General features: G+C 41.7%; 3 protein-coding genes and 1 pseudogene across 4 annotated transcripts; 1 reads left to right on the top strand and 3 right to left on the bottom strand.

Moving 5' to 3' along the window:
* Positions 1 to 41,140: 41,140 nt before the first annotated feature.
* On the bottom strand, positions 41,141 to 62,234 carry LOC126176898 (cuticle protein 4.9-like). 2 transcript variants are annotated; one of them, XM_049924100.1, is made up of 2 exons: positions 62,100 to 62,234; positions 41,141 to 41,357 (listed from the first exon to the last, which is right to left on the bottom strand). In XM_049924100.1, the coding sequence occupies exons 1-2, from the start codon at positions 62,109 to 62,111 to the stop codon at positions 41,142 to 41,144; spliced, it is 228 nt and encodes a 75-aa protein (XP_049780057.1). In that variant the 5' UTR covers positions 62,112 to 62,234; the 3' UTR covers position 41,141. The 2 variants fall into 2 exon arrangements, with proteins under 2 accessions (XP_049780057.1, XP_049780056.1); XM_049924099.1 differs by lacking the exon at positions 62,100 to 62,234 and adding an exon at positions 46,698 to 46,848.
* Positions 56,514 to 116,315, bottom strand: LOC126176899 (cuticle protein 4.9-like). Its single transcript, XM_049924102.1, has 3 exons — positions 116,209 to 116,315; positions 95,190 to 95,406; positions 56,514 to 56,625 (listed from the first exon to the last, which is right to left on the bottom strand). Exons 1-2 carry the CDS (start codon positions 116,218 to 116,220, stop codon positions 95,191 to 95,193), a joined length of 228 nt encoding a protein of 75 aa, XP_049780059.1. The 5' UTR covers positions 116,221 to 116,315; the 3' UTR covers positions 56,514 to 56,625; position 95,190.
* LOC126177773 (5S ribosomal RNA) lies at positions 71,104 to 71,221 on the top strand (annotated as a pseudogene).
* Positions 78,695 to 93,859, bottom strand: LOC126176072 (uncharacterized). Its single transcript, XM_049923207.1, has 3 exons — positions 93,800 to 93,859; positions 84,235 to 84,417; positions 78,695 to 79,024 (listed from the first exon to the last, which is right to left on the bottom strand). Exons 1-3 carry the CDS (start codon positions 93,857 to 93,859, stop codon positions 78,809 to 78,811), a joined length of 459 nt encoding a protein of 152 aa, XP_049779164.1. The 3' UTR covers positions 78,695 to 78,808.
* Positions 116,316 to 144,179: the final 27,864 nt, after the last annotated feature.

Below are 144,179 nucleotides of genomic sequence, written 5' to 3'. Positions count from 1 at the left end.
GAAAGAATACGTTGAAAGCCTCTATGAGGCTGAAGATTTGTCTGATGTGATAGAAGAAGAAACAGGAGTCGATTTAGAAGAGATAGGGATCCAGTATTAGAATCGGAATTTAAAAGAGCTTTGGAGGACTTACGGTCAAATAAGGCAGAAGGGATAGATAACATTCCATCAGAATTTCTAAAATCATTGGGGGAAGTGGCAACAAAACGACTATTCACGTTGGTGTGTAGAATATATGAGTCTGGCGATATACCATCTGACTTTCGGAAAAGCATCATCCACACAATTCCGAAGACGGCAAGAGCTGACAAGTGCGAGAATTATCGCACAATCAGCTTAACAGCTCATGCATCGAAGCTGCTTACAAGAATAATATACAGAAGAATGGAAAAGAAAATTGAGAATGCGCTAGGTGACGATCAGTTTGGCTTTAGGAAAAGTAAAGGGACGAGAGAGGCAATTCTGACGTTACGGCTAATAATGGAAGCCAGGCTAAGGAAAAATCAAGACACTTTCATAGGATTTGTCGACCTGGAAAAAGCGTTCGACAATATAAAATGGTGCAAGCTGTTCGAGATTCTGAAAAAAGTAGGTGTAAGCTATAGGGAGAGACGGGTACAACAACCAAGAGGCAATAATAAGAGTGGACGATCAAGAACGAAGTGCTCGTATTAAGAAGGGTGTAAGACAAGGCTGTAGCCTTTCGCCCCTACTCTTCAATCTGTACTTCGAGGAAGCAATGATGGAAATAAAAGAAAGGTTCAGGAGTGGAATTAAAATACAAGGTGAAAGGATATCAATGATATGATTCGCTGATGACATTGCTATCCTGAGTGAAAGTGAAGAAGAATTAAATGATCTGCTGAACGGAATGAACAGTCTAATGAGTACACAGTATGGTTTGAGAGTAAATCGGAGAAAGACGAAGGTAATGAGAAGTAGTAGAAATGAGAACAGCGAGAAACTTAGCATCAGGATTGATGGTCACGAAGTCAATGAAGTTAAGGAATTCTGCTACCTAGGCAGTAAAATAACCAATGACGGACGGAGCAAGGAGGACATCAAAAGCAGACTCGCTATGGCAAAAAAGGCATTTCTGGCCAAGAGAATTCTACTAATATCAAATACCGGCCTTAATTTGAGGAAGAAATTTCTGAGGATGTACGTCTGGAGTACAGCATTGTATGGTAGTGAAACATGGACTGTGGGAAAACCGGAACAGAAGAGAATCGAAGCATTTGAGACGTGGTGCTATAGACGAATGTTGAAAATTAGGTGGGCTGACAAGGTAAGGAATGAGGAGGTTCTACGCAGAATCGGAGAGGAAAGGAATATGTGGAAAACACTGATAAGGAGAAGGGACAGGATGATAGGACATCTGCTAAGACATGAGGGAATGACTTCCATGGTACTAGAGGGAGCTGTAGAGGGCAAAAACTGTAGAGGAAGACAGAGATTGGAATACGTCAAGCAAATAATTGAGGACGTAGGTTGCAAGTGCTACTCTGAGATGAAGAGGTTAGCACAGGAAAGGAATTCGTGGCGGGCCGCATCAAACCAGTCAGTAGACTGATGACCAAAGAAAAAAAACCTAAGGACATCACACACATACAGGCCCGAGGCAGGATTCAACCCTGCGACCGTAGCGGTCGCTCGGTTCCAGACTGTAGCGCCTGCTCTAGCTACACCTGGAGTTATTGTCTCAGGTGCAATTTCGCATGACGGCAGGAGTCGACTCGTTGTTATCCCACGTAACCTGATTCCAAATCAGTTGTTCGTTACTTTAGTGATTCGGCCTATTGTGCTGCCATTCATGAACCACAGGCTACCTCTCGCCCACATACTGCTATTGTAACCCAACACGCCCTGCAGAGTGTCGACACAGAGCGCTTGGCTGCTCCAATTGAGCTCATATTAGACACCGTCGGGCGACAATCCAGCGTCACCCACAAACAGCGTTAACTTTCCCTCTACTGACCGACCGAGTGCAACACGTACTGAACTCCATCCAAAAAACTGACATCCGACACATGTACGGCACAATGTACGCACGTTAGAATGCTTGCGTTCAACATTCTGGTGTCTACATCTGTTATTAATGCACCAGAACTTCACATTTGCGGTGACCTATCTCGCGCCTTCCATTTACCTGTGATCTTGCTATGTCAATCACATAAATATGCCAGCTAGACAAATGTATTCTCAAAACTTCATTATTTTAAACTAATTATTTTTTTGTGACGCGATTTCTTTTCCGTCAGTGTACCTTGTGAAGCTAGAAGAAACTTTTAAACTTTTAATTCACCCTGTTCATGTCGTTTATGATGATTACTATTATTATTCAATACAACGTTTTCATTATTTCTACTATTATTATAGCATATTTGCACTAATGTAATGCAATAACCTCATAGTGCCGATCCTGTGAGGAAGGCACTGTAGAATGATATCTTCCACAGATGTACCGTCCCATTTTTGGCCCAGTTTCTTTAATTTGTATCTCGTTACTCTTACACAACATCCCCTGAGGATGTCAAAAATGCACACACGTTTCAGGAACAGAAGACTATATAAACATAATACCATAAAATATGTACCAAGAAAAAAATGTGAGCGCCAACCTTCGATTTCTACAGTTATCACAGTACCACCAAATTACGCCCAATTGCTATCAAAGTTGATCGTGTAATAGCGTCTTCTCAAAAATTTTACAGATTAATCAATGTTTCGTTTATCAACACCTAGGCGAGTTTTGAGATCAATTAATCGACAACACTCAGGCGTGAAAATGTGCAGAATTAACGTTAAACCCGTACGGATATCGTAGTTCATGTACACTCCTGGAAATTGAAATAAGAACACCGTGAATTCATTGTCCCAGGAAGGGGAAACTTTATTGACACATTCCTGGGGTCAGATACATCACATGATCACACTAACAGAACCACAGGCACATAGACACAGGCAACAGAGCATGCACAATGTCGGCACTAGTACAGTGTATATCCACCTTTCGCAGCAATGCAGGCTGCTATTCTCCCATGGAGACGATCGTAGAGATGCTGGATGTAGTCCTGTGGAACGGCTTGCCATGCCATTTCCACCTGGCGCCTCAGTTGGACCAGCGTTCGTGCTGGACGTGCAGACCGCGTGAGACGACGCTTCATCCAGTCCCAAACATGCTCAATGGGGGACAGATCCGGAGATTTTGCTGGCCAGGGTAGTTGACTTACACCTTCTAGAGCACGTTGGGTGGCACGGGATACATGCGGACGTGCATTGTCCTGTTGGAACAGCAAGTTCCCTTGCCGGTCTAGGAATGGTAGAACGATGGGTTCGATGACGGTTTGGATGTACCGTGCACTATTCAGTGTCCCCTCGACGATCACCAGTGGTGTACGGCCAGTGTAGGAGATCGCTCCCCACACCATGATGCCGGGTGTTGGCCCTGTGTGCCTCGGTCGTATGCAGTCCTGATTGTGGCGCTCACCTGCACGGCGCCAAACACGCATACGACCATCATTGGCACCAAGGCAGAAGCGACTTTCATCGCTGAAGACGACAGGTCTCCATTCGTCCCTCCATTCACGTCTGTCGCGACACCACTGGAGGCGGGCTGCACGATGTTGGGGCGTGAGCGGAAGACGGCCTAAAGGTGTACGGGACCGTAGCCCAGCTTCATGGAGACGGTTGCGAATGGTCCTCGCCGATACCCCAGGAGCAACAGTGTCCCTAATTTGCTGGGAAGTGGCGGTGCGGTCCCCTACGGCACTGCGTAGGATCCTACGGTCTTGGCGTGCATCCGTGCGTCGCTGCGGTCCGGTCCCAGGTCGACGGGCACGTGCACCTTCCGCCGACCACTGGCGACAACATCGATGTACTGTGGAGACCTCACGCCCCACGTGTTGAGCAATGCGGCGGTACGTCCACCCGGCCTCCCGCATGCCCACTATACGCCCTCGCTCAAAGTCCGTCAACTGCACATACGGTTCACGTCCACGCTGTCACGGCATGCTACCAATGTTAAAGACTGCGATGGAGCTCCGTATGCCACGGCAAACTGGCTGACACTGACGGCGGCGGTGCACAAATGCTGCGCAGCTAGCGCCATTCGACGGTCAACACCGCGGTTCCTGGTGTGTCCGCTGTGCCGTGCGTGTGATCATTGCTTGTACAGCCCTCTCGCAGTGTCCGGAGCAAGTATGGTGGGTCTGACACACCGGTGTCAATGTGTTCTTTTTTCCATTTCCAGGAGTGTATTTAAGTGAAAAACCAGACCGTGTGCTGCGTATGTAGCAATGGAGGTACATTCAGTAATTCGTAATGTAGGAAAAGTAAAGTAAAATGCCGTCGTATAGCACATGAAGGTACTTGGAAGTTAGCAAAATTCAGAACACAGATATAACGATATGCATGAAAGCCGCATATCGTTTTCAGCTTGCTCTGAAGTGTACTGTGCAAGAGTTAATGAATGAATTGTTGGTGCAGTTAAATGGTGATTGAAAATATACTATCACTGTTGGGGGATGAAGTCATATTGACGTCAGACGCAATATCGACTACGAAAGGAATTGCTGTCGACTTTGGTTAGCGTTCGATGCGGGCCTCACTTTCACTGGTAACAGATCACAAGACTTCGTGCACATGTGACGTCATTTTTGACGACACATAGAGTATCAAATATTTATAAAAACACGTCGTTCTTGGTAAGACTTGTTATAATTCTTATTACAATTAAACGTCACATAATGACTTATCGGTGGTTAAAGCTATTATGAGACCCAAGTTACAGCACAGATTCTAAAATTTAGTTGTTGTTGTCAGTTTTTTACAAAATTAAGCATGAAACACATAAATGGGAGTAAATATTCAAAAAAAGTTAGTCATCGGGCAAAACAAATTATCAATCAGAATAAAAAGCATAGAAAAGACTGTCACATTTGTAAAAGAATTAAAAGGTAACTCAGTCTAAGCCATCTGTAAAATAAATACATCAAAAAAGGTTTTGCATCACCTCGGTTCCGAGAGTTCCGGATCCTTTACAGAAAATTGGAATAGAGATCAACATAAACATCATTTCCGCCCATTTTATTGCTCATGAAAACCACACATTGCATGTTGTACCAACATACAGCAAGGACTTCAGAGGTGGTGGTCCCGATTGCTGTACACGCCAGTACCTCTAATATCCAGTAGCACGTCCTCTTGCATTGATGCGTGCCTGTATTCGTCGTGGCATACTATGCACAAGTTCATCAAGGCATTGTTGGTCCAGATTGTCTCACTACCCAACCGCGATTCGGCGTAGATCCCTCAGAGTTGTTGGTGCGTCACGTCGTCCATAAACAGCCCTTTTCAATCCATCCCAGGCATGTGCGACAGGGTACACGTCTGGAGAACATGCTGGCCACTCTAGTCGATCGATGTCGTTATCCTGAAGGAAGTTAATCACAATATGTGTAGGATGGGGTCGCGAATTATCGTCCATGAAGACGAATGCCTCGCCAATATGCTGCCGATATGGTTGCACTATCGGCCGGAGGATGGCATTCACGTATCGTTCAGCCGTTACGGTGTCTTCCATGACCACCAGCGGCGTACGTCGGCCCAACATAATGCCACCCGAAAACAGCAGGGAACCTCCATCTTTCTGCACTCGCTGGACAGTGTGTCTAAGGCGTTCAGCCTGACCGGGTTGCCTCCAAACACGTCTCCGACGATCATCATTTCATCCTCATCACCGGCACGCAAGTCGCCCAGGTGGCGTCGACCGAAATAGGACTTGCCGTCGGCGACCGAACTTCCCCGGATAGGGCTTCTCGGCCAACAATGCCACCCGCTCATTTCATTTTTGTCTGGTTGAAGGCATAATGCGACACTCATTGGTGAAGAGAATGTGAAGCCAATCCTGAGTGATCCATTCTGCACGTTGTTGGACCCGTCTGTACCCTGCTACATGGTGTTGTTTTTGCGAAGATGGACCTCGCCATAGACGTTGGGAGTGAAGTTGCGCATCATGCAGCCTATTGGGCTCAGTTTGAGTCGTAACACGACGTCCGGTAGCTGCAAGAAAAGCATTATTCAACATGGTGGCGTTGCTGTCAGGGTTCCCCCGAACACACACACACACACACACACACACACACACACACACACACATCGTTTCATAGGTTGGCAACACTCACAACGTGAACGAAAACAAACCAATAGGCATAAACACTGTAGCAATGGTGAATGAAAAACAGTTAAGAAAGTAAGAAAGTCAATTATAAATAGTGCAGTTGAGGAAATAACGCAAAATGCCAAAAACTGCAGATGTGAAACGAAGCCTGTCGACATCAACCACTGCTAACAAGAGGGGATGGTTCAGACTGTGTAAAGAAACGCCGTAAGTACCTTACAGACCAACTCCATAAAGAAAACGCTGTTTTTAACCTAAAAGAATCAAAAAATAAATGTACAAACGTGTGTATCCAATTTACAGAATGCCACAGAAGATGCTTTGTAAATAAGAGAGAAATGCGTCTGGTGTAATTCTTTTTAATTACATTGCAGTCAGCTCAAGACAGATAACCTATAATAACAGATGATAACAGCTGTTGCTGAAGACGGCCACACAAACAAACGCATTTACAAATAGTTCTATACGTCAGCTGCGCAATATAAGGTCGAAAGCCCTTCCACTTCCATTTCAGAAATTTCCTCTTCAGTGTAGGGTTGTTTTCGGTCGCACATGGGTAGTACAGGCTGTTGATAGTGCATTGTTCTTCCCAGAAAATCCTACCATGGCCACTGAAAAAGATATTTGGCATGACCGTACAAGCCGATGATTGTGTTCGGAATTTCTTACGGACAAACAATTCAGGATGTTTCAATTGCATTCTTTCACCCAAGAGCTCAGACTCAAAATAACGTATCCAAGTTTCACCACATTTTGAAATCCTGTCCAAAAATGTATCACCTTCGGTACTGAAAGGATTTTTTGAACTCGACGGAAATGCGAAAACTCTTGTCTTTTATTATGAACGATAAGCTCTTTGGAAACCCGCCATGCACATGTCTTCGGGAAGTTCAGTTTGTTTTGAATGCTCGAACGACCTGTGTCAGAACCGATCCATCATATTTCAGCAATTTGTTCATCTGGTACTCGTCTTACTCCTTGGATAACTGAATCAATATGAGTTCGCAACGCCGAGGTCGATACGCTACCTGACACCAGCAGTGGTGCTCATCGATTAGTTTTTCGGCCTCTTTTACAGTTGACTACTCATATGCAGAAAATCGTTACTGCCAATTTTCTGTTCATCCGAGGAAAATTCCTGAAAGTTGTAGGCCTTCCGACAGTAATAATCGGACCTGAAAACGCCGGTTATCAAGAATACTTTCTTCGAGCGGACACGCCATCGGATGTAAGAGCTTAGACGCTATGTTAACGTAAATACTAATCGAACAAATGAAGATTGCTAACGAACACGAAAGTTTCAGTTCCCTGATTTATTTATTATCTTGGTTGATTAATGAATGACCCACGTTGGAGGAAACTGTACGCTTCTTGATGACTTTAAACGTGGGCTTCTGGAAGTTTTTAAAGCTCTCCACGATACGCAACGCTTTTGTTTTAATGCCTCACACTGCAGTCCGTTATGTATTTCTTGTAAGATCTCACGCTATACTTAACATATCGGCATTCATAGCACGGATCTCCTTCCAAACTTTCTATTTCTTCTTTTAATCCAACTTGGTAAAGATCTCTGACCATCGAAGAATACTCAAAAAGTGATCGAACGAGAGCTCTGAAAGATCTCCTTTGTGTACGAGTTGCATTCAGGATTATTGCAATAAATAGAAGTCAGGCATCCGTACTACACACGATACATTTTTGTGTATTTGGAGGTTCTGACAGTCTTAAGAATACCAATCTCGTATTCACACGCTATCGGATACTTCCGTCTATTTATGCTAAGGTCAGATGTGAGTATTGGCACTAGTTCCCAGCTATGTCAACTCTCTGTACAAAGACGCATCGTCTGTGGAGAGCCTAATAGGACTACATACATGCTACCCGGCCTTTATTTTCTGAAGGGCCTGGTGATGTGTCACCAGACTGACAGATTCCACACATCAAGGTGAATGGTCTTTTGGCTGCCATTGCCGCAAATGATTTTAGCAATTGCGATTGAGCGTGGTCTATCCCTTCTGCCTTATTTTGTCTCATGTCTTCCAACGCCCTTTTAAATTCTGTGTGGTTCAAATGGCTCTGAGCACTATGCGACTTAACTTCTGAGGTCATCAGTCGCCTAGAACTTAGAACTAATTAAACCTAACTAACCTATGGACATCACACACATCCATGTCCGAGGCAGGATTCGAACCTGCGACCGTAGCGGTCGCTCGGTTCCAGACTGTAGCGCCTAGAACCGCACTGCCACTCTGGCCGGCTTTTAAATTCTGACTCTTATGCAATATCCCCTATTTCCTCCATATCGACTCAAATTTTTTCCCCTATCACATGAGACAATTCCTCCTTCTCATATAGGTTTCAATGTATTCTTTACACCCATTCTCCCTCTTCTTTGCGTTTAACGGTGAAATTCTCGTTGCGTTCTTGATGTTGACGACCTTGCTTTTAATTTCAGCGAAATTTTCTCTCTTCTGTAGGCTGCGTGAGTCCTTCCTGCAGTCATCGCCTTCAATTACTTGCAAGTCCTAGTTATTTCACTGCTGAGTGGATTATATTGCTATTCTCCTGTCTATCACTGAACATTTTTATGCTTCCTTCTGTTGTAGATCAGCTGAAGTATTTCATATCCATCGAAAGTTTCTTCGCAGTTACGTTCCTGGTACCTGTGTTTGTCTTTTCAACGTATATGATTGCCGTTTTTAGAGATGTCGAGTTCTCTTCAATTGAAGTGCGTTGTGCAATAGTCGTTATCGCAGTATACATTTCGTTACCCAACTTCAAACGCGTCTCTTCATTCCTCAGTACTTTAGTATCTCTCCTCCTTCCACACAGATTCTTCCGTACGATTCTCTTAAATTTCATCCTATTTTCCCTTAACCGTTTCTTCTGTTCCTTCCGCCACAACTGCATTTCTATCACCCATGATTATTACATTTTTATCTCCATTTACATACCGAATTACACATTCAGTATCCTCATATACTTTGTCTACTTGTTCATCTTCCGCTTTCGAGGTAAGTGTATATGCCTGAATTATTGTTGTTGGCTTTTGATTGCAGTCGAATCTGATGAGAAAAACCCTGTCACTGAACTCTTCACAGTATGTCTCTCTCTGATTTACCTCCCCGTTCATAACGAATCTTACTTCACTCGTACCATTTTTGCTGCTGTTGATATTACCCTGTATTCGTCTGACCAGAAATCCTTACCTGCGTGCTGAGAGGAGGAACGACATACCAGCTCTAACCGCAAGGAAATATTCAGTCTTATCATATAATTGTTCAGATATTCCGAATACGTGCGATTTGAAGTGTATTACCCATGGGTATTTTTGCGTTGTCCGAAGTCGATCCAAATCGAACGACGCTGTATGAGTAATAATAGTTTGTACTAGATGTGGATGATCACTTCGTCACGAAAATTGTTTGGTACAACGAGGCCGTGTGTAAGTTTATAAAATAGTAAAATCAGCACAGTCATGCGTATTATATTGTAGATAATCTACACGTTTTGCAGAAATTGCATTCAATTACCAAAGAGTTAATTTGCCGCATAAATATTGCTGTACTCATTTAATTGGACTAATCTTGTAAAGAAGGCAGCCAAGTTCAAGCGGAACTGCTACGAAAATTCGTCTTACCAGCGATTCGCAAACTCAACGGCTTGACACAATAGACAGTACAACAAGCAGTGCATATCAGGAACATAAAACTTAGACTATGAGATCATGACCCAGAAATACTGAAGTAGGGATCTGTAGCCAACAGTCAAATAACTAATCAACAGATATTCTACGAAACACAACTTTGTTATTATGCCATACCATCAAATTTCAAACGTACCAGATTGTTTCGGTTATAAGAGTAACCCATCCAGCTAATCTGAATAATTTACAAGCTACGTCACAGGATAAGATAGTGGTTCGGCAGAATCCATGTTACACATATAGCCCGCAAAGCAATTGTCAGCAGGTGACGTCTGGTACAATTGACACATACGAATGAAAAATGTTTAGCCACACTGAGTTAATAACAACTTTCTTATTTTTTTTGGACAATACTGTTTTGTGAATACTTGATAAAGAACCTACTATTTGTCGAGGCTAAAAAAATACATTATAGAAATGTCACAAAATTCTAATTTGAATGTGGACGGCATCCGTATCCATGGCGCTGCCCTGGGCCAGTCATCGTCGCGACGTGCTGACCCTGTTGCGTTGATTTGTATGTCACATTTGTTGCGACATGTTGCATGGAGGTTAGCTTACTGTTGCTTGACAATAACTATAAAATCGAAATTGGCCAACAGCAAATAAACATTATGGGCAATGTTTTCTTTTAAAATTATGTCGTTGCTGTGGACCCATGTACAAACAAAGTTACCAAACAGTTCCTCCTCAGACTCCACAGGGAATTTAATCTTCGTGTGCTGAGAACTCCTTTTTTGTGCAAATCGTATGTTATGGAAGATATGTAGATGATTCGATTTTATTATACAAAGGAGACAAAATCGACATTGAAAACTCAATGTCCTTTTCGTTAACTTTGTATAATAACACCGAATCATCTACACATCTCCTGCAACATATGATTTTATCTTTAATCTCAGGAATTACGTTAAAGAATTTGTTTTCTAAATTATTTATAAAATGTTCGCCAAGATTCCAGCTAAATTGTGGCCCATTGCCAATCCATACCTCTGTCGATAAATTTTTGCATTAAATGTGGGGTAATTCATGGAAATAGTTCAGTCGTTTCCACTATTTCAGTCACTTCGCCTATTGCTATTTTGGTATGGGAGGAGATCATTTTTGATGATTTTTATAATTTCTCTCACTGCGCCGTTTGGATGTAAATTGATAATGACCAATGACGTTGGTGACGCATTCTCAGGTATACCCCGTAAGTCCATACCTTTTGAATTATGCTGGCTTCAGTTTATTTTTAAACTGCTTGTTTATTTTATAATTTGGAGTGTAGTTGTTATTCACAATTGGCTGTATAGATTTATTATTCTCTTTATGCTGCTTTATTTGCTAACGACGTTCGGGTATTCAAAGTTTAGTCACATCATACGTAAATTTTTTTCGTACTTGGCAAAATAAAGCACCTTCTCGATTTTCTCGATGTAGTCCCTCTCAAGCATGTGTCAAGACCACCGTGGCACGCCCATCTGCCTTAGATACAACAGTCTTCTGTGATTCTAGCTCCTTATTTAACCTTCTGTCGGGCGCGGTGTTTGTCGCAGCGAGATCGGGCGTGGTGTATCAAATTGATCACACCGTTTATTCACGTGATCATTTATTAAATTCTGTTCACAAAACATATTATAAGTGCCAAATATATTTAAAGAAAGACAAAGATGATATACGAGCACAACTGCTGTAGAAATATTCATCATTCAGATTTCTTATCGTCAATGTTGGGCTTTAGTAACAAATGATAAAAGCGCCACTTTTTCATTTGCTTCTTTATTATATTTCACTAATAAAACACATTGCAAATGACAATTATCTTTACAGAAAGGCTATTATGACACTGGAGCAGAACAACGATGATATTCCAACTCATTCATTTGTTTCGTCGTCACTTTTTGACTGTGGTAACAAATGCAGAATTTTTCCGCATTCAGAGCAAAAAGGTTCAATGTGTATCAAACAGATAGGCTTCTGACACATTTTGCAACAATAATTTGTCAGACTTTTTTTCTGTGTAGGTGTTACACGTTTTCCTCTTGATTCCAGTCCCTTGTTCTTCGTTTCTGCTTGTGTCTTCTGCTTCTTCTTCACACGTTGGCCTATACTGTTGTAGCCGCAGTTGAAGATCTCTGTGAATTCCTGAAGTCTCCAAGCTTCTACGAACCAAGTTAGGTAGAACTAGCGCATGTGAGAGCTGCTTCAGGAATGCTTTTCTTCGGATAAAATTCTCGTTGTTGCCATAGTAAATTACTTATGAATTGATTCCACTCATATTGATCATTGCAAAAAATATGACCATGGGCCAACGGCACACATTTCTTGCTACATTGTATGAAGCGGTCAACTTATCTGTAGTGTCGACTCCACCTTTGGTGCTATCGTAAAATGTTACAATGGATGGCTTCTGTTTATCTCCAGTGTCAACATCTACTGAATTATCTTCATGCAGACTTGATGCCAAGATAACAACACATTTCCCCTTTTTAGGAACGTAGGAAACTAGAGTACAGCCTTTCTTGAAGCCAAAAAGTGAACTATGGACAGCCCTGCCTTTACTGGTAGCAAACTCCAGCGGAATCTCACGCTTGTTTTTCTTCATCGTCCCAACAAAAGAAAGATTTTTTCTTCTAAGCTCTTCTATCAAACCAATTCTAGTAAACCAATTGTCTGCTGTCACATTCCGACCTGACTGATAAACTGGTTCACATAGTCGCAGAACAACATCTAAAGGTTTATTACTAACATGGTACAATCATTCTGGCTGCAGATCAGCGTATATTTCCAGATTATAGAGATAAAATACTTGGGAATCCACAAGAGCATACATCTTAATTCCATATTTGTTTGGTTTGCTAGGTATGTATTGGGGAAAACTGCACCTTCCACGGAATCCTTCAAGTTTCTCATCTGCTGTAACGTTTTCTCCGAGGGTGTAGGATTTCTGGCAATTTTGTACAAACAGAGAAAATATTTCCCGAATCGCTGTTATCTTGTCTAATTTTCTCCTTTCACCGCGACTCACACGATTGTCAAATCTAAGGCACCGCATGATGAATTTGAAATGTTTTATGTTCATAACGAGACGAAATTTTTCAATTCCATCCCCATCACTTCCCCACAGATCTTCTAAGCTTTGTCTGTTACTTTTGTTAACACCAGCCAAAAACAGAAGACCAATGAATGCTTTTAATTCAATAATATCTACAGGTTTTACGTCTCTCTCTCGCTGAAAAGAAGCTTTGATGCTGTCAGTATACTGATTGGTATATAGAACTATAATCGACAAAATGTCGTCATCTATGAGGCAATTCCAACATTCCAAAGGCATTCTCAATGCTTTCGTCGCACCTATAGGACCAGGTAACTTTCGAATAATATTGTGGGCCTTGAAACGTACTCTCTGCGATGGTGGAACTTTATTCCATTTTGTCTCTTTGTCCCTTCCAGTATAGTAATGCTGACTTTCTTCAAGTACTTCCTCGTCGTTTTCACTGTCGTTTTCCTCTGTTTCTGAATCTTCCTGCTGACCTTCAACTGTCTCATCACAATCTGTGTCTACTTCATCTTCAAAATCCTCTTGAACTTCATCATTATCCTCTTCGAACAACATTTTTTGTATTTCTGCAACATGATTTGGGTCAAGGAGGTTGTACGTCTTACTGTAGCCTGCCATGATCAAGTGTCTCACACCTAAAATGATAAAATTCCTATGAAATAACGCATTCAGGCACAGTGTATCAATTTGATACCTGATACTCAAACATTCTTAACTGACGATTAAACGGTCTAAAAAGAAAATAAGTGCATTACACATTGTATATTAACATTGTACAACTTACTAAGTTATGTTGATAACCAAAGAAATGAATTGTTGAAACGCAACACGAATGGGCGCAGTGTATCAAACTGATCAATCAGCACATATACCGACAACAGAGCAGTCGCATCGACACTGAAGCACACAACAATGACAAGCTAGCTACTAGCGAGTAGGCGTCAGTGATGCCACTCGCTGACAAATAATTTACAGTAAACTTAGAGGTGTATCAATTTGAACAGCCGCGCCCGACGGAACGTTAAACTCCTAAGCACCTGCAGTTACTTTCTGTACTTGTGAGCTGAGTGTAGTTTACTTGCGACTGACCTTCTTACTTTAACTGATGTGTTGGTTTGTTTACTCATTTTGGCGTTATCACACGCTAATTTCGTATCCACGAAGGTTTTTTTGATTGAATTTGAGTCAGTTAAGGGATTCAGATTATACTACAGCCCTTTTTTTAATATATCTTGCTCATACCTTTTCAGTTATATTTCAGTAAAATTTACAGTTACTTCCCTTTCAACATTAAAATTTATACCTAAGTTAAAAAGTTTCTTCTGAATTATATTTTAATTACTTCTTGCTATTTACGTCTTTTGTTTCCGATCTCTCTTCATACATGTGTAGACTTTAGTACCTATAGAAAGTTGCTTAAGACGACTTGAAGATTAAAAGCTTCCGTATTCAGCTTATCTTCCAGTTCGTACACTTCTCTGACTTGATGTTTAACCACCCAAAAACCACCAGAATGTTTGGAAATTGCGTGACCAGTGCGTAGATATGTAGTGTTAGACATCTGCGGAAACCAATAGAGGACTTTTAAAATCCATATCACGCAGGATCGCTGTTGTATTGCGTTACAAATGTAAATGGTTCGAATGGCTCAGAGCACTATGGGACTTAACATCTATGGTCATCAGTCCCCTAGAACTTAGAACTACTTAAACCTAACTAACCTAAGGACATCACACAACACCCAGTCATCACGAGGCAGAGAAAATCCCTGACCCCGCCGGGAATCGAACCCGGGAGCACTTGATGAGCGCTAGAAACTGAGGCATGTGGGTTATCCTCACTCCAGACATGCGAATTGTGCATGTTGAAGACTCCATCACACCCGAACGTTGCTTCATCGGTAAACAACACAGAGGATGGAAATGTAGGCTGCATTTCACACTGTTCCAGGTACCACTGCGGAAACTGTGCTCTGGGTGGATAATCAACTGGTTCCAGGTTGTGGACACTCTGTAAGTGAAATGGACGTAACAATTGCTCTCGAAGGACTTTACATTCGTCTGATTCGTCCCCATGTTACGTGCAATTGCACGAGTGCTGATTGAAGGATCCCGGTCCAGATGCTGCAAGACAGCTCACTCAAATTGCAGCGTTCTTACAGTGCGACGGCGTCCCTGTCCCTGTAAACTACTAAATGACCCGGTCTCACGCAGACGTTGGTACACAGCAGCAAAGGTCGTGTGATGCGGGATACGGCGATTAGGATATTGTTGTTGATAAACCCGCTGTGCAGCTCGTCCGTTGTGGTGTGCTACGTAGTACGCACCAACCATATCAGTGTACTCACTCCAGGCGTATCGCTCTATTAGTAAACAGAGACAATGCACTACTACACTGGTGGACAGCAGCTGCCTACAACTGAAGAGCGTAATACGCTCTCTAATAACTGAAGAGCGCAATACGGCCTCCACCGGTTTAAATAATCCTCATAGGAAAAAATTACATTAGGGAAAAATATTTGTTTTTATGTCCCCTACAACCTCCCAGAGTTTATCGGTTTAAATAATTTTCACCCTGTAATTATGTTGAGTATACATGACTACCTATTACTTCTGATAATTGCACTGTTAATTGAAATTTAGACCGACAGTAAAACAGACACAAGATATTATGACCGATGGTGACCTTCTTTCTGTCCTGGACTTTACTGTTTGGTTGAAATGCCACGTGGAACAAGAACCTCTTTAAAGAATTAAACGAAGAAAAGTAAAACATAAAGCAGTGTGGAAACTGGTAGCTGTGGTAATGACCGAATTTTGTTAGATTCGCCTGAGAGCTTAGGCCGCACGCATAAGCGGTACGTACACCAATTTGCCTGATCTCTCTTTATTTCTAACGAGTGAAGGTTTCGTGATGCTCCTACTTTGCTCAGTCGATTGTCCCTGTTCGCAGTACCATAAGGATTCTATTTTCTTCTTTCGCCACTAATTTAAAGCATTTCTGTACTGATACTCTTTTTCAATAGAAAATGCACCGCTTGTGCGGTTAATATTGCTCCAGAGAACACTTTTACGATGTTGATGGACTCTCGAGGTTGGGCTACAACACTACCGTAATGCCATATTGATTACTTTTATGACAGAGTCCGTAAATCATTCTGGTTAATGACTGACAGACACTTTCATTTCGACCCTCAATCATATCTCCTTGAACAAGTCTTCCGTCTGTGGCGATACTGATTGTTTATTTATTTATTTACACATGAAGTTCCGTAGCACCAAATTGGGGAGTAAATCTCCAATGTCATGGAACGTGTCACTACATGAATTTACAACATAAAAATAATAAAAGATAAAATTAAACGTTTATGAACCCGAAAAAATTAATCCATAAGTTTAATTAAACGCAATCAACAATACAACAAGAAACAGCTTAATTTTTCAAGTAACTCCAGACCCATAAGGAAACTCTTCGGTTTCGATATGAAAGCGCGTGGTTTACTGCTAAGATTTTTGAATTCTAGTGGTAGCCTATTGAAAATGAACGCAGCAGTATAGTGTACACTTCTCTGCACAAGAGTTAAGGAAGTCCGATTCAATTGCTGGTTTGATTTGTGCCGAGTGTTAACTGAGTCAAAGCTGCTTATTCTTGGGAATAAGCTAATACTGTTAACAAGAAATGACAGTAAGGAATATATATATTGAGAGGCCAATGTCAAAATACCCAGACTCATGAACAGGGGTCGACAAGAGGTTCGTGAACTTACACCACTTATTGCCCGAACCGCCCGTTTCTGAGCCAAAAATATCCATTTAGAATGGGAAGAGTTACCCCAAAATATAATACCACACGACATAATCGAATGAAAATAAGCAAACTAGACTAATTTTTGTGTGGAATGATCTCTTACTTCAGATATCGTTCGAATAGTAAAAATGGCAGCATTAAGTCTCTGAACAAGATCCTGAACGTGGGCTTTCCACAACAGTTTACTACACTACTGGCCATTAAAATTGCCACACCACGAAGATGACGTGCTACAGACGCGAAATTTAACCAACAGAAAGAAGATGCTGTGATATGCAAATAATTAGCTTTTCAGAGCATTCACACAAGGTTGGCGCCGGTGGCGACATCTACAAGGTGCTGACATGAGGAAAGTTTCCAACCGATTTGTCATACACAAACAGCAGTTGACCGGCTTTGGCTGGTGAAACGTTGTTGTGATGCCTCGTGTAAGGAGGAGAAATGCGTACCATCACACTTCCGACTTTGATAAAGGTTGGATTGTAGCCTATCGCGATTGCGGTTTATCGTATAGCGACATTGCTGCTCGCATTGGTCGAGATCCAAGGACTGTTAGCAAAAAATGGAATCGGTGGGTTCAGGAGGGTAATACGGAACGCCGTGCTGGATCCCAACGGCCTCGTATCACTAGCAGTCGAGATGACAGGCATCTTATCCGAATGGCTGTAAGGGATCGTGCAGCCACGTCTCGATCCCAGAGCCGACAGATGGGAGCGTTTGCAAGACAACAACCATCTGCACGACCAGTTCGACGACGTTTGCAGCAGCATGGACTATCAGATTAAAGACCATGGCTGTCGTTACCCTTGACGCTGCATCACAGACAGGAGCGCCTGCGATGATGTACTCAACGACGAACCTGGGTGCACGAATGGCAAAACGTCATTTTTTTTCGGATTAATCCAGGTTCTGTTTACAGCATCATGATGGTCCCATCCGTGTTTGGCGACACGGCGGTGAACGCACACTGGAAGCGTGTTTTGGCCATCGCCATACTGGCGTAACCCGGCGTGATGGTATGGGGTGCCATTGGTTACACGTCTCGGTCATCTCTTGTTCGCATTGACGGCACTTTGCACAGCGGACGTTACATTTCAGATGTATTACGACCCGTGGTTCTACTCTTCATTCGATCCCTGCAAAACCCTACATTTCAGCAGGATAATGCAAGACCGCATGTTGCAGGTCCTGTACTGGCCTTTCTGGATACAGAAAATGTTCGACTGCTTCCCTGGCCAGCACATTCTCCAGATCTCTCGGCAATTGAAAACGTCTGGTCAATGGTGGCCGAGCAACTGGCTCGTCACAATACTCCAGTCACTACTCTTGATGAACTGTGGTATCGTGTTGAAGCTGCATGGGCAGTCACTGTACACCCCATCCAAGCTCTATTTGACTCAATGCCCAGGCATATCAAGGTCGTTATTACGATCAGAGGTGGTTGTTCTGGGTACTGAGTCCTCAGGATATATGCACCCAAATTGCGTGAAAGTGTAATCACATGTCAGTTCTAGTATAATATATTTGTCCAATGAATACCATTTTCATTTCTTCTTGGTGTAGCAATTTTAATGGTTAGTAGTGTATCTATCTGAACACCTAGAAACCTGAACTGTTCAGTTTCAGTAATCATATGCCCATTCTGTGAAATTAAAATGTCAGGTCTTGTTGAATTGTGTGTTAGAAACTGTAAAAACTGAGTCTTACTGTTATTTAGCGTTAGTTTATTTTCTACAAGTCATGAACTTAGGTCATGAACTGCACTATTTGAAACCGGGCCAATATTGCACACAAAATCCTTTACTACCAAGCTAGCGTCATCAGCAAACAAATATTTTAGAGTTACCTGTAGTACTAGAGGGCATAGCAGTTACATAAATAAGGAACAGGAGTGACCCCCCTCCCCACCCCCTCGCCAGCACTGATCAATGGGGCACTCCCCCCCCCCCCCCCACACACACACACTTAGCCGACCTCTGCAGTTAAGTCAGACCCCATATCACAGCCATTCGCAACACTGTGAATAATGGCCTTTTGTTGTCTGTTGCTAAAGTAAGAGGTGTACCAATTGTGAGTTACTCCACGTATTCCGTAATGGTCCAGCTTCTGGACCAATATTTTGTGATCAACACAATCAAACGCCTTGGTTAAATAACAAAATATGCCTAGTGTTTGAAATCTTTTTTTAACCTCACAGAGAAAAGAGAATATAGCATTCTCAGTTGTTAAACGACTTCTAAAGACGAACTGTACCTTTGATAGCAAATTATGTGATATAAAATGATCAATTATCCTGACGTACACAGCCTTTTAAATAACTTTAGCAAACACTGATGGGATAGGAATAGGTCTAAAATTGTCTACATTATCTCTTACTTCCTCTTTATAAAGCGGCTTTACTACTGAGTACTTTAATCGTTCAGGAAATTGACGTTCCTAAAGGAAAAATTACAAATTTGGCTAAATACAGGGCTATCAAGTGCAGTACAGTACTTTAATATTCTGCTAGGCACTCCATCCTATCCATGAGAGTCCTTGGTCTTCAGTGATTTAATTATTGACTCAATCTCCCTCTTGTCTGTATCACAGAGGAGTATGGCTGGTTCAAATGGCTCTGAGCACTATGCGACTTAACTTCTGAGGTCATCAGTCACCTAGAACTTCGAACTAATTAAATCTAACTAACCTAAGGACATCACACACAGCAATGCCCGAGGCAGGATTCGAACCCGCGACTGTAGCGGTCTCTCGGCTCCATACTGTAGTGCCTAGAACCGCACGGCCACTCCGGCCGGCCAGAGCAGTATTTCAGACATCAATCTCCGAAGGGCTTGTCGACGGGACTTGAAAGTCTACTCTTCTTTTTCCACTGTTCTATACGTTTCTGTTAGTGAAGTATATAAGAATTATGTCTTTTACATCAAGAATTGTGTTGCAGGTAAAGGACTAACATAGAAAGATAATAATTGTTAAATTTATATGACAGTACTACGCGACATGTTCAGAAAGTATGTATGCTAGATTTATATATTTTTTAGAAAAAAGTTTTTGAAAAAAAAATTATAAGATATTATTTTTGCACTTGTTGACGATTCTTCCACATAATAGCCATCCCTTTCAGTACATGTAGTGAACCGCAACACAAGCTTCTTTATGGTCTCCCCCCAGCTTCTTCCCTCTCTTCAGAGCCAGTTCGTCGTTTGAAAATTTAATCCCGCTTATATGTACCTTCAGGGTGATGAGAAGATGTTAATCTCAAAGCGGCAAATCAGAGTAGTTCAGAACATCCCAACCGAACAAGCTCAAGAATGCGTTGGCGGGTAAGACTGTATGAGGTCGGGCGTTGTCGTGCAGCAAACACACTCCTCTCTCCAGCATTCCCATCCTTTTACTCTGAATTCTCCTTTTGAGTTTTTAAGGTCTCACATTATCTTTTTACGTTGATGGACTTCCCCTAAGGGAGAAATGCAACCAAAATTATGCCTTTTCGGTCCCAAAACAATGAGGCCATGAGTCTTTCCCAGAAATTGTGGTTTTTAATTTTCTGGCAGATGGGGAATTGATCTGACGCCGCCGCGACGACTTATTTTTGTCTCAGGGGCTTGATGAGCCACCCATGTTTCATCTCCTGTCAAAACAGGGCTCAGAAAATCTTCACATTCCAGTTCAGGTCGCTCGCGAAACTCGCGGGCGCTACTGACCACATTTTTCTTGTGCTGTTCTGTCAGCTGTTTTGGGACTAATCTTGCGCACAGTTTTCGGTATCCCTGTTTCTTATGAGTGTCTCGCACAAGAGAGTTTTGGAAACATCGCAGAAATTTCATCCACTGTCAATTTACGACCTTCACAAAAAGTTTCGTCGATTTTTTGCACCAACTCATCAATGAAAATGGAATATCTTCCTCTGCTTTGTTCCCCATGAACATTTGTTCTGCCTAAGCCTCTTAAAGACTCTCGAGCTGTTCGTAACACATTCGCCGTAAATAGCTTTCATTCACGAAAGTATTTCCGTAGACGTTATTCCTTCCACGAAAGTAAGAAGAGGGCCACAGGGCGTGGCTCGCACATGGTGGGATTTTTTACAGCTATCTTTCACGCAACTGCACACGACAACGTGAGTTTACGTACTACCAAGTTTCTGCGATGTTCACTATGGTCAGGGGATCCCCATCTACCACTCAGTGATGCCAATTCTATAAAAAAAAAATGCCTCCCTCTCTCTCTCTCTCTCACTCTCTCCCCCTGCATTTAGGGTGAATATGATTAACAGCGGAAATATGAAGTATACGATAACAGAGGCAAAAACGTTCCAATAGACATGGGTCTGGAAACGAATCGTTTCCGACATAGTTGCGAATGTGTAGTTGCTTTCCGCCAATGACTTGAGTATGAAATATTGTCCAGATTAGTACAGATTTGTTTGAAACATATAATTTTAGATTAATTCCTCATCTAGTTGGATTCAAATATCACTTGCGGTCTACCTTAACTAGAGGTAGAATAGCTCTTCAACATCCGACAATTTACTGTGTATTCGTACATGATAAAGGAGATTTTCTTCTCTTTTGGATACAATACTGCATCCCTCCCTGCAGTGCGCTAAGAATTTTTTTTAAATTCCAGGATCATCTCGTAAAACTTGAAAAGACTGAACAATACGCTGCGCAAGTTCCTTAACCACATCGATGGCTGTGTCGCACACTTCACATTAGAAATGACCGCAGATAGAAAAATCCATGGAGTTGAGGTCAGGTGACATTCTAAGCAGTTTTCGCTATTAATTATGAAACACCCTGTATACGGGTGTCTCCCCTAAATTTTTTATATAAGGAAGTTGTAACGGAACTGAAATGATGGTGGGCTGACAGTAATTTGGAGCCCGCGCGTCGGAAACGGGCGCGCTTGTGTGAGACTGCCAGGGAGTGCACCCTGATGCCATCTATTGGCGAAACTGGGAATTAGCGCTGTCAGACAATGCACTAAGCTCTCAGAGTCAAATGTATTCTTAGTAATTATAAGTTATTACTGTATAATTTAATGTTGTAAAGCGCTAGTAGTAAATTATTATGACTGGTATGAACTCCAGGGTAGTAAATATAAATATTCTTAAATACTAAATGATTTCGGTAAAAAGGTGGTAGGGGAACGCCCCCACTCTTGGTGATACGAGCGTAGCTAGGGGTAGCTGGAGACACAGGGACTGAACAAGAAAATGGCCTGGGGAGTGTTGACGTGATCGGACGTGCGTAACTGTGCTCACGCAAAAGTGATTGTGCAACAGCGAAGAGGCGAATATCGTCGCCGTTTGTGGAGTAGAACGCGACGAATGGTTGTCGAAGCCACCTCTATGCCACTGGGGCTGATTGTAAGAGTTCCTGCGCCCAGAATTTATGGCGGACGTGCAGTAGCTTATACGAGTGCTACAGCTCGTAGTTCCAGCCGCCATTAAGGGCATGAGGCGTGAAGAGCTGCGTTAGCCACGTGCATCTCACCACCAGCACCGACACGTCTACCCAAGGCAAGACTGCTTGCAATTGTTAACTCGAACTTTGTATACATGTAAAAGGAGAATACCAGTTTTCTTTTATGCAAGTGCAGAGGACAGAATATAGTAATGAGTAAAATTATGACGCATGTTGTTCATTGTAAAGTGTAGTAACCTCAAACATAGTATAGTGAAATCAGACTGAGGCCACCATCGCCTCTTTCATTTACAATTCTTTTGGTTGTAGAATACTTTAGCGTATAAGAATGTTGAAAAGAGCAATGGTCACACCAGAATGAGTCGCCTATTTACAGTTACTTAAATTTTTATGAGCAACCTTTCAAGTAAAGTCACTTAACTAATTCTGTATCAATGGTCCAAAGAGTAATATCCAAAATCATTAAATAAGTTGAAGGATAGAATTTTGTTAACCAAAGTTGCATAACCTGTCTTGGTAGTAATTACCAAGCCAACTCACAGAAATTGAGAGAGAGTATTTGCTTTGTAGAATCATCTAGAATGATCAGAAATAGTAATATTCAGAATTAAGTTTAAATTCAACTCAAGCCATTTCACTTTGAAACGAGCCCAAAAATTGATATATTCTTTTGATCCTTCAGAGCTGGCGACCGTAGTTATAAGTATTTTCAGGAGGATTCGACAGTAAGTCTGCTGCTCTCGTCGTGCTGATAGGATTATCCACTGCTGCTAGCAGTGGTGATTGGATACATAAGCTCACTACCAAGTTAAGTGGGTCAGGTAGGCAGTGTTACCGAGTGAACTGTAGGACACTGTAGGCCGTGGATCGAACCCGTTCAATCATCACAGCTCTTAGGGAAATAGTCTGGTTAGGAGTGTACTATTCATTAGGTAAATACTGGCGAGTAACGGTCAAAAATGTATACGCAAGTGAATTTAGCATGGTCCACGTAGCACCTAGTTAATGTGGTGCAATGGCGAGGGTAGGCGTGGAGTAAAAGTGAGCTGAGCTAGTGGCAGCTGTGCTGGATTCAAATATTAACTACGTGAATTCACTACTGCCTCTTACCATTGGGACTGAGCTATTTACAGTTAAAATACGTAGCAGTAAGCGCAAAGGCGTGACAGCTACAAGTCCGTATTGGTTTTATACATACGGAATTGGGAAGTGGGTCATTCCGTCAGTGGAGGGGGTTAAAACAACCGAGTCAGTGGAGAACATACCCCATTTACTGATGGAAAGATTCAGCGGTTCGGTCGCATGTGGCGACCGTGACAGGACTAACCAAGTTTGTAGAATAATGGCTGCAATAAAAGTGTTTTATATAAACTTGTAGTATCAAGAAAATTTTAAATTTAAAATTCTGTTGTAGACAAATATACCACAATTGGTAAGTTCAAGACGACAACCTGCAAAGCAGCAAAAGAAAAGTCCAATAGTAGGAGTTAAACAAGTAATACTTGGTTTAATAAACATTTCTATTAGGCACGAAATACAGCAGCATAAGATGGAGTCGAATAGTAACAAGCAAGACGAAAACATTACAAGGTCAGACCCAGAATTAGGGACCATAGATACCGTTGTAGGGTTGGAAAATCTTATAGATGAATCCACACCCATAAGACAGGAGGAACGGGAAGTGAAACCAAAGGTAGTGAAAAGTGAACCCAATGTATCTGTGGATGCAAGTCACAAGGGAGAAGATATGGAATTAACAAGTTTGTTAAATAGGATGATGGCGCAAATTCGAGAAGGGAATGCTAGTTTGAAAGCAGAAATGGCTAGTCATATATCCCAATTGGATGAAAACATATCTGATAAAATAAAAGCCAATTTAGATATTTTGAATACGCAAAGCCAACGTATCACAGAGGTAAACAAATCAGTAAATAGCATTAGGGCTGAAATAACAAATGTTCAGAGAAAAGTCACATAAATAGAGGACAGATTTGATACCGAAATTCAGAGAATAGAGAAATCAGTGGAACCTTTGGTTAGTGAAAAATTAGAACCGATAATTGAAAGTAAATTACAGGTGATAGTACCAGTTCTAAAGAAAGAGATTGTTAAAGAAACGGCAGCTGATATTGAAACACTGAGCAATACCATGTTGAGTTTTGATGCATGTGTGCAGGAGCAGGAAAATACACTGCGTAATGAGATAAAATTATTAAGTCAGCAAGTTCAGAATCAGACGTTTCTTAACTGTAATGGTATCCCATTGGTAATGCAAAAATCGGAAATACTGAGTAGGGAGGAAAAATACGATCCTCAAAAGAAACAAGGTGGATGGCATCCAATGGATTTTATAAAAAATTGTGAACGTGTCTTACCAACAGACATGTCGGATAAAGAAAAAATTAATTTAGTAATAGACGCTTTAGCAGGTCATGCTAAACGTTGGGGATTGAATTTGGATATTGACAATTTGAAGTTTACAGACTTCAAAGAAAAGTTCCTTGAGGAATTCTGGAGCACGCAACAGAGAGATAGGTTGTGGAGAGAATTCGTTATCGCCAGAATGCCAGAACATGGGCGTGGGCTCATGAAAGAATACTGTGAAGGATGGTTCAAGCGTTTGGAGTATCTTAAAGATCGTAGATCAGAATCGGAGATAGTGTGGGAGTTGTGGAAAAAGCTACCTGACGATTCAAAGCGTTATGTAGGAGGCACTCATCGAACATTCGATGAATTTTTAGAAAAAATCGAGAATGAAGATAGGTGGCGTGAAACTAGAGAGTTTCGAGGTTTCAGAAATCAGAATGGAATAGTAAAAGGTGGTAGGAATGAACCGCAAATTAACATGATGAGAGGAAGAGGTCAAGAAGGTAACTCTCAGCGAGGGAGAGGACACTATCAGGGAAACAGGATGCATTATCAAAATCAGGAAAACTAAATACCGCGAAGGTCAAGGGCCTAACGCGCGCGGAAAGAAAGAAATGGCCCAAATATAGGGAAGATCAGAGTAGGCAGTACTATAGTAGGATAGTGCGTCGTTCGCCTGAAGAGCAGTTACATAAACGAAACTTTGCGAAGTATAATGCAGGGATACAAACAGAGGAGAGAGAGCAGGGAGGAATTATTAAGGGAAATGAAGTAGGAAAAGAATATCGGTCGGATGTGAAGGCTCATGTGAATGAAAGAAGTACAATTCGCGGTCAGAGTGACGAATTGATGAAGGAAGAGTCAGAGAAGGCGTTGTTTGTCGGTAGGGATGGCAACTGTGCAGAGAGGCAGGGGCAAGGGAGGAGTGATGTGACTTATGGTAAAAGGTTCGTACGAATAGTCGACGAATCGCATCGAGAAGTAATTAAAGAGGAAAGGGTGGATAAGAAAAAGGGGCATAGTGCAGAGACGCATGCCGATTCAGAAATTACCTCGTATGCAGAATATATACATCAGCTCAAAAGCCAGCCAGCACAATTAGAAAGATCTTCCACTCAAGTGATTAATTTGGACCCGAATATGACAGTGTTAGAGAGCCATACCGATTATGATGTGTACCTAGTGACAGCAAGAGTACATGACTGTGATGAAGATTCTTTTAAAGAAATTAGAGAAAGTGTATCTAACCAAGAGAAAGAGTGTTGTGATCCCTGTAGTACTGAAGCAAATGAGTTGAGTGAGACTGGAATTCCATTAGTAGGGGAAAATAATGAAAGTAAGAGTGGCGAATGCACTATCCAACAAAGGGAAAGTAGAGAAATGGATTATAATTTGCGAGAATTATTTGAACCCGAAGAAGGTCATATTTCTAAGGAGGAGGAATTATCGTCAGAATCATCAGAAAGCATCCAGGGAGAAAAAGAAATAGAGGAAGTTTCCGATTCCGCAACCGAGAGTTCAGGCATGACAGATTCGAATGAGAACGCGATGGCATTAAAGAGCCTAGACGAAGGACTATTGGAAAAAGTGGTGAAAGAATTTAGGATGAAAAGGAGAAAGAAACCTCCGGATGGAATGGTCAGTATAAAAACCGGAAAAATAATATGGCAAGACTTGGCGGTGGAAAAGGATTTATTATGGGAAGATAAAGAAAGTATGAAAGAGGACAATAGGATGCAAACAATCCTACCTATTAATGTATGTGGGTACGATTTATATGTATTGTTGGATACAGGTGCTCAAATAAGTGCTATTTCGCACGCATTTTTTGAGATGATCAAAGAGCAACGAGGAGTAGTCATGATGCCAGTAACAGGTGTTAAAGTGATAGGGGCGACAGGGAAATGTAGTAAACCTGTTAAACATCAAGTGATTATGGAATTTAAGATAAAAAACAAGCTATTTTCTAATGCATTTTTAGTAGTTCCAGAGCTCAGTGCCGAGATCATTTTAAGCATTGACTGGTTAATAAAACAAAGAGTAATTATAGATTGTGACAAAGGGATAATAGTTTGTAAAGTTGATAGTGCGGTATTAGAAATACCATTTGAATCATCTAGAGTAATGGAAGAGAACCAGCTGATATGGGTAGAATTTAGAGATGATCATGATTCAGGAATAGGTCAAAAATTCGATTGGTTTCTGGTGAGGCAGATAGTTGAAGATGGAAATAAGGAGACACTCCTTCGAAATGTAGTGGATAAAACGGAAGGACTATCTGATGCCCAAAGGGAGGATCTATGGCAAATTCTGAAAGAAAATCAGGAGGTATTTTCGGACAAACCGGGACGAGTGATAAATTATGAGTACTGCATGGAGGTAGAGAAGCATGAACCTTTCTTTAAACCACCATATAATGTACCCTTGTCTAAGAAAGAAGCAGTTCAAAAAGAAATAGATAAAATGGTTTCATGTGGGGTCATTGAACGGAGTTCTAGCCCATATAATAACCCATTGGTGATAGTAGGTAAGAAGGATGGAAGTGTACGAATAGTGATAGATGCTCGTACTCTGAATAAAGTAGTGAAGAGGGAGTTGGATCGTCCAGAGAACATAGATAATTGATTGCAGAAGTTTAATGGTGTAAAGTACATGACTAGTATAGACCTAACGGCAGGATACTGGCAAATCCCATTAAGTGAGGAGTCTAGGAAGTACACGGCATTTTTATTCAATGGCAAATGCTACCATTACACAGTGGTACCATTTGGCCTAAATACTTCCGTTTCAGTGTTCATTCGGGCTTTAGACAAAATTTTAGGGAGTGAACTTAGTTCGCTAATCACGGTTTATGTAGATGATCTGTTAATTGCTACAAGGACATGGGAAGAGCATATGGAGTTATGCGACAGGGTGTTCAAAGCTTTAATTAAAGGAGGAATGACCCTGAACCTGAAAAAATGCGAGTTTGTGAAGAAAGAAATAAAGTTTTTAGGTCACATAGTAACACCAGAGGGAATTGAAAAGGATCCCAATAAAGTCAAAGCAATAAGAAATTGTCCGGCTCCCAGGAATAAAAAACAACTAAAGTCGTTTATAGGACTTTGTTCCTTTTATCGTAAGTATGTGGATGATCAGGTGTTCAATAGCCCACATCTGAACAACCTACTTAAGAAGAACAGTGTGTGTATATATGGCCTGAGGAATGTGAAACAGCATTCAACCTAGCCGGTTGGCTAAAAACATAAAGTTATGGCACCCTGACCTGTGTGAACCATTCCACATGGCAACAGATAGTTCAGATTATGGATTGGGAGTATCCATATTTCAGGAGGTAATGATAGATGGGGAAAAAACTCATAGACAAATAGCATTTGCGAGTAGAACCATGTCTAACTACGAAAGAAACTATACAGTTTCAGAGAAGGAGGCTTTAGCTATAGTATGGGGTTTTAGGAAATTTCAACTTTTCTTATGGGGACATAAGACTGTGGTCCATACAGACCACAAAGCTTTAATATTTTTGAAGGACTGCAGATTGTTACATAACAGGTTGACCAGATGGGCGCTGTTTTTACAACAATTTGATATAGAGATCAAGTATGTTAAAGGGAAAGAACATGCAGTACCGGATGCTTTGTCGAGATTACCGGAAGGAGGTGAGACACTAGAAAGTGTAAAGAATAGGGAAGATGTTTTTGAGGTGAATTACTTCAAAAAAGCGGAAGGAAGAGAAAAAATTAGGGAAATATGTCGGAATATGCGAAGATATCAAAGTGATGATGATGCACTCAAGTCGGTAAAGGTCAAGTTTGACAATCCGGACGCAACTAACATAAGGGCTTCATATAAAATACATAAAGGTGTACTGTATCTCCAAAGATTAAATAATCCAGGGAAGTGGAGAGTATGTTGGCCGGAACAACACACTGAAGTGCTGATAGATTATGCTCACTTGGCATATGGCCATTGTGGTGCACGGAAGTGTACCGATAAGTTAGATGAATGCATTACCTTTAACAACATGGCACGAAGGGTAGCACAGAGGATAAGATCTTGTGATCTATGCCAAAAGGCGAAAGTAACAAATGCAACTAATCAAGGGCCCATGCAATCAATAAAACCTGATGAAGTATTAGAAATAGTAGCAGTAGATATCTTTGGACCATTACCGAAAACCATGGGGGGTTTTGTGTACATATTTGTAGCAGTTGAACTTTTCTCAAAGTATATAAAGCTTTATCCCTTGAGAAAAGCTACTGCCAGAGCTGTGTATGATAAAATGGTGTGTGATTATTTTGTGAAAGTAGGGAAGCCAAAGAGAATACTATCAGATAATGGTGTTCAGTTTTGCTCAAAAATGTGGAAGGATGGGATAACTGAGAAACAGGTAGAAGTGGTACATATCTCAGCTTATCACCCATCAAGCAATCCAGCAGAAAGATATATGCGTGAGATAGGTCGGTTATTTAGGACGTACTGCCATAGTAACCACAAGAAGTGGGGCATGTATGTGAGTGAATTCGAAGAAATCATGAATTCATTAACAAACGAGAGCACTGGATTTACTCCAGAAGAAATCCTGAAAAAGACAAGAAGTAAAAGTCTAGTAGAAGACCTACTAGAATTTCCAAATAGAGTTGAATTAGATTATGATAGTAAAAAGAACTTAGTAAAAGACAAGATGAGAAAACAAGCAGATGCGAGAATTCGTCGTCACGACGAAAAAGTAAGGAATCCTAAATTCAAAATAGGTGATCTTGTTCTTGTAAAAACACATGAAAAGTCAAGTGAAACTAATAACGAGATCAGTAAATTTAAATATATATATAATGGACCATTTAAAATAGTGTCCATACCCAATGTGAATGCTTATTATTTAGAGTACCCATTAACAGGCAAACGCCTGGGAGTTAGAAACATAGTGGATCTCAAAAGGTATGAACCACGAATTCTACCAGATTGAAAATAAATATATAAATAAATATTAAAGTAAACCAATATGTAAATAGTTGTGTTTCTTTTGTTCTATGTGAAAGGTAAATGCTCACTAAAATATATTGCAGTATTCTAATGAAACTTCTAGTTTAAGTAGAGACTAAACAGACTGGAAAAGACTGAGCTTCTAAGAAAGCCTTAATAGATGTGTAAATATGTGTTGTGGAAGAGGTAGAAAAGTGAGGAGGTAAAGTGAAAAGGACGGGCTACAAAGTAATAGGCGCATAACGTGTGTTTTACTTGCCTGAAATAAAAGAAGTGTATTTAAAACTTTGTAAAAAAAAAGATGTTTAAAGTGTTCTGTGTTTAGAAGTAAGAAAATTGGAAAGAATATATGTAAATCATTTATGTAATGTTTAGCAGGAAAGAGAGAAAGAATTGGTGTTTCATTTTAAATATGTAATATAAGTATCGAGGTGTATCAGTAAGAAAGGGAAAACCCTTGGTAAAAAGCTTATCGAACATTTCAGATTCATTATAGGAGAGACTTCTTATTGAATTATCACTGTAAGATACTTCAATAAGAAGTGGGGCATGTGTAACGGAACTGAAATGATGGTGGGCTGACAGTAATTTGGAGCCCGCGCGTCGGAAACGGGCGCGCTTTTGTGAGACTGCCAGGGAGTGCACCCTGATGCCATCTATTGGCGAAACTGGGAATTAGCGCTGTCAGACAATGCACTAAGCTCTCAGAGTCAAATGTATTCTTTTTCTTAGTAATTATAAGTTATTACTGTATAATTTAATGTTGTAAAGCGCTAGTAGTAAATTATTATGACTGGTATGAACTCCAGGGTAGTAAATATAAATATTCTTAAATACTAAATGATTTCGGTAAAAAGGTGGTAGGGGAACGCCCCCACTCTTGGTGATACGAGCGTAGCTAGGGGTAGCTGGAGACACAGGGACTGAACAAGAAAATGGCCTGGGGAGTGTTGACGTGATCGGACGTGCGTAACTGTGCTCACGCAAAAGTGATTGTGCAACAGCGAAGAGGCGAATATCGTCGCCGTTTGTGGAGTAGAACGCGACGAATGGTTGTCGAAGCCGCCTCTATGCCACTGGGGCTGATTGTAAGAGTTCCTGCGCCCAGAATTTATGGTGGACGTGCAGTAGCTTATACGAGTGCTACAGCTCGTAGTTCCAGCCGCCATTAAGGGCATGAGGCGTGAAGAGCTGCGTTAGCCACGTGCATCTCACCACCAGCACCGACACGTCTACCCAAGGCAAGACTGCTTGCAATTGTTAACTCGAACTTTGTATACATGTAAAAGGAGAATACCAGTTTTCTTTTATGCAAGTGCAGAGGACAGAATATAGTAATGAGTAAAATTATGACGCATGTTGTTCATTGTAAAGTGTAGTAACCTCAAACATAGTATAGTGAAATCAGACTGAGGCCACCATCGCCTCTTTCATTTACAATTCTTTTGGTTGTAGAATACTTTAGCGTATAAGAATGTTGAAAAGAGCAATGGTCACACCAGAATGAGTCGCCTATTTACAGTTACTTAAATTTTATGAGCAACCTTTCAAGTAAAGTCACTTAACTAATTCTGTATCAATGGTCCAAAGAGTAATATCCAAAATCATTAAATAAGTTGAAGGATAGAATTTTGTTAACCGAAGTTGCATAACCTGTCTTGGTAGTAATTACCAAGCCAACTCACAGAAATTGAGAGAGTATTTGCTTTGTAGAATCATCTAGAATGATCAGAAATAGTAATATTCAGAATTAAGTTTAAATTCAACTCAAGCCATTTCACTTTGAAACGAGCCCAAAAATTGATTTATTCTTTTGCTCCTTCAGAGCTGGCGACTGTAGTTATAAGTATTTTCAGGAGGATTCGACGGTAAGTCTGCTGCTCTCGTCGTGCTGATAGGATTATCCACTGCTGCTAGCAGTGGTGATTGGATACATAAGCTCACTACCAAGTTAAGTGGGTCAGGTAGGCAGTGTTACCGAGTGAACTGTAGGGCACTGTAGGCCGTGGATCGAACCCGTTCAATCATCACAGCTCTTAGGGAAATAGTCTGGTTAGGAGTGTACTATTCATTAGGTAAATACTGGCGAGTAACGGTCAAAAATGTATACGCAAGTGAATTTAGCAAGGTCCACGTAGCACCTAGTTAATGTGGTGCAATGGCGAGGGTAGGCGTGGAGTAAAAGTGAGCTGAGCTAGTGGCAGCTGTGCTGGATTCAAATATTAACTACGTGAATTCACTACTGCCTCTTACCATTGGGACTGAGCTATTTACAGTTAAAATACGTAGCAGTAAGCGCAAAGGCGTGACAGCTACAAGTCCGTATTGGTTTTATACATACGGAATTGGGAAGTGGGTCATTCCGTCAGTGGAGGGGGTTAAAACAACCGAGTCAGTGGAGAACATACCCCATTTACTGATGGAAAGATTCAGCCGTTCGGTCGCAAAGTCACTGCCATTTCTTTCAAATTAAAATATTTATTCTTAAGCGTTACGCTTGTTGCTTCGCAGTAGTTTTTTGGATATTTTACTTTATACATTATTTCAACAAATAGTAAGTTGTAATGTCATTGTGTCTCTGTGATATAACTATTGTTCGTTGTTTAGATGCCAGGTAAATGAAGTTCGTAGTTGGGAACCCTCTATGGACTTGGTCCTTTCACTCCCCGCAGCCTTGTGAACTGCTAGCAACATAATTTGAAAACTCCTTATATTTTTGAAGTGGTTATTTCACACGGACATTCGATAGAAGGGTCCCGGATTTAATGTGTCATTCGTTTGAAGATACGAGCGAACAGTGATAACAAGTCACCAAGATTAATCAGTGCTCCAGCAGCCTCTGTATAGCGCCTCCGTCTGCCGCACGCACTGTCCCGTTTCTATGCTATCCCCATCCCTCTATGCACTTCTCAGTATGTGTGTAAAGTGCATAAAGTGCATAATAAGTGAAGTTTTGCTATGCGGCCGAGCGCGGCCAGAGTTGCTATAGAAATGACTGCTTTGTGTTAGCTGTGTACTCTCTGGAATGAGCGACGCTTACTCCGATGGGATGGTATTATGAACTTAAGAGACTTCCTTTGGTTAAAGGAAAAGTTGTAATTTATGATATTACTTCCGGCGGGGGATGAGAATGTACTCAGAGTGAACTGTGTAAATTCTGAAAATATATAATTATCTATATTAATCAAGGTACGTTCAGTGAATTCCTCGATATGGAGACTAGAAATCTACTCTGTGGGAATCAGCATGGGTTTCGAAAAAGACGGTCGTGTGAAACCCAGCTCGCGCTATTCGTCCACGAGACTCAGAGAGCCATAGGCACGGGTTCACAGGTAGATGCCAAGTTTCTTGACTTCCGCAAAGCGTTCGATACAGTTCCCCAAAGTCGTTTAATGAACAAAGTAAGAGCATATGGACTATCAGACCAAATGTGTGATTGGATTGAAGAGTTCCTAGATAACAGAACGCAGCATGTCATTCTCAATGGAGAGAAGTCTTCCGAAGTAAGAGTGATTTCAGGTGTGCCGCAGGGGAGTGTCGTAGGACCGTTACTATTCACAATATACATAAATGACCTTGTGAATGACATCGGAAATTCACTGATGCTTTTTGCAGATGATGCTGTGGTGTATCGAGAGGTTGTAACAATGGAAAATTGTACTGAAATGCAGGAGCATCTGCAGCGAATAGACGCATGGTGCAGGGAATGGCAATTGAATCTCAATGTAGACAAGTGTAATGTGCTGCGAATACACAGAAAGATAGATCGTTTATCATTTAGCTACAATATAGCAGGTCAGCAACTGGAAGCAGTTAATACCATACATTATCTGGGAGTACGCATTAGGAGTGATTTAAAATGGAATGATCATATAAAGTTGATCGTCGGTAAAGCAGATGCCAGACTGAGATTCATTGGAAGAATCCTAAGGAAATGCAATCCGAAAACAAAGGAGGTAGATTACAGTACGATTGTTCGCCCACTGCTTGAATACTGCTCAACAGTGTCGGATCCGTACCAGGTAGGATTGATAGAAGAGATAGAGAATATCCAACGGAGAGCAGCGCTCTTCGTTACAGGATCATTTAATGTGGCTACGAAGTCTTTCGCGACGTATTTCCTGAATAAAAACTTCTCGGTGTACATGCGGAGATTTATCCTGATTTGACGCGGCATGTACACCGAGAAGTTTTTATTCAGGATCATTTAATAATCGCGAAAGCGTTACGGAGATGATAGATAAACTCCAGTGGAAGACTCTGCAGGAGAGACGCTCAGTAGCTCGGTACGGGCTTTTGTTAAAGTTTCAAGAACATACCTTCACCGAAGAGTCAAGCAGTATATTGCTCTCTGCTACGTATATCTCGCGAAGAGACCATGAGGATAAAATCAGAGAGATTAGAGCTCACACAGAAGCATACCGACAATCCTTCTTTCCACGAACAATACGAGGTGGCTCTGAGCACTATGGGACTCAACATCTTAGGTCATAAGTCCCCTAGAACTTAGAACTACTTAAACCTAACTAACCTAAGGACATCACACACACCTATGCCCGAGGCAGGATTCGAACCTGCGACCGTAGCAGTCCCGCGATTCCGGACTGCAGCGCCAGAACCGCTAGACCACCGCGGCCGGCTACGAACAATACGAGACTGGAATAGAAGGGAGAACCGATAGAGCTACTCAGGGTACCCTCCGCCACACACCGTCAGGTGGCTTGCGGAGTATGGATGTAGTTGTAGATGTAGACTTATTTCACGTTCAGGAACCTTTTTGACGTAAAACACAGGAAAGCGTGAAGGCTGACGAGTTGATCGAATCCTGCAACGCGGTCATGGCGATTCACGAAAATTTTAGAAAAACAGAATTGTATGTTAATGTATAACATTGCCAGATGACCCGTTCATTCTACATGCTGAGCTTCGTCATAGCATATCAGAAGAATTCATTGCTTTTTGAATCAGTCGTATCTCATGACAGAGATAGTCGTTCACCTGTAAATACAAAGGGCGTTCAAAGAGCCTCTCTGCGGTGCCGTATGATTGTTAGCCGCGCGCGCCGTATGCCGCAACGAATATACCGAAATGAAACTCAGTGAAATACAAGTTATTAATTTATTGAATATTCATTTTTGCTTAAAATTTTCACATTAAATGTTGAAAGTGTCCCCCCTGTTGTTGAATACACAACTCAATTCGTCTAATAATGTTTCCAAACACAAACTGTAACATTTCTTCTGTAACAGAAGCGGTGAAAGTGGATATTGTAGTTTTCACTTCATCGATGGATTTTGGACGGTTTTTATAGACCATTGCTTTCGCTGCACCCCAGAAGAAAAAGCCAGGTGGTGTTAGGTCAACCATTCGTGGAGACCAAAGTCCCTGTGAAATTATGCGATCACTAAAAACATCGGCGAACAGTGACAATGAAACGCGAGCGGTATGTGGGGTTACACCATCTTGTTGAAAATAACCGTTTAGTATTTCACTTAACACAAGTTCTCCTATGAATGGGTACAGAATATAACTGCAGTATCGTTGTGCGTTTATTGTTTCGATGAAAAGTATGGGACCCACAATCCAACATCTAGAAACTGCAATCCAAACTCCTATTTTCACAGAAAGAAGTGATTCCTCATGAATACACATTAGATTCGCAGTACTCCACATACCAGAATTTTACGAGTTCATGCACCCGGATAAATGAAACCACACCTCATCAGTGAAAAACGTATAATTAAGAAAACTCTAAATGCTGAAGGATATGATAAAATGCTATAGCATTGTGTGCTGCGTACAGTAGAGAAAGAGTTCGTAGATTCTTTGTATCAGCTTGAAAGTGCACCTCGTCAAAAGCAGCAATTATGAGGTAACGGTTTGTAGGCAATAACGTTGCTGAAATGGACGGACCTGCGCGGAGTCCCGAGATAAACCAAATGGAACGTGTGTGAGATGAGTTAGAACTTCGACATCGCTCTAGACCCCAGCGTCCGACATCTTACTTACTCTGGTTTCTGCTCTTGAGGGAGAATTAGCTGCCATTCCTCCAGACATTCGCACACTCCAGTGGAGTCAACCCACCATAAAGGAGAAGGTGGACACACGTCATATTAATGTCCAACAATAGGTGTCCGTACAATTCTGATCAGATGGTGTACAACCTCCGTCTCAATATAATAGGTATATGAGTTTTTACCATTTAATACATGTGATTTGACCAGGTAATCTCGGCCGAAAGTGAAATACTGACTCTCTAAGCCGAGAGCTGTCACATGAGGAGTCTCACCCTTCCACTTTTGATCGTCATAACGAGGATGTTTTAAATCCAAAATGACAATAGTATTGTAGCAGTTGTAGATCTTTAAGAATATGTCTCCTTCTCTTCGGTGTGATATTTGTTCTGTACTGAAACTAAATCTGTGATAAACTGAACCTAGCCGGCCGCGGTGGCCATGCGGTTCTAGGCGCTGCAGTCCGGAACCGCGAGACTGCTACGGTCGCAGGTTCGAATCCTGCCTCGGGCATGGATGTGTGTGATGTCCTTAGGTTACTTAGGTTTAAGTAGTTCTAAGTTCTAGGGGACTGATGACCTAAGATGTTAAGTCCCACAGTGCTCAGAGCCATTTGAACCATTTTTAAACTGAACCTAAATATTACTCTAATTAATGACGTTCCAGTGATCGCTACATAAAACGCATACTCAGGAACTCAATGTAAAGGAGAAAGATCAGAAAAAGAGTCACTTGTTGCTTGTAATGTGTGTAGGGAGTATCGGAAATACATTTACAAATATTGGGGCCAGATTCTTTAGACCAATGCAAGAAAACTGTGTATGCGAGGTGTTCTTTAAGGATGTCGAGAAAAGAACGGAACAGTTGCAGTTAAGATATTCTTCAAGTACCAAGTACCATTTAGAATGGTTGCAGTGGACAAATTACACGACTATCCCATTTTATGTCAATTTTATCGGTTCCTCGATACTCATGCACATATCACATATCAAATCGCTGTCATCTGATCAGAGTCGCAATATGAAATGTAACTTAGCTAGTAGCCCAGCTGTTCCAATTCATAAACCAAACATTTCTCAAACTTCTTCTCCATCGTAATGACGGTATCTGGAAGATGGTCATTCTTCTCCAGGCACAGTTCAGTATCGTGTTATATGTAAGGTAAAAAAAAGTGCACTTTCTCTTATTACTTCGCAATTTTTCCGAAAAAAATTAACACAGACATTTAACACTGTCCGAAAAATGAAACATATCCACTGGCTGGCAAAAATTGCTGCATCCAGACATGATCAGACATTGTAACTACGTACACGTACGCACTATCGGTGAGTATGTAACTGACTAAAATTAAAATTCTCTGTGGTAAGTTGAAAGACCACCAAAGCGCGCTGATGTTGTTCGTTTTTAGTGTTGTTTATGTTTTGTTTTGTTACAAGGCCTGCTAGGGCATATAACAGGCGTGAATAACGTCAGCTATTGAGAGATCACTATGAAAAACGAAGAGATGCGTCGTACCCGTGCCAGATTGCGTTATCGGCACACGACAGAGTTTGAGTGAGTTCATTATGGGTTTCCATTTGGCTGGCTGCTCGAATCGTGCCATACCCAGATATTTGGAGCATTTGGATGTGATACTGACCCAGTTTTGTTCTGCGTGGGAAAGTGATGCTAGGCATAATCGTTGTGATGTATCTGATCGACTACATCTGACTTCCACAAGGCAGACCGCCGAATTGTGCACCAAGCATATCGCCGCCCCATGAAATACTCACCTGGCATCAAAGAACAAGTAACGGACTCCCTGAACATTCTGTGTAATCCCGCACAACTGGTCGGAGGTTAGCAGCAACTGGACTATGGAATTATAGACCCATGCATAGGCTGCTCTCAACACACAATGCAAACGGTTGCTGTGACCAGGAAGCGTGGGCTGCTGATCAATGTGATCACGTTTTCAGCAATGAACTACGATTCGACACCACCCTGGATGAGTACCATTGGACATTACGGTGACCAGGGGAGCGGCACAGTGGTGTTACAGGGGGCCTCATGGTGTGAGGAACCGCCTTTTTGACCTTAAATCACAGCTCTTAGTGACTGAGGAAACTCTGAGTCTTAATGTGTTATCTCTTGTGTGACAATATTGTGGTGCCAGTTTCCAACAGAACAATACTTGTCCATAACTCTATTGAGTTACTCATGTAAAGAATCCCTCCACAGTGGTACTTTTCCAGATAGACTTAAATATGCTATTATCAAACCATTGCATAAGAAAGGAGATAAATCATCAGTTGGAAAACTTGCATCCCATTTCATTATTGGCAATATTTTCAAAAGTGTTTCAAAGAGTTATGTGCAATAGACTTTATAAACAGTTAGTACAGAAAAATATTCTCATTCACAACCAGTTTGGATTTCAGAGAGGACTGTAAACTGATCAAACTATATTCACTTTTACAGATGATAAATCAAAAGTTATTAGCACTTGGAATGTTCTGTAATCTGGATAAAGCTTTCGACTGTGTTAAGCATGATATGCTCATACAAAAGTTAAAGTATTATGGGATAACAGGAGTAGCAGGCTCATGGTTCTCTGCCTATATCTTTAATAGAAAACAGTATGTGTCTGTATCAGGCTTACCACATAGCAATAGTTATACAAAATATGAAGCCATCAGACAAGGGGTGTCCCAGGGCTCTATTTTAGGTCCCTTGATGTTCCTATTATGTGTTAATGACCTTCCATACGCAGTGTCACAAAATGGAAATTTTGTCTTATTTGCAGATGATACAAGCATTGGTATAAAAAAGAGTACCTGTGATCTCACTGAGCAGTCAGCTAATGAAATATTTGTATCAATGGGTGGTTTACAGCAAATAGATTGTCACTGAATTTTGACAATACCCAGTACATACAGTTTAGTACCTCACAAAGAATACCTGACCCTATGAGTATAATGTATTCAAACATGAAATTAAAGCTGCGGACAGTGTCAAATTTTTAGGGCTACAAATTGACCGCAACCTAAATTGGAAAACTCACACTCTAGAACTTAATGAAACGCCTTAGTTCAGCTACAATTACAGTACGCATGGTAACAGAAATAGGTGATTTAAAAATGAATAAGTCAGTTTATTCGGCCTACTTCCATTCACTAATGCGTTATGGAATCACCTTTTGGGGAACCTCCTCTCAGAAAGAGAACATTTTCAAAATTCAGAAACGAGTCATTAGAGTTATATCTGGTGTCAGTCCTTGATCATCATGCAGAGACCTCTTTAAGAAACTTAGTATTCTAAATACTGCTTCTTAGTACACATACTCACTGATATCCTTTTGTCATTTCCAGCATGTGTCTTTTTACACAAAATAGTGCAAAACATGATTATAATACCAGAACCAATAACAATCTGTACAAGAACTATAAAACCTTAACATTAGTACAAAAAGGAGTCAAATACATGGGTACTCATATAGTCAATAACTACCAGAGTATATCAAAGGTCTTGTAAGTGATAAATATCGGTTTCAGAATGAATGAGAGAACTTCCTGCTGGCCAACTCCTTTTACTCTGTCGACGAATATCTTCACAATGATTATAGCTCATAACTCCGTCTGCACAAGAATTGTACAATATCCATGTACCTGAGAAAAAGAGAAAAAAACCTTTGACTCTTTCCACATCCCAGAGACTCCTCTCCAATGGATCTATGGAAAACGATGAATGTAGTGTAATGTATTGATGTCTGTGTGATGGTGAGGAACTCCTATTGCCGGTAGGATTCCCAGATCTGTTCCCAACAGAACATGTGTCGGTACATCTGGGATGTCAACTCTGTCATAGTGCCAGCGTCCAGGGTGACAGGATCAGGTACAAGAGTTGTAGACCAGTTTGATTCAGGGGAGGATCCAACAGCTTTATGACACCCTTCCCAACCGCTTCGGTGGATCAATCCAAGTTGGAGGGGGTGCAACGTCGTATGGAAAAGTCAAGCCAAGTTCTTTGTTAATTTGATTCGATTTGTCGATTTGTAATCACTGAAATATCATATACCTTCTCAACTTGTGAATTTTTATTACGTTTTGTCCTTCCCTTCAAAGTGCTTCGCTTTCTTTGTGAGCCAGTGTATTCACTTGTTTTCTCAGCTCCGCTTGTTTCTTTTAGTGTTTCTCAGTTAGTGATGTCCTTTTATCCTCCTCCCTTCATTACCCGTGTCCTGTCATGTTTCTCTTCTTCCTACTCCTCGCTCTTCTCTTCTTTCAGATCCATTACCGCTAATACATTGTTAATATTTGTAGCCGTTCTTCCTCAGTTGTTACTTCAGTGCTGTTTATGTTATGGATCAGAAAAAAACTATTATTCTTTTGTGAGACGAGTAATAATCGTATCTGCAGCTACTAATATCTCAGTTCACTTACTGTGCCAAATTACGCTAATAACTGTAGTGGTATGATACCTATCTTATCAAAGAGTTGCTAACTCTTATTTAATCGTTGATCAGGGTAGATTTAAGCGCGTCAGTGAAAGTTCTGCAGGCTATTTTGCATTCAGAGAACTCAGTGCGTAGTAAGTAACATGGAAAAATTGGCAACAAGTGATAGATGTGTCCAAATGAGAAGAGTGTGTTTAAAAGAACGTCAAAAGACGAAAGTATTAACAATTTGATATCATTTCCGCAGTTTGGCCTCTGGAGAGGGGCACAAATTGTTTGTGTGTGAGACATTTTTTGTACTGAGCGAATGTGAGAATATAAGACAACTTCCTTTATTTAATCAATTAATTTGACTGATTAGATACTAGCCAAAGTATGCATAATTTATAGCTTTGTGGAAGTAATGGACAAGCTCACCAATTGCTCTTTTCGCATTCAGCAAATGTGAAGTATAAGATTTGCATCCAGTGTATGTATCTGGTTTTAGAGCTGTATAACAGTGGGTGTCCCAGTTAAAGATGAAAACTCGGAGGTCCCTGGAGTAGTTAAGTGGCCTGGCATCTTGAAACTGGCGCAGGTCGTATATTAAAAGTTACACAAAATTCAATATACGTCTCGTCTAATGTACAGCTATTTCACGTCCATTCATGGAGTCACATGGCGAGAAAATGCTTTCATTCCCCGGGTACACTGATTCTTTATCTTCAGAGACGTTTTTACTTATTTCATATTCAGTATGGGAAGTATAATGTGGCAAGTGTGATGATTTTGATCTACTTTGGTTATAAGGTCAACTTCGTTACCAGTGAGATCTCGCATTTTCTTAATGTTGGCAAAAGAGACTTTTTGACTCAGTTGTGTTTGGAAAAATAATTTTTGGAGTGAATGTGACTTGTTCAAGAGATTTATACTCTCGTTTGCTTTGTATCTTTTAGTACCACTCAGACTTTCCAACATTTTTACATAGCTGAGGAACTGTCCATGAATGTCAAGATGCTGCTTTAGTTTGAGGAAGACTGTAAGGGAATCATGTGGAATAGATTATTGATGGGGAGAGAAATAATAAACGTACACACTGATATTGTTTTGTGAAACAGTTGTATTTTTAAAAAAGTGTGTTTGGGTGTGGCGTTGATCCGTCATGTGTTGAGTGGTCAGCTGCGGAGTCTCGCGGAGACCTCAGCGGTAGTAGTAGGGGTAGGCGGCGTAGGGGTAGCCGGAGTAGGCGCTGACGACGGGGGCGGCACGGTAGGCGGCGGCGGCGTAGGGGTAGCCGTAGTAGCCGTAGGTGGCCGCGTAGGGCGACGCCACGTACACTGCCTCGGAGCCCTTCAGGTCCTTCTCCTCAGCGGCGAAGGCCACGGCCACCAGCAGGGCCATCAGGACGGCGCACACCTGCAGGAAACACACCATGTCACGTCAACTCAGCAGAACAGCTTATCATGTCAACAAAGTAATGGCGTCCACACATTTGGATCTCATACATTTTCCTTAAACCAGTAGTAACTGCGTTCAGATGTAGCTATATCTGGGAGCTAGACTAGACTATGCTGTCCAAGATGACAAAGGTTTATCAGATATATGAATAACTTTGTATGTTCCTCAGGGGATTGTACTCAGTCCACAATTATTTAAATTTACTTAAGAAATAATTTCTAAATAGTATTTACACCTTACTGCTATATTAAGGACGCTTCTCTCCAGAAATTATATCTAGGGGAAATTGTTGCAATGTCTAGAATCACCGACAATGATAATGGTGGGTGATACAATAACTACAGGTGCTTCAAATACGTAATTTTATGGATGTGTGCATGTAGAAAGACCTAAATTGTTCAATTCAAGATTCATCAGGGTACCAGTTTTTCTAATACCTCAGACCAATCACAATCAGTAGAAAATGTGAGAATGTCATAGAAACAATGAGGGAGTTACTATATTACAAATTAAAACTGTGTTAGAGCAGTACTCAAGCCCTCGTATGTGCCCTTCAAGATTATTACCCTCTCTATCGTACAAGTGGAATATGTGACAGGAAAAGACTGAAAGCTGACTGCTCACCACATCTTCCACAGAAGATCTTGTACTGCACTGTGAGTGAACACGTTTAATGAAGAGTGACTTAGCCACAGGAGAGACTCAATTATTTTACTTTTGGCAGTCTGTACGCTACTTTGAGTGTATGTGATAAGTCAAAACATCCTGCGAATTACAAGTATCCTGATCTGAATCCTGGCTTTACCTTTTCAGGTGTAGTAAATAAATCCATGAAATTCCAAGAATTCAGTCAAAACAAAACTGACTATGTTTTGGTTGGCTGGATTCCCTCTATGTAATACGTAGTGAGAACATGAAGATTCACACAGTATACGCAATATAGTATTACTGCCAGAACTCTATACGGCTGTAGCCTGCCCGGGAGGGCAATTACTATATTTTCTTATTCTAGAGTGTTTTGTCGGCGTGCTTGTTCCATACTACGTTCTGCTAACAAAAGAAAGTACCACGAGGGTGAATAGAAGTGATGGATCCTTCTCCTCTTTACAGGAGAGCTTTTGGAGGTAGCTGATAAATGAATGACTAACGAAAGATGTTGTTCCATACATGAAAATAAGCATGTCTTATTATGTATTCACAAGGGCGTTCCACATTACCTACGTATATGTCACACATGGGACATAGGGTTGAATTTTGACAACTAGAGATAATCGGTGATGTATTTCCGCTCATAACTGAAAATATATAATGAGAAAAAGACGTTGCTGCGTGGCTGTGTTCGCGTTTACATCTCTGGCTTTCGCTTTTACACAGGAAACTGATCATGATTACGGCATAATCTTTTTACTCTTCGTAATTAGATTTGCCACCACATATTTCCAGTAACTTTAACTGGTACCCGTAAATCAGTAGAAGTTTAAAAAAAGGAAAACACGAATATCGATCTTCATACATCTAATGCATGAAAAGGAGTCATTTTAGATTTTTCAGAAAGATCACCCAAAGTAGACGAATGGTGAACTCTCACAGTCTCCCTTAACTTACTGGTACAAACTTCACACAACAGTTGCCTCAGGAAAGCCAAAATTCAGTTTGAGCGTATAAAACAGTTAAATAGACAAACTGCCTACATTTGAAAATAATATTAAAACGAACAATCACTGTCCCTGCGGAATTGCTATGGGTTCTGTGTTCTTTGTTCGAGTGATATGAAATTCGCACGAAAAAGCCATAAGCATTGCCTATACGAACTTGTGTACCAAGTAGAATTAAGGAATAATAGCACTAGTGAGATGACTGTGTTCTTACCTAAATAACTTACTGGCAGCTTGTGAACTTCAAGAAAAAGCTGGGACTCTTAGAGTCGGGCGTAGTGTCACTCATTCAACAACAGACTACATAAAAATTTCAAAAAGAAATTCTTTCCCTCGGCAACAGAGTTTACAAATGAAAACAATTGGCTGAAGTCCATATACCAGTGCGTCCTGACTATAATCTATGAGTTTCAAACTCATTACAGCTCCGTAGTTTTTTATTAAGAGGTAATTTCACGAATATATGACATAAATAGTCGACAAAATCAAATGCGAATTCTTCCATCTGAAATCGGGTTCCTAATAAAATACACTCTGTGATAGCTAATCAACATCTGGGAAAAGCATGGCAGAAGCAGAGTCTGTGTACTCACGTGCACCTGTATTCTAAGTCACAGAGGCGTCCTAGCATAGACGAGGAAGCCTCACTTTCACTAGTTTCATCGTGTCAGTTACGGTCCGGCGTCTTCCTCACGATACTAAAAATGCTGCTTTTTTATGTAACAGTTTTACTGGCACACCATGGATCTGACTGAAGTCTTCTCTTGACAGAATAATTTACCAGGAAACAGTATCCTGATTAAATAATGTACGTACCTCTTACTTCTTAAAATCCTTGCAAACGTTTAAATGATAAAGTCTAACAGATATCTAACAAACAGAAAATGTTTTACTACAAAAAAATGTTTAAAACCTGAAGATGGCAGCTAAGTCTGTTGGAACCGGTTGCCTTGAATAAAATATATTTTGTGCGGTATTGGTTTCGAATGATTTTGAACAAACAGAAAATCAGTTACAGAAGTTTAAAATATTTCAGAAAGTTAGTAAGCCTGAGAACGTTTTTGAATGTGGAACTATAATGTAAATCCTGAAAGTTATGATCGTTAACCGTACTATTCGATTCACTGCATTGTGATCACAGACAACTGCTAATTAAAACTCTTCTATTTATAGTTTTCGAACTGAAAAGGATTTACAGAATGAGATTTTCACTCTGTAGCGGAGTGTGCGCTGATATGAAACTTCCTGGCAGATTAAAACTGTGTGCCCGACCGAGAATCGAACTCGCGACCTTTGCCTTTCGCGGATTTCTTTTATCTAAAAAATTTTCATTTGATTTTGTACTTTCAGTGACATAATAAAAAAGAGAGAGAGTCCTCTTGTTTCTTGCACTGGCTCCGGATGAACGTAACAGAAGCGAAAAATTTGCGCAGACTAGAGCTGAGATTTATTGTAAAATGGAAATTTTAGTCTGGTAAAAGTTAGTCACCCAGTAATGAAATTTACTGTCGATGAAACTTCGCGTAAAAATGTGTTTTTAGAACAGTAAATCTAGTGTGATGTCAATAAGAGTAAGTCCGAAAAGTATCATAATTTTCCTTCAAAGCCCGTAATACGAGTATTAAAATGAACGTTATTTTCTGTTAGCCCTTGGACAAGTAATGTTTATGAACGGTGAGTTAACTAGGCAGTTTGTAAGAAGACAATAGTTTGAATTCTCTCAGGCCGTACTAACAGCCCAGTCTGCCTATGAGCGCTAAAAAAAAAAAAAAAAAAAAAAAAAAAAAAAAAGAAAGGGAGAGCCCTCCTTTGCAGCAACGTGCCTCTGGTACTGAAGTGGAACAAACCCTTACTTGCATATAGGAATGCCACTGACTGAGTTATGGGTAACTTGCGAAAAGCGTTCCACAAACAAGATATCCCTGAAATTATGTATTTTCCACCGTGACAAAGTCTCAAAGTACTCATGGCTCTCCACGAATTAAATACGTTATGATTTTCATCGCAGGTGCAAGCAATTAAGCTTGCCCGTCGTCCTCTGGAGTAGGATTGACGTAGGACATCGAAAAAGTTCAAAGTAGGGCAAACAACTTAGTATTATCACGAAAAGGGAAGAGTATGGCACCGAAGCTGGGATGGTGATAACTAAAACAAAGGCATTTCTCGTTGCGACAAGATCTTTTCGCTATACTTCAAGCACCAACTTTCTCCTCCAAAGGCGAAAATGTTTTGTTGACTCCCACAAACAAAGGAAGAAATAAGCAGCGTAATAAAATAAGAGAAATCAGAAGTCGCAGAGGAAATTTTAACTGTTCCTCTTCGAGGCTGTTCGAGACTGGAAGGCTAGAAACAGAATCTGACAGGGGTTTGATAGACGCTCTGCCGAAAGAATTAAGTGTGAACTGCAGAGCAGTCAGATCTAGATTACGAAGTGATCCTCTTCGTTAATAAGTGTAACATAACACGTGTAAATATACGAAGGGATACGGTATCGTCTGAGCACACAACCGCCAGTCAGACATTGAAATCAACTACTGCTTCATGCCCTAGAAGCGCTCTCGTGGCGCTCGATGTACCTGCATATGTCTGGAGGGTACATCATCTACAATTTCACACTGAACGAGTTGCGGAAAAGGAGAACTTACCACGAGTATTGGAGTGGAACAAACATTTAGTGGTTCAAAGGACCAGCGTTTCTATAGGGCAGAAATCAGCGACAGTCTATGGAATACTATAAACTTTAACAAAAATCTCCACATATTCATCTGTAATTCTAGGTGTGTTCCACAAAAATACCACAAATTACAATTAAGAACCCACTGTAACTCTCACAGATATGCCTTTCTGGCGTGTTGACAATGCAGCTAATGTCCTTACGACTAAAGGCCGGAAGATGAAGCTGTCAATTCGAAATGAACATTGGCAAAGTGGAAATTCTATTGAGAAGACTCAAGACTGATTCTATTATGGATTTCTACATTAATTACGCTGTCTCTGTTTTGCCAATAAATCTCCACTATGATTGGTATGATGTAATAAAGTGTTCTTGAGATTAAATGCGTTACCGTTCGATACGAAAAGAATTGGTCTACGCATTGATAGTTTCAACAGTCCGAAGAAAGTAGAGCTAGACCTAGGAGCACTAGACCAAACGTGATTGTGAATCTTATAGATAGGAGGGGTCTGGTGATAGAAAAATCATTAAATAAAGGTACAAGTTACGGTAACGTAGACTGACATCGACAGCTTGGGAAAAGATGTCACTTCATGCCCAAGATGCCCAATGTAGTTGGATTTACCGTGAGACTTGGTGAAGTAAAACTTCTCATGAACCAGGCACCTACTGCGGAAATGGAGAACATACCACGAGTACTAGAAAAGAGCAAACTTTTGGTGCTCTACAGGACTGGCAAGGACAATCAGACAAACGTAGAGCTGAAACGTACGATGGGAAGTCAAGAAATAAACAGTTCCCGCGTTACGGTAAGATACCGTCTCACACGAAAAAATCCCAAAGTAGTGCAGGGTCCGTGCAAGTTAAGAATATTACAGTTTTCAACGGTTCTAAGCAAGCAGCGGTAGGCCTAGATTATGCGGGTTACGGTTAGGAGCGGCCTGTGCCACTTGGACACGTGGTACTTACGAAAGCCTTCATGGTGTCGGCGGAGGTGGTTGGAGACGAGCTGCGGTCAGAGAGCAGAGGAACCTCGGAACTCGAGTGATGCCCCGGCAGTGTCCAGTGGTCCCTTATATACGGAGCGGTCGGCCCCCGTCCTTGGCGGCTTCTGCCCTGCGCTGCCCACGGGTTCGCCGACCGGCTCCGCTTTCTGCCGGCCTTTCGGCTGCCGTTGCTAAGCTTACACACTACTTAATCTAACTTAAACTAACTTACGCCAAGGACAACACACACACCCATGCCCGAGGGAGGACTCGAACCTCCGACGGAGGGAGCCGCGCGGACCGTAGCCACAGACCGCGCGGCTGTCCAGCGCGGAAAAAAGTCTCTTAATAGTGCTATTAAACTTTCCTCTACATATGCTCAGTATCTCAGTGCAGCGAGTAAATATTTTATTTAGTGTGACTTTAGCTATCAGAGTGAACTTACTGTTTCTCGAAAGTGAGGCTGTTAGGTTATGTAGAATTTCTATGTGTGTTGGTGAAAACTAGATATCAGTTTGAGATGGAACAGCAACAATCAAATGTGCAGGCCTCAGAAGAAGCAGTCAAGGCAGATCCAACTGCGTTTGACCCAAAGATGGAAACTTTAAGACAGTTAAGTTTACAGGCCGCTAGACAGTCCGAAATGCCCACCAAGGAGGACTTTGTCAGTCTACCCAGTAAGGAAGACATAGCAAATTTACCCTCTGAGCAGGATTTTATTGTCTAACACAGCGAAGTACCTGGTATTGCACGGCAACAGGCGAATTTTGCTAGAAGAGTTACAGAATTAGTAACTGAAATCACAGAACTAAAAAAGTGACAGGAAAAGTTTCCACAACAAGGACAGAAAACTCGGCCTGAAACCACCACACCTCCTGTTGCGGACTAAGTTGTATAGGTAACCAACATTAATTCTGGCCATTAGAAAAGGATACCGGAAAAGTCGTACGAATGGAAGCGATACTTTTCCTCAGAGATAAATACTTAGTCTGAGACAAGTGAAGTGGAAGTTAAACGAACTGTAAATGACAAGATTAAGTTGGTGGTTGGAAACTTACTTGGCTCTAATACATCATGCGATTCAAAAGTTCAGGAGGAGATACACAGGATTAAGTGACAGAGAGATTCGAATCTCGAACAATGGAAAACTCTGATGACTTGCCAAGTAGAGAAGGTGTTTGAAGAAGCAGAACAAGTGCGATAGTAATACGTTGTACGTGATTCAGTACAGCCACAAACCTCGAGCACTGAATCATATTGTGGAAATGCAGATCCATTTCAAATAGAGCCGAGAAACAACATGAATTCAAATCCTGAGCTGAGTCCCACCACATAAGACTACGCTACAGTGCTTATGGGAAAGAAACTCTGAAGCTTAGACAGTTCCGACGTTAATAACTGATAAATGTTTTACTTATTGAAGGTTTAATAGTAGACTACATCCTCAGTGAGGACTTAGCTCTTGAAAATGGGACATAAAGTTCGACTTTTCAGAGGGTCATATCTCATGCCAGATCAACAGAGCGATAACCTGATTAGAGCTTACTAAGCCAGAAAGGAGTCGTGGAAAATATTGCAGGCAGAATCAACTATGTCTTATTCATGAGAAACGCCATTACATGCAGAATTTACTGCTCTGGAATATGTGTGTGCTTCCACTTTACACAGAAGTTCAGTAAACGTTATGGGAAGCCCAGCACCTTGATCTTTATAATAGCAGCAATTGACAGATATCGTATTGCAACATTCAGATGTTTTTGAGGAATGGCCAGGTATCATTAAAGGACATATACATACCTTTTAGATGTGTTTCCTCACCAAACGTTTAGCACATCTTTTATGTAGTTCCCTGATCACTATGGTACACTCTTGAAGACGAAATTTAGAGGATGTTGAGATGGGATTTGATAGAGACACCCACCAGTCCATATTGTATCTCCTTTCTGTAGTGCCTAGACCAGGCGGAAAGATGCATCTTGTATTCGATGCTTGGGTGATTAACAAGATTATTGTACCAATTTGGACACGACTGGAGAATGTGGGTGCGTTAATACTAATGTTACATGGAGTAAAATACTCAACAAACATCGATCTCTGACCTTCATATTGGCAAGGACCAATAAAACCAGAGCCACGGAAAAATACTGCCTACATTTATACTGAAAGTCATGTTAGTTCAGGGTTCTTCCCTATGGGTTGAGCATTACCTCAAGAGTTTAATGTAGGCATTAGACACAGTGTTGGGACCAGTACTTAGGAGTCAACTAACTTCAGTTGTGGATGACCTTCTATTGGCAACAACGGCATTGGAGGAACAAATTACCCTACTTCCACAAGTGCTAGACATTTAAGCAAACTGGGGTTACAGCTAATCATAAGAAGTCACATTTTTGTCTAATACGAATCAAGTTTGTTGGTCATCTCACCAACATTTAAGCGAAATCGGATTACAGATAATCATAAAAAGTCACATTTTCTCAAATATGAATCAAGTGTCTTGGTCGACTCATCAAATCGGAAGGTATTCTATCTCATAGTGGCAAGATACGAGCGATTAATAATTTTGAAGTACCAGGAACTAAAAAAGAATCGCTTTGAGATAAATCTATGAATCCCAGAACTTTGCTTTGATTGTTGAGGAAAGATGTACTTTGGCAGTGGACACCAGAATGTCAGAAATCGTTTGAAGCAATTAAGTCATTGCCAATATGTTCTCAAATTTTATGTCATCCTCATATGTCTTCAGAGTATGGACTTATGACTGAACCCTCAGCTGTAGGTTTTTGTGCATCCTTTGCAAGTCGGATTTTACCAGACTGTGAAAGGTCTTATACTACTACAAAGCTGGAAGTACTAGTCGTGGTATGGGCATTTCAGAAATTTTATTACTATTTGTATGGGAAGGGCAACGGCCTTGTCACAATGGTTGCACCGGTTCCCGTGAGATCACCGAAGTTGCTGTGGGGCGTGGTCGGCACTTGGAAGGGTGACCATCCAGGCCGCCATGCGCTGTTGCCATTTTTCGGGGTGCACTCAGCCTCGTGATGCCAATTCAGGAGCTACTCGGCCGAAGAGTAGCGGCTTCGGTCAAGAACGGGAGAACGGTGTGCTGACCCCACGCCCCTCCTATCTGCATTCTCCACTGAGGATGACACGGTGGTCTGATGGTCCCAGTAGGTCACACGCGGCCTGAAGACGGAGTGCTTTTATTTGTATGGGAAAGAAACAATAGTTTACTAGTGGCGCAATACCTAGTAGACTTGTAGTTACAGATGTGCCAATGGCGTTTGTCGCTAGCTGTCAGTTGCATGAACTAAGATTGCTTTATGCCATTCCACAGAGTCCCCTCTGTCCTCCCTTCCTACCCTTCACATCATCTCTTGGTCATCACAAGTGTTAATGATGTAGTTTGATTTCCACCCTTCTAACCGTGATTCTTAATTTTCCTCTAGAATGTTTATTGCTATTTTATGTTTCTACAGTTGTTTATGGTACTGAATTTGTTAATTATTGTGTCTCGACATTTAATGCAAGATCCCAACTCTACAAAAACCATGCCACTTGGTGCCATGTTATAGCTAGTTCTGTAACTAGAGTATGTGGTGCTAGTTAACTGAGTACCGTTATGACAGTGGATACCCTTTCAGACAATACTGTAAGTTATTTTCTTTCCCCTGGTGTGTAAACTTGGTTGCTAATGAATTCAAGTATGTTCAGTCTTAATATTTCATCTATAAATTGTACTTTCATGCTGACTGATGTTTTTGTCAGATATTGTCATGCTTGGCCGTGCTCGAAATGTCTAAATGTAAAGTTTGAACAAGTAATGGTCTCTTCTTTAATAGCTGCTGAAGAGCGTAAAAATGGCCTACTCAGTATCCAGAAGCCCCTGTGTAACACATAATTGACCACTAGATATGGCAAGCAGCGGACTCGCCAACATAAAACAAGGAGGGGCGTGCTGTGTTGTCGGCAGAGAAGCAGCAACAGTAGACTGGGTCGGTAAGGAAAGCTCAGTGACATCGAATGTGGTCCAGTCACTGGCCGTCAACTCAGCAACAAAACCATCAGGGACATTACAACCCTTCTGGATCTGTCCAGGTCGACTGTTGGTGGTGTGATTGTGAAGTGAAAATCCGAAGGAACAACCACGACTAAACCAAGACCAGACACACCTTATGTACTGAGTGATAGAGACCGTCGAGCAATGCGGATATGGGTTGTAAGAAAGGGCATGAAATCAACAGAAGAATCACTCGTAGAGTTCCAAAGTGATATCAGCAGTCCAGCTGACAAAGTGACTGTTCGCGAAGAGTAAGAAAGAATGGCATCCAATGGTTGAGAAGTTCCCCGTAAACCAATCATTTTTGTAGTAAATGTTAAGTGACGCCTGACATGGTCGAAATAGTGACGCCACTGGATGGTGGATGACGGAGAACGAGTGATTTGGAGTGATGAGTTACGCCGTGCCCTCTGACAATCTGATGGAAGGGTTTGGGTTTGGCGAACGTCTGGAGAACATTATCTGCCGTCCTGTGCAGTGCCAACAGTGAAGTATGGAGAAGGTGATGATATGGTATGAGGGTGTTTTTCGTGGTTTTTACGTACACCTCTTATTGCAGCAATTGTGAGGTAACTGTTTATGTGCAATAACGTTCCCGAAATGAACTGACCTGCCCGGAGTCCCGAGCTAAACCAAACGGAACGTCTGTGAGATGAGTTAGAATTTCGACATCGCTGAAGAATCCCAGCATCAGACATCGTTACTTACCCTGATTTCGGTTTCTTTTAGGAAGAATTAGCTGCAATTCCTCCAGACATTTGCACGCTCCAACGGAGTCAACCCACCATAAAGGAGATGATGATGTTTGGTTTGTGGGGCGCTCAGCTGCGCGGTTATCGGCGCCCGTACAAATTCCCAACCTTTGCTCAGTCCAAACTCATCATTTTCATGAATGATGACGAAATGATGAGGTCAACACAATCACCCAGTCGTCTCGAGGCAGGTGAAAACCCCTGACCCTTCCGGGAATCGAACCTGGCACCCCGTGCTTGCGAAGCGAGATCGCGAACGTGAAACTACGAGCTGCGGACCCCATAAAGGAGAAGGTGGACACACCTCATATTAATGTCCACTGATAGGTGTCTGGACAGTTCTAATCAGATGGTGTACAACCTCTGTCTCAATATAATAGGTGTATGTGTTTTTGCTATTTGATACATGTGAGTGGACCGGGTAATCTAGGCCGAAAGTGATATACTGACTCTCCAAGCCGAGAGTTGTCACATGAGGAATCTGACCCTGCGACTTCTTATCGTCATATCGAGGATGTACGAAGTCCAAAATGACAATAGTATTGTAGCAGTTCTAGTTCTTTAAGAATATGTCTCCTTCTCTTTGGTGTGATTTTTTTTCTGTACTGAAAATAAATCTGTTACAAACTGCAGCTAAATATTACTCTAATTAATGATGGTTTAATGTTACAGTGACTGCTACATAAAATGCATACTCAGAAACTCAATACAAAAGAGAAAGATGAGAAAAAGAGTCACTTGTCGCTTGTAAGGTGTGTATGGAGTATCGGAAATACATTTACAAATATTGGGGCCAAATTCTTCAGACCAATGCAGGAAAACGGTATATGTTAGGTGTTCTCTAAGAATGTGGAGCAAACACCGGAACACTTGCAGTCAAGATATCGTTCCAGTATCAAGTACCATTTAGAATGGTTGCAGTGGACAAATTACACGACTACCCCATTTTATGTCTATTTCATCGGTTCCTCGATACTCATGCACATACCACATTTCAAATCGCTGTCATCTGATCACAGTCGCAATATGAAATGTAACTTAGCTAGTAGCCCAGCTGTTCCAATTCATAAATATTTCTCAAACTTCTTCTCCATCGTAATACCGGTATCTGGAAGATGGTCATTCATCTCCAGGCACAGTTTAGTATCATGTTACATTTAAGGAAAAAAAGTACACTTTCTCTTATCAATTTTGCAATTTTTCCGAAAAAATTAACACAGTCATTAAACTCTGTCCAAAAAATGAAACATATCCATTGGCTGACAAAAAACTGCTGCATCCAGAAATGATCGGACGTGGTAACTACGTACACGTACACACTATCGGCGAGTATGTAACTAACTAAAATTAAAATTCTCTGTGGTAAGTTGAAAGACCACCAAAGTGCGCTGATGTTGTTCGTGATTAGTGTTGTTTATGTTTTGTTTTGTTACAAGGCCTGCTAGGGCATATAACAGGCGTGAACAACGTCAGATATTGAGAGATCACTATGAAAAACAAAGAGATGCGTCGTACGCGTGCCAGATTGAGTTATCGGCATACGACAGAGTTTGGATGTCCTCATTGTGGGTCTCCATTTGGTTGGCTGCTCGAATCGTGCAATACCCAGAGATTTGGAGCATTTGGATGTGACACTAACCCAGTTTTGTTCTGCATGGGAAAGTGATGCTAGGTATAATCGTTGTCATGTATCTGGTCGACTATATCTGACTTCCACAAGGAAGACCGCCGAACTGTACACCAAGGATACCGCCGGCCCATGAAATACTCACCTGGCATCAAAGACAAGTAACGGACGCCCTGAACATTCTGTGTAATCCCGCACAACTGGTCGGTGGCTAGCAGCAACTGGACTATGGAATTATAGACCCATGCATAGACTGCTCTCAACACACAATGCAAACGGTTGCTGTGAGCACGAAGCGTGGTCTGCTGATCAATGGGATCACGTTTTTAGCAACGAACTACGGTTCTACACTACCCTAGATGAGCACCATTGGACATTACAGTGACCAGGGAAGAGGCACAGTGGTGTTACAGGGGGCCTCATGGTGTGGGGAACCGCCTGTTTGACCTTAAATTACAGCTCTTAGTGACTGAGGAAACTCTGGTCTTAATGTGTTACCTCTTCTGTGACAATATTGTGGTGCCAATTTCCAACAGAACAATACTTGTCCATAAGTGGCATAATCACTATTGAATTATTCATGTAATGAATCCCTCCACAGTTGTACTCTTCCAGATAGGCTTAAATATGCTATTGTCAAACCATTACACAAAAAAGGAGACAAACCATCAGTGAAAAACTTCCTACCCTTTTCATTATAGGCAGTATTTTCAAAAGTGTTTCAAAGGGTTATGTGCAATAGACTTTATATACACTTAGTACAGGAAAAATATACTCATTCGCAATCAGTTTGGATTTAGGAAAGGACTGTAAACTGATCAAGCTATATTCACTTTTACAGATGATAAATCAAAAGCTATTACCACTTGGAATATTCTATGATCTGGCTAAAGCCTTCGATTGTGTTAAGCGTATTAGCCTCATACAGAAGTTAATTATGGGATAACAGGAGTAGCAGGCTCTTTGTCCTCATTCTATCTTTTTAATAGAAAACAGCATGTGTCTGTATCAGGCTTACCACATAGCAATAGTTATTCAAAATATGAAGCCATCAGACAAGGGGTGCCCCAGGGCTCTTTTTTAGATCCCATGATGTTTCTATTATATATTAATGACTTTCCATATGCAATGTCACAAAATGCAAATTTTGTCTTATTTGCAGATGATTAGTATAAAAAAGATTACCTGTGATCTCATTGAGCAATCAGCTAATGAAATGTTTGTATCAATGGGTGGTTTACAGCAAATAGATTGTCACTGAATTTTGACAATACCCAGTACATACAGTTTAGTACCTCACAAAGAATATCTGACCCTCTGAGTATACCGTATTCAAACATGGAATTAAAGCTGCGGACAGTGTCAAATTTTTTGGGCTACAAATTGATCCCAACCTAAATTAAAAAACTAACACTCTTAAGCTTAATGAAACGCCTTAATTCAGCTATATTTGCTGTACGCATGACAGTTAGTTTATTCGGCCTACTTTCATTCACTATTGAGTTATGGAATCATCTTTTGGGGAAACTCCTCTCACAAAGAGAACATTGTCGAAATTCAGAAACGAGTCATTAGAATTATACTTGGTGTCAGTCCCAGATCATCATGCAGAGACATCTTTAAGAAAGTTGGTATTGTAACTGCTACTTCTCAGTACATATACTCACTGATGTCCTTTGTCATTTCCAACATTTCTCTTTTTACACAAAATGGTGCAAAACATGATTATAGTGCCAGAACCAAATACAATCTGTATAATGACTAAGAAAGCTTAACATTAGTACTAAAAGGAGTCAAATACATGCGTTTCTCAATTAGTGATGATCTTATATTCTCCGTTCTTCATTACCCGTGTCCTGCCATGTTTCTCTTTCTCCTCCTCCTCGCTCTTCTCTTCTCTTCTGTCAAATCCATTACCGCCAGTACATTGGTAACATTTGCAGCCTTTCTTCCTCAGGGGTTACTTCAGTGCTGTTTATGTTGTGGATCAGAAAAAACTATCATTCGTCTTTTATGAGAAGAGTAATAATCGTATCTGCAGCTACTAATGAATCATTTCACTTACTATGCCAAATTACTCTAATAACTAAAAAAATGGCTCTGAGCACTACGGGACTCAACTTCTGAGGTCATCAGTCCCCTAGAACTTATAACCACTTAAACTTTACTAACCTAAGGACATCACACACATCCATGCCCAAGGCAGGATTCGAACCTGTGACCATAGCGATCTCGCGGTTCCAGACTGTAGCGCCTAGAACCGTACGGCCACTCCAGCTGGCGACACTCTAATAACTGAAGTGGTGGGATACCTATCCTATGAAAGAGTGACTATCTTTTATTTAATCGTTGATCAGCGTAGATTTATGGGCGTCGGTGAATGTTCTGCAGGCTATTTTGTATTCAGAGAACTCAGTGCGTAGTAAGTGACATGGAAAAATTGGCAACAAGAGCCAGATGTGTCCAAATGAGGAGAGTGTGTGTAAAACAGCGGTAAAAAAATGAAAGTATCAACAATTTGATGTCATTTTCGCAGCTTTGCCTCTAGAGAGGTGCACAAATTGTTTGTCTGTGGGACATTTTTTGGACTGAGCGAAACTTGAGAATATAAGACAACTTGATTTATTTTATAAAATAATTTGATTGAGTGGATACTACCCAAAGCAGGCATAATTTATAGGTTTATGGAAGTAATGGACAAGTTCAGCAATTCCTCTTTTCGTATTCACCAAATGTGGAGCATAAGTGTATGAATCTGGTTTTAGAGCTGTAAAGGAACAGGCGTCCCAGTTTAAGATGAAAACTGAGAGGTCCCGAGTATTTCAGTCGTCTGACACCTTGGAATTAGCATATGTCATATATCAAAAGTTACACAAAATTCAATATAAGTCTCTTCTAATGTATAGCTATTTCACGTCCATTCATACAATCACATGGGGAGAAAATGCTTTCATTCCCGGGTTCCATTGTTTATTTATCTTCAGTGACGTTTTTACTTATTCCATATTCAGCATGGGAAGTCTAGTGTCCAAGTGTGATGTATTTGATCACCTTTGGTTATAAGGCCAACTTCATAACCTGTGAGATCTCGTATTATCTTAATGTTGACAAAATGAACTTTTTGACTCAGTTGTGTTTCGAAAAATAGTTTTTGCTCTGAATGTGACTTGTTCAAGAGATTTATACCCTCGTTTGCTCTGTATCTTTTAATACCATTCAGACTTTCCAACATTTTTACACAGCTGAGGAACTGTCCATAAATCTCAAGATGTTGCTTTAGTTTGAGGAAGACTGTAAGGGAATCATGTGGAATGGATTATTGATGGGGAGAGAAATAATAAACGTACACACTGATAATGTCTTGTGAAACAGTTGTATTTTTAAAAAAGTGTGCTATAAGGCAAGTGTGTTTGGGTGTGGCGTTGATCCGTCATGTGTTGAGTGGTCAGCTGTGGAGTCTCGCGGAGACCTCAGCGGTAGTAGTAGGGGTAGGCGGCGTAGGGGTAGCCGGAGTAGGCGCTAACGACGGGGGCGGCACGGTAGGCGGCGGCGGCATAGGGGTAGCCGTAGTAGCCGTAGGTGGCCGCGTAGGGCGACGCCACGTACACTGCCTCGGAGCCCTTCAGGTCCTTCTCCTCAGCGGCGAAGGCCACGGCCACCAGCAGAGTCATCAGGACGGCGCACACCTGCAGGAGACACACCATGTCATGCCAACTCAGCAGAACAGCTTACCACATCAAACAAGTAATGGGGTCCACACATTTGGGTCTCATACATTTTCCTTAAACCAATAGTACCTGCACTCAAATGTAGCTATATCTGGGAGCTAGACTAGACTGTGCTGTCCAAGCTGACAAAGATTTATCAGATACGTGAAAAAGTTTGTATGTTCCTCAGGGCACTGTACTCAGTCCACAATTATTTAAACTTACTTAAAAAATATTTTCTAAATAGTATTTACACCTTACTGCTATATTAAGGATGATTATCTCTGGAAATTATATCTAGGGGAAATTGTTGCAATGTCTAGAATCACCGACAATGATAATGGTGGGTGATACAATAACTACAGGTGCTTCAAATACGTAAATTTTATGGATGTGGGCATGTAGAAAGACCTAAATTGTTCAATTCAAGATTCATCAGTGTACCAGTTTTTTCTAATACCTCAGACCAATCACAATGAGTAGAAAATATAAGAATGTCATGGAAACAATGAGGGAGTTACTATGTTACAAATTAAAACTGTGTTAGGTCAGTACTCGAGTCCTCGTATCTGCCATTCAAGATTATTACCCTCTCTATCGAACAAGCGGAATATGTGACAGGAAAAGACTGAAAGCTGACTGCTCACCACATCTTCCACAGAAGATCTTGTACCGCACTCTGAGTGAACACGTTTAATGAAGAGTGACTTAGCCACAGGAGAGACTCAATTATTTTACTTTTGGCAGTCTGTACGCTACTTTGAGTGTATGTGATAAGTCAAAACATCCTGCGAATTACAAGTATCCTTCCCCGAATCGTGGCTTTACCTTTTCAGGTACAGTAAATAAATCCACGAAATTACGAAAATTCAGTCAAAATAAAACTGACTATGTTTGGCTTGGCTGAATTCCCTCTATGTTATGGCTAAAGTAATACATACGGAGAACATGAAGATTCACACAGTATACGCAATATAGTATTACTGTCAGAACTCTATGGAGCTGTAGCCTGTATTCTGCAGTGTTTTGTCGGTGCGCTTGTTCCATACTACGTTCTACTTACAAAAGAAAGTACCACGAGGGAGAATAGAAGTGATGGATCTTTCTCCTCTTCACAGGAGAGCCTTTGGATGTAGCTGAAAAATGAATGACTAACGAAAGATGTTGTTCCATACATGAAAATGAGCATGTCTTATTATTTATTCACAAGGGCATCCCCCATTTCCTACATATATGTTACACATGGAGTATAGTGTTGAATTTTGACAACTTGAGATAATCGGTGATGTATTTCCTCTCATTACTGAAAATATATAATGAGAAAAAGACGTTGTTGCGTGGCTGTGTTCGCGTTTACATCTCTGGCTTTCGCTTTTACACAGGAAACAGATCATGAAATAAAGTTACGGCATAATCTTTTTACTCTTCGTAATTAGATTTGCCACCACATATTTCCAGTAACTTTAACTGGTACCCGTAAATCAGTAGAAGTTTAAAAAAAGGAAGACACGAATATCGATATTCATACAACTAATGCATGCAACGGAGTCATTTTAGATTTATTCAAACAGGTCACCCAAAGTAGACGAATGGTGAACTCTCAAAGTCTCCCTTAACTTGCTGGTACAAAGATCACCCAACAGTTGCCTCAGGAAAGCTAAAATTCAGTTTGACCGTATAACACAGTAAAACAGACAAACTGCCTACATTTGAAAATAATATTAAAACGAACAATCACTGTCCCTGCGGAATTGCTATGGGTTCTGTGTTCTTTGTTCGAGTAATATGAAATTCGCACGAAAAAGCCATAAGCATTGCGTATACGAACTTGTGTACCAAGTAGAATCAAGGAATAATAGCACTAGTGAGATGACTGTGTTCTTACCTAAATAACTTAATGGCAGCTTGTGAACTTCAAGAAAAAGCTGGGATTCTAACCATCCTCGGGCGTAGTGTCACTCATTCAACAACAGACAACATAAAATTCTCAAAAAGAAATTCTTTCCCTCGGCAACAGAGTTTAAAAATCAAAACAATGGGATGAAGTCCATATACCAGTGCGTCCTGCCTATAATCTATGAGTTTCAAACTCATTACAGCTCTGTAGTTTTTTTATTAAGAGGTAATTTCACGAATATATGACATAAATAGTCGACAAAATCAAATGAGAATTCTTCCATCTGAAATCGGCTTCCTCATAAAATACACTCTGTGATAGCTAATCAACATCTGGGAAAAGCATGGCAGAATTAGAGTCTGTGTACTCATGTGCACCTGTATTCTGAGATAAGACAGAGAGGCGTCCTAGCATAGACGAGGAAGCCACACTTTCACTAGTTTCATCGTGTCAGGTACGTTTCGGCGTCTTCCTCATGATACTAAAAATGCTGCTTTTTTATGTAACAGTTTTACTGCCACACCATGGATCTGACTGAAGTCTTCTCTTGACAGAATAATTTACCAGGAAACAGTATCCTGATTAAAAAATGTAAGTACATCTTACTTCTTAAAATCCTTGCGAACTTTTGCATGATATATTCTAACAGATATCTAACAAATAGAAAATGTTTTACTACAAAAAAAAGTTTAAAACCTGAAGATGGCAGCTAAGTTTGTTGGAACCGGTTCCCTTAATAAAATATATTTTGTGCGGTATTGGTTTCGAATGATTTTGAACAAACAGAAAATAAGTTACAGACGTTGAAAATATTTTAGAAAGTTAGTAAGCCTGAGAATGTTTTTGGAGGTGAACTATAATTTAAATCCTAAAAGTTATGATCGTTAACTATACTATTCGATTCACTGCATTGTGATCACAGACAACTGCTAATTTAAACTGTCCTATTTATCCAATGGTTTTCGAACTGAGGAGGATTTCTTTTATCTAAATAATTTTGATTTTATTTATGTACTTTCAGTGATATAATAAAAGAGAGAGAGAGTCCTCTTGTTTCCTCCACTGGCTCCGAATGAACGTAACAGAAACGAAAAATTTGCGCAGACTAGAGCTGAGATTTATCGTAAAATGGAAATTTTAGTGTGGTGAAAGTTAGCCACCCAGTAATGAAATTTACTGTCGATGAAACTTCGCGTAAAAACGTGTTTTTAGAACAGTAAATCTAGTGGGATGTCATTAAGAGTAAGTCCGACAAGTATCATAATTTTCCTTCAAAGCCCATAATACGAGCATTAAAATTAACGTTATTTTCTGTTAGCCCTTGGATAAGTAATGTTTATGAACGGTGAGTTAACTAGGCAGCTTGTAAGAAGACAATAGTTTGAATTCTCTCAGGCCGTACTAACAGCCCAGTCTGCCTACGAGCGCTGTGAGCGTAATGCAAAAAAAAGAAAAAAAAAGGGAGAGCCCGCCTTTGCAGCAACGTGACTCTGGTACTGAAGTAGAACAAACCTTTACTTGCATATAGGAATGTCACTGACTGAGTTATGGGTAACTTGCGAAAAGCGTTCCACAAACAAGATATCCATGAAATTACGTATTTTCCACCGTGAAAAAGTCTCAAAGTACTCATGGCTCTCCACGAATTAAATACGTTATGATTTTCATCGCAGGTGTAAGCAATTAAGCTTGCCCATCGTCCTCTGGAGTACTGATGCGCAGTGTGCGACCCTTACCAGGTAGGACTGACGTAGGACATCGAAAAAGTTCAAAGAAGGGCAAACAACTTAGTATTATCACGAAAAGGGAAGAGTATGGCACCGAAGCTGGGATGGTGATAACTAAAACAAAGGCATTTCTCGTTGCGACAAGATCTATTCGCTATACTTCAAGCATCAACTTTCTCCTCCAAAGGCGAAAATGTTTTGTTGACTCCCACAAACAAAGGAATAAATAAGCAGCGTAATAAAATAAGAGAAATCAGAAGTCGCAGAGGAAACTTTAACTGTTCCTCTTCGAGGCTGTTCGAGACTGGAAAGCTAGAAACATAATCTGACAGGGGTTTGATAGACGCTCTGCCAAAAGAATTAAGTGTGAAATGCAGAGCAGTCAGATCTAGATTACGAAGTGATCCTCTTTGTTAATAAGTGTAACATAACTCGTGTAAATATACGAAGGAATACGGTATCGTCTGAGCACACAACCGCCAGTCAATCATTGAAATCAACTACTGTTTCATGCCCTAGAAGCGCTCTCGTGGAGCTCGATGTACCTGCATATGTCTGGAGGGTACATCATCTACAATTTCACACTGAACGAGTTGCGGAAAAGGAGAACTTACCACGAGTACTGGAGTGGAAGAAACATTTAGTGGTGCAAAGGACCAGCGTTTCTATAGGGCAGATATCAGCGACAGTCTATGGCATACTATAAACTTTAACAAAAATCTCCACATATTCATCTGTAATTCTAGGTGTGTTCCACAAAAATACCACAAATTACAATTAAGAACCCACTGTAACTCTCACAGATATGCCTTTCTGGCGTGTTGACAATGCAGCTAATGTCCTTACGACTAAAGGCCGGAAGATGAAGCTGTCAATTCGAAATGAACATTGGGAAAGTGGAAATTCTATTGAGAAGACTCAAGACAGATTCTACTATGGATTTCGACATTAATTACGCTGTCTCTGTTTTGCCAAGAAATCTCCACTATGATTGCTATGATGTAATAAAGTGTTCTTGAGATTAAATGCGTTACCGTTCGATACGAAAAGAATTGGTCTACGCATTGATAGTTTCAACAGTCCGAAGAAAGCAGAGCTAGACCTATAAGCACTAGACCAAACGTGATTGTGAATCTTATAGATAGGAGGGGTCTGGTGATAGAAAAGTCATTAAAGAAAGGTACAAGTTACGGTAACGTAGACTGACATCGACAGCTTGGGAAAAGATGTCACTTCATGCCCAAGAGGCCCAATGTAGTTGGATTTACCGTGAGACTTGGTGAACTAAAACTTCTCATGAACCAGGCACCTACTGCGGAAATGAAGAACATACCACGAGTACTAGAAAAGAGCAAACTTTTGGTGCTCTGCAGGACTGGCAAGGACGATCAGACAAACGTAGAGCTGAAACGTACGATGGGAAGTCAAGAAATAAACAGTTCCCGCGTTACGGCAAGATACCGTCTCACACGCAAAAATCCCAAATTAGTGCAGGGTCCGTGCAAGTTAAGAATATTACAGTTTTCAACGGTTCTAAGCAAGCAGCGGTAGGCCTAGATTGTGCGGGTTACGGTTAGGAGCGGTCTGTGCCACTTGGACACGTGGTACTTACGAAAGCCTTCATGGTGTCGGCGGAGGTGGTTGGAGACGAGCTGCGGTCAGAGAGCAGAGGAACCTCGGAACTCGAGTGATGCCCCGGCGGTGTCCAGTGGTCTCTTATATACGGAGCGGTCGGCCCCCGTCCTTGGCGGCTTCTGCCCTGGGCTGCCCACGGGTTCGCCGACCGGCTCCGCTTTCTGCCGGCCTTTCGGCTGCCGCTTACATACTACTTAATCTAACTTAAGGGGCTCCGGAAAGGCTCAAAATCATGAAAAGTTCAATTTTTACTTTTTTGCGTTTTCTGAATCTGCAGACTATTACCTTTAAATAGATATATAATTTATTCAATTCCGAAGACTACAACTATTTTTAAGTTTTTTTGGAAATGTGTTCTACGTGGGCGTGACCCACTGTGGCGCTGTTAAACTGCTGTCAAATGGTGTTATTATTAACGTCCGTGTTCATCAGGTACATTTTAGTAATGTGAGATAAAGTATGTGTTGTGGCTAACCTATTTTCAGAGACTTAGCAGCACCTGAACTGCTGAAAAAGTGTATTCACGGAAAAACTCAAAACCCCAATGAAAGTGTAAATAGTGTTATATGGTCGCGAATCCCCAAGACTGTATTTGTTGCAATAGAAACACTTCACTTTGGTGTGTATGATGCTGTTGCGACTTTCAATGATGGCAACATTGTAAGGTGCAAGGTATTTAGAAATATGGGAATGAAGATAGGTTCTAACATGGTACGAGCGATGCTTGCTTTAGACAAGGAACGCCTTCGGGCTGCAGACAGGGCTGTAAAGAGTCTAGAAATACAAGCAAGAGTAAACAGGAGGAGGAACAAGAGGAAGCTGGAGGAGGAGTTTGCAGAGGATGAAGATAAGCCATCCTATGGACCTGGAATGCAGTAAAAAGTTAATCCAATCTTTGTCGCTCGATTCCCAAAACTTTTATTTTCTCATACTAATTACATGTTTTCTAAGGATCTTCCAAACATATTTGTTTCAAACTTTCAGTACATCTACACCTACATCTACATCCATACTCCGCAAGCCACCTGACGGTGTGTGGCGGAGGGTACCTTCAGTACCTCTATCGGTTCTCCCTTCTATTCCAGTCTCGTATTGTTCGTGGAAAGAAGGATTGTCGGTATGCCTCTGTGTGGGCTCTAATCTCTCTGATTTTATCCTCATGGTCTCTTCGCGAGATATACGTAGGAGGGAGCAATATACTGCTTGACTCTTCGGTGAAGGTATGTTCTCGAAACTTTGACAAAAGCCCGTACCGAGCTACTGAGCGTCTCTCCTGCAGAGTCTTCCACTGGAGTTTATCTATCATCTCCGTAACGCTTTCGCGATTACTAAATGATCCTGTAACGAAGCGCCCTGCTCTCCGTTGGATCTTCTCTATGTCTTGTATCAACCCTATCTGGTACGGATCCCACAATGCTGAGCAGTATTCAAGCAGTGGGCGAACAAGCGTACTGTAACCTACTTCCTTTGTTTTCGGATTGCATTTCCTTAGGATTCTTCCAATGAATCTCAGTCTGGCATCTGCTTTACCGACGATCAACATTATATGATCATTCCATTTTAAATCACTCCTAATGCGTACTCCCAGATAATTTATGGTATTAACTGCTTCCAGTTGCTGACCTGCTATTTTGTAGCTAAATGATAAAGGATCTATCTTTCTGTGTATTCGCAGCACATTACACTTGTCTACATTGAGATTCAGTTGCCATTCCCTGCACCATGCGTCAATTCGCTGCAGATCCTCCTGCATTTCAGTACAATTTTCCATTGTTACAACCTCTCGATACACCACAGCATCATCTGCAAAAAGCCTCAGTGAACTTCCGATGTCACACAGTACCTTCTGCATAATTTAACACAGCCTTTTTCCAAAAAACTGTATATTTTTGAATATATAAATAAAAAATTGCAAAAAAATGTTGTGAATTTTCCGATGTTACACAGTACCTTCTGCATAATTTAACACAGCCTTTTTCCAAAAAACTGTATATTTTTGAATATATAAATAAAAAATTGCAAAAAAATGTTGTGAATTTTCATTACAATTGAAAAAAAATCATCTTTAATCACTGAACTAAAATTTTGTAAAATCCCTGTGTTAAGTTGTAGCCCATATTCCAATAAATAATCTGTAAAAAGTTCAACTTCCTACCTCAAATACTTTGTGAGGAAAGATGTAATTTATAAGCGTTATTTTAACATTGCAAGTATAGGGCGTTCCGGAGCCCCTTAAGCTAAGTTACGCCAAGGACAACACACACACCCATGCCCGAGGGAGGATTCGAACCACCGACGGAGGGAGCCGCGCGGACCGTGGCCACAGACCGCGCGGCTGTCCAGCGCGGAAAAAGGTCTGTTAATAGTGCTATTAAACTTTCCTCTACATATGCTCAGTATCTCAGTGCAGCGAGTAAATATTTTATTTAGTGTGACTTTAGCTATCAGAGTGAACTTACTGTTTCTCGAAAGTGAGGCTGTTAGGTTATGTAGAATTTCTATGTGTGTTGGTGAAAACTAGATATCAGTTTGAGATGGAACAGCAACAATCAAATGTGCAGGCCTCAGAAGAAGCAGTCAAGGCAGATCCAACTGCGTTTGACCCAAAGATGGAAACTTTAAGACAGTTAAGTTTACAGGCCGCTAGACAGTCCGAAATGCCCACCAAGGAGGACTTTGTCAGTCTACCCAGTATGGAAGACATAGCAAATTTACCCTCTGAGCAGGATTTTATTGCCTAACACAGCGAAGTATCTGGGATTGCACGGCAACAGGCGAATTTTGCTACAAGAGTTACAGAATTAGTAACTGAAATCACAGAACTAAAAAAGTGACAGGAAAAGTTTCCACAACAAGGACAGAAAACTCGGCCTGAAACCACCACTCCTCCTGTTGCGGACTAAGTTGTATAGGTATCCAACATTAATTCTGGCCATTAGAAAAGGATACCGGAAAAGTCGGACGAATGGAAGCGATACTTTTCCTCAGAGATAAATACTTAGTCTGAGACAAGTGAAGTGGAAGTTAAACGAACTGTAGATGACAAGATTAAGTTGGTGGTTGGAGTCTTACTTGGCTCCAATACATCATGCGATTCAAAAGTTCAGGAGGAGCTACATAGGATTAAGCGACAGAGAGATTCGAATCTCGAACAATGGAAAACTCTGATGACTGATGAAACGGCATTACATGCTGAATTCACTGGTCTGGAAAATTTGTGTGCTTCTGCTTTACACAGAAGTTCAGTAAACATTATGAGAATCCCAGCACCTTAATCCTTATAATAGCAGCAATTGACAGATATCGTATTGCAACATTCAGATGTTTTTGAGAAATGGCCAGGTATCATTAAAGGATATATACATACCTTTTAGATGTGTTTCCTTACCAAACGTTTAGCACATCTTTTATGTAGTTCCCTGGTCACTATGATACACACTTGAAGACGAAATTTAGAGGATGTTGAGATGGGATTTGATAGAGACACCCACCAGTCCATATTGTATCTCCTTTCTGTAGTGCCTAGACCAGGTGGAAAGATGCATCTTGTATTCGATGTTTGGGTGATTAACGAGATTATTGTACCAATTTGGACACGCCTGGAGAATGTGTGTGCGTTAATACTAATGTTACATGGAGTAAAATACTCAACAAACATCGATCTCTGACCTTCATATTGGCAAGGACCAATAAAACCAGAGCCAAGGGAATATACTTTTATTTATTTATTTATTGTTCCATGGGACCACATTAAGGAGAAGTCTCCATGGTCATGGAACGAGTCAATACATGAAATTATAACACGATTGTAGAAACAGATAAAATGAAATATAAGAAACATATTCAGCCGACACGTCATTAGTTTAAATAAAGAAAATCAAGAATGTAACACTGAAATTTGCTTAATTTTTTAGCTCTTCCAGGAGCTCCTCGACAGAATAGAAGGAGTGAGCCATGAGGAAACTCTTCAGTTTAGACTTAAAAGCGTTTGGGCTACTGCTAAGATTTTTGAGTTCTTGTGGTAGCTTATTGAAAATGGATGCAGCAGAATACTGCACTCCTTTCTGCACAAGAGTCAAGGAAGTGCATTCCACATGCAGATTTGATTTCTGCCTAGTATTAACTGAGTGAAAGCTGCTAACTCTTGGGAATAAGCTAATATTGCTAACAGCAAACGACGTTAAAGAAAATATATACTGTGAGGGCAATGTCAGAATTCCCAGACTATTGAATAGGGGTCGACAAGAGGTTCTTGAACTTACACCACACACAGCTCGAACAGCCCGTTTTTGTGCCAAAAATACCCTTTTTGAATCAGAAGAATTACCCCAAAAAATAATACCATATGACATAAGCGTATGAAAATATGCGAAGTAGACTACTTTTCGTGTTGAAATGTCACTTATTTCAGATACTTTTCTAATGGTAAAAAAAGCGGCATTTAGTTTCTGAACAAGATCCTGAACATGGGCTTTCCACAACAGCTTACTATCTATCCGTACGCCTAGAAACTTGAACTGTTCCGTCTCGCTTATAACATGCCCATTCTGTCTGATTAAAATATCAGTTCTCGTTGAATTGTGAGTTAGAAACTGTAAAAACTGAGTCTTACTGTGATTTAGCATCAAATTATTTTCCACAAGCCACGAACTTATTTCATGAACTACATTATTTGATAATGTTTCAATATTACACACAAGATCCTTCACTACCAAGCTGGTGTCATCAGCAAACAGAAATATTTTTGAATCACCTGTAATACTAGAAGGCATATCATTTATATAAATAAGAAAGAGCAGTGGCCCCAGCACCGATCCTTAGGGAACACCCCATTTAACAGTGCCCCATTGGGACTGAACATCATTACCACTCTCAATATTGTGGAGAATTACCTTCTACTTTCTGTTCTTAAAGTAAGAGGCAAACCAATTGTAAGCTACTCCCCTTACTCCATAATGTTCCAACTTCTGCAGTAATATTTTGTGGTCAACACAGTCAAAAGCCTTCGTTAAATCAAAGAAAACACCTAACGTTCGCAACCTTCTATTTAATCCGTCCAAAACCTCACAGAGAAAAGAGACTATAGCATTTTCAGTTGTTAAGCCATTTCTAAAACCAAACTGTAAATTTGACAGCAAATTATGTGAATTTAAATGCTGCAGTAACCTTGTATATACAACCCTCTCGATAACTTTAGCAAACACCGATGGCATAGAAATAGGTCTATAATTATCAACATTATCCCTGTCTCCCTTTTTATAAAGTGGCTTCACTACCGAGTACTTTAATCGGTCAGGAAACCGACCACTTCTAAAGGAAAATTTACAGATATGGCTAAGTACTGGGCTAACATACATGGACCAACACTTCAGTATTCTGCTAGATACCCCGTCATATCCATGAGAGTTCTTGGTCTTTAGTGATTTAATTATTAACTCAATCTCCCTCTTGTCAGTATCATGGAGGAGCATTTCAGGTAACAGTCTCGGAACACTTTTTTCTACGAGCGCTATATGATTCCCTGTTGGGACTAGGTTTCTATTTAGTTCACCTGCTATATTCAGAAAGTGATTATTAAATACTGTACATATATGCGACTTATCAGTAACACGGGCATTCCCACTACACACTGATTCTATATCCTCGACCTGTCTCTGCAGACCAGCCACTGCCTTTACGACTGACCATATGGTTTTAATTTTATCCTGAGACTTAGCTATTCTATCTGCATACCACATACTTTTTGCCTTCCTAATAACTTTTTTAAGCACCTTACAATACTGTTTGTAATGGGCTACTGCATTTAGATTGTGACTGTTTCTAACGTTTTGATATAATTGCCACTTTGTTCTACAAGATATTCTTATACCTTTAGTCAGCCACCCAGGCTGCCTGTTTGTGCTAGTACCCTGTTTTGAACGTTCTAACGGAAAGCAACTTTCAAAGAGCACGAGAAAAGTCTTGAGGAAAGCATTATATTTATCGTCTACTGTATCAGCACTATAAACATCTTGCCACTCTTGTTCCTTGATAAGGTTTACAAAAGTCTCTACAGCAACTGGATCAGCTTTCCTAAAACGTTGGTAACTATATTTAACCTGCGTTGCAGCACAAAAATCTTTTAGACTTAAAATTTGTGCATCATGATCTGAAAGGCCATTCACCATTCTGCTAATAGAATGCCCTTCTAGTAATGACGAATGAACAAAAATATTGTCTATGGTTGTTCTACTGTTCCCTTGCACTCTCGTTGGAAAGAATACGGTTTGCATAAGATTATATGAATTAAGGAGGTCTACAAACATCCTCTTCCTTGCACAATCACTTATACAATTTATATTGAAGTCACCACATATAACTAACTTTTTGTATTTCCTATAAAGTGAACCAAGAACCTCCTCTAGCTTTAGCAAAAACGTTGTGAAATCGGAGTCTGGTGATCTATAAATAACAACACTAAGAAGTTTAGCTCCACTAAATTTAACCACACCTGCACAACATTCAAACACCTTTTCAGTGCAGTACTTTGAAACATCAATTGACTCAAATGGGATACCGTTTTTCACATACATGGCTACTCCCCCACACCGCAAAGAGTTCCTAGAAAAGCTGCCAGCCAACCTGTATCCTGGTAAAGGAAGCCTCTGAATTATCTCCTTATTTAAGAAGTGTTCAGATATACCAATAATTTCAGAATCAACATCTATAAGTAATTCACTAACTTTATCTCTAATGCCTTGTATGTTTTGATGAGATATACTAATTCCCTCATTAATCGGATACCTAAGCTTTGTCGAAAGTGGTTTCTTTGTTAGAGAGACTTCCCTTAAGCAGAAATACCTGTCAGCTGACTTCAATCTAAAAAAGGTACAGCTCTAACACCCACAACTACCGGAATTTTCCCATGAGTGATCCCACCACCCCCACCTATGCTGTCGTCTATAAGCTTTGCCAACCTCCCCTTCCCATACCTGTTGAGGTGCAGGCCATGACTAGTGAAACCCGTCCTGCTGATAGACTCCACCGACACCACTGAAATGTGACTCATGCCTTCTGTCATTAGCGCACCCCCAAGTCTCATGTTATTGCGCCTGACGGCTGTATTAAGATGAGGCCGATCGTGACGCTGAAACAGTTCCACGAAATGCACATCCGTGTTGCCAGTCTGAGTGGCTATCTTTTCCAGGTCACCATCTATGTCATACTCCCCATCCCTATCAATACTATTACCAGCCCCACCCACAATCACTACCTGGTCCTCTTTTGTAAAATCCCTACATAACCCCCGTATGTTAAAAGTCACCTGAGCCAATCCTGCATTAGGCTTCACAATGCTGGTGACCTGGTACTCACTCCCCAAAACTTCCTGCAACTGCTGGCCTACACCTCTACCATGAGAACTACTTAACAGCAGAACCTTCTTCTTTCTCTTAGACTTTGCAACTGTCCTAGACACCGTAACTGCTGAGGTCTGCTGCATACTTCCTACATCTACAACTACTAGAGATTCCTCTCCACTAGACTCTGACAGTTGGTCAAATCTATTACAAACACCAATAGTAAAACTATCTGAAAATCTCCTTCTCCTAGCAGATCTCTTGCCAACAGCCAGCTCCCATTCCCCAACCCCCTTCTCCCTCCTCATCCCATCTAGCTCCTCCTGTGCGTTTTTCAACTGCACCTGAAGGGCACAGATGTTACGCTCCTGCTCCTCTATCAACTTACTCTTGCTACATAACCTGCAGTTCCAGGAGAGGATCTCACCAGAATGCCCACTGGCTTCCCCACTGCATTCCCCCCAGTGAAAATACTTCGAACAAGTCTCACACCGCAATCCACTACTCACGAACCTACGGCAAAGCCCACACTTCTCACTCATGGTAAAATTTTACAGTTATTGAAACAAGAAAACAACTTTATCTAAGTTCCGCTACTACAATAAGAAGATGTTAAAAACTGACTACAATAATCACAAACTTGCTCCACAAGGAAAGTAACTACTATTATTGACAGTATTAACCAACAACAAATGAGAATATAACAAAATACTAACACAGAAAGAAAATCAAACGTCTGATGACAGTAACGAAACTGAAAGCAGTTCGCAAAAATTTCTTCTGAAGTTATTTCACCGGAAAACACCAAGAAGACCGGCTGAAGACTACTAAAGTTCCTAAATAAAATACTATACACAAACAATTAATTAGTACTTAGCTTTCGAAGCGCCGCTACAGCTGCAACTGGTCAGCGCGGAATGTAAACACAATTACTGCCTACATTTATACTGAAAGGTCATATTAGTTCAGGGTTCTTCCCTTTGGGTTGAGCATTACCTCAAGAGTTTAATGTAGGCATTAGACACAGTGTTGGGACCAGTACTTAGGAGTCAACTAACTTCAGTTGTGGATGACCTTCTATTGGAAACAACGGCATTAGAGGAACCAGCTAATCATAAGAAGTCACATTTTTGTCTAATACGAATCAACTTTGTTTGTCATCTCACCAACATTTAAGCGAAGTGGGATTACAGATAATCATAAAAAGTCACATTTTCTCAAATATGAATCAAGTGTCTTGGTCGACTCATCAATTCGGAAGGTATTCTATCTCATTGTGGCAAGATACGAGCGATTAATAATTCTGAAGTACCAGGAACTAAAAAAGAATCGCTTTGAGATCAGTCTATGAATCCCAGAACTTTGCTTTGATTGTTGAGGAAAGATGTACTTTGGCAGTGGACACCAGAATGTCAGAAATCGTTTGAAGCAATTAAGTCATTGCCAATATGTTCTCAAATTTTATGTCATCCTCATACGTCTTCAGAGTATGGACTTATGACTGAACCCTCAGCTGTAGGTTTTTGTGCGTTCTTTGCAAGTCGGATTTTACCAGACTGTGAAAGGTCTTATACTACTACAGAGCTGGAAGTACTAGACGTGGTATGGGCATTTCAGAAATTTTATTACTATTTGTATGAGAAGGGCAACGGCCTTGTCACAGTGGTTGCACCGGTTCCCGTGAGATCACCGAAGTTAAGCACTGTGGGGCGTGGTCGGCACTTGGATGGGTGACTATCCAGGCCGCCATGCGCTGTTGCCATTTTTCGGGGTGCACTCAGCCTCGTGATGCCAATTGAGGAGCTACTCGGCCGAAGAGTAGCGGCTTCGGTCAAGAATACCATCATAACGACTGGGAGAACGGTGTGCTGACCCCACGCCCCTCCTATCTGCATTCTCCACTGAGGATGACACGGTGGTCTGATGGTCCCGGTAGGCCACACGCGGCCTGAAGACGGAGTGCTTTTATTTGTATGGGAAAGAAACAATAGTTTACTAGTGGCGCAATACCTAGTAGACTTGTAGTTACAGATGTGCCAATGGTGTTTGTTGCTAGCTGTCACTTGCATGAGCTAAGATTGCTTTATGCCATTCGACAGAGTCCCCTCTGTCCTCCCTTCCTACCCTTCACATCATCTCTTGGTCATCACAAGTGTTAATGATGTAGTTTGATTTCCACCCTTCTAACCGTGATACTTAATTTTTCTCTAAAATGTTTATTGCTATTTTATGTTTCTACAGTTGTTTCTGGGACTGAATTTGTTAATTATTGTGTCTCGACATTTAATGCAAGATCCCAACTCTACAAAAACCATGCCACTTGGTGCCATGTTATAGCTAGTTCTGTAACTAGAGTATGTGGTGCTAGTTAACTGAGTACCGTTATGATGGTGGATACCCTTTCAGACAATACTGTAAGTTATTTTCTTTCCCCTGGTGTGTAAACTTGGTTGCTAATGAATTCAAGTATGTTCAGTCTTAATATTTCATCTATAAATTGTACTTTCATGCTGACTGATGTTTTTGTCAGATATTGTCATGCTAGGCCGTGCTCGAAACGTCTAAATGTAAAGTTTGAACAAGTAATGGACTCTTCTTTAATAGCTGCTGAAGAGCGTAAAAAGGGCCTACTCAGTATCCAGAAGCCCCTGTGTAACACATAATTGACCACTAGATATGGCAAGCAGCGGACTCGCCAACATAAAACAAGGAGGGGTGTGCTGTGTTGTCGGCAGACAAGCAGCAACAGTAGACTGGGTCGGTAAGGAAAGCTCAGTGACATCGAATGTGGTCCAGTCACTGGCCGTCAACTCAGCAACAAAACCATCACCGACATTACAACCCTTCTGGATCTGCCCAGGTCGACTGTTGGTGGTGTGATTGTGAAGTGAAAATCCGAAGGAACAACCACAACTAAACCAAGACGAGACACACCTTATGTACTGAGTGATAGAGACCGTCGAGCAATGCGGATGGGGGTTGTAAGAAATGGCATGATATCAACAGAAGAATCACTCGTAGAGTTCCAAAGTGATATCAGCAGTCCAGCTGACAAAGTGACTGTTTGCGAAGAGTAAGAAAGAATGGCATCCAATGGTTGAGAAGTTCCCCGTAAATCACTCATTTTTGTAGTCAATGTTAAGTGACGCCTGACATGGTCCAAATAGTGACGCCACTAGATGGTGGATGACGGAGAACGAGTGATTTGGAGTGATGAGTCACACCGTGTCCTCTGACAATCTGACGGAAGGGTTTGGGTTTGGCGAACGTCTGGAGAACATTATCTGCCATCACAGGACGGCAGTGCAATGCCAACAGTGAAGTATGGAGAAGGTGGTGATATGGTATGAGGGTGTTTTTCGTGGTTTGTACGTACACCTCTTATTGCAGCAATTGTGAGGTAACTGTTTATGTGCAATAACGTTCCTGAAATGGACTGACGTGCCCGGAGTCCCGAGCTAAACCAAACTGAACGTCTGTGAGATGAGTTAGAATTTCGACATCGCTCCAGAATCCCAGCGTCAGACATCGTTACTTACCCTGATTTCGTTTTTTTTTTTTTTTAGGAAGAATTAGCTGCCATTCCTCCAGACATTCACACACTCCAACGGAATTTAAGTATGTTTAGTCTTAATATGTCATCTATAAATTGTACTTTCATGGTGACTGATGTTTTTGTCAGATATTGTCATGCTAGGCCGTGTTCGAAACGTCTAAATGTAAAGTTTGAACAAGTAATGGACTCTTTTTTAATAGCGGCCGAAAAACGTAAAAAGAACCTAATCAGTATCCAGAAGTCCCTGTGGAATACATAATTGATCATTAGATATCTCAAGCCGCGGACTCGCCAATATAAAACAAGGAGCGGAGTGGTGTGTTGTCGGCAGAGAAGCAGCAACAGTAGACTGGGTCGGTAAGGAAAGCTCAGTGACATCAAATCTGGTCCAGTCACTGGCCGTCAACTCAGCAACAAAACCATCAGGGACATTACAACCCTTCCGGATCTGCCCAGGTCGACTGTTGGTGATGTGATCGTGAAGTGAAAACCCGAAGGAACAACCACAACTAAACCAAGACCAGACACACCTTACGTACTGAGTGATAGAGACCATCGAGCAATGCTAAACCAAACGGAACGTCTGTGAGATGAGTTAGAATTTCGACATCGCTGAAGAATCCCAGCATCAGACATCATTACTTACCCTGATTTCGGTTTCTTTTAGGAAGAATTAGCTGCAATTCCTCCTGACATTTGCACGCTCCAACGGAGTCAACCCACCATAAAGTAGATGATGATGTTTGGTTTGTGGGGCGCTCAGCTGCGCGGTTATCAGCGCCCGTACAAATTCCCAACCTTTGCTCAGTCCAAACTCATCATTTTCATGAATGATGATGAAATGATGACAACACAATCACCCAGTCATCTCGAGGCAGGTGAAAACCCCTGACCCTTCCGGGAATCGAACCTGGCACCCCGTGCTTGCGAAGTGAGATCGCGACCGTGAAACTACGAGCTGCGGACCCCATAAAGGAGAGGTGGACACACCTCGTATTAATGTCCACTGATAGGTGTCTGGACAGTTCTAATCAGATGGTGTACAACCTCTGTCTCAATATAATAGGTGTATGTGTTTTGCCATTTGATACATGTGAGTGGACCGGGTAATCTAGGCGGAAAGTGAAATACTGACTCTCCAAGCCGAGAGCTGTCACATGAGGAATCTGACCCTGCGACTTTTTATTGTCATATCGAGGATGTACTAAGTCCAAAATGACAATAGTATTGTAGCAGTTGTAGTTCTTTAAGAATATGTCTCCTTCTCTTCGATGTGATATTTGTTATGTACTGAAAATAAATCTGTTACAAACTGAACCTAAAAATTACTCTAATTAGTGATCGTTTAAAGTTACAGTGACTGCTACATAAAATGCATACTCAGAAACTCAATACAAAAGAGAAAGATGAGAAAAAGAGTCACTTGTCGCTTGTAAGGTGTGTATGGAGTATCGGAAATACATTTACAAATATTGGGGCCAAATTCTTCAGACCAATGCAGGAAAACTGTATATGTTAGGTGTTCTCTAAGAATGTGGAGCAAACACCGGAACAGTTGCAGTCAAGATATCGTTCCAGTATCAAGTACCATTTTGAATGGTTGCAGTGGACAAATTACAGGACTACCCCATTTTATATCTATTTCATCGGTTCCTCGATACTCATGCACATATCACATTTCAAATCGCTGTCATCTGATCACAGTCGCAATATGAAATGTAACTTAGCTAGTAGCCCAGATGTTCCAATTCATAAAATAAACATTTCTCAAACTTTTTCTCCATCGTAATACCGGTATCTGGAAGATGGTCATTCATCTCCAGGCACAGTTCAGTATCATGTTACATTTAAGGGAAAAAAGTGCACTTTCTCTTATCAATTTTGCAATTTTTCCGAAAAAATTAACACAATCATTAAAATCTGTCCAAAAAATGAAACATATCCATTGGCTGACAAAAAACTGCTGCATCCAGAAATGATCGGACGTTGTAACTATGCACAAGTATACACTATCGGCGAGTATGTAACTGACTAAAATTAAAATTTTTCTGTGGTAAGCTGAAAGACCACCAAAGTGCGTTGGTGTTGTTCGTGTTTAGTGTTGTTTATGTTTTGTTTTGTTACAAGGCCTGCTAGGGCATATAACAGGCGTGAACAACGTTAGCTATTGAGAGATCACTATGAAAAACGAAGAGAAGCGTCGTACGCGTGCCAGATTGCGTTATCGGCACATGACAGAGTTTGAGTGTTCTCATTGTGGGTCTCCATTTGGTTGGCTGCTCGAATCGTGCAATACCCAGAGACTTGGAGCATTCGGATGTGACACTGACCCAGTTTTGTTCTGCATGGGAAAGTGATGCTAGGTATAATCGTTGTCATGTATCTGGTCGACAACATCTGACTTCCACAAGGAAGACCGCCGAACTGTACACCAAGGATACCGCCGGTCCATGAAATACTCACCTGGCATCGAAGAACAGGTAACAGACTCCATGAACATTCTGTGTAATCCCGCACAACTGGTCAGGGGATAGCAGCAACTGGACTATGGAATTATAGACCCATGCATAGACTGCTCTCAACACACAATGCAAACGGTTGCTGTGACCAGGAAGCGTGGGCTGCTGATCAATGGCATTACGTTTTTAGCAATGAACTACGGTTCTACACTACCCTGGATGAGCACCATTGGACATTACAGTGACCAGGGAAGAGGCACAGTGGTGTTACAGGGGGCGTCATGGTGTGGGGAACTGCCTGTTTGACCTTAAATTACAGCTCTTAGTGACTGAGGAAACTCTGAGTCTTAATGTGTTACCTCTTCTGTGACAATATTGTGGTGCCAATTTCAAACAGAACAATACTTGTCCATAAGTGGCATAATCACTATTGAATTATTCATGTAATGAATCCCTCCACAGTTGTACTCTTCCAGATAGGCTTAAATATGCTATTGTCAAACCATTACACAAAGAAGGAGACAAATCATCAGTGAAAAACTTCCTACCTTTTTCATTATAGGCAGTATTTTCAAAAGTGTTTCAAAGGGTTATGTACAATAGACTTTATATACACTTAGTACAGGAAAAATATACTCATTCGTAATCATTTTGGTTTTGGGAAAGGACTGTAAACTGATCAAGCTATATTCACTTTTACAGATGATAAATCAAAAGCTATTATCACTTGGAATATTCTATGATCTGGATAAAGCTTTCGATTGTGTTAAGCATGATATGCTCATACAAAAGTTAAAGTATTATGGGATAACAGGAGTAGCAGGCTCATGGTTCTCACCCTTTATCTTTAATAGAAAACAGTATGTGTCTGTATCAGGCTTACCACATAGCAATAGTTATTCAAAATATGAAGCCATCAGAGATGGTGTGCTCCAGGGCTCTATTTTAGGTCCCTTGTTGTTCCTATTATATATTAATGACCTTCAATATGCAGTGTCACAAAATGGAAATTTTGTCTTATTTGCAGATGATACAAGTATTGGTAGAAAAAAGAGTACCTGTGGTCTGACTGAGCAATCAGCTAATGAAATATTTGTATCAATGGGTGGTTTACAGCAAATAGATTGTCACTGAATTTTGACAATACCCAGTGTATACAGTTTAGTACCTCACAAACAATATCAGACCTTATGAGTATAATGTATTCAAACATGAAATTAAAGCTGCGGACAGTGTCAAATTTTTAGGGCTACAAATTGACCCCAACCTAAATTGGAAAACTAACACTCTAAAGCTTAATGAAACGCTTTAATTCAGCTATATTTGCGGTACACATGATAGTTAGTTTATTTGGTCTACTTCCATTCACTATTGAGTTATGGAATCATCTTTTGGGGAAACACCTCTCACAAAGAGAACATTGTTAAAATTCAGAAACGAGTCATTAGAATTATATCTGGTGTCAGTCCCAGATCATCATGCAGAGACATCTTTAAGAAAGCTGGTATTGTAACTGCTACTTCTCAGTACATATATTCACTGATATCCTTTGTCATTTCCAACAGTTCTCTTTTTACACAAAATAGTGCAGAACATGATTATAGTACCAGAACCAAAAACAATCTGTATAAGGACTATGAAAGCTTAACTTTAGTACTAAAAGGAGTCAAATACATGCGTTTCTCAATTAGTGCTGATCTTTTATTCTCCATTTTTCATTACCCGTGTCCTGCCATGTTTCTCTTTCTCCTCCTCCTCGCTCTTCTCTTCTCTTCTGTCAAATACATTACCGCCAGTACATTGGTAACATTTGCAGCCTTTCTTCCTCAGGGGTTACTTCAGTGCTATTTATGTTGTGGATCAGAAAAAAACTATCATTCGTCTTTTATGAGACGAGTAATAATCGTATCTGCAGCTACTAATGAATCTTTTCACTTACTGTGCCAAATTACTCTAATAACTAAAAAAAATGGCTCTGAGCACTACAGGACTCAACTTCTGAGGTCATCAGTCCCCTAGAACTTATAACCACTTAAACTTTACTAGCCTAAGGACATCACACACATCCATGCCCAAGGCAGGATTCGAACCTGTGACCATAGCGGTCTCGCGGTTCCAGACTGTAGCGCCTAGAACCGTACGGCCACTCCGGCCGGCGACACTCTAATAACTGAAGTGGTGGGATACCTATCTTATGAAAGAGTGACTATCTTTTATTTAATCTTTGATCAGCGTAGATTTATGGGCGTCGGTGAAAGTTCTGCAGGCTATTTTGTATTCAGAGAAGTCAGTGCGTAGTAAGTGACATGGAAAAATTGGCAACAAGAGCCAGATGTGTCCAAATGAGGAGAGTGTGTATAAAACAGCGGTAAAACATGAAAGTATCAACAATTTGATGTCATTTTCGCAACTTTGCCTCTAGAGAGGTGCACAAATTGTTTGTCTGTGGGACATTTTTTGGACTGAGCGAAAGTTGAGAATATAAGACAACTTGATTTATTTTATAAACTGAGTGGATACTACCCAAAGCAGGCATAATTTATAGGTTTATGGAAGTAATGGACAAGTTCAGCAATTCCTCTTTTTGTATTCACCAAATGTGGAGTATAAGTGTATGAATCTGGTTTTAGAGCTGTAAAAGAACAGGTGCCCCAGTTTAAGATGAAAACTGAGAGGTCCCGAGTATTTAAGTGGCCTGACACCTTGAAATTAGCACATGTCATATATCAAAAGTTACACAAAATTCAATATAAGTCTCTTCTAATGTATGGCTATTTCACGTCCATTCATACAATCACATGGGGAGAAAATGCTTTCATTCCCAGGTTCCATTGTTTATTTATCTTCAGTGACGTTTTTACTTATTTCATATTCAGCATGGGAAGTCTAGTGTCCAAGTGTGATGTATTTGATCACCTTTGGTTATAAGGCCAACTTCATAACCTGTGAGATCTCGTATTATCTTAATGTTGGCAAAATAAACCTTTTGACTCAGTTGTGTTTGGAAAAATAGTTTTTGCTCTGAATGTGACTTGTTCAAGAGATTTATACCCTCGTTTGCTCTGTATCTTTTAGTACCATTCAGACTTTCCAACCTTTTTGACACGGCTGAGGCTGTCCATAAATCTCAAGATGCTGCTTTAGTTTGAGGAAGACTGTAAGGGAACCACGTGGAATGGATTATTGATGGGGAGAGAAATAATAAATGTACACACTGATATTGTTTTGTGAAACAGTTGTATTTTTAAAAAAGTGTGCTATAAGGCAAGTGTGTTTGGGTGTGGCGTTGATCCGTCATGTGTTGAGTGGTCAGCTGCGGAGTCTCTCGGAGACCTCAGTGGTAGTAGTAGGGGTAGGCGGCGTAGGGGTAGGCCGAGTAGGCGCTGACGACGGGGGCGGCACGGTAGGCGGCGGCGGCGTAGGGGTAGCCGTAGTAGCCGTAGGTGGCCGCGTAGGGCGACGCCACGTACACTGCCTCAGAGCCCTTCAGGTCCTTCTCCTCAGCGGCGAAGGCCACGGCCACCAGCAGAGCCATCAGGACGGCGCACACCTGCAGGAGACACACCATGTCACGCCAACTCAGCAGAACAGCTTACCACATCAAACAAGTAATGGGGTCCACACATTTGGGTCTCATACATTTTCCTTAAACGAATAGTATCTGCGCTCAAATGTAGCTATATCTGGGAGCTAGACTAGACTGTGCTGTACAAGCTGACAAAGACTTATCAGATACGTTAATAAGTTTGTATGTTCCTAAGGGCACTGTGCTCGGTCCACAATTATTTAAATTTACTTAAGAAATATATTCTAAATAGTATTTACACCTTACTGCTATATTAAGGATGCTTCTCTCTGGAAATTATACCTAGGGGAAATTGTTGCAATGTCTAGAATCACCGACAATGATAATGGCCGCTGATACAATAACTACAGGTGCTTAAAATACGTAAATTTTATGGATGTGGGCATGTAGAAAGACCTAAATTGTCCAATTCAAGATTCATCAGGGTACCAGTTTTTTCTAATACCTCAGACCAATCACAATCAGCAGAAAATGTAAGAATGTCATGGAAACAATGAGGGAGTTACTATGTTACAAATTAAAACTCTGTTAGGTCAGTACTCGAGTCCACGTATCTCCCATTCAAGATTATTACCCTCTCTATTGAACAAGCGGAATGCGACAGGAAAAGGCTGAAAGCTGACTGCTCACCACATCTTCCACAGAAGATCTTGTACCGCACTCTGAGTGAACACGTTTAATGAAGAGTGACTTAGCCACAGGAGAGACTCAATTATTTGACTTTTGGCAGTCTGTACGCTACTTTGAATGTATGTGATAAGTCAAAACATCCTGCGAATTACAAGTATCCTGCCCTGAATCGTGGCTTTACCTATTCAGGTACAGTAAATAAATCCACGAAATTCCGAGAATTCAGTCAAAACAAAACTGACTATGTTTGGCTTGGCTTAATTCCCTGTATGTTATGGCTAAAGTAATACATACTGAGAACATGAAGATTCACACAGTATACGCAATATAGTATTACTGTCAGAACTCTATGGAGCTGTAGCCTGTATTCTGCAGTGTTTTGTCGGTGCGCTTGTTTCATACTACGTTCTACTAACAAAAGAAAGTACCACGAGGGAGAGTAGAAGTGATGGATCCTTCTCCTCTTCACCGGAGAGCTTTTGGATGTAGCTGAAAAATGAATGAGTAACGAAAGATGTTGTTCCATACATGAAAATAAGCATGTCTTATTATTTATTCACAAGGGCATCCCCCATTTCCGACATATATGTTACACATGGAGTATAGTGTTGAATTTTGACAACTTGAGATAATCGGTGATGTATTTCCTCTCATTACTGAAAATACATAATGAGAAAAAGACATCGCTGCGTGACCGTGTTCGCGTTTACATCTCTGGCTTTCGCTTTTACACAGGAAACTGATCATGAACTAAAGTTACGGCATAATCCTTCTATTCTTCGAAATTAGATTTGCACCACATATTTCCAGTAACTTTAACTGATACCCGTAAATCAATAGTAGTTTAAAAAAAGAAAAACACGAATATCGATCTTCATACATCTAAGCATGCAACGGAGTCATTTTAGATTTATTCAAACAGGTCACCCAAAGTAGACGAATGGTGAACTCTCAAAGTCTCCCTTAACTTGCTGGTACAAAGTTCACACAAGAGTTGCCTCAGGAAAGCTAAAATTCAGTTTGAGCGTATAACACAGTAAAATAGGCAAACTGCCTACATTTGAAAATAATATTAAAACGAACAATCACTGTCCCTGCAGAATTGCTATGGGTTCTGTGTTCTTTGTTCGAGTAATATGAAAAGAAGCCATAAGCATTGCCTATACTAATTTGTGTACAAAGTAGAATCAAGGAATAATAGCACTAGTGAGATGACTGTGGTCTTACCTAAGTAACTTAATAGCAGCTTGTGTACTTCACGATAAAGCTGGGACTCTAACTATCCTTAGGTATAGTGTCACTCATTCAACAACAGACAACATAAAATTCTCAAAAAGAAATTCTTTCCCTCGGCAACAGGGTTCAAAAATCAAAACAATGTGACGAAGTCCATATACCAGTCCGTCATTGCTATAATCTATGAGTTTCAAACTCATTACAGATCTGTAGTTTTTTATTAAGAGGTAATTTCACGAATATATGACATAAATATTCGACAAAATCAAATGAGAATTCTTCCATCTGAAATCGTGTTCCTCATAAAATACACTCTGTGGTAGCCAATCAACATCTGGGAAAAGCATGGCAGAAGGAGAGTCTGTGTACTCATGTGCGCCTGTATTCTGAGATAAGACACAGAGGCGTCCTAGCATAGACGAGGAAGCCTCACTTTCACTAGTTTCATCGTGTCAGGTAAGTTTCGGCGTCTTCCTCACGATACTAAAAATCCTGCTTTTTTATGTAACAGTTTTACTGCCACACCATGGATCTGACTGAAGTCTTCTCTCGACAGAATAATTTACCAGGAAACAGTATCCTGATTAAAAAATGTAAGTACATCTTACTTCTTAAAAACCTTGCGAACTTTTGCATGATATAGTCTAACAGGTATCTAACAAAACAAATGTTTTACTACAAAAGAATGTTTAAAACCTGAAGATGGCAGCTAAGTCTGCTGGAACCGGTTCCCTTAATAAAATATATTTTGTGCGATATCGGTTTAGAATGATTTTGAACAAACAGAAAATCAGTTACAGACGTTTAAAATGTTTCATAAAGTTAGAAAGCCTGAGAATGTTTTTGAATGTGGAACTATAACTTAAATCCTGAAAGTTATGATCGTTAACCATACTATTCGATTCACTGCATTGTGATCACAGACAACTGCTAATTAAAACTCTTCTCGTTATGGTTTTCGAACTGAAAAGGATGTCTTTTATCTAAAAAATTTTCATTTGATTTTGTGCTTTCAGTGATATAAAAAAAAAAGTGAGAGAGTCCTCTTGTTTCCTCCACTGGCTCCGGATGAACGTAACAGAAGCGAAAAATTTGCGCAGACTAGAGCTGAGATTTATTGTAAAATGGTAAGTGTAGTCTGGTGTAAGTTAGCCACTCAGAAATGAAATTTACTGTCGATGAAACTTCGCGAAAAAATGTGTTTTTAGAACAGTAAATCTAGTGTGATGTCAATAAGTCTGAAAAGTATCATAATTTTCGTTCAAAACCCATATTACGAGAGTTAAAATGAACGTTATTTTCTGTTAGCCCTTGTATAAGTAATGTTTATGAACGGTGAGTTAACTAGGCAGCTTGTAAGAAGACAATAGTTTGAATTATCTCAGGCCGTACTAACAGCCCAGTCTCGCTATGAGCGCTGTGAGGGTAATGCAAAAGAAAGGGAGAGCCCGCCTTTGCAGCAACGTGCCTCTGGTACTGAAGTAGAACAAACCTTTACTTGCATATAGGAATGGTACTGACTTAGTTGCGAAAAGCGTTCCACAAGCAAGATATCCCTGAAATTACGTATTTTCCACCGTGAAAAAGTCTCAAAGTACTCATGGCTCTCCACGAATTAAATACGTTATGATTTTCATCGCAGGTGTAAGCAATTAAGGTTGCCCGTCGTCCACTGGAGTACTGATGCGCGGTGTGCGACCCTTACCAGGTAGGATTGACGTAGGACATCGAAAAAGTTCAAAGAAGGGCAAACAACTTAGTATTATCACGAAAAGGGAAGAGTATGGCACCGAAGCTGGGATGGTGATAACTAAAACAAAGGCATTTCCTGTCGCGACAAGATCTTTTCGCTATACTTCAAGCACCAACTTTCTCCTCCAAATGCGAAAATGTTTTGTTGACTCCCACAAACAAAGGAAGAAATAAGCAGCGTAATAAAATAAGAGAAATCAGAAGTCGCAGAGGAAACTTTAACTGTTCCTCTTCGAGGCTGTTCGAGACTGGATGGCTAGAAACATAATCTGACAGGGGTTTGATAGACGCTCTGCCAAAACAATTAAGTGTGAACTGCAGAGCAGTCAGATCTAGATTACGAAGTGATCCTCTTCGTTAATAAGTGTAACATAACACGTGTAAATATACGAAGGAATGCGGTATCGTCTGAGCACACAACCGCCAGTCAGACATTGAAATCAACTACTGTTTCATGCCCTAGAAGCGCTCTCATGGAGCTCGATGTACCTGCATATGTCTGGAGGGTACATCATCTACAACTTCACACTGAACTAGTTGCGGAAAAGGAGAACTTACCACGAGTACTGGAGTGGAACAAACATTTAGTGGTGCAAAGGACCAGCGTTTCTATAGGGCAGAAATCAGCGACAGTCTACGGCATACTATAAACTTTAACAAAAATCTCCACATATTCATCTGTAATTCTAGGTGTGTTCCACAAAAATACCACAAATTACAATTAAGAACCCACTGTAACTCTCACAGATATGCCTTTCTGGCGTGTTGACAATGCAGCTAATGTCCTTACGACTAAAGGCCGGAAGATGAAACTGTCAATTCGAAATGAACATTGGCAAAAAGGAAATTCTATTGAGAAGACTCAAGACAGATTCTACAATGGATTTCTACATTAATTACGCTGTCTCTGTTTTGCCAATAAATCTCCACTATGATTGGTATGATGTAATAAAGTGTTCTTGAGATTAAATGCGTTACCGTTCGATATGAAAAGAATTGGTCTACGCATTGATAGTTTCAACAGTCCGAAGAAAGCAGAGCTAGACCTAGAAGCACTAGACCAAACGTGATTGTGAATCTTATAGATAGGAGGGGTCTGGTGATAGAAAAATCATTAAATAAAGGAACAAGTTACGGTAACGTAGACTGACATTGACAGCTTGGGAAAAGACGTCACTGCGTGCCCAAGAGGCCCAATGTAGTTGGATTTACCGTGAGACTTGGTGAACTGAAACTTCTCATGAACCAGGCACCTACTGCGGAAATGGAGAGCATACCACGAGTACTAGAAAGGAGCAAACTTTTGGTGCTCTACAGGACTGGCAAGGACAATCAGACAAACGTAGAGCTGAAACGTACGATGGGAAGTCAAGAAATAAACAATTCCCGCGTTACGGCAAGATACCGTCTCACACGCAAAAATCCCAAAGTAGTGCAGGGTCCGTGCAAGTTAAGAATATTACAGTTTCCAACGGTTCTAAGCAAGCAGCGGTAGGCCTAGATTATGAGGGTTACTGTCAGGAGCGGCCTATGCCACTTGGACACGTGGTACTTACGAAAGCCTTCATGGTGTCGGCGGAGGTGGTTGGAGACGAGCTGCGGTCAGAGAGCAGAGGAACCTCGGAACTCGAGTGATGCCCAGCGGTGTCCAGTGGTCCCTTATATACGGAGCGGTCGGCCCCCGTCCTTGGCGGCTTCTGCCCTGGGCTGCCCACGGGTTCGCCGACCGGCTCCGCTTTCTGCCGGCCTTTCGGCTACCGCTTACACACTGCTTAATCTAACTTAAACTAACTTACGCCAAGGACAACACACACACCCATGCCCGAGGGAGGACTCGAACCTCCGACGGAGGGAGCCGCGCGGACCGTGGCCACAGACCGCACGCCTGTCCAGCGCGGAAAGAAGTCTGTTAATAGTGGTATTAAACTTTCCTCTACATATACTCAGTATCTCAGTGCAGCTAGTAAATATTTTATTTAGTGTGACTTTAGCTATCAGAGTGAACTTACTGTAGTGTTGCCAGAAGAGCCAACACTGTGTTGCAAGAGGAGGCCGAAATGCACGCGTCAACTCACGCAGGTGGGCGGTAGGTCTGAAACAGGATACGTAATGAATGCTATAAAGAAAAGTACGTAGCTGCTGGAATACTTAACTTTAATCCATCATTTGTATACAGCATTCTTGATGATACAAGTGAGACTCTCTCTAGAAATGGTTAATGGCGCCTTGCTAGGTCGTAGCCATGGACTTAGCTGAAGGCTATTCTAACTATCTCTCGGCAAATGAGAGAAAGGCTTCGTCAGTGTAGTCGCTAGCAAAGTCGTCCGTACAACTGGGGCGAGTGCTAGTACGTCTCTCTAGACCTGCCGTATGGTGGCGCTCGGTCTGCAATTACTGACAGTGGCGACACGCAGGTCCGACATGTACTAATGGACCGCGGCAGATTTAAAGCTACCACCTAGCAAGTGTGGTGTCTGGCGGTGACACCACACTTACTGTTTCTCGAAAGTGAGGCTCTTAGGTTATGTAGAATTTCTATGTGTGTTGGTGAAAACTAGATATCAGTTTGAGATGGAACAAAAACAATCAAATGTGCAGGCTTTAGAAGAAGCAGGCAAGGCAGAACCGACTGCGTTTGACCCAAAGATAGAAACTTTAAGACAGTTAAGTTTACAGGCCGCTAGACAGTACGAAATGCCCACCAAGGAGGACTTTGTCAGTCTACCCAGTAAGGAAGACATAGCAAATTTACCCTCTGAGCAGGATTTTATTGTCTAACACAGCGAAGCATCTGGGATTGCACGGCAACATGCGAATTTTGCTACAAGAGTTACACAATTAGTAACTGAAATCACAGAACTAAAAAAGTGACAGGAAAAGTTTCCACAACAAGGACAGAAAACTCGGCCTGAAACCACCACTCCTCCTGTTGCGGACTAAGTTGTATAGGTAACCAACATTAAATCTGGCCATTAGAAAAGGATACCGGAAAAGTCGGACGAATGGAAGCTATACTTTTCCCCAGAGATAAATACTTAGTCTGAGACAAGTGAGGTGGAAGTTAGACGAACTGTAGATGACAAGATTAAGTTGGTGGTTGGAAACTTACTTGGCTCTAATACATCATGCGATTCAAAAGTTCAGGAGGAGCTACATAGGATTAAGCGACAGAGAGATTCGAATCTCGAACAATGGCAAACTCTGATGACTTGCCAAGTAGAGAAGGTGTTTGAAGAAGTAGAACAAGTGCGATAGTAATACGTTGTACGTGATTCAGTACAGCCACAAACCTCGAGCACTGAATCATATTGTGGAAATGCAGATCCATTTCAAATAGAGCCGAGAAACAACATGAATTCAAATACTGAGGTGAGTCCCACCACATAAGACACGCTACAGTGCTTATGGGAAAGAAACTCTGAAGCTTAGACAGTTCCGACGTTTATCAACTGATAAATGTTTTAGTTATTGAAGGTTTAATAGTAGACTACATCCTCAGTGAGCACTTAGCTCTTGAAAATGGGACATAAAGTTCGACTTTTCAGAGGGTCATATCTCATGCCATATCAACAGAGCGGTAACCTGATTAGAGCTTACTCAGCCAGAAAGGAGTCGTGGAAAACATTGCTGGCAGAATAAGCTACGTCTTATTCATGAGAAACGGCATTACATGCTGAATTCACTGGTCTGGAAAATTTGTGTGCTTCTGCTTTACACAGAAGTTCAGTAAACATTATGAGAATCCCAGCACCTTAACCTTTACAATAGCAGCAATTGACAGACATCATATTGCAACATTCGGATGTTTTTGAGGAACGGCCAGGTATCATTAAAGGATATATATACATACCTTTTAGATATTTTTCCTCACCAACCGTTTAGCACATCTTTTATGTAGTTCTCTGGTCACTATGGTAGACTCTTGAAGACGAAATTTAGAGAATGTTGATAGAGACATCCACCAAGCCATATTGTAGCTCCTTTCTGTAGTGCCTAGACCAGGTGGAAAGATGCAACTTGTATTCGATGATTGGGTGATTAACATGATTATTGTACCAGTTTGGAGATGGAGAATGTGGGTGCATTAGTAAAAAAGTTTTATGGGGTAAAATACTCAACAATCATCGATCTCTGACCTTCATATTGGCATGGACCAATAAAACCAGAGCCAAGGAAATATACTGCCTACATTTATACTGAAAGGTCATGTTAGTTCAGGGTTATTCCCTTTGGGTTGAGCATTACCTCAAGAGTTTAATGTAGGCATTAGACACAGTGTTGGGACCAGTACTTAGGAGTCAACTAACTTCAGTTGTGGATGACCTTCTATTGGCAACAACGGCATTGGAGGAACAAATTACCCTACTTCCACAAGTGCTAGACATTTAAGCAAACTGGGGTTACAGCTAATCATAAGAAGTCACATTTTTGTATAATACGAATCAACTTTGTTGGTCATCTCACCAACATTTAAGCGAAGTGGGATTACAGATCATAAAAAGTCACATTTTCTCAAATATGAATCAAGTGTCTTGGTCGACTCATCAATTCGGAAGGTATTCTATCTCATAGTGGCAAGATACGAGCGATTAATAATTTTGAAGTACCAGGAACTAAAAAAGAATCGCTTTGAGATCAGTCTATGAATCCCAGAACTTTGCTTTGATTGTTGAGGAAAGATGTACTTTGGCAGTGGATACCAGAATGTCAGAAATCGTTTGAAGCAATTAAGTCATTGCCAATATGTTCTCAAATTTTATGTCATCCTCATACGTCTTCAGAGTATGGACTTATGACTGAACCCTCAGCTGTAGGTTTTTGTACGTTCTTTGCAAGTCGGATTTTACCAGACTGTGAAAGGTCTTATACTACTACAGAGCTGGAAGTACTAGTCGTGGTATGGGCATTTCAGAAATTTTATTACTATTTGTATGGGAAGGGTAACGGCCTTGTCACAATGGTTGCACCGGTTCCCATGAGATCACCGAAGTTGCTGTGGGGCGTGGTCGGCACTTGGAAGGGTGACCATCCAGGCCGCCATGCGCTGTTGCCGTTTTTCGGGGTGCACTCAGCCTCGTGATGCCAATTCAGGAGCTACTCGGCTGAAGAGTAGCGACTTCGGTCAAGAACACCATCATAACGACCGGGAGAACGGTGTACTGACCCCTCGCCCCTCCTACCTGCATTCTCCACAGAGGATGACACGGCGGTCTGATGGTCCCGGTAGGCCACACGCGGCCTGAATACGGAGTGCTTTTATTTGTATGGGAAAGAAACAATAGATTACTAGTGGCGCAATACCTAGTAAACTTGTAGTTACAGATTTGCCAATGGTGTTTCTCGCTAGCTGTCACTTGCATGAGCTAAGATTGCTTTATGCCATTCGACAGAGTCCCCTCTGTCCTCCCTTCCTACCCTTCACATCATCTCTTGGTCATCACAAGTGTTAATGATGTAGTTTGATTTCCACGCTTCTAACCCTGATTCTTAATTTTCCTCTAAAATGTTTATTGCTATTTTATCTTTCTACAGTTGTTTCTGGGACTGAATTAGTTAATTATTGAGTCTCGACATTTAATGCAAGATCCCAACTCTACGAAAACCATGCCACTTGGTGCCATGTTATAGCTAGTTCTGTAACTAGAGTATGTGGTGCTGGTTAACTGAGTACCGTTATGACGATGGATACCCTTTCACACAGTACTGTAAGTTAATTTCTTTCCCCTGGTGTGTAAACTTGGTTGCTAATGAATTCAAGTATGTTCAGTCTTAATATTTCATCTATAAATTGTGCTTTCATGGTGACTGATGTTTTTGTCAGATATTGTCATGCTAGGCCGTGTTCGAAACGTCTAAATGTAAAGTCTGAACAAGTAAGGGACTCTTTTTTAATAGCTGCTAAAGAGCGTAAAAAGGACCTACTCAGTATCCAGAAGCTCCTGTGGAATACATAATTGACCACTAGCTATGGCAAGCAGCGGACTCGCCAACATAAAACATGGAGGGGTGTGCTGTGTTGTCGGCAGAGAAGCAGCAACAGTAGACTGGGTCGGTAAGGAAAGCTCAGTGACATCAAATGTGGTCCAGTCACTGGCCGTCAACTCAGCAACAAAACCATCAGGGACATTACAACCCTTCTGGATCTGCCCAGGTCGACTGTTGGTGGTGTGATTGTGAAGCGAAAATCCGAAGGAACAACCACAACTAAACCAAGACCAGACACACCTTATGTACTGAGTGATAGAGACCATCGAGCAATGCGGATGGGGGTTGTAAGAAATGGCATGAAATCAACAGAAGAATCACTCGTAGAGTTCCAAAGTGATATCAGCAGTCCAGCTGACAAAGTGACTGTTCGCGAAGAGTAAGAAAGAATGGCATCCAATGGTTGAGAAGTTCCCCATAAACCAATCATTTTTGTAGTCAATGTTAAGTGACGCCTGACATGATCCAAATAGTGACGCCACTGGATAGTGGATGACGGAGAACGAGTGATTTGGAGTGATGAGTCACGCCGTGCCCTCTGACAATCTGACGGAAGGGTTTGGGTTTGGCGAACGTCTGGAGAACATTATCTGCCTTCCTGTGCAGTACCAACAGTGAAGTATGGAGAAGGTGATGATATGGTATGAGGGTGCTTTTCGTGGTTTGTAAGTACACCTCTTATTGCATCAATTGTGAGGTAACTGTTTATGTGCTATAACGTTCCTGAAATGGACTGACCTGCCCGGAGTCCCGAGCTAAACCAAACTGAACGTCTGTGAAATGAGTTAGAATTTCAACATCGCTCCAGAATCCCAGCGTCAGACATCGTTACTTACCCTGATTTCGTTCTTTTAGGAAGAATTAGCTGCCATTACTCCAGACATTCGCACACTCCAACGGAGTCAACCAACCAAAAAGGAGATGATGATGTTTGGTTTGTGGGGCGCTCAACTGCGGGGTTATCAGCGCCCGTACAAATTCCCAACCTTTGCTAGAGGCAGGTTAAAACCCCTGACCCTTCCGGGAATCGAACCTGCCACCCCGTGCTTGGGAAGCGAGATCGCGACCGTGAAAATACGAGCTGCGGACCCCATAAAGGAGAAGGTGGACACACCTCATATTAATGTCCACTGATAGGTGTCTGGACAGTTCTAATCTGATGGTGTACAACCTCCGTCTCAATATAATAGGTATATGTGTTTTGCCATTTGATACATGTGAGTGGACCGGGTAATCTAGGCCGAAAGTGAAATACTGACTCTCCAAGCCGAGAGCTGTCACATGAGGAATCTGACCCTGCGACTTTTTATCGTCATATCGAGGATGTACTAAGTCCAAAATGACAATAGTATTGTAGCAGTTGTAGTTCTTTAAGAATATGTCTCCTTCTCTTCGGTGTGATATTTGTTCTGTACTGAAAATAAATCTGTGACAAACTGAACCTAAATATTACTCTAATTAATGATGGTTTAATGTTACAGTGACTGCTACATAAAATGCATACTCAGAAACTCAATATAAAAGAGAAAGATGAGAAAAAGAGTCACTTGTCGCTTGTAAGGTGTGTATGGAGTATCGGAAACACATTTACAAATATCGGGGAAAATTCTTCAGACCAATGCAGGAAAACTGTATATGTTAGGTGTTCTCTAAGAATGTGGAGAAAACAACGGAACAGTTGCAGTCAAGATATCGTTCCAGTATCAAGTACCATTTAGAATGGTTGCAGTGGACAAATTACACGACTACCCCATTTTATATCTATTTCATCGGTTCCTCGATACTCATGCACATATCACATTTCAAATCGCAGTCATCTGATCACAGTCGCAACATGAAATGTAACTTAGATAGTAGCCCAGCTGTTCCAATTCATAAACCAAACATATCTCAAACTTCTTCTCCATCGTAATACCGGTATCTGGAAGATGGTCATTCATCTCCAGGCACAGCTCAGTATCATGTTACATTTAAGGAAAAAAAAGTGCACTTTCTCAAATCAATTTTGCAATTTTTCCGAAAAAATTAACACAGTCATTTAACTCTGTCCAAAAAATGAAACATATCCATTGGCTGACAAAAAACTTCTGCATCCAGAAATGATCGGACGTTGTAACTACGTACACGTACACACTATCGGCGAGTATGTAACTAACTAAAATTGAAATTCTCTGTGGTAAGTTGAAAGACCACCAAAGTGCGTTAGTGTTGTTCGTGTTTAGTGTTGTTTATGTTTTGTTTTGTTACAAGGTCTGCTAGGGCGTATAACAGGCGTGAACAACGACAGATATTGAGAGATCACTATGAAAAACAAAGAGATGCGTCGTACCCGTGCCAGATTGCGTTATCGGCACACGACAGAGTTTGAGTGTCCTCATTGTGGGTGTCCATTTGGTTGGCTGCTCGAATCGTGCAATACCCAGAGATTTGGAGCATTTGGATGTGACACTGACCCAGTTTTGTTCTGCGTGGGAAAGTGACGCTAGGTATAATCGTTGTCATGTATCTGGTCGACTACATCTGACTTCCACAAGGAAGACCGCCGAACTGTACACCAAGGATACCGCCGGCCCATGAAATACTCACCTGGCATCAAAGAACAAGTAACGGACTCCCTGAACATTCTGTGTAATCCCGCACAACTGGTCGGAGGTTAGCAGCAACTGGACTATGGAATTATAGACCCATGCATAGGCTGCTCTCAACACACAATGCAAACGGTTGCTGTGAAAAGGGAGCGTGGGCTGCTGATCAATGGGATCACGTTTTCAGCAATGAACTACGATTCTACACTACCCTGGATGAGTACCATTGGACATTACGGTGACCAGGGCAGAGGCACAGTGGTGTTACAGGGGGCCTCATGGTGTGGGGAACCGCCTGTTTGACCTTAAATCACAGCTCTTAGTGACTGAGGGAACTCTTGAGTCTTAATGTGTTACCTTTTGTGTGACAATATTGTGGTGCCAGTTTCCAACAGAACAATACTTGTCCATAAGTGGCATACGTCTCTATTGAGTTACCCATGTAAAGAATCCCTCCACAGTGGTACTTTTCCAGATAGACTTAAATATGCTATTATCAAACCATTGCATAAGAAAGGAGATAAATCATCAGTGGAAAACTTCCATCCCATTTCATTATTGGCAATATTTTCAAAAGTGTTTCAAAGAGTTATGTGCAATAGACTTTATAAACAGTTAGTACAGAAAAATATTCTCATTCACAACCAGTTTCGATTTCGGAAAGGACTGTAAACTGATCAAACTATATTCACTTTTACAGATGATAAATCAAAAGTTATTAGCACTTGGAATGTTCTGTGATCTGGATAAAGCTTTCGATTGTGTTAAGCATGATATGCTCATACAAAAGTTAAAGTATTATGGGATAACAGGAGTAGCAGGCTCATGGTTCTCTGCCTATATCTTTAATAGAAAACAGTATGTGTCTGTATCAGGCTTACCACCTGGCAATAGTTATTCAAAATATGAAGCCATCAGGCAAGGGGTGTCCCAGGGCTCTATTTTAGGTCCCTTGATGTTCCTATTATGTGTTAATGACCTTCCATATGCAGTGTCACAAAATGGAAATTTTGTCTTATTTGCAGACGATACAAGCATTGGTATAAAAAAGAGTACCTGTGATCTCACTGAGCAGTCAGTTAATGAAATATTTATATCAATGGGTGGTTTACAGCAAATAGATTGTCACTGAATTTTGACAATACCCAGTACATACAGTTTAGTACCTCACAAAGAATATCTGACCCTATGAGTATAACGTATTCAAACATGAAATTAAAGCTGCGGACAGTGTCAAATTTTTAGGGCTACAAATTGACCGCAACTTAAATTGGAAAACTCACACTCTAGAACTTAATGAAACGCCTTAGTTCAGCTACAATTACAGTACGCATGATAACAGAAATAGGTGATTTAAAAGTGAATAATTCAGTTTATTCGGCCTACTTCCATTCACTAATGCGTTGTGGAATCACCTTTTGGGGAACCTCCTCTCAGAAAGAGAACATTTTCAAAATTCAGAAACGAGTCATTAGAATTATATCTGGTGTCAGTCCTTGATCATCATGCAGAGACCTCTTTAAGAAACTTAGTATTCTAAATACTGCTTCTCAGTACACATACTCACTGATATCCTTTTGTCATTTCCAGCATGTGTCTTTTTACACAAAATAGTGCAAAACATGATTATAATACCAGAACCAATAACAATCTGTACAAGAACTATAAAACCTTAACATTAGTACAAAAAGGAGTCAAATACATGGGTACTCATATAGTCAATAACTTACCAGAGTATATCAAAGGTCTTGTAAGTGATAAATATCGGTTTCAGAATGAATGAGAGAACTTCCTGCTGGCCAACTCCTTTTACTCTGTCGACGAAAATCTTCACAATGATTATACCTCATAACTCCGTCTGCACAAGAATTGTACAATATCCATGTACCTGAGAAAAAAAAGAAAAAGAGAAAAGAACCTTTGACTCTTTCCACATCCCAGAGACTCCTCTCCAAGGGATCTATGGAAAACGATGAATGTAGTGTAATGTATTGATGTCTGTGTGATGGTGAAGAACTCCTATTGCCGACAGGATTCCCAGATCTGTTCCCAACAGAACGTGTGTGGGTACATCTGGGATGTCAACTCTGTCATAGTGCCAGTGTCCAGGGTGACAGGATCAGGTACAAGAGTTGTAGACCAGTTTGATTCAGGAGAGGATCCAACAGCTTTATGACACCCTTCCCAACCGCTTCGGTGCATCAATCCAAGTTGGAGGGGGTGCAACGTCGTATGGAAAAGTCAAGCCAAGTTCTTTGTTAATTTGATTCGACTTGTCGATTTGTAATCACTAATCCAAGTTGGAGGGGGTGCAACGTCGTATGGAAAAGTCGAGCCAAGTTCTTTGTTAATTTGATTCGATTTGTCGATTTGTAATCACTGAAATATCATATACCTTCTCAACTTGTGAATTTTCATTACGTTTTGTCCTTCCCTTCAAAGTACTTCACTTTCTTTGTGAGCCACTGTATTCACTTGTTTTCTCAGCTCCGCTTGTTTCTTTTAGTGTTTCTCAGTTAGTGATGTCCTTTTATCCTCCTCTCTTCATTACCCGTGTCCTGTCATGTTTCTCTTCTTCCTCCTCCTCGCGCTTCTCTTCTTTCAGATCCATTACCGCTAATACATTGTTAATATTTGCAGCCGTTCTTCCTCAGTGGTTACTTCAGTGCTGTTTATGTTATGGATCAGAAAAAAAAACTATTATTCTTTTGTGAGACGAGTTATAATCGTATCTGCAGCTACTAATATCTCAGTTCACTTACTGTGCCAAATTACGCTAATACCTGTAGTGGTATGATACCTATCTTATCAAAGAGTTTCTAACTCTTACTTAATCGTTGATCAGGGTAGATTTAACCGCGTCAGTGAAAGTTCTGCAGGCTAATTTGCATTCAGAGAACTCAGGGGGTAGTAAGCAACATGGAAAAATTGGCAACAAGTGCCAGATGTGTCCAAATGAGAAGAGTGTGTTTAAAAGAACGTCAAAAGACGAAAATATTAACAATTTGATATCATTTCCGCAGTTTGGCCTCTGGAGAGGTGCACAAATTGTTTGTGTGTGAGACATTTTTTGGACTGAGCGAATGTGAGAATATAAGACAACTTCCTTTATTTAATCAATTAATTTGACTGATTAGATACTAGCCAAAGTATGCATTATTTATAGCTTTGTGGAAGTAATGGACAAGCTCACCAATTGCTCTTTTCCCATTCAGCAAATGTGAAGTATAAGATCTGTATCCAGTGTATGTATCTGGTCTTAGAGCTGTGTAACAGTGGGTGTCCCAGTTTAAGATGAAAACTCAGAGGTCCTTGGAGTAGTTAAGTGGCCTGTCACCTTGAAACTGGCGCAGGTCGTATATTAAAAGTTACACAAAATTCAATATACGTCTTGTCTAATGTACAGCTATTTCACATACATTCATGGAGTCACATGGCGAGAAAATGCTTTCATTCCCCGGGTACACTGATTATTTATCTTCAGAGACGTTTTTACTTATTTCGTATTCAGTATGGGAAGTCTAATGTGGCAAGTGTGATGATTTTGATCTACTTTGGTTATAAGGTCAACTTCGTTACCAATGAGATCTCGCATTTTCTTAATGTTGGCAAAAGAGACTTTTTGACTCAGTTGTGTTTGGAAAAATAATTTTATACCCTTGTTTGCTTTGTATCTTTATAGTACCACTCAGACTTTCCAACATTTTTACACAGCTGAGGAACGGTCCATAAATCACAAGATGCTGCTTTAGTTTGAGGAAGACTGTAAGGGAACCACGTGGAATGGATTATTGATGGGGAGAGAAATAATAAACTTACACACTGATATTGTTTTGTGAAACAGTTGTATTTTTAAAAAAGTGTGCTATAAGGCGAGTGTGTTTGGGTGTGGCGTTGATCCGTCATGTGTTGAGTGGTCAGCTGTGGAGTCTCTCGGAGACCTCAGCGGTAGTAGTAGGGGTAGGCGGCGTAGGGGTAGCCGGAGTAGGCGCTGACGACGGGGGCGGCACGGTAGGCGGCGGCGGCGTAGGGGTAGCCGTAGTAGCCGTAGGTGGCCGCGTAGGGCGACGCCACGTACACTGCCTCGGAGCCCTTCAGGTCCTTCTCCTCAGCGGCGAAGGCCACGGCCACCAGCAGGGCCATCAGGACGGCGCACACCTGCAGGAGACACACCAGGTCACGCCAACTCAGCAGAACAGCTTACCATGTCAAAAAAGTAATGGCGTCCACACATTTGGGTCTCATACATTTTCCTTAAACCAGTAGTAACTGCGTTCAGATGTAGCTGTATCTGGGAGCTAGACTAGACTATGCTGTCCAAGATGACAAAAGTTTATCAGATATATGAATAACTTTGTATGTTCCTCAGGGGATTGTACTCAGTCCACAATTATTTAAATTTACTTAAGAAATAATTTCTAAATAGTATTTACACCTTACTGCTATATTAAGGACGCTTCTCTCCAGAAATTATATCTAGGGGAAATTGTTGGAATGTCTAGAATCACCGACAATGATAATGGTGGGTGATGCAATAACTACAGGTGCTTCAAATACGTAATATTATGGATGTGTGCATGTAGAAAGACCTAAATTGTTCAATTCAAGATTCATCAGGGTACCAGTTTTTCTAATACCTCAGACCAATCACAAACAGTACAAAGTTTAAGAATGTCATGGAAACAATGAGGGAGTTACTATATTACAAATTAAAACTGTGATAGAGCAGTACTCGAGCCCTCGTATCTGCCCTTCAAGATTATTACCCTCTCTATCGAACAAGCGGAATATGTGACAGGAAAAGACTGAAAGCTGACTGCTCACCACATCTTCCACAGAAGATCTTGTACTGCACTCTGAGTGAACGCGTTTATTGAAGAGTAACTTAGCCACAGGAGAGGCTCAATTATTTTACTTTTGGCAGTCTGTACGCTACTTTGAGTGTATGTGATAAGTCAAAACGTCCTGCGAATTACAAGTATCCTGATCTGAATCCTGGCTTACCTTTTCAGGTGTAGTAAATAAATCCATGAAATCCCAAGAATTCAGTCAAAACAAAACTGACTATGTTTGGCTTGGCTGAATTCCCTCTATTTTATGGATAAAGTAATACGTGGTGAGAACATGAAGATTCACACAGTATACGCAATATAGTATTACTGCCAGAACTCTATGGAGCTGTAGCCTGTCCGGGAGGGCAATTACTATATTTTCTTATTCTAGAGTGTTTTGTCGGCGTGCTTGTTACATACTACGTTCTGCTAACAAAAGAAAGTACCACGAGGGTGAATAGAAGTGATGGATCCTTCTCCACTTTACAGGAGAGCTTTTGGAGGTAGCTGAAAAATAAATGACTAACGAAAGATGTTGTTCCATACATGAAAATAAGCATGTCTTATTATGTATTCACAAGGGCGTTCCCCATTACCAACGTATATGTCACACATGGAGTATAGAGTTGAATTTTGACAACTAGAGATAATCGGTGATGTGGTTCCGCTCATAACTGAAAATATATAATTAGAAAAAGACGTTGCTGCGTGGCTGTGTTCGCGTTTACATCTCTGGCTTTCGCTTTTACACAGGAAACTGATCATGAACTAAAGTTACGGCATAATCTTTTTACTCTTCGTAATTAGATTTGCCACCACATATTTCCAGTAACTTTAACTGATACCCGTAAATCAGTAGAAGTTTAAAAAAAGGAAAACACGAATATCGATCTTCATACATCTAATGCATGAAACGGAGTCATTTTAGGTTTTTCAGAAATATCACCCAAAGTAGACGAATGGTGAACTCTCAAAGTCTCCCTTAACTTACTGGTACAAACTTCACACAACAGTTGCCTCAGGAAAGCCAAAATTCAGTTTGAGCGTATAAAACAGTAAAATAGACAAACTGCCTACATTTGAAAATAATATTAAAACGAACAATCACTGTCCCTGCGGAATTGCTATGGGTTCTGTGTTCTTTGTTCGAGTAATATGAAACTCGCACGAAAAAGCCATAAGCATTGCCTATACGAACTTGTGTACCAAGTAGAACCAAGGAATAATAGCACTACTGAGATGACTGTGTTCTTACCTAAATAACTTAATGGCAGCTTGTGAACTTCAAGAAAAAGCTGGGATTCTAACCATCCTCGGGCGTAGTGTCACTCATTCAACAACAGACAATATAAAATTCTCAAAAAGAAATTCTTTCCCTCGGCAACAGAGTTTAAAAATCAAAACAATGGGATGAAGTCCATATACCAGTGCGTCCTGACTATAATCTATGAGTTTCAAACTCATAACAGCTCCGTAGTTTTTTATTAAGAGATAATTTCACGAATATATGACATAAATAGTCGACAAAATCAAGCGAGAATTCTTTCATCTGAAATCGGGTTTCTCATAAAATACACTCTGTGGTAGCCAATCAACATCTGGGAAAAGCATGACAGAAGGAGAGTCTGTGTACTCATGTGCGCCTGTATTCTGAGATAAGACAGAGAGGCGTCCTAGCATAGACGAGGAAGCCTCACTTTCACTAGTTTCATCGTGTCAGGTACGTTTCGGCGTCTTCCTCACGATACTAAAAATACTGCTTTTTTATGTAACAGTTTTACTGCCACACCATGGATCTGACTGAAGTCTTCTCTTGACAGAATAATTTACCAGGAAACAGTATCCTGATTAAAAAATGTACGTACATCTTACTTCTTAAAATCCTTGCGAACGTTTGCATGATAAAGTCTAACAGATATCTAACAAATAGAAAATATTTTACTACCAAAAAATGTTTAAAACCTGAAGATGCCAGGTAAGTCTGTTGGAACCGGTTCCCTTAATGAAATATATTTTGTGCGATATTGGTTTCGAATGATTTTGAACAAACAGAAAATCAGTTACAGACGTTTAAAATATTTCAGAAAGTTAGTAAGCCTGAGAACGTTTTTGAATGTGGAACTATAATGTACATCCTGAAAGTTATGATCGTTAACCGTACTATTCGATTCACTGCATTGTGATCACAGACAACTGCTAATTAAAACTCTTCTATTTATGGTTTTAGAACTGAAAAGGATTTCGAGAATGAGATTTTCACTCTGCAGCGGAGTGTGCGCTGATATGAAACTTCCTGGCAGGTTAAAACTGTGTGCCCGACCGAGAATCGAAATCGGGACCTTTGCCTTTCGCGGATTTCTTTTATCTAAAAAATTTTCATTTGGTTTTGTACTTTCAGTGACATAATAAAAAAGAGAGAAAGTCATCTTGTTTCCTCCACTGGCTCCGGATGAACGCAACAGAAGCGAAAAATTTGCGCAGACCAGAGCTGAGATTTATTGTAAAATGGAAATATTAGTCTGGTGAAAGTTAGCCACCCAGTAATAAAATTTACTGTCGATGAAACTTCGCGTAAGAATGTGTTTTTAGAACAGTAAATCCAGTGTGATGTCAATAAGAGTAAGTCCGAAAAGTATCATAATTTTCCTTCAAAGCCCATAATACGAGTATTAAAATGAGCGTTATTTTCTGTTAGCCCTTGGACAAGTAATGTTTATGAACGGTGAGTTAACTAGGCAGCTTGTAAGAAGACAATAGTTTGAATTCTCTCAGGCCGTACTAACAGCCCAGTCTGCCTATGAGCGCTGCGAGCGTAATGCAAAAAAAAGGGAGAGCCCTCCTTTGCAGCAACGTGCCTCTGGTACTGAAGTAGAACAAACCCTTACTTGCATATAGGAATGTCACTGACTGAGTTATGGGTAACTTGCGAAAAGCGTTCCACAAACAAGATATCCCTGAAATTACGTATTTTCCACCGTGAAAAAGTCTCAAAGTACTCATGGCTCTCCACGAATTAAATACGTTATGATTTTCATCGCAGGTGTAAGCAATTAAGCTTGCCCGTCGTCCTCTGGAGTACTGATGCGCGGTGTGCGACCCTTACCAGGTAGGACTGATGTAGGACATCGAAAAAGTTCAAAGAAGGGCAAACAACTTAGTATCATCACGAAAAGGGAAGAGTATGGCACCGAAGCTGGGATGGTGATAACTAAAACAAAGGCATTTCTCGTTGCGACAAGATCTTTTCGCTATACTTCAAGCACCAACTTTCTCCTCCAAAGGCGAAAATGTTTTGTTGACTCCCACAAACAAAGGAAGAAATAAGCAGCGTAATAAAATAAGAGTAATCAGAAGTCACAGAGGAAACTTTAACTGTTCCTCTTCGAGGCTGTCCGAGACTGGAAGGCTAGAAACATATTCTGACAGGGGTTTGATAGACGCTCTGCCAAAACAATTAAGTGTGAACTGCAGAGCAGTCAGATCTAGATTACGAAGTGATCCTCTTCGTTAATAAGTGTAACATAACACGCGTAAATATACGAAGGAATACGGTATCGTCTGAGCACACAACCGCCAGTCAGACATTGAAATCAACTACTGTTTCATGGCCTAGAAGCGCTCTCGTGGAGCTCGTTGTACCTGCATATGTCTGGAGGGTACATCATCTACAATTTCACACTGAACGAGTTGCGGAAAAGGAGAACTTACCACGAGTACTGGAGTGGAACAAACATTTAGTGGTGCAAAGGACCAGCGTTTCTATAGGGCAGAAATCAGCGACAGTCTATGGCATACTATAAACTTTAACAAAAATCTCCACATATACATCTGCAATTCTAGGTGTGTTCCACAAAAATACCACAAATTACAATTAAGAACCCACTGTAACTCTCACAGATATGCCTTTCTGGCGTGTTGACAATGCTGCTAATGTCCTTACGACTAAAGGCCGGAAGATGAAGCTGTCAATTCAAAATGAACATTGGCAAAGTGGAAATTCTATTGAGAAGACTCAAGACAGATTCTACAATGGATTTCTACATTAATTACGCTGTCTCTGTTTTGCCAATAAATCTCCACTATGATTGCTATGATGTAATAAAGTGTTCTTGCAATTAAATGCGTTACCTTTCGATACGAAAAGAATTCGTCTACGGATTGATAGTTTCAACAGTCCGAAGAAAGCAGATAGACCTAGAAGCAGTAGACCAAACGTGATTGTGAATCTTATAGATAGGAGGGGTCTGGTGATAGAAAAATCATTAAATAAAGGTACAAGTTACGGTAACGTAGACTGACATCGACAGCTTGGGAAAAGATGTCCAAGAGGCTCAATGTAGTTGGATTTACCGTGAGACTTGGTGAACTAAAACTTCTCATGAACCAGGCACCTACTGCGGAAATGGAGAACATACCACGAGTACTAGAAAAAAGCAAACTTTTGATGCTCTGCAGGACTGGCAAGGACAATCAGACAAACGTAGAGCTGAAACGTACGATGGGAAGTCAAGAAATAAACAGTTCCCGCGTTACGGTAAGATACCGTCTCACACGAAAAAATCCCAAAGTAGTGCAGGGTCCGTGGAAGTTTTGAATATTACAGTTTTCAACGGTTCTAAGCAAGCAGCGGTAGGCCTAGATTATGCGGGTTACGGTTAGGAGCGGTCTGTGCCACTTGGACACGTGGTACTTACGAAAGCCTTCATGGTGTCGGCGGAGGTGGTTGGAGACGAGCTGTGGTCAGAGAGCAGAGGAACCTCGGAACTCGAGTGATGCCCCGGCGGTGTCCAGTGGTCCCTTATATACGGAGCGGTCGGCCCCCGTCCTTGGCGGCTTCTGCCCTGGGCTGCCCACGGGTTCGCCGACCGGCTCCGCTTTCTGCCGGCCTTTCGGCTGCTGCTTACACAATACTTAATCTAACTTAAGGTGCTCCGGAAAGGCTCAAAATCATGAAAAGTTCAATTTTTACTTTTTTGCGTTTTCTGAATCTCCAGACTATTACCTTTAAATAGATATATAATTTATTCAATTCCGAAGACTACAACTATTTTTAAATTTTTTTGGAAATATGTTCTACATGGGCGTGACCCACTGTGGCGCTGTTAAACTGCTGTCAAATGGTGTTATTATTAACGTCCGTGTTCATCAGGTACATTTTAGTAATGTGAGATAAAGTATGTGTTGTGGCTAACCTATTTTCAGAGACTTAGCAGCACCTGAACTGTTGAAAAAGTGTATTCACGGAAAAACTCAAAACCCCAATGAAAGTGTAAATAGTGTTATATGGTCGAGAATCCCCAAGACTGTATTTGTTGGAATAGAAACACTTCACTTTGGTGTGTATGATGCTGTTGCGACTTTCAATGATGGCAAAATTGTAAGGTGCAAGGTATTTAGAAATATGGGAATGAAGATAGGTTCTAACATGGTACGAGCGATGCTTGCTTTAGACAAGGAATGTCTTCGGGCTGCAGACAGTGCTGTAAAGAGTCTAGAAACACAAGCAAGAGTAAACAGGAGGAGGAACAAGAGGAAGCTGGAGGAGGAGTTTGCAGAGGATGAAGATAATCCATCCTATGGACCTGGAATGCACTAAAAAGTTAATCCAATCTTTGTCACTCGATTCCCAAAACTTTTATTTTCTCATACTAATTACATGTTTTCTAAGGATCTTCCAAACATATTTGTTTCAAACTTTCAGTAAATGTTACACAGTACCTTCTGCATAATTTAACACAGCCTTTTTCCAAAAAAACTGTATATTTTTGAATATATAAATAAAAAATTGCAAAAAAATGTTGTGAATTTTCATTACAATTGAAAAAAAAATCATCTTTAATAACTGAACTAAAATTTTGTAAAATCCCTGTGTTAAGTTGTAGCCCATATTCCAATAAGTAATCTGTAAAAAGTTCAACTTCCTACCTCAAATACTTTGTGAGGAAAGATGTAATTTATAAGCGTTTTTTTAACATTGCAAGTATAGGGCGTTCCGGAGCCCCTTAAGCTAAGTTACGCCAAGGACAACACACACACCCATGCCCGAGGGAGGACTCGAACCTCCGACGGAGGGAGCCGCGCGGACCGTGGCCACAGACCGCGCGGCTGTCCAGCGCGGAAAGAAGTCTGTTAATAGTGGTATTAAACTTTCCTCTACACATGCTCAGTATCTCTGTGCAGCGAGTAAATATTTTATTTTGTGTGACTTTAGCTATCAGAGTGAACTTACTGTTTCTCGAAAGTGAGGCTGTTAGGTTATGTAGAATTTATATGTGTGTTGGTGAAAACTAGATATCAGTTTCAGATGGAACAACAACAATCAAATGTGCAGGCTTTAGAAGAAGCAGGCAAGGAAAATCCAACTGCGTGTGACCCGAAGATAGAAACTTTAACAGTTAAGTTTACAGGCCGCTAGACAGTCCGAAATGCCCACCAAGGAGGACTTTGTCAGTCTACCCAGTATGGAAGACATAGCAAATTTACCCTCTGAGCAGGATTTTATTGCCTAACACAGCGAAGTATCTGGGATTGCACGGCAACAGGCGAATTTTGCTACAAGAGTTACAGAATTAGTAACTGAAATCACAGAACTAAAAAAGTGACAGGAAAAGTTTCCACAACAAGGACAGAAAACTCGGCCTGAAACCACCACTCCTCCTGTTGCGGACTAAGTTGTATAGGTATCCAACATTAATTCTGGCCATTAGAAAAGGATACCGGGAAAGTCGGACGAATGGAAGCGATAATTTTACTCAGAGATAAATACTTAGTCTGAGACAAGTGAAGTGGAAGTTAAACGGACTGTAGATGACAAGATTAAGTTGGTGGTTGGAAACTTACTTGGCTCTAATACATCATGCGATTCAAAAGTTCAGGAGGAGCTACATAGGATTAAGCGACAGAGAGATTCGAATCTCGAACAATGGAAAATTCTGATGACTTGCCAACTATCGAAGGTGTTTGAAGAAGTAGAACAAGTGCGATAGTAATACGTTGTACGTGATTCAGTACAGCCACAAACCTCGAGCACTGAATCATATTGTGGAAATGCAGATCCATTTCAAATAGAGCCGAGAAACAACATGAATTCAAATCCTGAGGTGAGTCCCACCACATAAGACTACGCTACAGTGCTTATGGGAAAGAAACTCTGAAGCTTAGACAGTTCCGACGTTAACAACTGATAAATGTTTTACTTATTGAAGGTTTAATAGTAGACTACATCCTCAGTGAGGACTTAGCTCTTGAAAATGGGACATAAAGTTCGACTTTTCAGAGGGTCATATCTCATGCCAGATCAACAGAGCGATAACCTGATTAGAGTTTACTAAGCCAGAAAGGAGTCGTGGAAAATATTGCAGGCAGAATCAACTATGTCTTATTCATGAGAAACGCCATTACATGCAGAATTTACTGCTCTGGAAAATGTGTGTGCTTCCACTTTACACAGAAGTTCAGTAAACGTTATGGGAAGCCCAGCACCTTGATCTTTATAATAGCAGCAATTGACAGATATCGTATTGCAACATTCAGATGTTTTTGAGGAATGGCCAGGTATCATTAAAGGATATATACATACCTTTTAGATGTGTTTCCTCACCAAACGTTTAGCACATCTTTTATGTAGTTCCCTGGTCACTATGGTACACTCTTGAAGACGAAATTTAGAGGATGTTGAGATGGGATTTGATAGAGACACCCACCAGTCTATATTGTATCTCCTTTCTGTAGTGCCTAGACCAGGTGGAAACATGCAACTTGTATTCGATGATTGAGGGATTAACATGATTATTGTACCAGTTTGGAGATGGAGAATGTGGGTGCGTTAGTAAAAAAGTTTTATGGGGTAAAATACTCAACAATCATCGATCTCTGACCTTCATATTGGCATGGACCAATAAAACCAGAGCCAAGGAAATATACTGCCTACATTTATACTGAAAGGTCGTGTTAGTTCAGGGTTCTTCCCTTTGGGTTGAGCATTACCTCAAGAGTTTAATGTAGGCATTAGACACAGTGTTGGGACCAGTACTTAGGAGTCAACTAACTTCAGTTGTGGATGACCTTCTATTGGCAACAACGGCATTGGAGGAACAAATTACCCTACTTCCACAAGTGCTAGACATTTAAGTAAACTGGGGTTACAGCTAATCATAAGAAGTCACATTTTTGTCTAATACGAATCAAGTTTGTTGGTCATCTCACCAACATTTAAGCGAAGTGGGATTACAGATAATCATAAAAAGTCACATTTTCTCAAATATGAATCAAGTGTCTTGGTCGACTCATCAATTCGGAAGGTATTCTATCTCATAGTGGCAAGATACGAGCGATTAATAATTTTGAAGTACCAGGAACTAAAAAAGAATCGCTTTGAGATCAGTCTATGAATCCCAGAACTTTGCTTTGATTGTTGAGGAAAGATGTACTTTGGCAGTGGACACCAGAATGTCAGAAATCGTTTGAAGCAATTAAGACATTGCCAGTATGTTCTCAAATTTTATGTCATCCTCATACGTCTTCAGAGTATGGACTTATGACTGAACCCTCAGCTGTAGGTTTTTGTGCATCCTTTGCAAGTCGGATTTTACCAGACTGTGAAAGGTCTTATACTACTACAGAGCTGGAAGTACTAGTCGTGATATGGGCATTTCAGAAATTTTATTACTATTTGTATGGGAAGGGCAACGGCCTTGTTACAATGGTTGCACCGGTTCCCGTGAGATCACCAAAGTTAAGCGCTGTGGGGCGTGGTCGGCACTTGGATGGGTGACCATCCAGGCCGCCATGCGCTGTTGCCATTTTTCGGGGTGCACTCAGCCTCGTGATGCCAATTCAGGAGCTACTCGGCCGAAGAGTAGCGGCTTCGGTCAAGAATACCATCATAACGACCGGGAGAACGGTGTGCTGACCCCACGCCCCTCCTATCTGCATTCTCCACTGAGGATGACACGGCGGTCAGATGGTCCCGGTAGGCCACACGCGGCCTGAAGACGGAGTGCTTTTATTTGTATGGGAAAGAAACAATAGTTTACTAGTGGCGCAATACCTAGTAGACTTGTCGTTACAGATTTGCCAATGGTGTTTGTCGCTAGCTGTCACTTGCATGAGCTATGATTGCTTTATGCCATCCCCTCTGTCCTCCCTTCCTACCCTTCACATCATCCCCTGGTCATCACAAGTGTTAATGATGTAGTTTGATTTCCACCCTTCTAACCGTGATTCTTAATTTTCCTCTAAAATGTTTATTGCTATTCTATGTTTATAAAGTTGTTTCTGGGACTGAATTTGTTAATTATTGTGTCTCGACATTTAATGCAAGATCCCAATTCTACAAAACCGTGCCACTTGGTGCCATGTTATAGCTGGTTTTGTAACTAGAGTATGTTGTGCTGGTTAACTCAGTACCGTTATGACGATGGATACCCTTTCACACAATACTGTAAGTTAATTTCTTTCCCCTGGTCTGTAAACTTGGTTGCTAATGAATTCAAGTATGTTCAGTCTTAACATTTCATCTATAAATTGTGCTTTAATGGTGACTGATGTTTTTGTCAGATATTGTCATGCTAGGCCGTGTTCGAAACGTCTAAATGTAAAGTTTGAACAAGTAATGGACTCTTTTTTAATAGCTGCTGAAGAGCGTAAAAAGGGCCTACTCAGTATCCAGAATCCCCTGTGTAATACATAACTGACCACTAGATATGGCAAGCAGCGGACTCGCCAACATAAAACAAGGATGGGTGTGCTGTATTGTCGGCAGAGAAGCAGCAACAGTAGACCTGGTCGGTAAGGAAAGCTCAGTGACATCGAATGTGACCCAGTCACTTGCCGCCAACTCAGCAACAAAACCATCAGGGACATTACAAGCCTTCTGGATCCGCCCAGGTCGACTGTTGGTGGTGTGATTGTGAAGTGAAAATCCGAAGGAACAACCACAACTAAACCAAGACCAGACACACCTTACGTACTGAGTGATAGAGACCATCGAGCAATGCGGATGGGGGTTGTAAGAAATGGCATGAAATCAACAGAAGAATCACTCGTAGAGTTCCAAAGTGATATCAGCAGTCCAGCTGACAAAGTGACTGTTCGCAAAGTGTAAGAAAGAATGGCATCCAATGGCTGAGAAGTTCCCCGTAAATCACTCATTTGTGTAGTCAATGTTAAGTGACGCCTGACATGGTCGAAATAGTGACGCCACTGGATGGTGGATGACGGAGAACGAGTGATTTGGAGTGATGGGTCACGCTGTGCCCTCTGACAATCTGTCGGAAGGGTTTGGGTTTGGCGAACGTCTGGAGAACATTATCTGCCTTCCTGTGCAGTGCCAACAGTAAAGTATGGAGAAGGTATGGTATGAGGGTGCTTTCGTGGTTTGTAAGTACACCTCTTATTGCAGCAATTGTGAGGTAACTGTTTATGTATGTGCAATAACGTTCCTGAAATTTACTGACCTGCCCGGAGTCCTGAGCTAAACCAAACGGAACGTCTGTGAAATGAGTTAGAATTTCGACATCGCTCCAGAATCCCAGTGTCAGACATCGTTACTTACCCTGATTTCGTTCTTTTAGGAAGAATTAGCTGCCATTCCTCCAGAAATTCGCACACTCCAACGGAGTCAACCCACCATGATGATGTTTGGTTTGTGGGGCGCTCAACTGCGTGGTTATCAGCGCCCGTACAAATTCCCAACCTTTGCTCAGTCCAAACTCATCATTTTCACGAACGATGATGAAATGATGAGGAAAAAACAATCACCCAGTAATCTTGAGGCAGGTGAAAACCCCTGACCCTTTCGGGAATCGAACCTGGCACCCCGTGCTTGCGAAGTGAGATCGCGACCGTGAAACTACGAGCTGCGGACCCCATAAATGAGAAGGTGGACACACCTCATATTAATGTCCACTGATAGGTGTCTGGAAAGTTCTAATCAGATGGTGTACAACCTCTCTCTCAATATAATAGGTGTATGTGTTTTGCCATTTGATACATGTGAGTGGACCGGGTAATCTAGGCCGAAAGTGAAATACTGACTCTCCACACCGAGAGCTGTCACATGAGGAGTCTGACCCTGCGACTTCTTATCGTCATATCGAGGATGTACGAAGTCCAAAATGACAATAGTATTGTAGCAGTTCTAGTTCTTTAAGAATATGTCTCCTTCTCTTCGGTGTGATATTTGTTCTGTACTGAAAATAAATCTGTGGCAAACTGAACCTAAATATTACTCTAATTAATGATTGTTTAATGTTACAGTGTGTGCTACACAAAATGCATACTTAGAAACTCAATATAAAAGAGAAAGATGAGAAAAAGAGTCACTTGTCGCTTGTAAGGTATGTATGGAGTATCGGAAATACATTTACAAATATTGGGGCCAAATTCATCAGACCAATGCAGGAAAACTGTATATGTTAGGTGTTCTCTAAGAATGTGGAGCAAACAACGGAACAGTTGCAGTCAAGATATCGTTCCAGTATCAAGTACCATTTAGAATGGTTGCAGTGGAAAAATTACACGACTACCCCATTTTATATCTATTTCATCGGTTCCTCGATACTCACGCACATATCACATTTCAAATCGCTGTCATCTGATCACAGTCGCAATATGAAATGTAACTTAGCTAGTAGCCCAGCTGTTCCAATTCATAAACCAAACATTTCTCAAACTCCTTTTCCATCGTAATACCGGTATCTGGAAGATGGTCATTCATCTCCAGGCACAGTTCAGTACCATGTTACATTTAAGGAAAAAAAGTGTACTTTCTCTTATCAATTTTGCAATTTTTCCGAAAAAATTAACACAGTCATTAAACTCTGTCGAAAAAATGAAACATAACCATTGGCTGACAAAAAATTGCTGCATCCAGAAATGATCGGACGTTGTAACTACGTACACGTACACACTATCGGAGAGTATGTAGCTGACTAAAATTAAAATTCTCTGTGGTAAGTTGAAAGACCACCAAAGTGCGTTGGTGTTGTTCGTGTTTAGTGTTGTTTATGTTTTGTTTTGTTACAAGGTCTGCTAGGGCGTATAACAGGCGTGAACAACGACAGATATTGAGAGATCACTATGAAAAACGAAGAGATGCGTCGTACGCGTACCAGATTACGTAGTCGGCACATGACAGAGTTTGAGTGTCCTCATTGTGGGTCTCCATTTGGTTGGCTGCTCGAATCGTGCAATACCCAGAGATTTGGAGCATTTCGATGTGACACTAACCCAATTTTGGTCTGCATGGGAAATTGATGCTAGGTATAATCGTTGTCATGTATCTGGTCGACCAAATCTGACTTCCACAAGGAAGACCGCCGAACTGTACACCAAGGATACCGCCGGCGCATGAAATACTCACCTGGCATCAAAGAACAAGTAACGGACTCCCTGAACAGTCTGTGTAATCCCGCACAACTGGTCGGGGGCTAGCAGCAACTGGACTATGGAATTATAGACCCATGCATAGACTGCTCTCAACACACAATGCAAACGGTTGCTGTGACCAGGAAGCGTGGGCTGCTGATCAATGGCATCACGTTTTTAGCAATGAACTACGGTTCTACACTACCCTGGATGAGCAACATTGGACATTACAGTGACCAGGGAAGAGGCACAGTGGTGTTACAGGGGGCCTCATGGTGTGGGGAACCGCCTGTTTGACCTTAAATTACAGCTCTTAGTGACTGGGGAAACTCTGAGTCTTAATGTGTTACCTCTTCTGTGACAATATTGTGGTCCCAATTTCCAACAGAACAATACTTGTCCATAAGTGGCATAATCACTATTGAATTATTCATGTAATGGATCCCTCCCCAGTTGTACTCTTCCAGATAGGCTTAAATATGCTATTGTCAAACCATTACACAAAAAAGGAGACAAATCATCAGTGAAAAACTTCCTACCTTTTTCATTATAGGCAGTATTTTCAAAAGTGTTTCAAAGGGTTATGTACAATAGACTTTATATACACTTAGTACAGGAAAAATATACTCATTCGTAATCATTTTGGTTTTGGGAAAGGACTGTAAACTGATCAAGCTATATTCACTTTTACAGATGATAAATCAAAAGCTATTATCACTTGGAATATTCTATGATCTGGATAAAGCTTTCGATTGTGTTAAGCATGATATCCTCATACAAAAGTTAAAGTATTATGGGATAACAGGTGTAGCAGGCTCATGGTTCTCAGCCTTTATCTTTAATAGAAAACAGTATGTGTCTGTATCAGGCTTACCACATAGCGATAGTTATTCAAAATATGAAGCCATCAGAGATGGGGTGTCCCAGGGCTCTATTTTAGGTCCCTTGTTGTTCCTATTATATATTAATGACCTTCAATATGCAGTGTCACAAAATGGAAATTTTGTCTTATTTGCAGATGATACAAGTATTGGTACAAAAAAGAGTACCTGTGGTCTCACTGAGCAATCAGCTAATGAAATATTTGTATCAATGGGTGGTTTACAGCAAATAGATTGTCACTGAATTTTGACAATACCCAGTACACACAGTTTAGTACCTCACAAACAATATCTGACCCTATGAGTATAATGTATTCAAACATGAAATTAAAGCTGCGGACAGTGTCAAATTTTTAGGGCTGCAAATTGACCCCAACCTAAATTGGAAAACTAACACTCTAAAGCTAAATGAAACGCTTTAATTCAGCTATATTTGCGGTACACATGATAGTTAGTTTATTCGGTCTAGTTCCATTCACTATTGAGTTATGGAATCATCTTTTGGAGAAACACCTCTCACAAAGGGAACATTGTCAAAATTCAGAAACGAGTCATTAGAATTATATCTGCTGTCAGTCCCAGATCATCATGCAGAGACATCTTTAAGAAAGTTGGTATTGTAACTGCTACTTCTCAGTACATATATTCACTGATGTCCTTTGTCATTTCCAACATTTCTGTTTTTACACAAAATAGTGCAAAACATGATTATAGTACCAGAACCAAAAACAATCTGTATAAGGGCTATGAAAGCTTAACATTAGTACAAAAAGGAGTCAAATACATGCGTTTCTCAATTAGTGATGATCTTTTATTCTCCATTTTTCATTACCCGTGTCCTGCCATGTTTCTCTTTCTCCTCCTCCTCGCTCTTCTCTTCTCTTCTGTCAAATCCATTACCGCCAGCACATTGGTAACATTTGCAGCCTTTCTTCCTCAGGGGTTACTTCAGTGCTGTTTATGTTCTGGATCAGAAAAAAACTATCATTCGTCTTTTATGAGAAGAGTAATAATCGTATCTGCAGCTACTAATGAATCTTTTCACTTACTATGCCAAATTACTCTAATAACTAAAAAAATGGCTCTGAGCACTATGGGACTCAACTTCTGAGGTCATCAGTCTCCTAGAACTTATAACCACTTAAACTTTACTAACCTAAGGACATCACACACATCCATGCCCAAGGCAGGATTGGAACCTGTGACCATAGCAGTCTCGCGGTTCCAGACTGTAGCGCCTAGAACCGTACGGCCACTCCGGCCGGCGACACTCTAATAACTGAAGTGGTGGGATACCTATCTTATGAAAGAGTGACTATCTTTTATTTAATCGTTGATCAGCGTAGATTTATGGGCGTCGGTGAAAGTTCTGCAGGCTATTTTGCATTCAGAGAACTCAGTGCGTAGTAAGTGACATGGAAAAATTGGCAACAAGAGCCAGATGTGCCCAAATGAGGAGAGTGTGTATAAAACAGCGGTAAAACATGAAAGTATCAACAATTTGATGTCATTTTCGCAGCTTTGCCTGTAGAGAGGTGCACAAATTGTTTGTCCGTGGGACATTTTTTGGACTGAGCGAAACTTGAGAATATAAGACAACTTGATTTATTTTAAAAAATAATTTGACTGAGTGGATACTACCCAAAGCAGGCATAATTTATAGGTTTATGGAAGTAATGGACAAGTTCAGCAATTTCTCTTTTTGTATTCACCAAATGTGGAGTATAAGTGTATGAATCTGGTTTTAGAGCTGTAAAAGAACAGGTGTCCCAGTTTAAGATGAAAACTGAGAGGTCCCGAGTATTTAAGTGGCCTGACACCTTGAAATTAGCACATGTCATATATCAAAAGTTACACAAACTTCAATGTAAGTCTCTTCTAATGTATGGCTATTTCACGTCCATTCATACAATCACATGGGGAGAAAATGCTTTCATTCCCAGGTTCCATTGTTTATTTATCTTCAGTGACGTTTTTACTTATTTCATATTCAGCATGGGATGTCTAGTGTCCAAGTGTGATGTATTTGATCACCTTTGGTTATAAGGCCAACTTCATAACCTGTGAGATCTCGTATTATCTTAATGTTGGCAAAATAAACCTTTTGATTCAGTTGTGTTTGGAAAAATAGTTTTTGCTCTGAATGTGACTTGTTCAAGAGATTTATACCCTCGTTTGCTCTGTATCTTTTAGTACCATTCAGACTTTCCAACCTTTTTTACACGGCTGAGGAACTGTCCATAAATCTCAAGATGTTGCTTTAGTTTGAGGAAAACTGTAAGGGAATCATGTGGAATGGATTATTGATGGGGAGAGAAATAATAAATGTACACACTGATATTGTTTTGTGAAACAGTTGTATTTTTAAAAAAGTGTGCTATAAGGCAAGTGTGTTTGGGTGTGGCGTTGATCCGTCATGTGTTGAGTGGTCAGCTGTGGAGTCTCTCGGAGACCTCAGCGGTAGTAGTAGGGGTAGGCGGCGTAGGGGTAGGCGGAGTAGGCGCTGACGACGGGGGCGGCACGGTAGGCGGCGGCGGCGTAGGGGTAGCCGTAGTAGCCGTAGGTGGCCGCGTAGGGCGACGCCACGTACACTGCCTCGGAGCCCTTCAGGTCCTTCTCCTCAGCGGCGAAGGCCACAGCCACCAGCAGAGCCATCAGGACGGCGCACACCTGCAGGAGACACACCATGTCACGCCAACTCAGCAGAACAGCTTACCACATCAAACAAGTAATGGGGTCCACACATTTGGGTCTCATACATTTTCCTTAAACCAATAGTATCTGCGCTCAAATGTACCTATATCTGGGAGCTAGACTAAACTATGCTGTCCAAGCTGACAAAGATTTATCAGATACGTGAATAAGTTTGTATGTTCCTCAGGGAACTGTACTCGGTTTACTGTTATTTAAATTTACTTAAAAAATATTTTCTAAATAGTATTTACACCTTACTGCTATATTAAATATGCTTCTCTCTGGAAATTATATCTAGGGGAAATTGTCGCAATGTCTAGAATCACCGAAATGATAATGGCCGCTGATACAATAACTATAGGTGCTTCAAATACGTCAATTTTATGGATGTGGGCATGTAGAAAGACCTAAATTGTTCAATTCAAGATTCATCAGGGTACCAGTTTTTTCTAATACCTCAGACCAATCACAATCAGTAGAAAATGTAAGAATGTCATGGAAACAATGAGGGAGTTACTATGTTAAAAATTAAAACTGTGTTAGAGCAGTACTCGAGCCCTCGTATCTGCCCTTCAAGATTATTACCCTCTCTATCGAACAAGCGGAATATGTGACAGGAAAAGACTGAAAGCTGACTGCTCACCACATCTTCCACAGAAGATCTTGTATCGCACTCTAAATGAACACATTTAATGAAGAGTGACTTAGCCACAGGAGAGACTCAATTATTTTACTTTTGGCAGTCTGTACGTTACTTTGAGTGTATGTGATAAGTCAAAACATCCTGCGAATTGCAAGTATCCTGCCCTGAATCGTGGCTTTACCTTTTCAGGTACAGTAAATAAATCCACGAAATTCCGAGAATTCAGTCAAAACAAAACTGACTATGTTTGGCTTGGCTGAATTCCCTCTATGTTATGGATAAAGTAATACATAGTGAGAACATGAAGATTCACACAGTATATACAATATAGTATTACTGTCATAACTCTATGGAGCTGTAGCCTATATTCTGCAGTGTTTTGTCGGTGCGCTTGTTCCATACTACGTTCTACTAACAAAAGAAAGTACCACGAGGGTGAATAGAAGTGATGGATCCTTCTCCTCCTTACAGGAGAGCCTTTGGATGTAGCTGAAAAATGAATGACTAACGACAGATGTTGTTCCATACATGAAAATAAGCATGTCTTATTATGTATTCACAAGGGCGTTCCGCATTACCTACGTATATGTCACACATGGAGTATAGGGTTGAATTTTGACAACTAGAGATAATCGGTGATGTGTTTCCGCTCATAACTAAAAATATGTAATGAGAAAAAGATGTTGCTGCGTGGCTGTGTTCGCGTTTACATCTCTGGCTTTCGCTTTTACACAGGAAACTGATCATGAACTAAAGTTACGGCATAATCCTTCTACTCTTCGTAATTAGATTTGCCACCACATATTTCCAGTAACTTTAACTGATACCCGTAAATCAGTAGAAGTTTTTTAAAAAAAGGAAAACACGAATATAGATCTTCATATATCTAATGCATGAAATGGAGTCATTTTAGATTTATTCATAAAGGTCACCCGAAGTAGACGAATGGTGAACTCTCAAAGTCTCCCTTAACTTACAGGTACAAACTTCACACAACAGTTGCCTCAGGGAAGCTAAAATCCAGTAAAATAGACAAACTGCCTACATTTGAAAATAATATTAAAACGAACAATCACTGTCCCTGCGGAATTGCTATGGGTTCTGTGTTCTTTGTTCGAGTAATATGAAATTTGCACGAAAAAGCCATAAGCATTGCCTATACGAACTTGTGTAACAAGTAGAATCAAGGAATAATAGCACTACTGAGATGACTGTGTTCTTACCTAAATAACTTAATAGCAGCTTGTGTACTTCTTAGAGAAAGCTGGGACTCTAACCATCCGAAGGCATAGTGTCACTCATTAAACAACAGACAACATAAAATTCTCAAAAAGAAATTCTTTCCTTCGGCAACAGAGTTTAAAAATCAAAACAATGGGATGAAGTCCATATACCAGTGCGTCCTGACTATAATCTATGAGTTTCAAACTCATTACAGCTCCGTAGTTTTTTATTAAGAGGTAATTTCACGAATATATGACATAAATAGTCGACAAAATCAAGCGAGAATTCTTCTATCTGAAATCGGGTTCCTCATAAAATACACTCTGTGGTAGCCAATCAACATCTGGGAAAAGCATGGCAGAAGCAGAGTCTGTGTACTCATGTGCGCCTGTATTCTGAGATAAGATAGAGAGGCGTCCTAGCATAGACGAGGAAGCCTCACTTTCACTAGTTTCATCGTATCAGGTACGTTTCGGCGTCTTCCTCACGATACTAAAAATGCTGCCTTTTTATGTAACAGTTTTACTGCCACACCATGGACCTGACTGAAGTCTTCTCTTGACAGAATAATTTACCAGGAAACAGTATCCTGATTAAAAAATGTACGTACATCTTACTTCTTAAAATCCTTGCGAACGTTTGCATGATAAAGTCTAACAGATATCTAACAAATAGAAAATGTTTTACTACAAAAAAATGTTTAAAACCTGAAGATGGCAGGTACGTCTGTTGGAACCGGTTCCCTTAATAAAATATACTTTGTGCGATATTGGTTTCGAATGATTTTGAACAAACAGAAAATCAGTTGCAGAAGTTTAAAATATTTCAGAAAGTTAGTAAGTCTGAGAATGTTTTTGAATGTGAAACTATAATTTAAATCATGAAAGTTATGATCGTTAACTATACTATTCGATTCGCATCACTGTGATCACAGACAACTGCTTAGTAAAACTACGGTATTTATCCAATGGTTTTCGAACTGAAAAGATTTTCCTATATCCAAAATAATTTTATCTAAAAATAAAACATAATCTGATAGGGGTTAGATAAACGCTCTGCCAGGCAATCAAGTGTGAACTGCAGAGCAGTCATGTAGATGTAGCTTAACAGGTGATCCTCTATGTAAATAAGTATAATATAACACGTGTAAATATACGAAGTAATATGGTATCGTTTGAGCACGCGACCGCCAGTCAGAGATTGAATTCAACTACTGTTTCATGCCCTAGAAGCGCTCTTCAGGAGCTCAATCTACATGCGTATGTCTGGAGGGTACCTCATCTACAATTTCTAACTGAATGAGTTGCGGAAAAGAAGAAATTAACCACGAGTACTGGAGTGGAACAAACATTTAGTGGTGCAAAGGACCAGCATTACTATAGGACAGAAATCAGCGGCAGTCTATGGTATACTGCAAGCTTTAACAAAAATCTAAGCATATTCATCTGTAATTCTACGTATGTTCCACAAAAATTTCGCAAATTACAATTAAGAACCCACTGCAACTCTCACAGATATGCCTTTCTGGCGTGTTGACAATGCAGTTAATGTCCTTACGACTAAAGACCGGAACATTTAGCTGTGAATTCGAAATGAACATTAACAAAGTGGAAATTCTATTGAGAAGACTCAAGACAGATTCTATTATGAATTTCTACATTAATTACGCTGTCTCTGTTTTGCCAAGAAATCTGCACTATGATTGGTATGATGTAATAAAATGGTCTTGAGATTGAATGCGTTACCGTTCGATACGAAAAGAATTGGTCTACGCATTGATAGTTTCAACAGTCGGAAGAAAGCAGAGCTCGACCTAGAAGCACTAGACCAAACGTGATTGTGAATCTTATAGATAGGAGGGGTCTGGTGATAGAAAAATCATTAAATAAAGGTACATGTTACGTTAACGTGACTGACATCGACAGCTTGGGAAAAGATGTCACTTCATGCCCAAGAGGCCCAATGTAGTTGGATTTACCGTGAGACTTGGTGAACTAAAACTTCTCATAAACCAGGCACCTACTGCGGAAATGGAGAACATACCACGAGTACTAGAAAAGAGCAAACTTTTGGTGCTCTACAGGACTGGACAATCAGACAAACGTAGAGCTGAAGCGTACGATGGGGAGTAAAGAAATAAACAATTCCCGTGTTACAGTAAGATACCGTCTCACACGCAAAAATGCCAAAGTAGTGCTGGGTCCGTGCAAGTTTAGAATATTACGATTTTCAACGGTTCTGAGCAAGCAGCGTTAGACCTAGATTATGCAGGTTACGGTTAGGAGCGGCCTGTGCCACTTGGACACGTGGTACTTACGAAAGCCTTCATGGTGTTGGCGGAGGTGGTTGGAGACGAGCTGCGGTCAGAGAGCAGAGGAACCTCGGAACTCGAGTGATGCCCCGGCGGTGTCCAGTGGTCCCTTATATACGGCGCGGTCGGCCCCCGTCCTTGGCGGCTTCTGCCCTGGGCTGCCCACGGGTTCGCCGACCGGCTCCGCTTTTTGCCGGCCTTTCGGCTGCCGCTGCCCCATTAGCGGAGGCCGGGCGTGTCCGCAGAGCTCCGGCTGGCCCTGAACTTGGCCGCCGGTCCGCGCCGCGGGAAGCAGCCTGGCAGCCCCTGATCCTCGTTGTCCCAGTGGCCACGCCTGCCCCAACCGACACTCTGCCTCCGAACTTCAAACTCCCTTGCGAAGCAACCACTGACTCTCCTCACGAGAGAAGAGAAATCGTGGTTTACTTTCGGGTCTTCGGGCGAATTGTTGTTTCCACTTTTCTGCGCCAGATTTCGACGACCGACTTAGTCGTCATGTTGAGACGCTGCGAACCGTGTTGTTATGCACACTTGGTGATGAACACAGCCGCTTTATTTGGGGGGGGGGGGGGGATATTAAGCTTTAAAAGGGGTGGGTGCGGATTTTAAGTAATAAGTATTGTACTCGTTGCCTTTGGGTGAACAATATTTATTCATATCGAATCAGGAACAGTGCTATGAATTAAGACCTTTATTATTATTATTATGTGCGATTGGACCCATACGGATCACACATAGCTTTTCCGATTCAATTTTTTAATTCTCCAAACTTCTCTCATTCTTTCCCCATGAATTCTCTTTCTTTCCTCTGTCCATTTTGTCCCCTGTCTCTTGCAAACTTCATTCTCGGGTTGTACTTTCCAACTATTGATTTTTTGCCTGTATACATTTCTGTTTATAACTTCTGAAGAATTTATTTGTGCATTTGCTAGATCTGTTTTGGTTTCTTATATCCAGGGTATGGTTTTCAATTTTTCAATGTATATTAAAATTTTGTGGGAGAGTCTGGGTGTTGGGAGTCTGTGGATATGACCGTAAAATTTTAGTCTTCTTTTCCGTATGTCTGCGGCGAGGTTAGATAATTTTTCTGTAGTTTTCCGAGACTGTAACCTGTATCCATCTTCAGTTCTTTTTGGGCCAAGAATCTTTCTGATAATTTTGCGTTCCTCTTTCAGGATGCCTTCCAGGTCGCCTTTTCTATGGAGTGTGAGTGTTTCGCTGGCATATAGTGCTTCGGGCTTGATTACTGTATTGTAGTGTCGAATTTTTGAGTGAATGGAGAGACACTTTTTATTGTAGATGTTGTGGGTTTTCCAGTATGCTCTTTTCAGTTTTTGCAGTCGAACTTTTTGTGCAGTTTTCTCTGCCCCTGTGGGTTCTAGGACCTCGCCTAAGTATTTAAAGAATGGAACTCTCTCAATTTGTCCATATTTTGTAGTCAGTTTTCGAGTTTCAAATTTTGAGCAGATGAATTTGGTTTTTTGGAAGGAAATTTGTAGCCCAACTTTTTCGGCGCATTCTTTGAGAATGTCTATCTGTTTAATTGCTGTGGTCTCGTTTTCTGCTAGAATGGCCACGTCATCTGCAAATGCCAAGCATGAAATTTTAATACCATCTTTCGATCTTCCTAGCTGTATAGGCTTCCAGTAATTTTGATTCTTCAGTTCCTTTTCCCATTCTCGGATGACTTTGTCTAAGACAAGGTTGAAGAGGAGTGGAGACAAGACCTTTATTATTTATGAAAGACGTACGAAAAAGTCTACAGAGAAAACATTTATCATTCAAAGTAATTGTATTTACAAATAATATCGATTTACGTGTATGTTATTCTTTGTTCCATGTTAAAAATACTAATAATTGTGAATCAGTCGAATGATTTTATGTATTTACTTACTCTAGTACCGATCTTGGACGAGGATAGATGTGAGAGACATTTAAAAGTACTTAAGTTGCATTTTGGTTAAATATGTGTTTATTAGCTCTAAAAACATTTATTTATGTGACTCTAGCATCCCTACATGTTAGGAAGCTAATGACTTATATTTTTCAGAATATCAGAATGCGCAATACAGCGAGTTGTTGACGACCATTTGCACGGGCGAAACGTCTTATTTGAATATTGCCAATATTAAACGGCACAGAGCCGCGACAATAACTTAAAAAAGTTTGAATTAATTATGTTACTTAGCATCAGTGTTCATTTCAGCTTATTTGCAAAGATTAATAGTTCATTGTTATGGTTGCCGCGTAACATCTATCTTTTATTTCAGATACGTAAATTCACAGAAATTAACGTACTCCGAAATAATCAATGATAAATGCGACAAGCAATAATATTTCCCTATGCGAAACCATGACATTAAGGCAGTATTTATTTCAATGAAATTGCAATGCAAAACGAACGTGAGACATTTTATTAACATACGAGCTAGTACAGTGCTTCACACAGCTTTTTGCATGTTTCATTTTGCGGGCATTAAACCTTCAAATAATATTTCCATAAAAATGACTGTGTAATTTGCCCGTGATAAGTTGTGTTGGCACTTTAATGTGTGTGGCGTCATTTACTGTGTAACTATACGTACAGGTGCCTACGAATCATGCACTTTAGTGATCAGCACTTGTACATACAATTAAAGCACACCACTTGCAATACAGAACAGAAAACAACAACTTGCACATTAAAACCAACACTGTATGCATAGGCTAAGTTAATTAATTATCTTCAAGAATAAAATTATGAGAATTAATAAAACAATACGACTGCGTCCAATAAATTACAATTACACAAAACTAATACATCGAGTCTTTTGTTGACTGTATCAATGAAAATTTCTGTGGATTCTTCTGCCACTTCTGTTGATACATTCACAGAAGCTTGCAGCATCCTGGTTCTTAATTTTGCGATCACCCTATTCATTGTGCTGAGCAGCCTTTCTACACTGGAGGTGGAAATGCACAGCACATATTCAGCGAGTGTCCTTAATTCTTCATAGTCGATGACTGCCCTTAAGATAAAAGAAACATCAGAAGACAAATGTTCTGATTAACTACGAGAAACATACTGAAAAGAACAAAAGTCTGGAATAACAGTGTCAATATTTTAAGTCCTAACATCATGCACAGTTCTTTAAAAACATTATCACTAAATTCTTGAAATGTTTTAAAATTTTCAAAATATGCACTTAGATCTACCACTTTCACAGTCTTGTCCTCGAACAATTGCTAATTTCATTAATGAAGCTTTTCACAAATTTCCTTACGCTTTTCATCGTCTGTTTCTTGTCGTACGTCAATAGCACAGTTATAACTTCTGTTGTGTCCACTTGCAGTTTTCTAATTTTATTTAGTATATCATTTTTCGCACTATTTCCATCGCCACCACAAAGGCAGTCGATGTGTCTTAAATGTTCCAGAGTTCCTAAAACAAATACAGGGAGCAGTGAAATTTTGAGTGATTGTTTTTGCAAAACTTTACTTAAATTTGAGACGGTGTTTAATGCATCGTCCAAAAGCACTAAACCAACAATGAAATTGTAACTCATCACTTCTAAGAATATTCATCCTGCAGGACATGTTAAATCCGCACCGTCCTCGTGTATACGTTCACAACTCATCGTAATGGAATAGGAATATAACATGAACTGTGGGATAGCTACCCAATCAGCGGAAATCAAAAGCGGATGTCAACAGCTTCGGGCCTTTTTAAACCAAGTTGCTCTAAGGCATACTGAACTTCATGCAATACATTTTCTCGTTTCGGGAAGCATGAAAAAGTTTATAAATGTCCTTAACAGTATGTAATGTGTGTTTTGTTACAAGATGTTTATTCTTACAGTTGGTGGCAGCAAATGACAAAACATGTTTCCTGCAGATAATGTATAGAATATCGTGCCCCTTTTTTTCTGATAATCGAGTGCGGATCTCAATGACAGAATCATAAAATTAGCAGTACAATCTAAAGAGCGTGCTACAACTAATTTACCATAAGAAAGTTTTCCTTTCTTTAGCTCACTATCAGTTGATGTATATATGGAGTCAACTATAGTACGTTTCAATTCAATCATAGATAAAAACCTTTCCTTCGCTTCGAAAGGTGGAGGCGATGCAACATAACCAACTAGCAAAGACATTTCAGTTTGGTTAGAAACACTTGCACTTTCGTCTTCCATTAAGGAAAAATATTTATAATGGAAAATTGTTTCCTCTCGAATGTCTAAAATCTCACCAACGCAATTTAATAATTCTGAAGGAGTATATTTGCTAAAATATGTGGACCTTTCGCTCTAAAGCTTAACCCACTTTTCAAGATTTCTGTCGCTTTTTAATACTATCTCACGACTTAGAGGCTCATATTTTGTTGTGTGGGAGAGTTCTTTCTTACTAACAAAATGCACACTTCGACTCAAAGAAGATACTGCTTGGCGATTTAACAGTTTTTCAGTGTAATTTTTTTAATCATCTGCCCATGAACTGGAGCACAGTTTTCAAGTGCAAAGGCTTTTGCATGTTTTTCTAATTGGTGTGCTTTTCTAGTTTTCCCGTGCTTCAAGCAGCTTTTCTAAATTTATTGAAAGGTACAGAAGCGAACACACCCCCCGTTTTTTTGGAGTTTGTAGATCTTTGATATCATTTTTTAAAAGTATTTCACACAATTTTGAAGAAGCCCCCACCCAGATTCCGGTCAAAGTACAACCATTTGTGCCTACACTTATATTTATGCTGATTCTTAATCTCGCATTCAACACTTTGTTTAGGATGACGACCTAAAGATTGTGCAGAAAGAGCACATCGTACGATCGAAGACTGAGAAAAAGTAACTGCAGATTCAGAAAGCATTTCACTCATTCACTAGCATTTCTTAAATACTCTCACACTCTCATCTATGTTTTTGGTAATAAGCTGTATTTTATTAGAAAAGGAAGCAAAGAAAGTTTGTTGGTTCAACACTGTATTTCTGCAGTAACACTTCCTTTTATACAATTGCAAGCGCACTGCATAATCACGTCACTCTTCGACAGTAAGCTGTTGACTGACTGACCGTTGAAATAACTCCATACCAGAAGCTGAAATTTGTTACCACAATGGAAGCTTACTATTGTTATAATGTGTAGCAGGCGGCAGCCTTTGTATTTAGACAGATTCTTTCGTGCGTATCGGTATACACAGAGTTATCACGATTTGTCCATTGTTGATTCAAAATTTCGTAAACGGCAGCCGCCGGCAATAACTGTAATTTGTTAAAACAATACAACCTTTTAGTTATTACATTACACCAGTCCAGACAATAAGTTAAACCTAGACCTTATTTTTACTTTTAGCCCCTATATCCGAATACACTCCTGGAAATGGAAAAAAAAACACATTGACACCGGTGTGTCAGACCCACCATACTTGCTCCGGACACTGCGGGAGGGCTGTACAAGCAATGATCACACGCACGGCACAGCGGACACACCAGGAACCGCGGTGTTGGCCGTCGAATGGCGCTAGCTGCGCAGCATTTGTACACCGCCGCCGTCAGTGTCAGCCAGTTTGCCGTGGCATACGGAGCTCCATCGCAGTCTTTAACACTGGCAGCATGCCGCGACAGCGTGGACGTGAACCGTATGTGCAGTTGACGGACTTTGAGCGAGGGCGTATAGTGGGCATGCGGGAGGCTGGGTGGACGTACCGCCGAATTGCTCAACACGTGGAGCGTGAGGTCTCCACAGTACATCGATGTTGTCGCCAGTGGTCGGCGGAAGGTGCACGTGCCCGTCGACCTGGGACCGGACCGCAGCGACGCACGGATGCACGCCAAGACCGTAGGATCCTACGCAGTGCCGTAGGGGACCGCACCGCCACTTCCCAGCAAATTAGGGACACTGTTGCTCCTGGGGTATCGGCGAGGACCATTCGCAACCGTCTCCATGAAGCTGGGCTACGGTCCCGCACACCGTTAGGACGTCTTCCGCTCACGCCCCAACATCGTGCAGCCCGCCTCCAGTGGTGTCGCGACAGGCGTGAATGGAGGGACGAATGGAGACGTGTCGTCTTCAGCGATGAGAGTCGCTTCTGCCTTGGTGCCAATGATGGTCGTATGCGTGTTTGGCGCCGTGCAGGTGAGCGCCACAATCAGGACTGCATACGACCGAGGCGCACAGGGCCAACACCCGGCATGATGGTGTGGGGAGCGATCTCCTACACTGGCCGTACACCATTGGTGATCGTCGAGGGGACATTGAATAGTGCACGGTACATCCAAACCGTCATCGAACCCATCGTTCTACCATTCCTAGACCGGCAAGGGAACTTGCTGTTCCAACAGGACAATGCACGTCCGCATGTATCCCGTGCCACCCAACGTGCTCTAGAAGGTGTAAGTCAACTACCCGGGCCAGCAAGATCTCCGGATCTGTCCCCCATTGAGCATGTTTGGGACTGGATGAAGCGTCGTCTCACGCGGTCTGCACGTCCAGCACGAACGCTGGTCCAACTGAGGCGCCAGGTGGAAATGGCATGGCAAGCCGTTCCACAGGACTACATCCAGCATCTCTACGATCGTCTCCATGGGAGAATAGCAGCCTGCATTGCTGCGAAAGGTGGATATACACAGTACTAGTGCCGACATTGTGCATGCTCTGTTGCCTGTGTCTATGTGCCTGTGGTTCTGTCAGTGTGATCATGTGATGTATCTGACCCCAGGAATGTGTCAATAAAGTTTCCCCTTCCTGGGACAATGAATTCACGGTGTTCTTATTTCAATTTCCAGGAGTGTAGATATGAATTTCCCGGGGGGGGGGGGGCGGGGGTAATTTTTAGGATTTTAACTTCCGGTGGGGATTTTCGTACCCCCTGCCATGCCACCCCCTGAGTTCATCACTGCGCATGCTACATATCTGACTACAAGCAGTCTGGTTGAAGTTCAGGCAGCGAAGCGTCAACCACTCAAGTTCGAGTCCAGGCGACGAGTGCGCATAACAACACAGCCCGCAGCACCTGCAGGAGATTCGATCGATCGTCGAAATAGCATACAGAAAAATGGAAATAACAACTCGGCTAAACATTCGAAAGTACGCCACTAACCAATACCACCGCGAGAACGTGATAGCCTCTAATGACCCCGTTGTCGACTGGACGTTGAACCCCTGAAAATTGTTAGAGAAGACAAATTTGTGAATGTTTTAGAAATGACATTTTCGGCTTGGACTATTATTGAAAGTCTTTATTTACGATCGCGATTTCGACTACTGCGCCATTCTCAAGTAAAAGCTCGCCTTGAAGTGTGTCAGTACATATTCACTCCTGTCAAGAAGACATCGTCCTTGTGTCAAACGTATTTGCATATTTCAAGACGAATGTAAACTGGATTTCTTATCATCTACTCAGTGTGAACCCCTGATCACCTTAGACGTCGTTTCAGTCGACAGAAATACGAGCATGACGTCTATCGAGATACAAATTTAATCGGCGAAGTTATCTGAACGCGAATAATTGGTATAGGCGAACTCAATAATAATATTAATGATAATTCCAGAATGAGATTTTCACTCTGAAGCTGATGTGAAACTTCCTGGCAGATTAAATCTATGTGCCGGACCGAGACTCCAACTCGAGACCTTCGCCTTTCGCGGGCAAGTGCTCTACCATCTGAGCTACCCAAGCACGACTCACGACCCGTTGACCCGGCCTCACAGCTTCAGTTGTGCCAGTACCTCATCTCCCATTTTCGAAACTTCACAGAAACTCTTCTGCAAACCTTGAAGAACTAGCACTCCTAAAAGAAAGGTCCTGAGTTGGAGTCTCGATCCGGCACATAGTTTTAATCTGCCAGGAAGTTTAATAATGATGATAATAACAGCCGAATATTTTGATGCCACCTGAGCCACGCATTTACAGCTGGAGACTCAGTCAGAGTTAACTTTGTGACAATCGCCTACTGAGTATGCACTTGTACCTCTAAGATTTATTGCAGGCGATACGGACAGACGGTCTAGTGAAGTAGTTCAACATGTTTTCTGCGACAACTCTCTTGAGCAATTAATTCAATACGCTACATAGCACACTGAAACGAGGGACGACATGAAACTTCACGGGTTGTCAGGATTTTAGTGAATACGTGGTAATACTGCACTCTGATTTATCAAGGTGCTTGCATTAGATATGAAATTTGATAACTAAAGCTCTCTGAAAGTCTTGGCACTTCCAAAAAAGTATTTGTTTGGCACACTGATAAATTCGATCGAAATGAGTCCATAAAGTACTATATTTTACTATTTCCCCATGGTCAATGGACTTTGCAGAGGTGGAGTGACTTGCCTACCTCAACAATACAGATGCCCGTATTGTAGGTGCAAGCACAATGTCGGGGTATCTGTGGAGATGGCAAACCAGTGGCTTCTGAGGAGCAGAAGCAGCCTTTTCAGTAGTCGCAGGAGCAACAGTCTGGATGATTGATCTGGCCTTATAACATCGGCCAAGATGGCCTTGACGTGCTGGTACTGCGAACGGGTGAAACCGATGTGAAGCTACGGCCGATGTTGTTTCCTTTTAGGGCATGGAGCTCTGCTGTATGGCTCAATGATGAAGACGTCCTCTTCGATAATTTATTCCGAAGGCAAAATATTTCCCCAATTTGGATCTTTCTGCGGGGACTACTCTGGAGGAGGTCATCAGCAGGAAAACAAGATAGGCATTCTAGCGGTCTGAGCGTGGAATTGTAGATCCTTTAATCGGGCAGTCATGTTGGAGAACTTAAAAAGGGAGATGATTCCATTAAAGTTACATCTAGTGGGAATTAATAAATTGCGGTAGAAGGAAAAGTAGGACTTCTGGTGAGCTAAGTACTGGGATACGGACACAGAATCTAACAGGAAGCCTAAAATGAATAAGATAATAGGAATGATTGTAAGTTCCACGTACTACGTGGTGAAGGCATTAACATAGCCAGTATAGATACAAGCTAACACCCACCGCAGTCATACAAGTTTATATAGAAACTAACTCCAAATACAGGGTGATTCAAAAAGAATAGCACAACTTTAAAAATGTGTATTTAATGAAAGAAACATAATATAACCTTCTGTTATACATCATTACAAAGAGTATTTAAAAAGGTTTTTTTTTCACTCAAAAACAAGTTCAGAGATGTTCAATATGGCCCCCTCCAGACACTCGAGCAATATCAACCCGATACTCCAACTCGTTCCACACTCTCTGTAGCATATCAGGCGTAACAGTTTCGATAGCTGCTGTTATTTCTCGTTTCGAATCATCAGTGGTGGCTGGGAGAGGTGGTAGAAACACCATATCCTTAACATACCCCCATAAGAAAAAATCGCAGGGGGTAAGATCCGGGCTTCTTGGAGGCCAGTGATGAAGTGCTCTGTCACGGGCTGCCTGGCGGCCGATCCATCGCATCGGGTAGTTGACGTTCAGGTAGTTACGGACAGATAAGTGCCAATGTGGTGGCGCTCCATCCTGCTGAAATATGAATTGTTGTGCTTCTTGTTCGAGCTGAGGGAACAGCCAATTCTCTAACATCTCCAGATACTGTAGTCCAGTTACAGTAGCACCTTCGAAGAAAAAGGGACCAAAAACTTTATTGGCTGAAATGGCACAGAAAACGTTCACCTTAGGCAAGTCATGTTCATACTGAGTTGTTTCCCGCGGATTCTCAGTGCCCCATATACAGACATTGTGACGGTTGACTTTCCCGTTAGTGTGGAAAGTTGCTTCATCACTAAACACAATCTTTGAAACGAAAGATTCATCTGTTTCCATTTGAGCAAGGATAAAATCACAGAACTCGATTCTTTTAATCTTATCAGCTGCAGACAGTGCTTGAACCAATTTCAGACGATAAGGTTTCGTAACTAACCTTTTTCGTAGGACTCTCCATACAGTTGATTGTGGAATTTGCAGCTCTCTGCTAGCTCTGCGAGTCGATTTTCCTGGGCTGCGAACAAATGCTTGCTGGATGCGTGCTACATTTTCATCACTCGTTCTCGGCCGTCCAGAACTTTTCCCTTTGCACAAACACCCATTCTCTGTAAACTGTTTATACCAACGTTTAATACACCACCTATCAGGAGGTTTAACACCATACTTCGTTCGAAATGCACGCTGAACAACTGTCGTCGATTCACTTCTGCCGTACTCAATAACACGAAAAGCTTTCTGTTGAGTGGTCGCCATCTTAGCATCAACTGACGCTGACGCCTAGTCAACAGCGCCTCAAGCGAACAAATGTACAACTAAATGAAACTTTATAGCTCCCTTAATTTACCGACAGATAGTGCTTAGCTCTGCCTTTTGTCGTTGCAGAGTTTTAAATTCCTAAAGTTGTGGTATTCTTTTTGAAACACCCTGTATGATGAAGAGATTGAAAGAATGTATGATGGGATAAGGCAAATTATTCAGATAGGTAAGACAGACGAAAATTTAATTGTGATGGGTGGCTGGGTTTTGTTATTAGTCAAAAGAAGAGAATTAAAAATAGCAGGAGAACGTGGAACCGATTTTAAACTGTAAGACACTTCCAAGGGCAGATATGGACTCTGCCCATACTTTCATTTAATTTCTCATCCACATTTACCTACACATGGGTGGGCAAAAAGATGGAAACATCACGAGAAATAGACGCTTCAGTATAAATACAGATGCTAGCCATGCCTGCCGTTTGCACTATTGTGCCTGTCCACGAACGGCAGCTGCAGCTGTCCTCAACATGCTGCAAGGGTCAGTCGTAGTCAGAACAGCGTTCTGAGTGCATCATGTCGGAGCTAAGCGATTTGAACTTGGGCAGATTGTTGGCGTTCGCGTGGTGGGTACTTCCGTAACCATGGTAGCCGAAGTGTTTGGTGTTTCAAGAGGTACCATGTCAAGGATTTATACGGCATACAGGAAAAGAGTAAAAACATCATCCGCTAAATCACAGCTCTGATGAAACTGTGTGTTGAGTGATCGCAACGGACGGTCACTGAAGAGAGTTTTGACGAAAAGAGAGAGGAGGCAGAAGCAAACGACACTGCAGAACTAAAGGTCGCACTCCCGAATCCCGTCACCCCCAAAATAACATGGAGGGGGCTCCATAAGTAGGGAACCGCAGAGCGAGCTCGAATTCTAAAGCACACATCTGTGATTCAAATGCTTATGATGGCAAAACCTGGCGCCGAAGCCATTAAACCTCGACTATGGAGCAATGGAAGAGTATCATTTGGTCGGAAAAGTCTTTTTTTTCACACTTTTTCCAACTTCTTGTCGAGCTTAGGCCCCGAGAGTGAAGCATGGTGTGAGTTAGGTGGAGACCTGAGTCACGTTACTGCCAAGGAATATGCGACCATTTTTGCTCATCAGGTCCCTCGGATGGTACAATGATGGTTCCCCAACGGTGATGCTGTGTCCCAAGAGGACAGGGCCGTGTTCAGGAGGGGCTGCATCGTCCAGAGCTGATTTTGTGAGCACGAGGATGAACTGTCGTATCTTCCCTGGCCGCCACAGTCTCCAGATCTCATATCAACACTAGCATTGATAAGGCTGAAAAAACGGTGCAGATGATTCATAGGCCTTTCAAGATTTACGAAATTATCTACAGGTTTTTCAAAAAAATTGCAACTCACAGCAAAGACGAGTGCGGTACTGCAGCGAAATGCGACGAAGACATGTGGAGCACATCCTTTAAGCGGTGAGAGTGTACAGCAAGTGGCCGGCCGTTGGTGGCCGAGCGGTTCTAGGCGCTTCAGTCCGGAACCGCGCGACTGCTACGGTCGCAGGTTCGAATCCTGCCTCGGGCATGGATGTGTGTGATGTCCTTAGGTTAGTTAGGTTTAAGTAGTTCTAAGTTCTAGGGGACTGATGACCTCAGATGTTAAGTCCCATAGTGCTCAGAGCCATTTTTTTGTACAGCAAGTAGTCACATGTAACGCGCTGAAGAAAAAGTATATTTCTTGTTAAGGAAGGCCAAAGGAACTTCATCGAAAAGCTTACATTTAAAATTCACTGTACCAAATTTCCATCATAAACTCGTTTTACCCGCGCGGAATTAGCCGAGCGGTGTGGGGCAGTGCAGTCATGGACCCTGCGGCTGGTCCCGGCGGAGATTCGAGTCCTCCCTCGGGCATGGGTGTGTGTGTGTGTGTGTGTGTGTGTTTGTCCTTAGGATAATTTAGGTTAAGTAGTGTGTAAGCTTAGGGGCTGATGACCTTAGCGGTTAAGTCCCATAAGATTTCACACACATTTGAACATTTTTTTCAAACTCGTTTTGCCGGCCGCGGTGGCCGTGCGGTTCTGGCGCTGCAGTCCCGAACCGCGGGACTGCTACGGTCGCAGGTTCGAATCCTGCCTCGGGCATGGGTGTGTGTGAAGTCCTTAGGTTAGTTAGGTTTAAGTAGTTCTAAGTTCTAGGGGACTTATGACCTAAGATGTTGAGTCCCATAGTGCTCAGAGCCATTTTTTTCAAACTCGTTTTATATCGCTGTATTCTATGTGTACGTATGTTCAGAATATATACTTCTAATGCTTTTGAGAATCTATAGTTGAGATCAGGCTTGAAATTTGTGATGCGTATTAACAACTGGAATCGTAGATATACTTGGGGCGTATCGGAGTTCCAATGCTGACATCAGAGATTTATATTATACTGCAATTTCGAGACGATTTTCACATTGTTATCGCTCATGCATTCTATTGTCCGGCCCAGGTAGCTGAGTGGTAAGCCGGCATGGTAGCTCAGCGTGTTCGGTCAGAGGGTTACATGCCCTCTGTAATAAAAAAACTGAGCAATCGATCAACAACGAACATAAATGGATGTCTTACGACGTCCGCCCGAGCAGATGCAACGAACAAAAGCGAACAAAATGAGAAAAAAAAAGAAAAAAAATGGTCAGCGTGACGGAATGTCAATCCCAAGGTCCCGGGTTCGATTCCCGGCTGGGTCGGAGATTTTCTCCGCTCAGGGAGTGAGTGTTGTGTTGTCCTAATCATCATCATTTCATCCCCATCGACGCGCAGGTCGCCGAAGTGGCGTCAACTCGAAAGACCTTCACCAGGCGAACGGTCTACCCGCCGGGTGGCACTAGCCACACGACATTTCATTTTTTCATGCATCCTATTACATCAGAAATCTCGTACTGGACCACAAAGAAGGCATAAACGTACTGCACGAGAAGACTTCGACAGTGACGCAGTATTGTGCAAAAGAGAACACGTGATATAACAACGAGATGGCACAGCGTAAGTCTAAAATACCGTCTATCGCATATCAGCGGGCAGCTTTCCGCGTTGACCATCTTGTCCTGCAATAGAGTGGCAGGCAACGCGGGTACGGTCTAAGATTTAAAGATGCTTTGAGGCACGTTAGTTGGAACAGCGTACACAGGCAACGTCGTAGCACCAGCCACCGGAGATGTAGCGAGCTCTTGAACTGAACTAAGAGTGTAGGCTTACCTTCATGTCCATTACAGAGTTGGCTAAGCATGACGATGGTAGAAAGTATACTTAGGAAAAAAATTGGAAACCTCTGTATATCAGCCGTTTCATTGTTGTATTGATGTTTCGGTTTTCCGAAATTTCTTAGCAGCTCTAATAGTATCGATGCTCTTACATGGATAAAAAATGAAAAGCAGAGTGCTTTATTCATAGCGACATTGCAGTATTGGCTCTGAGCACTATGGGACTTACCTTCTGAGGTTATCAGGCTTCTAGAACTTAGAACTACTTAAACCTAACTAAGGACATCCCACACATTCATGTCCGAGGCAGGATTCGAACCTGCGACCAGAGTGTAGCGCCTAGAACCGCTCGGCCACCCCGGCCGGCAACATTTCAGTATTCATATCTTCTAATTGGCCAATTTATGTTTTATGTTTCACGCACCTATATGTCTATTAATTGCTTATGTATCCCTGCTATATTTCTGAGTTTCTTTTCGTAATTCTTCTCTAGTTTGGTAGAGAGAGTGCTTGAGTTTCCGTGTGAAACTTCAAACTGTTTTGGTTCTCGACTAACGGTTCTTTTGAAGGTAATGGCAGTTTAGACATCTTTTATGTAGAGTTTGGATAGAACTATGTTGGGTCAATGAGACATTAGTGGCCACTGGACAGCAGCTGTTGTGCGTGTTGGTGCAGGTACCTGGCGCGTATTTTTTTCGACTGCTTCCGCTGTTACCTAATAACCCCGATCCGGTAGTGTAATGGCCTCACTATACTAGCGGGCTTCGGTAAGTCTTTGAGATCATCTCCAACAACGTAAGTTGGGAAATTACTATGTCTAAGGCTTACTTTAGATGAGATTCTAATGCGTTTCTTTCAGGTGTAACCATTGCAAGTCATTCCGTATAATTCATTTAAATTAGGGAGTGATATCATGTCTATTAATAATCTATTTCTTTAGAATGATATTTAATCCTGTCGGAACTAAACTGTGGGAGAGTGTTTTAGTCTACCTATGTATAAATCCACTTAGTTTGTGACTTATGTGCGAATTTATGTGTTTGTTTTTGTATGTTCGTGATTGAATTCATTATCTGTCATTCGGTTTCATTTCATTTCCTGAGTTTCGCGTTTGTTGTAATGTGCGAGATTGCGTGTTTGCACCCATATGTTTTTCATGTGACACACTGAGCCTTCATCTCTGGTATTCCATCTTCTTTTGTTGTAGCCTTTGTAATAATCTTTCCTGTGGGTGTGATTTCATTTCACACGAATATCTTTCGCAAGTTCACTGTTCTCACGTTGTGTACTTTGTCTGAGATACACCACGACTATTTTTGTACCATGGTGAGGTTTTGAAACAAGACAATCATTTCCTGCTTACTATAAATATTAATTCTTCTTGGTAACCACGTTCCTTTCCAGTAATATTTATCGAGAAACCAATGATTTTTACTCTCGTTTATTGAAGCGGGACTTTTTTCATTGCTGATTCGTATGGTTGTTGGAGAATTCAAGTTAACTGTTCAATTACAATTCTATATCGCGTGCCAAATTAATTTGTTCCAAATGTTTATGTATTTAATCACAACATTTTTCGTATTCCCGAAGTTCGGAATTTGCAGTTAAGTAACTGACGACGTGGAAATCGGAAATTTGCGGTAAGTTTCTATGGGACCAAACTGCTAAGGTGATCCGTCCCTAGGGTTACACACTACTGGATGTAACTCGTACTAACTTACACTGACGACAACACACACACACACCCATGCCCCATGGAGGACTCGAACCTCTGACGGGAGGAGCTGCGCGGATCGTCGCAAGGCACCGTAGACCGTACGACTACCCCGTGCGGCTTTGACGACGTGTTTGACCGGTAAAAGACAAGCGACTGACGAAAATCGCAATAGTAATAAAATTTCGGGAATATATTTATCTAGGTATTGCAAGATCACAGGTTAATGTAAGCGCGAGATAAGCCGTTGCAAATGTGAAATGCTGGTACGTTAATAAACGGTGTAAAGCCCAGAATGCAAATATGCAAACGTACATGGATTGTGTTGTACACGTACCAAATGCCAGTTCTTGTGATGAAGTTCCACGCCTCTCGCACTTGCTCAGTCATTACAGGGAATGTTAATGCTGTTTCTAGACGACGCTTGAGTTGTCATGCAATGATACGTTGTATGTGCTCGACTGGAAACAGATGTAGTTATCGAGCAGGACAAGGCAATATGCTACTCTGTAAAGTATGTCGGTTGACAACAGCGGTACGTGGGCGAACGTTATCCTGTTGGAAAACACCCCCTGGAATGCTGTTCATGAATGGCAGCACAGCAGGTTGAATCACTAGACAGAGGTACAGCGGTACGCGGGCGAGCGTTATCCTGTTGGAAAACACCCCCTGGAATGCTGTTCGTGAATGGCAGCACAGCAGGTCGAATCACTAGACAGGCGTACGAACCTGCAGTCGCGGTGCGTGAGATATCGATGAGAGAGCTCTTGCTGTTATATGAAATAGTATCTCAGAGTATAACACCAGATGTAGGTGCAGGAAGACAGGTGGCTTGCAGGCCCTCAACTGGTTTCTGTATAACCAACATTGAGCCATCATTTGTAGAGAGGCAGAACCAGCTTTCATCAAAAAACACAGTTGACCTCTACCGTGTCCTGCAACGAGTTCTCACTTGACCGATTGAGGTCGCAAATGGCGGAGGTTTGCCGCCAGTGGTATTCACGCGATATGACACCTGGCTCGGCGCCGTCCTTGAAGTAAGCGATTCGTAACAGTTCGTTGTATCACTGGGGTGCCAACTGCTGCTCTAACGGCTGCTGCAGATGCGACACGATGCTCCAAAGCCGTAAGCCGATCACGATGGTCTTCGCATACGGAACTCCCAGTTTCTCGTGGCCCTGTTATACGGCCTTACTGAAATCAGTGAGATGTTGAAAATGCAGTCTTTGTCGCCTTAAAGGCGTTCTTGACTAACGGCAACGCACCACGTCCATTATCAAAGGTAACTAAAGCTCACGACCGTTAATGCGCGTATTTCAAGCAAACCTGATTTACATCCTTATAGTGGCGCTACTAGCACCTCTCTTACGCGAGTGGTGTCAGATGTGAATACAACCATGTTTAAGATACAGAAACACGCCTACCAACTTTCGTTTATGTCACACAACTCCGTCTTGGTGTTGCGATTTTTTTCCGTCATTGTAATCAGTCTCTTACCCAATACGTGAACGTTTGGTGTACGGAAATACCATTACAGTTTCTATTCTTCTCTCTCTATTGATTACGAGTGTGAATGTACCTATTACGTGATGAATTCTTTCTGTTTCCTTTCCTACACATTTCCAACGCCCCAGTTATAATTCATGAAGTGCGTGCAGTATTGTGTAATAAGTGTCTCGCAGCAGCATTCCCTTACAATTATGTTCTTCATTTGATACCCTTTGGGGCCGGCCGGAGAGGCCGTGCGGTTCTAGGCGCTACAGTCTGGAGCCGAGCGATCGCTCCGGTCGCAGGTTCGAATCCTACCTCGGGCATGGATGTGTGTGATGTTCTTAGGTTAGTTAGGTTTAGTAGTTCTAAGTTCTAGGGAACTGATGACCTCGGACGTTAACTCGCATAGTGCTCAAAGCCATTTGAACCGTTGATACCCTTTGGGTTTTGAACAATTTAGCTAGAAAACAAATGCCCACATATTTTTTAATTGCGATCATAGAGCTATTTCATGCAATCCGTCCCAAATTTCCAATCTGGGCTACTTTAAAGCCATCCGATTATTAGCCCCCTTAATAGAAATCATTTAAGTTTAATATTATTTTATGTACACTACTGGCCATTAAAATTGCTAAACCACGAAGATGACGTGCTATAGAGGCGAAATTTAGCCGACAGGAAGAAGATGCTGTGATATGCAAATGATTAGCTTTTCAGAGCATTCACACAAGGTTGGCGCCGATGGCGACACCTACAACGTGCTGACATGAGGAAAGTTTCCAACCGAATTCTTACACACAAACAGCAGTTGACCGGCGTTGCCTGGTGAAACGTTGTTGTGATGCCTCGTGTAAGGGGGAGAAATGCGTACCATCACGTTTCCGACTTTGACAATGGTCGGATTGTAGCCTATCGCGATTGCGGTTTATCGTATCGCGACATTGCTGCTAGCGTTGGTCGAGATCCAATGACTGTTAGCAGAATATGGAATCGGTGGGTTCAGGAGGGTAATACGGAACGCCGTGCTGGATCCCAACGGCCTCGTATCACTAGCACTCGAGATGAGGACAGGCATCTTATCCGCATGGCTGTAACGGATCGTGCAGCCACTTCTCGATCCCTGAGTGAACAGATGGGGACGTTTGCAAGACAACAACCATCTGCACGAACAGTTCGACGACGTTTGCAGCAGCATGGACTATCAGCTCGGAGACCATGGCTGCGGTTACCCTTCACGCTGCATCGCAGAAAGGAGCGCCTGCGATGGTGTACTCAACGAAGAACCTGGGTGCACGAATGGCAGAACATAATTTTTTCGGATGAATCCAGGTTCTGTTTACAGCATCATGATGGTCGCATCCATGTTTGGCGGCATTGCGGTGAGCGCACATTGGAAGCGGGCATTCGTCATCGCCCTACTGGCGTATCACCCGGGGTGATGGTATGGGGTGCCACTGATTACACGTCTCGGTCACCTCTTGTTCGCATTAACGGCACTTTGAACCGTAGACGTTACATTTCAGATGTGTTACGACCCGTGGCTCTACCCTTCATTCGATTCCTGCGAAACCCTACATTTCAACTGGATAATGCACGACCTCATGTTGCAGGTCCTGTACTGGCCTTTTTTTGGATACAGAAAAAGGTTCGATTGCTGCCCTGGCCAGCACATTCTCCAGATCTCTCACCAATTGAAAACGTCTGGTCAATGGTGGCCGAGCAACGGGCTCGTCACAATACGCCAGTTACTACTCTTGATGAACTCTGGTATCGTGTCGAAGCTGCATGGGCAGCTGTACCTGTCCACGCCATCCAAGCTCCGACTCAATGCCCAGGCGTATCAAGGCCGTTATTACGACCAGAGGTGGTTGTTCTGGGTACTGATTTCTCAGGATCTATGCACCCAAATTGCGTGAAAATGTAATCACAAGTCAGTACTAGTATAATATATTTGTCCAATGAATACCCGTTTATCATCTGCATTTCTTCTTGGTGTAGCAATTTTAATGTCCAGTAGTGTACCTATCACAAGTATCTGTATTCTGATTCTGATTAAATGCTTCGTTTTAATTGAATTAATTACTGAACAACCTCTTATTTATTATATTGAGACTTTCTCAGTGTCAACGAGCAACAAGCTCTCGTCATCTTCATCGTTGACTAGGACGTGTTTGTGAAAAATGACTAGGAATTATTCACTTATTCACGTTTTCGATAAGAAAAAGCCGTTCACTGTGCAAGCTATGAGGATGGTACAAGTTTTTGCAACGCTGCTGACGTAATTAAATATTCAGTCTGAGGTGCGCCACCACTGGATAAATCGTAGTACAGCGCGTGACGGGGAGTCGAACCCACAGCCTTCAGGCTCTGGCGGCGTCTTCTGCGGTATCAACGTGTTGGCAGCTATCTGAGGCATGGCATCACGGCTACGTTTAATTCTCTTCTCAGCAGCTCGGCGGCGGACCACTTTTTGTGGATCACTGGCGGCGTTGGTGGCCAATAACACCTTTCTTCAGAGTGGCCAGTCAGTTGGGCGCTAGATCTCGTTTTGCCGCAGGCAGCCTCTCACGAGAATAAGTATGACGCTATTGCGTGCCTAGGGGCTGAGCTCACATGACTTGCCTCATCATGCTTATAGAAACCTGTTACCAACTTCGACGATCATCAGTTTTCTGGAAACCGGATAATCAGACGCTAAAACTCTTTCTGTAGCATTAATTATCAGAAAGATTCTCATCTGGAGTAGCATCCTATCATTAGCACAGACCCGGCAACAAACGCTGCTATGTTATTACTATAAACATGGGGATCCTGGGTCTCGAACTTTGTTATGCTCTATCGTCACGATATTTTACTTGAAAAACAGCTCGGCCCCCAGTACCTGTTATGATGCTTTTAATTTTCGGTGTCAGTCACTCGCACGAAAGGGAATATATTTAAACTTCCTATCATTGAACGGGCTATGACGAACGGATTCGCATAATTAGGAATAAAATAGGTTACCTATTTACATGTCTTGTTACACTTTAGTCGGTTTCCAGACTTATTGTTTCATCATCAGATGTATAGGCGTAAGGTACACCTGATGATAAATTTAGAAGCCTCAAAGTCGACAGTGTTAGAACAAAAGGCATTTAATTAAGTTAGAAAACAATTGTTCATTTTCCTAACAAAAACCGGAATAGTTTTTTCTAATGTTCCTACGTCCACGTCTACATAGATACACTGCAAATCACATTCAAGTGCCTGGCAGAGGGTTTATCGAACCACCTTCACAATTCTTATTAATCCGATGTCGTATAGCGTTGCGACCGCAGCGGTCGTGTGGTTCCAGACTGTAGCGCCTAGAACCGTTCAGCCACCACGGTCGGCTGAGGAGAATACACAGAGTTCTTATTGGCTTGGAAACCTAAAAATAGTGAAACTGGAAGCTATTGTTTGAAATGCAGTATCACTTTAAGAGATCGCTAGCTCTCTATTGACGCACATTCATTGCTCGTTATGATGTAAACTGAACACTTTAATTGCTGTATGGTCCAGTGTTGGCAGCTTAACATCGAACATTTAAGCCACCATTGTTACACGGGCTGTCATAAGGCTCTACGCACCTGATTTGCATCTTATCTGGTGACAGGTCACCTCCACGACTGTCTGCTCGCTTGTGACATTTGACTAAAACTAACGTGACGTCTCTGCCCTCGGGCTACAGCTCTTGAATGAAATGATGCTTATGTCGAAATAAAATTAGGCAGCTGGATAAACAGTATACTAATAATACACGCCTGGAAATGGAAAAAAGAACACATTGACACCGGTGTGTCAGACCCACCATACTTGCTCAGGACACTGCGAGAGGGCTGTACAAGCAATGATCACATGCACGGCACAGCGGACACACCAGGAACCGCGGTGTTGGCCGTCGAATGACGCTAGCTGCGCAGCATTTGTGCACCGCCGCCGTCAGTGTCAGTCAGTTTGCCGTGGCATACGGAGCTCCATCGCAGTCTTTAACACTGGTAGCATGCCGCGACAGTGTGGACGTGAACCGTATGTGCAGTTGACGGACTTTGAGCGAGGGCGTATAGTGGGCATGCGGGAGGCCGGGTGGACGTACCGCCGAATTGCTCAACACGTGGGGCGTGAGGTCTCCACAGTACATCGATGTTGTCGCCAGTGGTCGGCGGAAGGTGCACGTGCCCGTCGACCTGGGACCGGACCGCAGCGACGCACGGATGCACGCCAAGACCGTAGGATCCTACGCAGTGCCGTAGGGGACCGCACCGCCACTTCCCAGCAAATTAGGGACACTGTTGCTCCTGGGGTATCGGCGAGGACCATTCGCAACCGTCTCCATGAAGCTGGGCTACGGTCCCGCACACCGTTAGGCCGTCTTCCGCTCACGCCCCAACATCGTGCAGCCCGCCTCCAGTGGTGTCGCGACAGGCGTGAATGGAGGGACGAATGGAGACGTGACGTCTTCAGCGATGAGAGTCGCTTCTGCCTTGGTGCCAATGATGGTCGTATGCGTGTTTGGCGCCGTGCAGGTGAGCGCCACAATCAGGACTGCATACAACCGAGGCACACAGGGCCAACACCCGGCATCATGGTGTGGGGAGCGATCTCCTACACTGGCCGTACACCACTGGTGATCGTCGAGGGGACACTGAATAGTGCACGGTACATCCAAACCGTCATCGAACCCATCGTTCTACCATTCCTAGACCGGCAAGGGAACTTGCTGTTCCAACAGGACAATGCACGTCCGCATGTATCCCGTGCCACCCAACGTGCTCTAGAAGGTGTAAGTCAACTACCCTGGCCAGCAAGATCTCCGGATCTGTCCCCCATTGAGCATGTTTGGGACTGCATGAAGCGTCGTCTCACGCGGTCTGCACGTCCAGCACGAACGCTGGTCCAACTGAGGCGCCAGGTGGAAATGGCATGGCAAGCCGTTCCACAGGACTACATCCAGCATCTCTACGATCGTCTCCATGGGAGAATAGCAGCCTGCATTGCTGCGAAAGGTGGATATACACTGTACTAGTGCCGACATTGTGCATGCTCTGTTGCCTGTGTCTATGTGCCTGTGGTTCTGTCAGTGTGATCATGTGATGTATCTGACCCCAGGAATGTGTCAATAAAGTTTCCCCTTCCTGGGACAATGAATTCACGGTGTTCTTATTTCAATTTCCAGGAGTGTATTTTGGTGAATCTTGTACCGTATTCGTAGATTTGTGTACAACTTTGTTAGATCAGTTTTGTGCTTGTGTATGGTAACTGCCGGTCGTTATGGCCGTGCGGTTTTAGGCGCTTCAATCTGGAACCGCGCTGCCGCTACGGTCGCAGGTTCGAATCCTGCCTCGGGCAGGGATGTGTGTGATGTCCTTAGGTTAGTTAGGTTTAAGTAGTTCTAGGTTCTAGGGGACTGATGACCTCAGATGTTCTACGTCTACATCTACATTTATACTCCGCAAGCCACCCAACGGTGTGTGGCGGAGGGCACTTTACGTGCCATTGTCATTACCTCCCTTTCCTGTTCCAGTCGCGTATGGTTCGCGGGAAGAACGACTGTCTGAAAGCCTCCGTGCGCGCTCTAATCTCTCTAATTTTACATTCGTGATCTCCTCGGGAGGTATAAGTAGGGGGAAGAAATATATTCGATACCTCATCCAGAAACGCACCCTCTCGAAACCTGGCGAGCAAGCTACACCGCGATGCAGAGCGCCTCTCTTGCAGAGTCTGCCACTTGAGTTTGTTAAACATCTCCGTAACGCTATCACGGTTACCAAATAACCCTGTGACGAAACGCGCCGCTCTTCTTTGGATCTTCTCTATCTCCTCCGTCAACCCGATCTGGTACGGATCCCACACTGATGCGCAATACTCAAGTATAGGTCGAACGAGTGTTTTGTAAGCCACCTCCTTTGTTGATGGACTACATTTTCTAAGGACTCTCCCAATGAATCTCAACCTGGTACCCGCCTTACCAACAATTAATTTTATATGATCATTCCACTTCAAATCGTTCCGCACGCATACTCCCAGATATTTTACAGAAGTAACTGCTACCAGTGTTTGTTCCGCTATCATATAATCATACAATAAATGATCCTTCTTTCTAAGTATTCGCAATACATTACATTTGTCTATGTTAAGGGTCAGTTGCCACTCCCTGCACCAAGCGCCTATCCGCTGCAGATCTTCCTGCATTTCGCTACAATTTTCTAATGCTGCATCTTCTCTGTATATTACAGCATCATCCGCGAAAAGCCGCATGGAACTTCCGACACTATCTACTAGGTCATTTATATATATTGTGAAAAGCAATGGTCCCATAACACTCCCCTGTGGCACGCCAGAGGTTACTTTAACGTCTGTAGACGTCTCTCCATTGATAACAACATGCTGTGTTCTGTTTGCTAAAAACTCTTCAATCCAGCCACACAGCTGGTCTGATATTCCGTAGGCACTTACTTTGTTTATCAGGCGACAGTGCGGAACTGTATCGAACGCCTTCCGGAAGTCAAGGAAAATAGCATCTACCTGGGAGCCTGTATCTAATATTTTCTGGGTCTCATGAACAAATAAAGCGAGTTGCGTCTCACACGATCGCTGTTTCCGGAATCCATGTTGATTCCTACATAGTAGATTCTGGGTTTCCAAAAACGACATGATACTCGAGCAAAAAACATGTTCTAAAATTCTACAACAGATCGACGTCAGAGATATAGGTCTATAGTTTTGCGCATCTGCTCGACGACCCTTCTTGAAGACTGGGACTACCTGTGCTCTTTTCCAATCATTTGGAACCTTCCGTTCCTCTAGACACTTGCGGTACACGGCTGTTAGAAGGGGTCTGTTAAGTCCATAGTGGTCAGAGCCATTTTTGTGTATGGTAACTATATTTGCTGGCTCCAGAATACCAGTCACAGACATTTATCCATCAAAATCACTAACTTGTGATGAAACCACCGCGTTAACAAATTGCGGGACGGGAGAAGCATTCGTCAGCGTTCGGTGGCTGACCTGAGGATGGCTGGGAGGTACCCAGTCGAAATATTGTGCAGTGGAATAAACGGACGCCAACTGCAAGTAGAAAATTTTTTCGAATCTTCAGTTCGACGTTAAAAACTTAATATTTTCAGTATGACTAATTTTCTGATGTAAGCAAGTAATTTTTTATAACTGTCGGTTCATGATGAAGTTTAACATAAATTTTAATGCAATTTTGCTGTTTTTCTGCGGTCCTGTGAACAGACTTCGGAAAGGACTTCAGGGACGGGACAAGTGTGAAATTTGATGAAATAGTAACTACATGAAAACGCTGCAAAGTGCTGTCTCACGTTCTGGTGAAGAGGTCCTACTAACATCACGATTCCTTGGCTTAAATATCATAATTCTACAGTCGATTAAACAAAAGTGGCAGGATAGCCATAGACTTGGACTATCGTGCGATATTTGCATACAACGGGGAAGAATCAAAAAATCGGATATACAGGTGCCTCATGCTCTGAGGCAACATCACAAAAAGCAGCGGGTGCTCGTATGTGCGTCTCTGCTTCCTCGTGAATAACACCGACCATTCGTGTCGTGTATCGTTATTGCTGACGAGAATGGGTATCTTTCAAAAAATGGTTCAAATGGCTCTGAGCACTATGCGACTTAACTTCTGAGGTCATCAGTCGCCTAGAACTTAGAACTACTTAAACCTAACTAACCTAAGGACATCACACACATCCATGCCCGAGGCAGGATTCGAACCTGCGACCGTAGCGGTCGCTCGGATCCGGACTGTAGCGCCTAGAACCGCACGGCCACTCCGGCCGGCGAAGGGTATCTTTATGCTAACATAAAAGAAAGGAAAGGTTCAGCCCAAACAAAGCGGCAAATCCCCGTACAGAGAGCTGCGCGCACCCACAAGAGATAATGCTTCGCATCTGGTGGAACAGCGACTGTGTGCTGTGCTACGAATTGCTTCCCTGCTGTGTAACCATTGTTGTGGACTGACCCGACAGCCAATCCACTATGACTTGTAGCCGAATAGCACGCGTTTAAGCTCACTCAGACTGGCGTGAGGTCTGGAACAGATTAAAGGAGTTGAGTCTAATAAATACAGTACGGAGTTGATGTAATACTTAACTTTAATCCATAATTGGAGAACATCGCTCTTGTTGATACATTATATAATCTCAATATAAACTGGTCATGGCGCCTTGCTAGGTCGTAGCAAATGACGTAGCTGAAGGCTATGCTAACTATCGTCTCGGCAAATGATAGCGTATTTGTCAGTGTAGCTTGGCTAGCAAAGTCGGCTGTACAACTTGGGCGAGTGCTAGGACGTCTCACTAGACCTTGCCGTGTGGCGGCGCTCGGTCTGCAATCACCGACAGTGGCGACACGCGGGTCCGTCGTATACTAGCGGACCGCGGCCGATTTATAGGCTACCACCTAGCAAGTGTGGTGTCTGGCGGTGATACCACAACCATCACTGCTGACATTTAGTGTCAACAACTCAGACTTCTTGCAGACGCAATCCAAGAACAACGACCAGGAAGACTGCGTGATGTTTTCTTTTTCCTTTTTCTTTCTTTTGTTTTGAATCATCCACTCTTCTGACTGGTCGTATGCGAGTCCGCCATTAATTCTTCTCCTGCGCCAACCTGTTCATGTCAGAGTACCACTTGCGTCCTCAGTTATTTGTTGTATGTATTCCAGCCTCTATTTTCCTCTGCAGTTTTTACACTCTTTAAATCCCTGTATTGGCAACGGTCTTGCCGCAGTGGTAACAACGGTTCCCGACAGATCACCGAAGTAAAGAGCTGTCGGGCTGGGCTGGCACTTGGGTGCGTGACCATACAGTCTGCCGAGCGCTTTTGGCAAGCCCTTGTGAGGCAAACTGAGGAGCTACACTCCTGGAAATTGAAATAAGAACACCGTGAATTCATTGTCCCAGGAAGGGGAAACTTTATTGACACATTCCTGGGGTCAGATACATCACATGATCACACTGACAGAACCACAGGCACATAGACACAGGCAACAGAGCATGCACAATGTCGGCACTAGTACAGTGTATATCCACCTTTCGCAGCAATGCAGGCTGCTATTCTCCCATGGAGACGATCGTAGAGATGCTGGATGTAGTCCTGTGGAACGGCTTGCCATGCCATTTCCACCTGGCGCCTCAGTTGGACCAGCGTTCGTGCTGGACGTGCAGACCGCGTGAGACGACGCTTCATCCAGTCCCAAACATGCTCAATGGGGGGACAGATCCGGAGATCTTGCTGGCCAGGGTAGTTGACTTACACCTTCTAGAGCACGTTGGGCGGCAGGGGATACATGCGGACGTGCATTGTCCTGTTGGAACAGCAAGTTCCCTTGCCGGTCTAGGAATGGTAGAACGATGGGTTCGATGACGGTTTGGATGTACCGTGCACTATTCAGTGTCCCCTCGACGATCACCAGTGGTGTACGGCCAGTGTAGGAGATCGCTCCCCACACCATGATGCCGGGTGTTGGCCCTGTGTGCCTCGGTCGTATGCAGTCCTGATTGTGGCGCTCACCTGCACGGCGCCAAACACGCATACGACCATCATTGGCACCAAGGCAGAAGCGACTCTCATCGCTGAAGACGACACGTCTCCATTCGTCCCTCCATTCACGCCTGTCGCGACACCACTGGAGGCGGGCTGCACGATGTTGGGGCGTGAGCAGAAGACGGCCTAACGGTGTGCGGGACCGTAGCCCAGCTTCATGGAGACGGTTGCGAATGGTCGTCGCCGATACCCCAGGAGCAACAGTGTCCCTAATTTGCTGGGAAGTGGCGGTGCGGTCCCCTACGGCACTGCGTAGGATCCTACGGTCTTGGCGTGCATCCGTGCGTCGCTGCGGTCCGGTCCCAGGTCGACGGGCACGTGCACCTTCCGCCGACCACTGGCGACAACATCGTTTACTGTGGAGACCTCACGCCCCACGTGTTGAGCAATTCGGCGGTACGTCCACCCGGCCTCCCGCATGCCCACTATACGCCCTCGCTCAAAGTCCGTCAACTGCACATACGGTTCACGTCCACGCTGTCGCGGCATGCTACCAGTGTTAAAGACTGCGATGGAGCTCCGTATGCCACGGCAAACTGGCTGACACTGACGGCGGCGGTGCACAAATGCTGCGCAGCTAGCGCCATTCGACGGCCAACACCGCGGTTCCTGGTGTGTCCGCTGTGCCGTGCGTGTGATCATTGCTTGCACAGCCCTCTCGCAGTGTCCGGAGCAAGTATGGTGGGTCTGACACACCGGTGTCAATGTGTTCTTTTTTCCATTTCCACCAGTGTACTTGATTGAGAAGTAGCGGCCCCGGCCTCGTAAACTGACATACGGCCGGGAGAGAGGTGTGCCGACCACATGCCTGTCCACATCCAAATTCAGCGACGTCTGTGAGCTGAGGATGACGCGGCGGCCCGTCGGTACCGTTGGACTTTCATAGCCTGTTCGGGTGGATTTAGCTTCAGTTTTACAGCTCCCTCCATTACCATGGAGGTTATTCCGTGATGTCTGAACAGATGTCCTACCATCCTGCCCCTTCCTCTCGTCAATGTTTTCATTTAATTCCCTTCCTCACCGATTCTTCTTACCTTAACAGACCACCTAATTTTCAACAATAGTTTGTCGCACTATGTCTCAAATGCTATATAGTTAGAATGCCCGCGTCTAATAACTTAACTGATGTAAAAAATAAGATACGAGAACTGCTTTAATATTAAAAAAGGAGAAAAAACAACGTCAATACATGGAAAGGTTTCGTGTACTTTTTTTTTCAGAAGCGAATCATAAAATGAATAAAATTAAATGAACATAAAAACACAAGGCATAAAAATGTGTCATTGTTATCATATACGTGGTTATTAACATATGTGAGAAAGATGGAACCTTCTATGGTTGGGTTACTTTACTTTCGTTGGGTACAGCACTTCTTCAAACTTTTACATGTGATGATTGTTGTATATCACTTTATGTTTTTCAGTTGAACCATGTTTGATATTTTATCCTTTTCAAAATTTACAATTGCTACAAACTGTACAGCTTTATACTGTAGTAGTTTTAAAGTAAGGCAATAGTTACCTTAGAAGATTCCATCTCTTTCATAAATGCGAATAACCACAGGTATCCAGAATGAGATTTTCACTCTGCAGCGGAGTGTGCGCTGATATGAAACTTCCTGGCAGATTAAAACTGTGTGCCCGACCGAGACTCGAACTCGGGACCTTTGCCTTTTGCGGGCAAGTGCTCTACCATCTGAGCTACCGAAGCACGACTCACGCCCGGTACTCACAGCTTTACTTC

Source organism: Schistocerca cancellata, chromosome 3 (genome assembly GCF_023864275.1).
Source record: "Schistocerca cancellata isolate TAMUIC-IGC-003103 chromosome 3, iqSchCanc2.1, whole genome shotgun sequence".
Taxonomy (NCBI): Eukaryota; Metazoa; Arthropoda; class Insecta; order Orthoptera; family Acrididae; genus Schistocerca; species Schistocerca cancellata.
This window is presented reverse-complemented; position numbering and strand designations above follow the sequence as displayed.

Excerpts from the sequence above, each read along its gene's own strand:
- LOC126176072 (XM_049923207.1), bottom strand. The coding sequence starts at position 93,859 with ATGGATCTGAAAGAAGAGAAGCGCGAGGAGGAGGAAGAAGAGAAACAT. Across the intron at positions 84,418-93,799 it reads AGAAACATGACAGGACACGG|AAAGCGGAGCCGGTCGGCGA; the intron begins GTAATGAAGAGA and ends AAAGGCCGGCAG. Across the intron at positions 79,025-84,234 it reads CCGACACCATGAAGGCTTTC|GTGTGCGCCGTCCTGATGGC; the intron begins GTAAGTACCACG and ends TGTCTCCTGCAG.